This window comes from Staurois parvus, unplaced genomic scaffold (genome assembly GCF_062004578.1).
Source record: "Staurois parvus isolate SC_StPar_1 unplaced genomic scaffold, SC_StPar_1.0 ptg000425l, whole genome shotgun sequence".
NCBI lineage: Eukaryota > Metazoa > Chordata > Amphibia > Anura > Ranidae > Staurois > Staurois parvus.
Genome location: NW_028318221.1, coordinates 3,971,751 through 4,093,646, shown reverse-complemented (window position 1 = coordinate 4,093,646; position 121,896 = coordinate 3,971,751). Strand labels below are relative to the sequence as shown.

At 42.5% G+C, this 121,896-nt stretch overlaps 1 protein-coding gene and 1 long non-coding RNA gene across 3 annotated transcripts; one reads left to right on the top strand and one right to left on the bottom strand.

The window, feature by feature from the left end:
* The first annotated feature begins 350 nt into the window (after window positions 1-350).
* Window positions 351-49,796, top strand: MOB3A (MOB kinase activator 3A). Of its 2 annotated transcripts, none has more exons than XM_089687447.1 (4): window positions 351-537; window positions 20,541-21,042; window positions 41,860-42,062; window positions 49,303-49,796. In XM_089687447.1, the coding sequence occupies exons 2-4, from the start codon at window positions 20,625-20,627 to the stop codon at window positions 49,330-49,332; spliced, it is 651 nt and encodes a 216-aa protein (XP_089543573.1). In that variant the 5' UTR covers window positions 351-537; window positions 20,541-20,624; the 3' UTR covers window positions 49,333-49,796. The 2 variants fall into 2 exon arrangements, with proteins under 2 accessions (XP_089543573.1, XP_089543574.1); XM_089687448.1 differs by lacking the exon at window positions 351-537 and adding an exon at window positions 18,538-18,559.
* On the bottom strand, window positions 39,621-45,728 carry LOC149454526 (uncharacterized). Its single transcript, XR_016314200.1, has 3 exons — window positions 45,507-45,728; window positions 45,015-45,188; window positions 39,621-39,835 (listed from the first exon to the last, which is right to left on the bottom strand). It is a non-coding gene; the product is annotated as an uncharacterized LOC149454526 (long non-coding RNA).
* Window positions 49,797-121,896: the final 72,100 nt, after the last annotated feature.

The following is a 121,896-nucleotide window of genomic DNA, read 5'->3' as shown; positions in this document are numbered from 1 at the left end:
ACAAACCAATTAATATAGACTTGTTTTTTTTTTACCAAAGAGATTTAGCATTTTGGCGTAAATGTATTAAGAAACGTGAGTCTTCTCTTGGATGTTTTCTAACAGAAAGTAGAAATCATCATATAAGAGTGCTTAGAAGCTGCCTAGATAATTGCTTGCTAGGCATGAAGTCAGGCTTATGGTTCAAAACTGGAGAAGGTTTCATATAGTCCAGAAGAAGGCTGGGGCTTGTAATTCACCCATTCGTACACAATGCAGAAGCCCAGCATCCTTCCTCTTCTCCCCTCACTGCATCCCTCCCTGCTGCCATCTTTAGTCATCTGAAGAGAGCGCTGGAGGGGGGCGGAGCCGGTGGGGACTCACGAGTTTTAATCAGAGAAGGAAGCCTGGGCGGAAGCGCTCTGAAGTCACACCTCAGAAGTTTAGCGAGAGATAATGGATGTTTGAGGTGTTCTGGCAGCGAACGTAACCGGTTCCCTTCGGAGCAGTGCGACTAAGACTTGTGTGGATGTGGAGAGGCCATATCGTCAGACAGGGGTGAGGAGGAGGGAGCAGCGTTCTTGGTAAAAGTGTGTCGTGTAGTGTGTAATACGGAATTGTGTAGTTCTAGGCCATGGAGCCTGTAGGTGGACGCTGCAAGGCTACAAGGTTTTGTCTCCGCTGGGTTTTCGCCGGCACTTTTGTTCTGTCCATGTGGTGTAATAAAGTTTTACAGAGTCGCCACTGCTGTAGGTGAAGCTGCAATGCTGGTTTCTGATTGGTCGCCGGGAGCACATATTTGCCGTTCTATTTCTTTCTTTGGTGAACCTGGCTGAACCAGTAACCGTTACAGAAACCGAATCCTGTGTTTTAGTTCAGGAAAAGGAGTCTGTACACTTATTACACCCGCAAATTGTGCAAGTGCTATTCAAAGGTCATGCAGAACTTAAAACGGATTTTATTTCCAGATAATTCCTGAAAGGGGTGGCCCCAGGCACTTCCTCCCTATTTGCTCTATTCCTAAATCTGAGCTTCTGCTGCAAATAGGGGCACTGACTTATTCAGCCCTTTCGTGCCCACGCTGGCGTCCCTTTTTAAAAGATTCTAAACGGGGGGTGGAAAAGATGGGCCAATCATGTGACCACTGTGATTGGCTGACAGTGGTCATACGATCAGGAGTCCTGCCAGCTTCTGATTAACAGGGCAAAGAATTGTCTTTCACAGCTCAGTTTCTGTGCTGGGAGTATTATTATTACTATTATACAGGATTTATATAGCGCCAACAGTTTACGCAGTGCTTTACAACATACCCAGTGTGCACACTGTCAGCACAGAGACAGCAGCCGCCAGATGATACATATGTGCGGCATGTGGGCGTCCAAGCCCATCTGAGCACATATGTTACATGGCTGGAAAAATGTTAGGCCCCATTCACACCTGTGCGATGTGCATATGCACTTTTGTTTTTTTTGCGCTACAGCATAAGGCAGCCCATTCACATGAATGGACTGCTATATATGCATCAAACATGTAAAAGAAGTTTCTGTACTTTTTTTTTTTTTTGTGGCAGTTAGAAAATTTGTTAGTTTTTTTGGAGTAAAAAACACACACACACACCTAGCCAGCACAAGCACAGCATGCTTTTTTAGGAACAAGTGCAGAAATGGGCGTTTCTATGTACGTTACCAGAACATACAGGTAGTAATCCCTGGTTCACAATGGATCAGACTTGTAGTCGTGCGACATCACTTGCAGGCACACCATTTCAAAGCTGCATGCCAGTGCAACTTCATACACCGGTGTCTATGCAAGTCGCACCTAAAATAGTGCAGGAACCTTTTTTTCAAATCTGTGCAGCACCGCAAAGTCAGATTCGCAACGATTTGAACAATTCTGTTGCCGACAATAGGGTGCAACTTGTCATGCAATTTATAACTGTCAAATCACATGACCGGTTGCACCCATGTGAACCAAGGCTAAAGGATAAGTTCACCAAAAAAAAAAAATTAGTAATAAATGCACATTTTTTGCAGGTAAAATTACTGGTGCCATGGAGGACTTCTTCGGGCAGGCAGTTTCACAATGTCAGAACTACAAGCTGACATCTACAAAGGATGTTGGTGTTTGCTATTGATTCATTCACAGAACTCTGTGAATGAATGACGCAGCTGTGTGGTTTGAGCCGCGTACGGCCACGCTCTTTTAAAAAAAGTGACGGCTGGTACGGGGCACTTCTCTTCATACTTCTGTCACACACAGGGCTCGGATCACCGAGCCACTGCAGGAACATGTTGCATGTTTCACATCTGCAAGGAGAGAAGAGAAAGCCACTTCACAGGTCTGGGGATTTGAAATCCCTGCAGCATTCTTCCCCTTCTCCTTGCAGCAATAACAGTACGGGCTAGAGGGCAACTGATTGGCCAGCACTGTCCATGTGATGGTGCTGACCAATCAAAAGCCCTGCATCCATGCAAGGAGAGAAAGCAGCAGGGATTTCAAATCCCTGCACTTTCTCTCCTCTCCTACCATTGAGAATATGGAGCATCTGCCTCCATAGTATACCTATCCACAAGCCCACTCTCCACTAAGCATGGGATGCCTGCAGGGAGGTTTCCTGCACTGCTCCTGTGTGAATTCAGGCTATGATCAGCAGGAGCAGTAGGGGAACCACATACAATTTGGACAGGAATCACATTCCTGTTCAAATAGCGGTAACGATGCATCCCTAATTATTAGTGTACACAAACACAACACACATAACTTAAAAAATTCCTGCTAAATTGCTACTAAGGCCTTGTTCACATGGAGCTTACTAAAGTGTATGCCTGTGGAGGGCCATGTTTACCCACCCAGGTGTTCTGTGCAGGCAGTGCCAATTCATGTCATTTGGGATGCAGCAGCTGCACGGGCACAGCTGCTGCTTTCAATCTGACATGTGGGTGGGTGTGGGTGCATGGCCCTGAATGCAGACAGTGAGCTCAGGGACATGCACCCGGACCCACACGGATGTCAGATTGGGAGCAGTGGCTGTGTTTTTGCAGTTGCTACTTCCCAGTTTAAATCAATAGGACTGTCTGCATGGAGATGCATGGAACACCTCTGCATCCCCATGCAAGTAAACATGGCCTTGCAGGGGTGTATGCTGTAGTATACCCTGTGTGAGCAAAGCCTTACTGTGGTTTTTTTTTTTTTTGTTTTTTTTGTTTTTTTTTTTATGAATGAATAGAAATCTCTGTATAGAGACTTCTATTCATTCGCAAAACTGAATCATAGTAAACCGTGTTACAATGCTTCAATGATGAATGGACATAGGAGCAATCAGTAATGATTGCTCACCATGTGCATTCAAGAAATGAAAGGGGGCTGGTAAACACATGTTTATCAACACACACTCACACACCTCTCCATCCTGACAGCTTCTGTATGTCCCAGCAGAAACTGTGGGAGGGGAAGGAGGGAAAGCCTCCAATCCCAGAAGCACAGCACTGAGGGGGTGCTGAGGATCTGATGAGTGGGGGTTAACTGCAGGGGGGGTGGATTTCTTTTAGTTATTCTTCTGGGGCTCCCCTGCAGCCGGCGTGAGGGTAGAAGAGGGAAGCTGGCGGCTGAGGGGAAGACACAGTGAGTCAGTGCCAAGATTGGTGCTGGTGGAGGAGGGGGTTCGATCAGTACAGGAAGAGGGAAAGTTAGAGTGGAGGCAGGGGGCAATTTAGTGGTAGTTTTGTGGAGGCAGGGAAGTAGGGGGGAGAAATGTTACAGGTGGTGACAGCATCAGCGGGTGGGGGTGGGTCACATTTTAGGTCAGTAGCTCTGATCACCGGATTGTCAACCACTAATCAGAGCTATTGATTTGTTCAGCAGAGTTTGCGACTGTGACCACGAGCTTATAAGAGAGGAGGAATGTAGTTTTTTACAGCGTGCGTACATGGCCTGCTTGAAGCAGTGCTGTAGGTCGCCGTATGGACCTGGCAGTGAAAAAGTTAAAGTTGTACTCAACTCCTCCCTCATGTTTTTTTCTCTAACCTGTAGTGCTGTGCTTTCTAAGAAACGCATAACTTTCCCACACATTGAATCCAGCTTTGTCCTGCTTCGATCTGCTGTTCAGGTGACTTTGGGGCCATCTTCGCCATCTTGGTCCTCTTCAACTGGGTGCAGGCAGCCAGCTAACAATGACAAATGGGGGGCCTTCCCCTCTGGTCCCTCTCTGTGCCTGTTACTGCAGCTTCCTAAGAGATGTGATGTACAGTGGGGCAAAAAAGTATTTAGTCAGCCACCAATTGTGCAAGTTCTCCCACTTAAAAAGATGAGAGGCCTGTAATTGGCATCATAGGTAGACCTCAAGTATGAGAGACAAAATGAGAAAACAAATCCAGACAATCACATTGGCTGATTTGGAAAGAATTTATTTGCAAATTATGGTGGAAAATAAGTATTTGGTCAATATCAAAAGTTCATCTCAATACTATGTTGTATATCCTTTGTTGGCAATGACAGAGGTCAAACGTTTCCTGTAAGTCTTCACAAGGTTGACACACACTGTTGCTGGTATGTTGGCCCATTCCTCCATGCAGATCTCCTCTAGAGCAGTGATGTTTTGGGGCTGTCGCTGGGCAACACAGACTTTCAACTCCCTCCAGAGGTTTTCTTCTGGGTTGAGATCTGGAGACTGGCTAGGCCACTCCAGGACCTTGAAATGCTTCTTACGAAGCCACTCCTTCGTTGCCCGGGCGGTATGTTTGGGATCATTATCATGTTGGAAGACCCAGCCATGTTTCATCTTCAATGCCCTTGCTTATGGAAGGAGGTTTGCACTCAAAATCTCACGATACATGGCCCCATTCATTCTGTCCTGTACATGGATCAGTCGTCCTGGTTCCTTTGCGGAGAAACAGCCCCAAAGCATGATGTTGCCACCCGCATGCTTCACAGTAGGTATGGTGTTCTTTGGATGCAACTCAGCATTCTCTCTCCTCCAAACACGACGAGTTGTGTTTCTACCAAACAGTTCTATTTTGATTTCATCTGACCATATGACATTCTCCCAATCCTCATCTGGATCATCCAAATGCTCTCTAGCAAACTTCAGACAGGCCCGGACATGTACTGGCTTAAGCAGGGGGACACGTCTGGCACTGCAGGATCTGAGTCCCTGGTGGCGTAGTGTGTTACTGATGCTCTCTGCAGGTCATTCACTAGGTCCCCCTGTGTGGTCCTGGGATTTTTGCTCACCGTTCTTGTGATCATTTTGACCCCACGGGGTGAGATCTTGCGTGGAGCCCCAGATCGAGGGAGATTATCAATGGTCTGGTATGTCTTCCATTTTCTAATAATTGCTCCCACAGTTAAATTGTTCAGACCAAGCTGATTGCCTATTGCAGATTCAGTCTTCCCAGCCTGGTGCAGGTCTACAATTTTGTTTCTGGTGTTCTTCGACAGCTCTTTGGTCTTCACCATAGTGAAGTTTGGAGTGTGACTGTTTGAGGTTGTGGACAGGTGTCTTTTATACTGATAACAAGTTCAAACAGGTGCCATTGATACAGGTAATGAGTGCAGGACAGAGGATCCTCTTAAAGAAGAAGGTACAGGTCTGTGAGAGCCAAAAATCTTGCTTGTTTGTAGGTGACCAAATACTTATTTTCCACCATAATTTGCAAATAAATTCTTTCCAAATCAGCCAATGTGATTGTCTGGATTTTTTTTCTCATTTTGTCTCTCATAGTTGAGGTCTACCTATGATGCCAATTACAGGCCTCTCTCATCTTTTTAAGTGGGAGAACTTGCACAATTGGTGGCTGACTAAATACTTTTTTGCCCCACTGTAAGTATCCCAGCAGGCTGCAAAACCATGACAAGACAAGACATTCTGGCCTGGGCCAGAATGGTGGGGGGGGGGGGCAGGACCAACGGTGGGGGGAAACTGTTAAACGTACAAAAAATAAAAAACTATTTTGCTTGGGAAGAATTTCAAATGATATTTCTAATCATTAGAGGTATCATATTGAAGTTCATTTTCAACTGCAGTGGCGAGAAAATTAGAAGTAGCAAGATGGAAAATTTTTCTCAAACTACTTTCTAACAGTGTATGTGGTTTTTGTTCGGTAAAGTGTATTCATTCCAAATGCAAATGTTAAAAGCAGACAAAATCTTCTGAACATTCGAATGTTCTGAGAATGTTTGTACAACTTTTCCTAGAATTTACATTTGAAAGTCTATTCATTTGAAAGTCTATCCATCTGTGGCCAGCTTAACTCCCTTTCTGCTTTAGGCTTCATGCCCACAGGTGTAGAAAAATAATCCTATTTACACTAGACCTTTCTTCCATGTGCTGGCGGAAAAATTCAGCATAAAAAATGCTTGTTGTGGTGCATATTTACATGCATTGTGTTTACATGTGATTTCATGCTAGTGGCTAGAATACTGTGTGCTGTACATTTGGTAGAAACTAGAAATACAATTCTGCATGTTTATGCACAAAATATGCCAGTACGCTTCTCTATGAATATAAGTTTGGGGAATTTTTTTATACCCCTAAAATACAAATCGCAATGTGCATGTACACATGGACTAACATGGAGCTGTTTTCAGAGGCGTACAAAAATTGTTTCTAAGGTCTCATTTAAATAGAACCAACTATCCCAAGCATTACAAGTTCTTTTTAAATGTGTTGGTTGTCTTGCTCCTCTAAATCACTGACCTGGAACAATATGCAGATAAGTTGGATAAAAGTAGAAGTGGTATAAAACTGAAGACCAAAATTATTTTTATATTGGAGTTACCAGTTCTTAGATGTGATGGCTGCATCTGTTTTCTTTTTTTAGGCTTTCTTTAACTTGTTGCCGACCGCAGATAGCCGAATGACGGCTGCACTGCGGCCGGCCAGTTCTGAGTGGACGTCATATGACGCCCCCCCAGAACGCACTCTCCTGCGCGCCCCAGGGGGCGCGCACCCGGCGATCTCCGTGATCGCTGTGTCCTACGGACACAGCTGATCACGTGATGTGGTAAAAGGCCAATCACAGCGGCCTTTTACCACCTGATCAGCGGTGTCCAATGACACGCTGATCACAGGGAAATGCAAGTGCCGGTTCTCGGCTGCACTTTCCTCACGCTGTCAGATCGTGAGGAAAGTACTGCCGAGAACCGGCAGTTGTCAGAGCGGGGATCGGCACCGATCATCAGGGCACTGATGATCGGTGCCCAGCAGTGCCACCCGCAAGTTCCGCCCACCTGTGCCCTGCAGTGCGCCCACTAGCTCCGCCCACCTGTGCCACTCTGCAGTTTCACACACCTGTGCCCAGAAGTGCCACCCACCTGTGCCCACCCACCTGTGCCCACCAATGCCACCCACCTGTGCCCACCCACCAGTGCCGCCCACCAGTGCCACCCACCAGTGCAGCCCAGCAGTGCTGCCAGTCAGTGCCACCAGTCAGTGCCCAGCGGTTGTGCCAGTCAGTGCCCAGCAGTGATGCCAGTCAGTGCCGTCTATCAGTACCCATCATTAGTGTCACCTATCAGTGCCGCCTATCAGTGCTGCATATTAGTGCCGGCTATCCGTGCCACCTCATTAGTACTGCCTATCAGTGCCCTTTAGTGCTGCCTATCAGTGCCGCCTATCAGTGCTGCCTCATCAACGCACATCAGTGAAGGAGAAAAATTACCTGTTTGAAAAATTTTATAATAGAAACAAAGAAACTTTTTTTTTTTTTCTTCAAATTTTTGGCAATTTTTTATTTATAGCGCAAAAAGTAAAGCGCCCAGTGGCGATTAAATACCACCAAAAGAAAGCTCTATTTGTGAAAAAAAAAATGATCAAAAGTTCATATGGGTACAATGTTGCATGACCGCGCAATTGTCAATCAAAGTGCGGCAGCGTTGAAAGCTGAAAATTGGCCTGGTAAATAAGGGGGTGTAAGTGCCTGGTAGGAAAGTGGTTAATTTTCACCTGGTGATCTGGCCAGTAAGTCTGTTTTTTGCTTTTTTTTTTTTGTTTGTTTTTTTTACAAAAGAGCAAGCACTCCTGCAAATGTATCAGTTAGGAGTGTTGTGACAAACCATTTACCGTTGACTAGAGGTACTTACAATGATCAGCTTTTACTTATGTAAAACTTTTATCCCCCCCCCCAGACAAACAATGCTCCTGCACGCATTCATCCAGAGTGGGGGCACTCTAATACAGGAAGTGTGTTACTTTACTTGCCAGATCACCAGTTGAAAACAGAGGGAAAAAGACTAAAAATAGAAAACTAAAGCAGCCGCCACATCTAATTGGTAAGCTTCTTTCACTTAGTAGTACACATACAGTGCAAAGAGAGTACATTTCAAACTAGTAACAGTAGCGTACGGCTCAGATATTTGGTTAACGACAAACCATGTCACAGAAACTTGGAAATGATCTTGTTGTATTTAAATGTGAGCAAGAATGGGAAAAAAAAACCCATCAAGAAGTCGAAGCAATATCACATTTCTTGAGCAACGGTCAGTTCTGGATCCTAGAAAAACCCAGCACGGGGAGGCCCACCTGAAAAGAGAGAGGAAGATCAGATCTTTTCTCCCTCACTGGGGTTGTAAAAGGGGAGAAGCCAAAAAATGGAAAGTAGAAAGGCATTCCGAAGAAAATTATGTAGAAAAAGGAGGGAAAAAAAGTGATGGGCTGCAGGCTGGATATGGGAAGAGAACGTATCGGTGATTTAGAGAAAAGGCAAAAAAGGGGGAGGGAGAGGGTCAGGAGATAAGAGAATATGGGGGGAGGGGGTACGGTACCCCAGGGGTTCTTGTCTACCCAATATAAAGTGCCTATAATTCTAGGAGGTTGAGGTTAATTGAGGTGAAGGGAAGTGGTCAAGCCAGAGTTGGCAAACCTATAGGAATTTGTCTTGCGAGTCATTAAGAATTGCTGTCAGCTTTTCATTGGTGAGCGTTCCGTGAACCCTACTCTTGACCTCCTCGAAACTGAGGATTGGGGTTTTCCACAACCACACAATCATTTGCTTCATCACAATGAGAATGTGATTGATTAGGGTGCGTTCCAGTAGAATGGAATCTGCGGTTTGTGTAAATGTGCTTCCCAGGGATCTTTCCGCAAGTTGATACAGTCATGGCCGAAATTGTTGGCACCCTTGATATTTTTCCTGAAAATCAAGTATTTCACACAAAAAAGGTATTGCATTAACACATGTTTTGCTATACACATGTTTATTCCCTTTGTATGTATTGGAACAAATATAAAACAGAGGCAGAAAAGCAAATATGACATAATGTCACACAAAACCCCAAAAATGGGCTGGACAAAAGTATTGGCACCCTTAACTTAATATTTGGTTGCACACCCTTTGGAAAACATAACTGAAATCAGTCGCTTCCTATAACCATCAATAAGCTTCTGACACCTCTCACCCGGAATTTTGGACCACTCTTCCTTTGCAAACAGCTCCAGGTCTCTCTTATTGGAAGGACACCTTTTCCCAACAGCAATTTTAAGATCTCTCCACAGGTGTTCAATGGGATTTAGATCTGGGCTCATTGCTGGCCACTTCAGAACTCTCCAGCGCTTCTTTGCCATCCATTTCTGAGTGCTTTTTGACGTATGTTTGGGGTTATTGTCCTGCTGGAAGACCCAGGATCTTGGACGCAAACCCAGCTTTCTGACACTGGGCCCTACAGTGCGACCCAAAATCCTTTGGTAATCCTCAGATTTCATGATGCCTTGCACACAGTCAAGGCACCCAGTGCCAGAGGCAGCAAAACAACCCCAAAACATCATTGAACCTCCACCATATTTTACCGTAGGTACTGTGTTTTGTTCTTTGTAGGCCTCATTCCGTTTTCGGTAAACAGTAGAATGATGTGCTTTACCGAAAAGCTCTATCTTGGTCTCATCTGTCCACAAGACGTTTTCCCAGAAGGCTTTTGGCTTACTCAAGTACATTTTGGCAAACTGTAGTCTTGCTTTTTTATGTCTCTGTGTCAGCAGTGGGGTCCTCCTGGGTCTCCTGCCATAGCGTTTCATTTCATTTAAATGTCGACGGATAGTTCGCGCTGACACTGATGCTCCCTGAGCCTGCAGGACAGCTTGAATGTCTTTGGAACATGTTTGGGGCTGCTTATCCACCATCCGGACTATTCTGCGTTGCAATCTTTCATCAATTTTCCTCATCCGTCCACGACCAGGGAGATTAGCTACAGTGCCATGGGTTGCAAACTTCTTGATAATGTTGCGCACTGTGGACAAAGGCAAATCTAGTTCTCTGGAGATGGACTTGTAACCTTGAGATTGTTGATATTTTGCCACAATTTTGGTTCTCAGGTCCTCAGACAGTTCTCGTCTCCTCTTTCTGTTGTCCATGCTTAGTGTGGCACAGACAGACACACAATGCAAAGGTTAAGTGAACGTCTCTCCTTTTTATCTGCTTTCAGGTGTGATTTCTATATTGCCCACACCTGTTACTTGCCCCAGGTGAGTTTACAGGAGCATCACATGCTTGTAACATTCTTATTTATCCGCAGTTGTGAAAGGGTGCCAATACTTTTGTCCAGCCCATTTTTGGAGGTTTGTGTGACATTATGTCGAATTTGCTTTCTTTCCTCCCTTTTTTTGTTTTGTCCCAATACACACAAAGGGAATAAACATGTGTATAGCAAAACATGTGTTAATGCAATACGTTTCGTGAGAAATACATGATTTCCTGGAGAAATATCAAGGGTGCCAACAATTTCGGCCATGACTGTATGAATGATCATATTGACCAACGTGTATACCCTTATCCAAAGCCACTGCGCTTTAGGGCAGGTCCACCATATGTGTTTCATGCCACCCAAGACTGAGAAACCCCAAAAGCAATTTGATGGGTACAGGGGGAAGGCATTTAGCAATCCTACCAAGGCAACATAACTTTGAAAGAATTTGAGGGGAAGTACAGTCAGGTCCATAAATATTGGGACATCGATACAATTCTAACATTTTTGGCTCTATACACCACCACAATGGATATGAAATGAAACGAACAAGATGTGCTTTAACTGCAAACTGTCAGCTTTAATTTGAGGGTATTTACATCCAAATCAGGTGAACGGTGTAGGAATTACAACAGTTTGCATATGTGCCTCCCACTTGTTAAGGGACCAAAAGTAATGGGATAATTGGCTTCTCAGCTGTTCCATGGCCAGGTGTGTGTATTCCCTCATTATCCCAATTACAATGAGCAGATAAAAGGTCCAGAGTTCATTTCAAGTGTGCTATTTGCATTTGGAATCTGTTGCTGTCAACTCTCAAGATGAGATCCAAAGAGCTGTCACTATCAGTGAAGCAAGCCATCATTAGGCTGAAGAAAAAAAAAAACAAACCCATCAGAGAGAGAGCAAAAACATTAGGCGTGGCCAAAACAACTGTTTGGAACATTCTTAAAAAGAAGAAACGCATCGGTGAGCTCAGCAACACCAAAAGACCACGGAAAACAACTGTGGTGGATGACCAAAGAATTCTTTCCCTGGTGAAGAAAACACCCTTCACAACAGTTGGCCAGGTCAAGAACACTCTCCAGGAGGTAGGTGTATGTGTGTCAAAGTCAACAATCAAGAGAAGACTTCACCAGAATGAATACAGAGGGTTCACCACAAGATGTAAACCATTGGTGAGCCTCAAAAACAGGAAGGCCAGATTAGAGTTTGCCAAACGACATCTAAAAAAGCCTTCACAGTTCTGGAACAACATCCTATGGACAGATGAGACCAAGATCAACTTGTACCAGAGTGATGGGAAGAGAAGAGTATGGAGAAGGAAAGGAACTGCTCATGATCCTAAGCATACCACCTCATCAGTGAAGCATGGTGGTGGTAGTGTCATGGCGTGGGCATGTATGGCTGCCAATGGAACTGGTTCTCTTGTATTTTTTGATGATGTGACTGCTGATAAAAGCAGCAGGATGAATTCTGAAGTGTTTCGGGCAATATTATCTGCTCCTATTCAGCCAAATGCTTCAGAACTCATTGGACGCCACTTCACAGTGCAGATGGACAATGACCCGAAGCATACTGCAAAAGCAACCAAAGCGTTTTTTAAAAGGGAAAGAAGTGGAATGTTATGCAATGGCCAAGTCAATCACCTGACCGGAATCCGATTGAGCATGCATTTCACTTGCTGAAGACAAAACTGAAGGGAAAATGCCCCAAGAACAAGCAGGAACTGAAGACAGTTGCAGTAGAGGCCTGGCAGAGCATCACCAGGGATGAAACCCAGCGTCTGGTGATGTCTATGCGTTCCAGACTTCAGGCTGTAATTGACTGCAAAGGATTTGGAACCAAGTATTAAAAAGTGAAAGTTTGATTTATGATTATTATTCTGTCCCATTACTTTTGGTCCCTTAACAAGTGGGAGGCACATATGCAAACTGTTGTAATTCCTACACCGTTCACCTGATTTGGATGTAAATACCCTCAAATTAAAGCTGACAGTCTGCAGTTAAAGCACATCTTGTTTGTTTCATTTCAAATCCATTGTGGTGGTGTATGGAGCCAAAAATGTTAGAATTGTCGATGTCCCAATATTTATGGACCTGACTGTATGTTACGGGATGATTTGAATAAAGCCTCCCACATCTTACGCCAATCCTCGGATGGCAAAGCTGAACCAATGTCCTTTTCCCAGTTAGAACAGTACGAGGATGTTTGCATGCCAGTGTTATTCAGTATGGAACAGTATAGCAGTGAAACTAGACCCCTGGGTTGTGGGACACGTTCATCATCATGTCCTAAAGGCGGTGGATAACAGATGTTCATGGCTTTTAGTCAGAGATTTAAAAGAGTGGTGGATTTGAAGATAATGACAGCGTTCTGACTCGGGGATCTCATAAGAGTCACAGAGATATTGGTACAAACAGATCTCCTAAGGGGGCCAGACTAGGGTCAGTGGGAATAGAAAATGTCCTGGCATCCAGTGGGTGTAAACACTGCTCTGTCTTTGTCAGTGGGAGGACTAGTGCCCCATTGTTGTTCTCAGTGGGAAGACTAATGCCCCATCATTGGTGGCAATGGAAGGAATTCTGCCCCATCGTTGGTGTAAGTGGGCGGAATAGTGCCCCATCGTTTGTGTCATTGGGAGGAATTGTACCCATTCAATGGTGTCCGTGGAAGGAATACTGACCCACTCTTGGTGTCAGCGGCAGAAATGATGCCCTATTGTTTGTCAGTGAATAGAATAGTGCCCCAAGGTCCTGATACAGACAAGCAAAGGGCCACATTCGGTCCCCATGCTGCAGTTTGGAGACCACTGCCCTTAGCAGAGAGCAGACCGTCATAAAGCCTTTTACACTCCACCGTAAACTCTTGAGGACTTTCCATCCTGTGAGGTAACAAAAGGCAATTAAAAAGTGGCAAGTGTGGGAGATGTGGAGATATTAACCTTGCTGAATACTTGATGAAGTCTCACACTGTAAGGGTATGAGTCAAGACCAAGTTTAAAGGTTTTGGATACTGCACCAGAGGGATCCAAGATATAGTGGAAATAGGGATCAGATTATTCTCTAAAATGTCAATGAAAGTCCATAGAGGCACTGCCTTGTCCTGGGGTATCTGGGCCGAAGGGACAATTTGGTCTGCTTTATAATAGTGGGTAATATTAGGAACTCTCAAACCTTCCCCACTTTTAGGTATATGTATTAAATCACAGTCTAGTGCTACCCCATCTACATTTTAGAACAAGCCACTGCAAAGGATTGGGGGGTGGGGGGAGGTGGGTACTGGCAGAAATGGGAAGGACCCTAAGGGCCAGTTCATACTACAAAAATACACTCTGGATGCATTCCAGATACGTTTTTGCTTACAGTTCACACCACACGCAGTTCCGGTGCAGTTTTAATGCATTTTGTCATGTCCCAGTATGGTTCTGTGCAGAAAAAATGCAGCATGTTCTACTTTTTTTTTTTTTTTTCGCACCAGAAACTGACTGGAACTGACTGCACTAGTGTGAACCAGGGCCATTGGAATACATGGAAAATACTGCATGCATTTTTGATGCAGGAAAAAAAGCGCACTGAACTGCATCTAGTGTGAACTAGCCCTAAAAGGATATAATAGCTTAGGAAGGAAAGCCATTTTAATAGCATAGATATGGCCCAACCATAAAATGAGTTTCATCCCAGGAGTCTAGTAAACGTTTCAATGAGTTAATAAGGGAGGGGTAGTTAGTCGCTAAGAGGAAGTAAGGGACATCCCCAGATACAGAAGCAAACTGCTTCACTGAAAGGAATATTGTGTGTGCAAAAGCTCATAAGAAGACCAGGATAGGGAGACGTTCAAAGCTCGTTTTTTGGATTGGTTTACATGAAGTTCAGAAGTTGAAAAATTGCGCATAAGAGAAAGAAGGTTGGGTAAAGTGTTGAGGGAATGTAATGTATAGTAACATATCATCCGTGAACATAGCTACTCCCTTGATGTTTGTGTTATCTTGTTTGGGCCGCTAAGGGATCCAATGCAATGACGAACGAGGGGTGAAAGGGGGCACCCCTGACTAGCGCCTTTGAAAATTGGGAAGGTAGAGGACTCATAGCCCATGTATCTTACTAAAGCTGAAGGGGTGATATATAAGGATTCAAATCAGGACAGAAAATGATTGCCCACAGCTTTCTATCGTGTCATAAAACTGCTTGAAGATATGGCCAGAAAAGCATGTTGAAAGGTTTGTGAATATCCAAAGAAAGCAGCAAAAACTGCTGGGATTGTTGACATGCAAAGCGAGTAATGAGAACTGTACGTCGAATGTTACCTGCTGCTTGATGAAGAGGGTCAAAGCTGACCTGGTCTTCGTGAACTAGAGCATGAATCTTATTAAGCCAGGAGGCAAGAATTTTAGTCATTATTTTGATGTCAACATTTAATAGAGTTCGGATGAAAATTGGCCCATGATTGTGTATCCTTGTCCAGTTTGGGCAACAACAATGGATGCGCGTAACAAATTAGGGGTAAGATCATTGACTATATAGGTGAGGCGAGAAGCTACAATGTGTGCCCAATCCAATTTTGCCACACTTTCAAGAACTCTCATCCTGTCTCTCTGTAAAAAGACTAGAGATTCAGCGAGTACACAGTGCCCTTATTGTGGGATAGAACAATCAGGTTCACCAAGAGATGGTATTGTGAAGTTTCTTTCTTTTCACTCCATACAACTGCTTCAAGCAGCAGGTGAGTTTCCCACTATGTCCTTCCAAGGACTTGGTCACCAGTTATTCACAGGCATATCTGCATCAACCATTAAGTGTCAGGCTTCTGACCATCACATCATAAGATTTCCTACAGATGGGGATTCCCATTCTGTTTGTATTTCACTTTCAATGCCCATTAGCCTTATGTCTCACTAAAGAATGCCTGGAACATGTTTGTGTAACTCGCCTAATGTTTGATATTGGTCTGGTGTGAGAATACCATCATCCAATTTGGGATCACCAGAATAAAAATCAATGCTCATTATACTCTGCCTTCTTAGTTAAACTTTTTGGCTTAGATAAGTTTATTGTTCCTTTTTAAACCTTGAAATTGTGTCACCTGGTTCAACATTTGGTCCATGCTGGGACTTGTGCATGGTTTGTCATTGTGTGTTGACCATGTTGTCAACCTTGTCTGCCTTTTTTATGGGTTTTTACATTTCCATGTGCTTTCCTACCTACAGTATATAAGTCCACAATTTTTCAAATTTGATAAACCACTGATATCCTTTGAGAAATAGTGTATGATACTGTAATAGGAGGTTGAGGTATGGTTTTTCTTATTGTCTACAATTTACAACCCTTACTACTTTGGCATAATCTATAATATGTCTCCAGTTTTTCCACTCTTCCTTGCACTAAAGGGGGCAGCGCAGTGGTTAAGTGGTTAGCAATTCTGCCTAGCAGCACTTGAGTCATTGGTCCAAATCTCAGCCACAGCACTACCTGCGTGGGTTCTCCCTGTGCTTGCGTGGGTTTCCTCTGGGTGCTCCGGTTTCCTTCCACACTCCAAAGATATGCTTTTAGGTTACAGTGGTTATAAAGGCTCAAATTTTTTGCCTTCATGCATTCTGTGCATGAAGGGGGAAAACCTTTTGTGTAGCAGCACCCTCCCCCCCAATAGTTATCTAAGCCCCATCACGTTCCAACGATGTGTACGAGAGCCTTGGCTCTTTTGGGACTTTCCCATTGGCTCCCGCTACTGTCAAACAGTTAGTAAGCCATTGAGGGGGGAGAGGGAGCGGGCCGGGCTGTGGTTCTGTGTGTGAATGGACATGCAGAGCAGCGGCTCAGGAGCGAGCCTGCTTGAGCGCCCCCATAGCAAGATGCTTGCTCTGCAGGCACTGGACAGGGGGGAGGGGCCAGGAGCACCAGCAGGGGACCCGAGAAGAGGAGGATTGGGGCTGCTCTGTTCAAAACCAGTGCACAGAGCAGGTAAGTGTAAGGTTTTTTTTTGTTTTTTTGTTTTTTTTTTGCGTTTTTAATATCCATTTTAATTGTCTCCTGTCTAAATTGGCTCTAGCATATGTATGAATGAGTTAGGGACTTTAGATTGTAAGCTCCTTGAGGGCAGAGACTGATGTGAATGTACAATATATTTATTATAGGTACTACTTTAGCACCATCAATGTACGAAGCGCTCTACACACAAACAGTACAGAGATATTTTATTCCTGCCTACGTTATATGGAACCCATGTGATGTTTAGATTGTAAGCTCCACGAGCAGGTTCCTCCTATTCCTTCTGTACTGAAATGTATTGTAATTGTATTGTCTCCCTTATATTGTAAAGCGCTGAGCAAACTGTTGGCACTATATAAATCCTGTATAATAATAATAATGTTTAGCCTGATTGACAGATCTTTTGCTTGATGGGCTGCTAGTCAAATTCCATCAAGGTTGAATTGGGACTTTCTCTATGACTAACTGAGGCCAATCTGTTTCCACACCTTATATATCTGGCATGGCTAAACTCCCAATATTCTGTTGCAGTACTGTTTTGGCTCCATTGGTCGTTCATAAATTTTCTGTTTTACAACCATATTTATGAATGTCATGCCATGTCTCCAGTGCTTGACTGTACAGAATTGAGGCACTCTGTTCTGTCTCCTGATCTGACCCTGGCAACACATCAATTTTGCAATTTCCGATCCTTAACCATGTAATCAATGGGTGCTGCCTAACTGACTCCGTTATTAAACTTACTGGTTGTTTGCCTGAATGTTGTCTGATGTACCTATGGGGCAATAACTTTTTTTTATATAACTCATTTGTCATTTCCTGTTATTTTCTCTATATATACTGTTATACTTGCACTATATATTTATTGCCTTTTGTACCTCTTAACTTGGGATGAGACATATGAGACCATATTGGTGTGCACCAGTGTAGACTAAGGCAGTGTCACAATTTTGCTACAGATTGTGCTCCCATAGCAGCTTTTATTTTTGACCCCTCCCCCATCATATCCCCTGCTATTTGCATACATTTCTAATTTCTAAACTAATTTTCCCCAGGTCGTTTTCCATGACAGCCTGAGTTACGGAGCTCCTCCATAAGGGTAGGGAGCATATTCATTGCCAGGAGGTCCTCCTCAGTTTGAGTGTTTTCCCTACCAACCAAAAATATTTTCTGTATAATAAGCAATACAGTGATTTCTGAATTAATTGAGTAATATCCATAGCCATTTTGACATTTCTGCTATGGGGCTAATTTGTTAAACATGTAAATAAGATATTGTAAATCTTCTGAGTATGTGTTAATGTTTAAAACCTGTTTCTGTGTATAATTTGCAATTATGTATGTGCATTGTAGCTGATATATGTGCTTTACACTCTCCAGTTCTGCTTCTTGCTTTGCTGAGCTACACAGTGGTTGTGCTGTGCTACTCCTCATGATGAGTCTGCTGACTCATTGAAAATAACGTGCTCTCTGTGTGGCCGATTATAATATCTCAATGGCTGTTCAGAAGGGAGACTGAATCAATTCACCTTCTTGTGGCTAATTTACAAATCTGTATATTTAATACAATAACAATTATAACAATGGAAGTCATAGCTCCATGAATAATACATTTTTATTTATTTATTTTTTTAATTTGAAATATCTGCTTACTGAGCGTCCCAACACTTCTTTGCTATGCATTGCATTAACACATGCTTTTTGTCCTGCATTGATGTGCATTGCTTTAAATTGGTTCGAAAGCCTCAAGGTTTTTTTTTTTTTTTTTACCTTAATGCATTCTATGCATTGGGGTATAAAACCTTCTGTGTACCAGAATGCCCCCTGCCCCCCTTATACTTGCCTGAGCCCCATCGCAATCCAGCATTGTGCATGAGAGCTGCAACACTCCTTGCTTTGTCCCTTCTCACTGGGCAGATCAATAACAGTGGGAGCCATTCGCTCCTCTCAATCAACGCCAGTGACAAGGGAGCGAGGGGTGGGACTGAGTCCCACTGTCTGGTTTTTTTTTAGGCACCCGCACAGGTGCCCCCATGGGAATCTTCTTCCTATTGGAGGCACCAGCAAGAAAGGAAGGAGCCAGAAGCACTGGCAGGGTACCAGAAGGAGGAACGTGGCTGTTCTGTGCGATTCTATTGCACAGACAAGTAAGTATAGACATGTTTGGGTTTTTAATTTTTTCTTTGCAACCACTTTAAAACGCTTATACAGTATATTATATATGAACAAAAAATGGATTTGAAGCATTATTTCCAATGCAGCATTCCACAAGGTAATGCGTTAACATGCATATTGGTGTGGTGCAATGCAGGTGCATCGGTTCTGCTTTGCCGTACAAAATGAACAATGTGCCAAAGCTGGCCACAGATGGTTCGAATCTCGGCTGGTTCAGCAGGGACCGGCTGAGATTCGAACCATGTTTGGGCAAGCTGAATGTACAACCAGCTAGTCTGATTTTTACATGCGATTATTGCTATTGTAGTCGCTAGCAGTAATCACTGTATTCTCATGGTGGGGATGGCCTGGGGCAGTGTGGGCTGGAGGGGGCCCAGTTGCCATGGCGACTAGAAACCATGACCTGGCGCCTGGGCCCCCTCCAGCCCACACTGTGATTTGTTGAGGTGTGTGTGTGTGTTCTATCTAATTTTATTCAAATATGTATGGACACAATGGCATGATGGGTAGAGTTTTTAATTATTTATGTTTGTTGTGTGTTTTTAAATAAGCATGAATAAAGATTTGTCGGGGATTAGTTCAGTTATTTTCTGAACGTGTCGGGTAATCTGGTAGAAAACTCTGTATTTTTATTTTAACCTACAGGTAAGCTTATAATGCTTACTTGTAGGTTAAATGAATATCTCCTAAACGTGCACTGTTTAGGAGATATTCTAGGGAGCAGTAGCCGGTGAAGAATGACATCCCCGTGATGTCATCGCAGCTCGGCTAGTCAAGTGGCCACAGCCCGCAAACCTGGAATGAAGACCGGGTGAAGATGGAAGCCTCTGCAGCAGTGACAGCGCGCCGCTGGAGGGCTTCGTTTCAAGGTAAGTCTTTCATTATGTACACTGTCATGTATACTAGCACTTTATGCCTTTTTACCTTTTCAGGGTTTTTTTTTGTTTGTTTTCACCTTTACTACCGCTTTAATATTTTCCTAATAATGAGATAGGTGAAGTAGGTTGAGCCAAAAGTCCATTTTTTAAATTGTGTTGTGATAATGCATGTGTTACCTGTAGAGATTCATCTCCCCTGCAGCCACTGTCATTTAAAATACATATGCATAGCTGCATCATTCATTAGAGGTCTGTGAAAGAAGAAACTACAAATCCCGTCTTCCACCTTGGCAGAGAGGCTTGTAGTTGTCAATGGACTATGATCATGCAGATCAGCACGCTTGTAGTCCCTTCAATCTTCCTTCAGGTTTCAGCGTGGTTTCACACTTCTGCAGTGCGGAACATTGCATGTGATTCGCACAGGAACATTCCTGTGCAAATCACATGCAAATTATGTGCAGTGCAATTTGAGCCATACATTTTGTATGGCTCAAATCGCACTGCATCCCTGCCAAAAAGGTGCAGGATCCCTTCTTTTTTTTTTTTTTTTTTGGACCGCACTAGAATCGGGCTGCATGGGTAATTAACACCCATGCGATCCGATTCTGCACACCGCACCAGGTTTTGTGAACTGATTCTAGGGTGTTATTAACTTGACATGAACACCCGCAGTGATGAACTGGGTGCGATTATGATGCAGTGCAGAATTCGCACAGAAACCAGTGTGAATTCCGCATCGCCTGAGTGTGAACCTTGGCTCAAACTGCAAGGCTGTACAGAGGTACGGGTAGTAAATTGGAGAGAGGGAGATGGTGCAGGATGCAGGGGGTGGGGGGGGGGGGTTGGAGGGGTATAATAAATATACATTTTGTTATCTGCAAAAATGTAAATTTTTTTTTTTTTTTTTTTTTTCCTAAAAGGTGAATTCAGTTCAACTTGGTGTGTTTCAGCTCTACAAATACATTGCTTTAATAGTATAGTTAAAGGATATTATGCATAAATTATAATTGTACCTTTCATTTGGTTTGTTTAACAATGTTTTTGTTTTTTGTTTTTTATTTGCATTTCTTTCTAGATCAAAAGCTATTGTTAACCAGTCATTTGGACTGACAAATAGAAAGCTGATACAACAAACGGGGGTCTTTTAACCTTTGCTGCCATGTCAAATCCTCTCAAACAGGTTTTTAACAAAGACAGAACATTCCGCCCCAAGCGGAAGTTTGAGCCAGGAACGCAGCGATTTGAGTTGCATAAGAAAGCCCAAGCATCTCTCAATGCAGGTCTAGATTTGAAGTTGGCTGTTCAGCTACCACATGGAGAAGACTTAAATGACTGGGTGGCAGTTCATGTTGTGGATTTTTTCAACCGTATCAATCTTATTTATGGTACAGTCAGTGACAGCTGTACTGAGCAGTCTTGTCCTATTATGTCTGGTGGTCCAAAATATGAATATAGATGGCAAGATGAAAACAAATATCGAAAACCTACAGCATTATCTGCTCCAGAGTACATGAATCTTTTGATGGATTGGATCGAAGTTCAAATAAACAATGAAGGACTCTTCCCCACAAATGTTGGTAAGTTATTGCTTTTACTTATGCTATAGAGACATAGAAGAATGACAGCAGAAAAATGGCCAAGCAATATATATATATATATATATATATATATATATATATATATATATACACATACACATTATAGTGAAGGAAATAAGTATTTTATCCCCTGCTGATTTCGAATGTTTGCCCACTCACAAAGAAATTATCAGTCTAAAAATCAATTGGTAGGTGTATTGTAACACTGAAAGACAGGATAGCAACAAAAATTTCAAAAGAAGTGCATGTCTAACAAATTATGCACCGATTGCATGTTCATGGGGGAAATAAGTATTTGATCCCCTATCGTTCAGCCGGATTTCTAGCTACCAGGTGTCTTTTTCATACAGGTAACAAGCTGAGATTAGAAGCAGTCTCTTAAAGGGAATGTTGTTAATCTCATTTTGTTACCTGTATAAAAGACACCTGTCCACAGGACCAATCAAACAATCAGATTCCAAACTCTCCACCATGGCAAAGACCAAAGAGCTGTCTAAGGATGTCAGGGACAAGATTGTAGACCTACACAAGGCAGGACTGGCCTACCAAACTATCGCCAAGCAGCTTGGTGAGAAGGTGACAACAGTTGGTGCAATCATTCGCAAATGGAAGAAACACAAAACAATTGTCAGTCTCCCTAGGTCTGGTGCACCATGCAAGATCTCACCTCATGGAGTGTCAGTGATCTTGGGAACAGTAAGGAATCATCCCAGAACTACACGTGAGGATCTTGTCAATGATCTGCAGGCAGCTGGGACCACAGTCACCAAGAAAACAATTGGTAACACACTACGCCGACAAAGATTGAAATCCTGCAGTGCCCTGCAAGGTCCCTCTGCTCAAGAAAGCACATGTCCAGGACCATCTGAAGTTTGCCAATGAACATCTGAATGATGCAGAGGAGGACTGGTTGAACGTGTTGTGGTCAGATGAGACCAAAATTGAGCTCTTTGGCATCAACTTAACTCGCCGTGTTTGGAGGAGGAATGCTGCCTATGACCCCAAGAACACCATCCCAACTGTCAAACGTGTTGGAAACATTCTGCTTTGGGGGTGTTTTTCTGCTTAAGCGGACAGGACAACTGCACTGCATCAAAGGGATGATGGACGGAGCAATGTACTGTCAAATCTTGGAGAACCTTCTTCCCTCAGCCAGGGCATTGAAAATGGGTCGTGGATGGGTGTTCCAGCATGACAATGACCCAAAACACACAGCCAAGGCAACAAAGGAGTGGCTCAAGAAGAAGCACATTAAGGTCCTGGAGTGGCCTAGCCAGTCTCCAGACCTTAGTCCGATTGAAATTCTGTGGAGGGAGCTGAAAGTTTGAGTTTCCAAGCGTCAGCCACCAAACCTTAATGACTTGGAAAGGATCTGCCAAGAGGAGTGGGCCAAAATCCCTCCTGAGATGTGTGCAAACCTGGTGCCCAACTATAGGAAACGTCTGACCTCTGTGATTGCCAACAAGGGATTTGCCACCAAGTACTAAGTGATGTTTTGTGAAGGGGATCAAATACTTATTTCCCTCATGAACATGCAAATCAGTGCATAATTTGTTAGACATGCATTTCTATTGAATTTTTGTTGCTATTCTGTCTCCGTGTTACAATACACCTACCATTCGATTTTTAGACTGATCTTTTCTTTGTGAGTGGGCAAACATTCAAAATCAGAAGGGGATCAAATACTTATTTCCTTCACTGTAATATATTTTTGGTGTGAGTATGTTTGTCCCAAGCATATTTGAATCCACTTACTGGTCTTGGGTATACAAACCTATCAAGCCCAGTGTGGTCAGTTTTCTGGCTGTGCTGGGGGCACTAACAGGGGCGCGGACAGCAATAAAAACTGACAGGTGTTCTAATCCCTCTACACGATTTAGAAAAGGTTTTGCCTTTAGTTATACTTTAAATTATTTAAGTGGGAGATGTTTAACTACCAAAGGATTTGTATGTTTGTGCATCTAGTCTTGGGATTTAAACAGCCCTGCCATACTGTTCATCTATGCTGGTGGCTTAACTTTCCTTTGCTGCAATAAAGATAGGTCTCCTCTTTGCCCCCAACCTGATTGAACAGTGAAAGAGCAGTAGCAGTGTATACCTCTATATGTTGTACTCTCCTCTTCTTTTCTTTGTGATACAGCATACTTGATTGACTCCTGGTGGTTCCTCTCTGGTCTGTGTGCAGATGAGATTAAGGGACACTGATATCCATACCAAGTCAAATTTTAGGCCTTTGCCTGTGCATTCAAACAATCTAAAACAGTTAATGCAAAGGCCCACTTAGATGTTTTTTTTTAGGAGAGAGAGGAAGTAGTGGTCATAGCTAGGCTATGTTTTTGTAAAAATTTTTTAGTAACAAGCCAGATAAGCCTGCATAACCAATATTGCAATTTGTTTTGAACCAACATGGCAACACCACAATTATGTTGAATGTTACAAATCCTGAACAAGACCACAATCCATCTACGACTAAAAGGCACCATAGTGGATCAGTAGGATGCATTGAACACTTCTCTCCTTCTTAAGGGCCAGTTCACACTATAGAAACGCAGTCCAGATGCGTTCCGGATGCATTTCCGCATGTGCATTTTTGGCGCGTTCCAGTGCGTTTTTGATGCATTTTACCACACTCCAGTACGGTAAGAAACTGCTAAGATATTTTAGCAGTTTCCCTCGCAGACAAAAAGTAGGAATTCTTTTAAAGTATAACTAAAGGCAAAACTTTTTATTTTAATTTTGGATAGAGTGGAGAGGGATTAGAACTCTTGTCAGTTTTTACTTCTGTCTGTGCTGTTCTGTCTCTCTCTATTTGTCCTGTTTACCATTACCATTGAAAGTGCAAGAGAATCCCAAATTTTGGGTTGTCCTCAAAAAAGTAATAGAAGGGGAATCTTCCAATAGGGGCAGTTGATTTGGTGACGTAGGAGTCCTGAAGAAATTCCCTTAATTTGAAGGGATTTCCTCACACCTCCTGTTAGGCTATAGGAAAGGAAGGGAAAGGAAATCTCAATGGGACACAGATGGTGAAAACAAAAATCTGAGTTTTAACCCTCCCTTGCTCTAATCAAAAATGGAAAAAAAAGGTTTGGCTAGACTGCTTTAAAGAAGAACTCCAGGCAAAAGGTTATTTTCCCATGCAGTGGGGCTGTGCCTACACTGCATGGGTTGAATGCTAGTTTTTGTCTTGGTGTTCGGTAAGCGGAGATATACTTCTCCAATCTGCCGATCCTCCGAATGCAAGTCTGCCGCTCCTGCCCCCCCTGCATGCTAGAGGTCTTATGAATGGGCTGTTCCTGATGTAATCACACCCACTGATGGGCTCCGGACGAGAGGACCGCAGGAACAGTTCAGAGAATGGGGTATGTATAGCTTTACCTTAAGCCCCTGGAAAAAACAAGCAGGTAATCCGAGTAGTGTGGGCACAGCCCCACTGCATGGGAAAATAAACATTTTAACTGGAGTTCTGCTTTAAAGACAGTTCCAGTAGTATAGGTCAGCTCTATTGCCTTTTGAAGATTCTCAAGGGTAATCTTTTTGAACAGTTATGAACAAGCTATGGGGAGCTTTGTTTACTGAAAATAACACTGTAAAATAAGACGGAGAATCCTTTTGTAGCATTTATTTAATAAAATTAAATTGTGAACCAGTCTAATATCTGATAAATAATGATAAATTCTGGATTTTATTATTGCTTGGGTATAGCTAGCAGTAGTTAGTCACATTCAGCTGCACTGGGTTCTGTAATATTGAAGACCTTTTCTACCTTATCCAAGCCAATTCTTCAGTTTGCCTCAGAGGAACATGTCTCAACATTTATATCAACACAGGTAGCACAGATATCATAAGCCATTTGCTATGAAATATGCCAAGGCAGATATTGATTTCCCAAGAACAGGATGGCAGGTGTGAAAGTTATGGAACCACCTTGTCCTAGTTACATAAATCCATCCTTGCTGTGATGAAGTCTGCATGGGTGTTTAAACTTTATATTCACATGACAGAAGGTATGAATTGTTGAATGTCTACATCACTTTACGTGTGTGTATGTGTAGGACATAAGGGGGTTTATTTACGAAGGCCCCCACCCTTGTTTGGGGACGGTTGTTCCAGTTTGATGTACAGTTGCAAGAAAAAGTATGTGAACCCCTTGGGATTACGTGGAGTTTTGCATGAATTGGGCATAAAATGTGCTCTGAACGTTATCTAAGTCACAACAATAGAAGAACACAGTCTGCTGAACATAATACTACACAAACATTAGATGTTGCCATGGTTTAATTGCACATAACATGTAAATATTCACAGTGCAGGGAGGAAAAAGTATGTGAACCTTTGGACTTAATAACTGGTTGACCCTCCTTTGGCAGCAATAACCTCAACCAAACGTTTCCTGTAGTTGCAGATCAGACCTGCACAACGATCTGGAGTCATTTTGGATCACTCCTCTTCACAAAACTGTTTCAGTGTAGCAATATTCTCGGGATGTCTGGTGTGAATCGCTCTCTTAAGGTCATGCCACAGCATTTCAATCGGGTTGAGGTCAGGACTCTGACTGGGCCACTCCAGAAGGCGCATTCTGTGCTGTTGCAGCCATTGTTTTGTTGAATTACTTGTATACTTTGGGTCATTGTCCTGTTGCATCACCCATCCTCTGAGGAGCTTCAGTTGGCGGACAGATGGTCATACGTTTTCCTGCAAAATGTCTTGATAAACTCTGGAATTAATTTTCCCATCAATGACAACAATCCGTCTAGGCCCTGAAGCAGCAAAGCAGCCCCAAACCATGATGCTCCCTCCGCCATGTTTTACAGTGGGGATGAGGTTTTGATGTTGGTGTGCTGTGCCTTTTTTTTCTCCACACATAGTGTTGTGTGCTCTTCCCAAACAACCCAATCTTGGTTTCATCTGTCCACAGTATATTTTGCCAGTAGTGCTGTGGAACATCCAGGTGCTCTTTTGCAAGCTTCAAACGTGCTGCAATATTTGTTTTGGACAGCAATGGCTTCCTCCGTGGTGTCCTCCCATGTACTCCATTCTTGTTTAATGCTTTCCTTATTGTAGATGTGTCAACAAAAATGTTAGCATGTGCCAGAGATTTCTGTAGGTCTTTAGCTGACACTCTGGGATTCTTCTTTACCTAATGCAGCATTCTGCGCTGTGCTCTTGCAGTCATTTTTACAGGACGACCACGCCTAGGGAGAGTAGCAACAGTGCTAAACTTTCTCCATTTGTAGACAGTCTGTCTTACCGTGGACATATGAACATCAAGGCTTTTGGAGATACTTTTGTAACCCTTTCCAGCTTCATGCAAGTCAACAATTCTTGATCGTAGGTCTTCTGAGAGCTCTTTTCTGCAAGGCATGGTTCACATCAGACAGTGCTTCTTGAAACCAGTAAACCCAAAACAGGTGTGTATTTTTTAAGGGCAGGACAGCTGTCAACAACACATCCAATATCATCACACTGATTGGAGTCAAGGTTGGCTCACTCCTGGCTCCAATTAGCTTTGGGAGAAGTCATTAAGCTAGGGCCTCACATACTTTTTCCTCCCTGCACTGTGAATGTTTACATGTTATGTGCAATTAAACCATGGCAACATCTAATGTTTGTGTAGTATTATGTTCAGCAGACTGTGTTCTTCTATTGTTGTGACTTAGATGACGTTCAGAACACATTTTATGCCCAATTTATGCAAAACTCCACGTAATCCCAAGGGGTTCACATACTTTTTTTTTTTTTTTTTTTTTTTTTTAATTTAAATATTTATTAAATTTTTCATGTTAATACAAAAACCCAAAAAGGTAAATAATTCTCATACAAATAGACATTTATAACATTTCTACCTTTCCCTTGCTAAAAACTCTTTTCTTTCCCATCCCACTACCCCCCCTTCCCGCCCCTCATCCTTCCTCCTCCCCCTCTGCAGACTCTAGCCCATTCTAATCTCTTGAGGCTTATTAATTTTTTGCTAACATCCTAGTTCATATTTTCCTATATTTCTCTTTCAATCCTGCTCTTTCCCACTTTTCCCATCTCCTAAAATAAACTCTCATCCTATCTTCCTGAATATGATATGATCTTTCCATTCTACCTATCTGGTTTACTCTATTGATCCAGTCTTCCTCCTTCGGTACCTCAGCTTTCCGCCAAAACTTGGGTATCAACCCTTTCGCCGCATTCAAGAAGTACCAAATACCTGAATCTTTATATTTATTTACAGATGTCTCCACATTGTGTAGGAGGCACGTCCCTATGTCAATTTCAGTTATTTCTTCAATCAGTTTGACTATTATCTTCCAAAGCCTAGATTTTCGGACATTCCCACCATATGTGAAACACCGTGCCTATCTCTCCACATCCTCTCCAACACATATTTGAGTTTTCCCCATTCATCTTGTGCTCTACACTCGGTGTAATGTGCCATCGTGTCACACACTTATAATTGACCTCAACCTCTCTCATACTAACATTATCGTGTATCAATCTAAACATCTTTCTCTGTCTATCTTCATCAAACCCAACTCCCATATCTCTTTCCCATTTTGTAATAAAAATTAACTTTGTGTTTGTGTCTAATTCTGTGAGTATTCTATACACTTTTGAAATACCGTGCTTCCCATCCCTTCGTGTCTCTAACAACCTTTCAAACATATTCCACTCCTGTTTTATTCTCAGGGGTTTCGGTAGATTTCCAATAAAACATTTCAATTGACGATATTTCCACTCATCCACTCCAATAAAAACATCTCCCCTCTTCTCCATCAAATCTCCAAGTGATCTCAACTCCCCCTCCACCAAGACATCTCTCAGTTGGGTATCCTCCTTTCTAAACCATCTCCCTGATATCCCACTCTTTCCCGGGGGAAAGCACTCAGTACCCGTGAGAGGCACCAATACAGAACCAAACTCCCATTTCATGTTTCTGTGTAAACCGTCCCATACCCCAAAGACACCCAAAGTGCAGACACCTGTGCTTTCTTTAATTCCCCTGAACTGTGGTGGAACCCTTTTTGTAATACTCCGTAAACACTTTAATAATCTCTTTATTTGAGTGGACCAACTCCCCCTTTGAACCTTTTATCTTTTCTATATACAGTCAGGTCCATAAATATTGGGACATCGACACAATTCTAACATTTTTGGCTCTATACACCACCACAATGGATTTGAAATGAAACGAACAAGATGAGCTTTAACTGCAGACTGTCAGCTTTAATTTGAGGGTATTTACATCCAAATCAGGTGAACGGTGTAGGAATTACAACAGTTTGCATATGTGCCTCCCACTTATTAAGGAACCAAAAGTAATGGGACAGAATAATAATCATAAATCAAACTTTCACTTTTTAATACTTGGTTGCAAATCCTTTGCAGTCAATTACAGCCTGAAATGTGGAACGCATAGACATCACCAGACGCTGGGTTTCATCCCTGGTGATGCTCTGCCAGGCCTCTACTGCAACTGTCTTCAGTTCCTGCTTGTTCTTGGGGCATTTTCCCTTCAGTTTTGTCTTCAGCAAGTGAAATGCATGCTCAATCGGATTCAGGTCAGGTGATTGACTTGGCCATTGCATAACATTCCACTTCTTTCCCTTAAAAAACTCTTTGGTTGCTTTTGCAGTATGCTTTGGGTCATTGTCCATCTGCACTGTGAAGCGGCGTCCAATGAGTTCTGAAGCATTTGGCTGAATATGAGCAGATAATATTGCCCGAAACACTTCAGAATTCATCCTGCTGCTTTTGTCAGCAGTCACATCATCAATAAATACAAGAGAACCAGTTCCATTGGCAGCCATACATGCCCACGCCATGACACTACCACCACCATGCTTCACTGATGAGGTGGTATGCTTAGGATCATGAGCAGTTCCTTTCCTTCTCCATACTCTCTCTTCCCATCACTCTGGTACAAGTTGATCTTGGTCTCATCTGTCCATAGGATGTTGTTCCAGAACTTTGAAGGCTTTTTTAGATGTCGTTTGGCAAACTCTAATCTGGCCTTCCGGTTTTTGAGGCTCACCAATGGTTTACATCTTGTGGTGAACCTTCTGTATTCACTCTGGTGAAGTCTTCTCTTGATTATTGACTTTGACACACATACACCTACCTCTTGGAGAGTGTTCTTGATCTGGCCAACTGTTGTGAAGGGTGTTTTCTTCACCAGGGAAAGAATTCTTTGGTCTTCCACCACAGTTGTTTTCTGTGGTCTTCCGGGTCTTTTGGTGTTGCTGAGCTCACCGGTGCGTTCCTTCTTTTTAAGAATGTTCCAAACAGTTGTTTTGGCCACGCCTAATGTTTTTGCTATCTCTCTGATGGGTTTGTTTTGTTTTTTCAGCCTAATGATGGCTTGCTTCACTGATAGTGACAGCTCTTTGGATCTCATCTTGAGAGTTGACAGCAACAGATTCCAAATGCAAATAGCACACTTGAAATGAACTCTGGACCTTTTATCTGCTCATTGTAATTGGGATAATGAGGAAATAACACACACCTGGCCATGGAACGGCTGAGAAGCCAATTGTCCCATTACTTTTGGTCCCTTAATAAGTGGGAGGCACATATGCAAACTGTTGTAATTCCTACACCGTTCACCTGATTTTGAATGTAAATACCCTCAAATTAAAGCTGACAGTCTGCAGTTATAGCACATCTTGTTTGTTTCATTTCAAATCCATTGTGGTGGTGTATAGAGCCAAAAATGTTAGAATTGTGTCGATGTCCCAATATTTATGGACCTGACTGTAGTTCCTATTTTTCTTTTTATTCAAAGCTCTCCTTAGATATCTTCCTGGTCTGTCTCCCCATCTATATCTCTCGTTCAAAACCCTGTTGTATACTCTTCTCTTCTCCTCATCCATCTACCTCTCTAGCTCTTCTTTTTTTATCCAGCAACTTCTGTCTCGTATCTTTTGTTATTTTCTTCTTATGGATCTGCTCCAAGTCCAATATTTCTTTTAAGAGCCCACTGACCCTCTCTCTTCTTTCCTTTTTCTTCCTTGCTCCTGCCGCAATCAAGATTCCTCTTATGAATACCTTGTGGCTTTCCCAGACTGTAGCTATCGATACTTCCTCTGTTTCGTTCTCCTTAAAGTATACCTTAATCTCTTTCTCGATTTTCTGAACTACATCCTTATCCAGAAGAAGAACCTCATTTAACCTCCACCCTAATCCTCCAGTCCACCTTCTTCCCCATCCCATTTTCATTACGACTGGAGCATGATCCGAGAACGTCCTTGTCTCTGTGTCAATTTTAACCAGATGATCTATAAGTTGATGGTCTATTAAGATGTAATCTAATCTCGAGTATATCTCATGTGCATTAGAGAAGAAGGTATAGTCTCTGTCTTTCATATGCGTTATTCTCCAGGTGTCCACTAGTTGATATTCATGCATCACTTTTTTCAAAGCTCTCAGAGACCTACTCCCCTCTCTTTGCACGGAAGAGGTATTATCCTTTTGTGGGTCCATACAGAAATTTAGGTCTCCTGCTACTATCAAGCGCCCCTTTTTAAATTCCATTAATTTTCCCAACAGACCCTTCATATACATCTCCGGGTTTTTATTAGGGCAATATATATTGGCTAAAGTACACTCAATCCCCTGAAGTTTACCTTTTAAGAATAAAAACCTCCCCTCCGAGTTGGTTCTTCTATCCTCTAGCTCAAATCTCATATTCTTTGCAAAACCTATTGCAACCCCTTTTGCTCTTTTAATTGGAGAATCTGCATAATACCATGTTGGGTAGTGTTTGGATTTCAATTTCACGTTTGCCTCTATCTCAAAGTGCGTCTCCTGTAAAAATACCTCTGACGTAGCCCTATGATGTAACTCATTAAACAACCTAAATCTCTTCCCTGGACAACTCAGCCCGTTCACATTATAGGTTATAAACTGTATTTCTTCCATCTTTCCCAGTTAACTCCATCTCTCTTCCAAATTGCCTCTTCCTCTTTATCCCTTCTGTCATGCAGAGTGTTGACCCAATACCTCCTCCCCTCCCCTCCACCCCACCCCCCTCCATCCTCTCCCCCACCCCTCCCTCCCACCCCCCCATTAGGCCTACTAGTTGCCTTCTAATCATTTGTGGACCTAGTGCCACGTTTGATTTTTGACCCTGGGGTTTAACTCTGACCCTGTACGGTTCACCTTCCCCCCCAAAGTTCCCTTATCTATCCATTCTCTCTTTCTCTTTTTACCTTGCTGCCATTCCTCTTTTCCCCCAGCATATATTCCTCCTTCTTCCTCCCCCCAACCTGGAATCTCTATTCTCTGGATGTTAAGTTTATCAAAAAAGTCTCTCAGTTCCTCAGGAAATCTTAAGTATGCGGTAACTCCATTCTTCCATCCGATTAAACACATCGAGCTACTCCATCTATATTGTATATTCTGTTTTTTCATCTGTTCTAATAGTGGTTTCAATGATCTCTTTCTCCTCAATGTCTCAGCTGTCAGGTCTGCAAAAACTTGTATATTTTTCCCTTCATATTTAATGCTGGTTCTTCCTTTTATCTTCTTCCATATTTCTTCTCTCTCTCCATTTTTATGGAATTGTACAACTACATCTCTCGGTCTCTCTTCCACCTGCTCTCGTTGGAGCCTTCCTATTCTGTATACATTATCCAGTTCACATGTCTCTGTACTAGATTTATCCATAATGGAGTTTAAAATTTTATGTACTGTCCCTTTTAAATCTTCTCCTTGTGCAGGTTCCGGGACTCCTTTTATTCTGAGGTTATTTTTTCTATGCATGTTACCTTGAGTCTCCAGCTTATGCCACAGCTTATTTTGTGCTTTCCTTATCTCCATTAACTGATTTCTCAATTCAAGGATAGCTTGTTCATATTTTTTAATTTTTGCTTCTGTTTCTTCTACTCTTGATAGTAAATGTCCTAAATCATTCCGGATGATTCCCATCTCTTGTTTAATAGATTTTTCCAAATTTCTAAACATTTCTGCCATCTTATTTTTATTTGTAGTTCTCCTTCATTTTCTCTCAGCTCTGTTCCCTCTAGTGTTAATTGACTATTATTATGCATTTCCACAGATGACCTGACGCTCCTATCCATACTATTTTCCAATATACTTCCTTCACATATCCCCTGAGATCTTTCTGGGGTCACATTACCCTGGGATATAAATTTTCTTATCGTTCCAGATTTGGAGTGCTTGGGACCGCTCCCTTTACTATTTTTACTCTTCATATTTTTTGTAGGTCCTGTCTCTCTCCTTTAAGCCTTTAGGGCATATGCTGTAATACGTCCTTTTAAAGAAGGTCCATTTCTTCTGCCCCTTTGGGAATCCCCCCTATTTATTCCTCTCCTGCTTCCATACTTTACAGTCCATATACAAATTTAATATGTAATTCAACCACTCTCACTCACCCTTCTCCGACTGCTTTTCCAGGAAGGCTGCCTTTCAAGCTCATTGTCCTCTATTCAGGGGTCCCTTCAGGCATTATTTCCTCTTTTGGGGGATTCCTCCGGGTTCCTCTCTTTATCCTTTGCACCCCTCCTCCACAGGTGGCCAGCAGAACAGAACTCCCCTTCGTTGGGACGGTGTTTCCCCAGTTCTTTGAAACGCCGTCCGCCTTACAGCGCTGCTGCTCTCCCAAAGCTGGGTCCTCGTGGCCTGTCAGTGAGAGAGCCGGCGTCTCCCTCTGACTAGGAGAGACAACCGGTTTCTCTTCCTCCCAGTACTCCCTTGCGGGAGGTCACGTGACCGCCTCGCGTCCCCTGGTCTCCCAGCAGCCCGCTGCATCCGACGAGGGGTTTAGTTCGTCCCACTGCCGCGGTCCCCAAAAGCTCCGTCCTCTCCACTCTTCAGGCGGGACCCCCTCTCAAAGGTAGGGTTAAGCTGGGCTCCTCTGCAGCATGTTTCTCAGGAACGATGGGGTGAGGGTGGCTATCCCACGGAGAGCGTTCGCATCGCTCTCTCCCCTGCCGCCATGGTCAGGCTCCTCCTCCCCCAAAACCTATGTTGATCTTAACTTTAGAAAGAAAAGCTGGCCTCCACATACTTTTTCTTGCAACTGTAGATGGTTTCTATTAAACCTCTTGGGAACCAGTTGTCCTCTGTCAAAGATATGTGTAATATGTGTCAAGGAGGGTAGGTGATTTGGACATTGAAGGAAACCTACCCACACAGACGAGTAACTGGTCTCTGACCTCCATCATCCACTGGAATACAAACTGGTAGGGTTATTAAAACTGTGTAACATCAGCCTGAGAGGGTAAAGACAAATATCAAATCCTAAAGACAAAGAACAGACATCTCAGTAGAGCTTTGAATGTTTGTGGCTACCTGAATTAGGCTTTCATTGAAGTGGAACTACACTCGCCTAGACTTCAGCGATGCAGTGTACCTCTGCTCCTGGCCCAGGCACCGAAGCCTTTGGTGGCTGGCTTCTAGGTCTTCATCGCCAGCCGATATCATTGACCAGGCAAGGATGATGTCACTCCCACACATGCGTGGGCGTTCAGTCAGATTTGTCATTGCCAAATTTTTACAGTGAGCTGCGCATGTGCAGCTCCCTGTACAGGGGCGGACAGGCAGGTAAGTAACTTTAATGTAGAAGAAACAAAGCATGTCTCTTCTGCATTAAAATTCATGCCTGTTCACCATTTTTTTTTTTTTCTCTCTTCACTTTAAAGCGGAATTCCAGGTTAGGGCACCCCCGCAAAAAAAAAAATTAAAATTCAGCAACTACAAATACTGTAGCTGCTGAATTTTAATATCAGACCACTTACCTGTCCTGGCATCCAGCAGTGTCTTCATCCTGAGCCAATTCTTCAATTGGCTGTCGGGTGCTGGTGCCGCCATCTTGAATAAGAGAAACCACCAGTGAAACCATGTGGCTTCACAGCCCATTTCCTACTGCGCATGTGCGAAGCACGCAGCACTTTGTGAATGGGCCGCAGTCCTCTGGGACCCGTGAAATGCCCCGAAGGGCAGCTGGGGGGCCGCTGTGAACTGGGCCAAGATATCATAGGATGGATCCAGAAGCGTCGTCGACAGCTGCTTCATTCCTCCAGCTGTCTGCTCCTCACCATCCTTTAACAGAATCAGTAGCATAGTCTCATCAATTTTCTGCATTACAGGATAATGGACTCGGCAAGAAAAAAAGATAGCAAGATAGCTCCTGAACAATACAGTGCTCTCTCTGCTCTGAAAAACAACTACACAATGACCATTCAGAGATGCGTTGTGGGAGTTAAACAATAGCAGAGAGAAACATTAACGTGGAAAAACACTGCAAAGCCTGGGGCAGCGCTACTGGCATTTTTATAACGTCCAGTGTGCATGAGTCCTTACTGTAATGCAGTCAAGCTGCATATAAGGCTTTTTACAAGATAATTTTGAGTTGGTGGCTCGGGACAAAGAAAAGGGAAATGTATTAAATACATTCTTCAGCTCTGTGCATAAAAACAAAAATGGGGGAGCAACTTCATAATGGGGATGGTATTGACATTGCCCTAAATAAACCACATTGGCTCAGAATTGATATGCTCCAGAAATACACTGCTCAAAAAAATTAAAGGAACACTTTGAAAACACATCAGATCTCAGTGGGGAAAAATATGCTGGATATCTATTCTGATATGGACTGCGTAATGTGTTAGGAATGTAAGGATGCCCTAACGTTTGATGGAAATTAAAATTTTCAACCTACAGAGGACTGAATTCAAAGACGCCCTTGTGACGAATGCAGGATCGCTGCCACCAATATGCGACGATCCCATGATTGCTGTCACCAATATGTGATGACCGCGGCGTCAGACCCCAGCCCTTCTCACCAAACTCGTGACCGTAGGACTATCTAAAACCGTGCTGTCACGTGCGTAACAATGCCACACTCAGCTGCACCCTGCACGATTTTCCTGCTAATTGGACCACAATCGATGCACTGACAGCCTGTTACTGGTTCAGGTTAATTACGCAATTAACCCTTCACACTGCCCCACCTCCTTTTTGTATAGAGAAAGAGGAAACTTGGCGATATCAGCTATAACACTATAATGGTTGAGATAATCGTCTGTATAAAACAGTCACCGCAGGCCGGTTATACAGAGGGTTAAACAAACACACAGTAGCGTTCTCTTTAGAGTCAGGAATTCGTAAATTGCAATAAAGAGCTATAGAAACAGTTCAACACTTTCAGAAGGAAAGATTTATTACTAAAAGGTCAAATGGGTGCAATAAAAATATTTACAGAAAAAGATGTAACTAAGACACACACACACGCACACGCGCACACACACGTACACACACGTACGTTAAGGTACTTGCCAAAGTCCTGGGTTAGCAGATCCAAGTTTCAGAGCGAAAGGGCACGGGTCTCCCCAGGTGGTACTGATGTTAAAATGGGAGACGTCTTCAACTTAGCTCTCTTAGGCCTGACAGCCTATTTTGTAGTTCCCCAGCAGGGGGTGTCTCTGAAGTCAAGGACCAATACCCTGTTTAGGGTGTGGAGGTCTGGGCGGATACGTCAACTAGAGCCAAAATCTCTCCTTACTCATATTTTGGCCCATAACTTTCCATCTGCACAAGTGACATTCCACCCACGGGTAGATTATTATGCAGACACGTCTGAGGATTGATTAGATATGAATTATGAAATTATACACTGAACGGTTCACAAGATCTACTTTTCGGCTTTCCTATGTATTCGATACAAGACGAGTGACCTACCAAAATGTTCATCTCCTCTTAGCCAATCTGACGATATGTCTGGTTTTTATGTAAGTCTCTCATATTCCAAGATATGAGACATAGGGGAAAAATGGATTTTAACAAAGGTTATCTGGTCGTGTTTCCTTGGAATGTTCTTTGAAGTCCTGGGAAAGCTTGCCTTATCTTATACGAGGTGTTACATTTTACAGGTTCTTTGGACAGTGAGGCCCCGGCTTCCTTGGGGTACTATAGCTCATAGCCCCCCTGCTGGCTCTGGCCTGTGACACTTTTAACGCACACACACACACGTACGTCACTGTGCCTCTCAGAGAGGGAGGTGGGGAAGAATGAGGGAATAACATGGATACTCTTAACAAAATGGAGGCTAGGTCCTTCACTGTGTGTACGCTGGTTACAGCCCTGAAAATCAAAGTTAAAGAATGATGTAGAAGGCTAGTCCATTTTGCTGAAATGTCATTACAGTAACTCAATGTGGTACAATAGTTTGTATGGCCCCCACATGCTTGTGTGCACGTCTGACAACATTAGGATATGCTCCTAATGAGATGACGGATGGTGTCCTGGGTTATTTCTTCCCAGATCTGGACCAGAGTATCACTGAGGTGCAAACTGGCAGTGTCAGATGGACTGAAACATGATATCGCAGAGATATTCTATTGGATTTAGGTAAGGCGAGCGTGGGGACCATTCAATGGTATCAATTCCTTCATCCTCCAGAAACTGCCTACATCCTCTCTCCACATGAGCGCCGGGCATTGTCATGCACCAGGAGAAACCCAGGACCCATTGCACCAGCGTAGGGTCTGACAATGGGTTCTAGGATTTTACCCTGATACCTAATGGCAGTCAGAGTGCCATTGTCTAGCCTGTAGAGGTCCTGCTCTCATCTGTGAAAAGCACAGGGCGCCAGTGGCAGACCTTCCAATTCTGGTGTTTAATGGCAAATGCCAATCGAGCTCTATGGTGCCGCGCAGTGAGCACAGGGCCCACTAGAGGACGTCGAGTCCTCAGGCCACCCTCATGAAGTCTGTTTCTGATTGGTCCGAGACATTCACACCAGTGGCTTGCTGGAGGTCATTTTGTAGGGCTCTGGCAGTGCTCATCCTGTTCCTCCTTGCACAAAGGAGCAGATACCGGTCCTCCTGATGGGTTAAGGACCTACGGCCCTGTCCAGCTCTCATAGAGTAACTGCCTGTCTTCTGGAATCTCCTTCATGCTCTTGAGACTGTGCCGGGAGACACAGCAAACTTTCTGGTAATGGCTAGTATTGATGTACCATCCTGGAGGAGTTGGACTGCCTGTGCAACCTCTGTAGGGTCCAGGTATCTCCTCATGCTACCAGTAGCGACACTGACCCTAGCCAAATGCAAAACTAGTGAAAAACAGAAAAGATGAGTAGGCAAAAAAATTTCATTGTCGTCCTACCTGTAAAATCATTCCTTTTTTGGGGGTCGTCTCATTGTTGCCCATCTTAGCTGACCAGATCATTAGTTTGACTGATGCTATACTCTGATTAACCTCCCTAACGGTATTCCCGAGTGTAGCTCGGGGTAAAATGTCTGTACCAAAAGCGGTAACCCCGAGCTACACTCGGGCTTACCATGCGGCGCTGCATAGGGAGTCCCTGCAGCACTTACCTTGTCCTTTGCTCCCGCGATGTGTCCCCTGCAGCGTCCCCGGCTATCTCCTCCGGCTGATGCCGGCATCCGGCTCCTGTGTTCCGGTCCCTGTGACGTCGGGACGTACGGGCGCCGCCGGCGGCGGGAAATTTGAAAATTTAAAAAAAATTTCATTTTTTTCAAAACTATTTCACATACATTTTGTCCCTAGTGCTTTGTCCTGTCCCTTGTCTGCATTTTGATTGTTCTTTCTGCCTGGAGACTTAGAAAAGTCCATGGCGTCCAAAAAGTGTCCCTTTGGGTCAAAAGCGGGTTTAGATCAGCTAGAGAACAGCGATAGTAAATCAGAACCACTTGCAGAATTGAGTGATAATGATTCGTGGAGAAATTCGTCATCAGACACTGAAAACGATTTTGCGACTTTGCTCAGCGCTGTGCGAACTTGGCGCTATATTTCAAATTTCAGTGTTTTTGGTTTGATTATATTATTGAATTAAATGTAATATTATATTATTATTTTTTGATTATTTATTAAATCATAATTTATGATTTTGTGTTTCAAATTTTATCATACCCGGGATGTTTAATAGACTCTTGTTCGGACAGATTTCAGTGAGTCATTCCTAAATATTACAGCCTACAATAAAAAAACTACATATTTCCATGCAAAATAATGGTACCGCTTTTAGCACCAAAAATCTGAAATAATCATACCGCTAGGGAGGTTAAAAAGTGTTTCTTAAATTTTTTTTAGCAGTGTTTTTAGACAGAATAAAGATGAAGCACCTGAAACAGATGGTTTACACCCACACATGGCCTCAATTAATATCATGAATTTTAAATGAATATCAATTTATTTTCAGTACCTTTCAGCCAATAGGCTACTTTCACACTCAGCAGTTTTTGCAGCGCTTTTGCGTTTAAAAAAAAAAAAGGCTCAAGAAAAGTGCATACCTTTAAATTCAATGTATGTCTTCACACTGGTCCGTTGCACTTCCCTTGCAGTGTTAAAAATCCTGCTTGCTGCATTTTTGGTGCATATTTGGCAAGTTAAAAAAAGACGCACCTCCCCATTGAAATGCTGCAAAAATGCACGTTGTGTTTTTAATGCGTTTTTGCATTTTTAATCTGCCCTGCAGCAAATTGCGCCCCCCCCCCCCAAAAAAAAAATTCAAAGAACGTATGAAAAAATGTGTCAAAACCGCTTGTGGAACATATTGTCAGTTCACTGCAAAATGGACAAAACGCAATCTGCATTGCTGTGAACCAGGCCTGAAATGCATTGCAAATGCAGCAAAAATGCATGTGTTGCGTTTTTGATGTGTTTTGCATTCTTAATCTGCTCAGCAACACAAAATGCGTCAAACACGCATGCAAAAACGCAAAACGGACAATACACAAACTGCATTGGTGTGAACCAGGCCTGAAATGCATTGAAAATGCAGATGTTGTGTTTTTGATGTTTTTTGTTTTTTTTTCTTTTTTAGTCACATGACCTATGAGAAAAAGCACCCTAAACATGGTAAAATTGCGGGTAAAATTGTGCTTTTTCAGTGGCCGTTTTCGGCACCTTTTTTCCTACCAGTAAAATGCCAACCAACATTATTTTTGTCCAAAACATTTGGCCCACTGATATCTTGTTGTATCCCTAAAAACCAGTGTTTAACTTTAAACAAGTGTACAAGTAGAAGTGGTTTATCAGCAACTTACAAATCAGTAGCAATCTTACACTGTGTAGGACAGGTGTTGCAAAAGACAGAACCGTATGTATACCAAAAGACATACGAATCGTGTCGTTAACAATGCAAATAAAAAAACAAGAAGAGCTGACTGCCAATACCTAGGTAATAGGCGCTTGTGAGTGAAATGCAAATATTAGGCTTACTACATAGAGAACAGCCGAGTATATAAGCAGAAGCCTTCCCTGCAGGAAAGGCAAAGTGGATAGGAATGAGAAAGGTGTAAAGAGGGGGATGGAGATGGATGTCAGGAGCATCCTAGCTGGAGCTCCAGGGTCTTAATGCCTATAGCTGTGTGTGGATTTTATTGTAGATTGTATTTTATTGTAGATTGTCTTATTTTATTATATTTGTATGGATCTTATTATAGATTGTGATGAACATTAGTTATGATACAATGTAGCATTGTTGTTAATGCAGCTGTTTATCACTTTTTTTGGTTTCGTTTTCAGTTGCTGTACACTGCTGTGCTGTATAAAAAACAAAAGTGAAAAATATGCACTTTTTTATATATTGATAATTTTATTGACTACACCACCACATTTGCAGCTCAATTTTGAGGCTATTTGCTATTTTTTTGCATTCAGCTCCACTACATTATAAGACAGGAAAACTTGAAATTTACACAAAATTAATACAAAACTAAGATATAAATAGTAGCATAGAATGCTGAGTAATCACAGAGCAGGATTTGCCAAATGCACCTTAGTCCACAAATGCAATCTGTAACAAAAGAAAGGTAAATAGATGAGCTTAAAAACATGCAATGCAAAATTGCAATTTAAAGGATAAGTTCACCTTTAGAACACGTTACAAGTTCCACCTGTTTTTAGGATGGATCATGCAACATGTTCCTGATTCTCCCCCCCCCCCCCCCCCCCCATATGACAACAGTACAGGGAGAAGTACTCATTCACCGTGTTCTGTGAATGAATGGACTACAAGTCCCGACAGCTTCAGCGTCTGTCGGATTGTAGTTCTTCATGAACTACCACGTTACTATCATAGCTGTGGTAGTTCATTGAGTCTTCTTGTCAGTAGTATATGCCCATATGGGTAAGCAGATACACAGACAGTCTGTAGGAGACTTACATGGCACCAGCGATCTGCAGATTGCTGGTGTAATGCTTTACAGGCTCCTACTGCAAAAAATAAATGCACATTTCTTTACCTGCCAAAAAATGTGCATTTATTATTTTTTGTAGAAAGCTGAACTTATCTGTTTAAATCTTAGGGTGATAAAATATATCCAGTTATAAAATCAAAAAAACTTCTCTGCGTTTGAGAGTAGTGCAGTCACCCCCTTGCTTTAATTTAAGCACCATGTCTACTACCATAAATTTGAGATCTACACCTCTGCCCAGTTTCTGAAAAAACCTGGGCACAGGGATTTCCATCTGTCTTGACCTAATGTGCTGTCTGTGTTGTTACACCTTACTGTACGTCTTATAGAGCGAATATGGAGCGGCTGGCCCGGTATTCCCGCCGCCGCCATGTTATAATACCGCGCCAGCGGCTTGGCTCTTCTGTGCAGCAGAACCTGCTCCTCGGTCCTACCTGTTCCTCAATCCAGCAGTGTCCTCACCATCTTCTCTCCCTGTCGCCGGCATCTTTAGTGTGGGCACCCGGTTGTGACAGCTTGCGGCTTTACAGCTGGGTGCACACTGCGCATGTGTGAGAAGCGCAGCGTTATTTGACTGGTCCAGTAGTCTTCTGAGACCTGTCGCATGTCCCAGAAGACTAGGAGGGAGGACAACCTCGTGGAAGTGGGACCGGGTACCTGTCAAATGCGGGTACCTGCTTGCCTTCCACTCCCCAAAGATCTGCAGTCTCTGGTCATCTCCTGTACTATGTCCGCAGTGCTCAGCATACGTTTTAACTAGTCAAAATAACATGTTATAACTTTAATCCTGATTGCAGTAGAGAAATGTATGTCCATAACCATTGCATTCTCTTGAACAAGTTAATGTTTAGGTGGAAAACTACATGTTACTTTCAAACAAGATGCTTGTTTGGTGTGTACAATTGTCCTAGTTGCTAGATTGTAATGTTTAATCCCTGGAATAGTTTCTGTTTTAAATACAGATATTGCACTAAATATGTAAGATGTGGTAAATTCAGAGGTGCAGATCTCTTGGAAATATTACCATTTACGGGCAAGTGTGTCCAAGTAAAGACCTATGCCACTCAAAGTATAGATGGTGTTATTTAAAGTGATTATTAAAGTCAAGGTTGTGTTTTTTTTGTTTTGTTTTTTTAATAAAAAACAGGTCACCTGCTCTTTACAACGATTTTGCACATAGCAGTCCCATACCTCTTATCTGGTGGTCCCCCTCCTCAGAGTGCCCCATAGTAAGCCTTGTGCTATGGGGGCACCTGTACAGGTTCACTCCTGAGCTAGGCTGTGTGTGTCTTAGACATGCGCAGCTCAGCCGTGTCCCCTGCTCCCTCCTCACAGGATTTGTCTGACAGCAGCAAGACCTTATGGGACCCGCTGTTTTTAGTGCAGCCTTTGAATCCAGGCAGAGAAGAGACTGGTGCTGCTGGTGGGAACAGCAATGGACCATTAGAGGTGTCAGGGAAGTGTTTTTGGGGCAGGGGGGTTGGGGGGATAGGTAGTGGGGTGTGTTTTTGTTTTTTGTTTTTTTTTTATGCAGGGAGTGTGTTAGGGTAAAAACCACTTTAACTAATTCTGCATACAGTGTAAAAATGCTTTTACATATACTTTTTTTGTATTCTTTTGATAGGTACTCCTTTTCCAAAGAATTTCCTTCAGGTTGTGAAAAAAATTCTGTCAAGACTTTTTAGGGTCTTTGTTCATGTCTACATTCATCACTTTGATAGAATCATCCAAATGGGTGCAGAGGCGCATGTGAATACCTGCTACAAACACTTTTATTATTTTGTAAAAGAATTTAATCTGATTGACACCAAGGAACTGGAACCATTGGTAAGCACAACTTTTAAATCCTTTTGGTTTTTTTGGGATTTTTTCCCCCTTTCTTCCATTATAAAATGACAATTAAAAAAAAATATATGTACAACCTATGGATTTATTTCAGTGAAACACCTGGCACCAAATGATATTGCTAAAGCTATCCAGAAAGCACTGCAGCTGTTCAGCCAGGACATAAACGTTGGTTACGTAAACCCCTTGCGGCCGCTGCCATCTCCCCTGCCCTTTAAGAGCAAATGTCAGGACGCAAAGGCAGGCTTTTCAGATCTTGTGACCACTGTGATTGGCTGTCACAGTGGTCACATGATTGGAATTTCCTGATCGCAAGTATGCACCAGGAGCTGCCTGTGACATCTCATTTACTGTGCTGAGAGCCTCCAATGGGTGCACACTCAGAACAGAAAAAATCCATTCTCCATGGATGCGTACAGTGGGGAAAATAATTATTTGATCTCTTGCAGATTTTGTAAGTTTGCCCACTTACAAATAAATGAAGGGTCTATAATTTTTAGGCGTACGTTAAATTATAGAGACAGAATATCAACCAAAAATCTAGAAAAAACACATGATACAAATATTATAAATTGAGTTGCAGTCCAGTGAGTAAAATAAGTATTTGATCCCCTACCATCCAACAATAATTCTGGCTCCCACAGAAACTTTCTTCCATTCAAACCTCACTATTATGGGCAAAACCAAAGAGCTGTCAAAGGCTGTCGGGGACAAAATTGTAGACCTACACAAGGCTGGAATGGGCTACAAGACCATCAACATTAAGCTTGGTGAGAATGAGACCACTGTTGGGAGTGATTATTTGCAAATGGAAGAAATACAAAATAACCATCAGTTGCCCTCTGTCCAGAGCTCCATGCAGGATTTCTCCTCATAGGGTAAGGATGATCATGAGAAAAGGGAGTAATCAGCCCAGAACTACACGGGAGGAGTTTGTGAATGATCTCAAGACAGTCACCAAACAAACCATTGGTAACACAATAAGCCGCCATGGATTGAAATGCTGCAGTGCTTGCAAGGTCCTCCTCAAGAAGGCATATGTGCCGGCACATCTGAAGTTTGCCAATGAATGTCCAAAATGATTCAGGAAGAATTGTGGTCAGATGAGACCAAAATTGAGCTGTTTGGCATTAACTCGACTCGCTGTGTTTGGAGGAACAAAAATGCTGACTATTACCCTAAGAACACCATCCCTACAGTCAAGCATGGAGGTGGAAGCATTCTGCTTTGGAGCGGTTTCTCTGCTAAAGGTACAGGCCGACTTTGTCGCATTGAGGGACCAATGGGTGGGGCCATGCATTGTAAAATCCTGGATGTGAACTTCTTCCCTCAGCCAGAACACTGAAGATGGGTCATGGATGGGTCTTCCAGCGTGACAATGACCCAAAATATACCCTCAAGGCAACAAAGGAGTGGCTCAAGAACAAGTACATTAAGGTCATAGAGTGGCCTAGCCAGTCTCCAGACCTTAATCCTATAGATAATTTATGGAGGGAGCAGAAACTCTGAGGTGCCAAGTGACCGCCAAGAAACCTTAAGGATTTAGAGAAGATCTGTAAAGAAGTGTGTACCAAAATCCCTCCTGAGATATGTGCAAACCTGGTAACCAACTACAAGAAATGTCTTACTACTGTGCTTGCCAGCAAGGGTTTTTCCACCAAGTAGTAAGTCATGTTTTGCTTGGGGATAAAATACTTATTTTACTCACTGAACTGCAACTCCGTGTATAATATTTGTATAATTTTTTGGGGGTTTTTTTTCTAGATTTTTGGTTGATATTCTGTCTTGATAAAAATTATAGACCATTCATTTCTTTGTAAGTAGGCAAAGGTTTAGGAAATCTGCGGAGGATCAAATAACTATTTTCCCCACTGTATATGTGGCCTCTCAGTGTTAGTGTTACTAAACCCACAACAGTAAAATCAGTCTGTATATGCTATAAAGCATGCTTGTTATACTCTGGAACCTAGGGGGTTAATCCTCTGCATTGTGCAAAAAAGGCTGATTCTTTCTTCTCGGTTTCTACCGTTTTTCAAGCGACCACCACTTATTTCCAGACTGAACCTTAGGCCTACACATGATCAGTTTGGTGTATATTGCTAGAGAGGTTTTTTTTTTCCTTGGAAGAGTGCATGTGATCAGCACAGGGCCAATCAGCACTGTCCAGACAGAGGTCAGGGGATTTTCATCCTCCTAGAGCAGAAAGAAAACTCCTCCTACAAGCTTTAGCTAGTGCTGGGATGGACACTCTATAGAAGTCACTATACTGCTCTAACTGCTGATGAGAAAAGGTATTTAGAAGTTTATATTTACTAAAATAGTTGCACTTGCATGTTTTGTGTACTGTGGGAGACCAGATATAGTGAATGCAGGGTCCTGGGTTTAGTAACACTTTAAGGCCCAACTGTCCAGCAGCCACATATATCTATACAGCCAACTGAAAAAGATAAACTTACATCGAAAGAAACTACTAGACAGTGCTTTAACATTGTCCTAGCATGTAAATAGAAGGAAACCTGAACTGAGTTGTACCATGGTCTTTTGATTTAAATTTCTAGAAGATTGCACTAATTGCCAGGCAAACATATGTTTCCCTCGTTGGACATGAATATTAGAGCATTACAGAACACAAGTTTCTGTACCTGGGGACACAGATATAAACAACTTGAGAAAAGAAAATGTGAACAGTGAAAACTGTTGTCAACCTTGTGCTGGAGAGGTTTGTTAGCATGCAGTTGAAGGAAAAAAAAAGATTTTAATACAATCATCGCATGTATAGTTATTAAAATAAAATGACGGGCATGTTTCAAGTTTTTCACAGGTCTGCAACTTAACACTGAGACAGATTTATGTGTCTAGATGACCGAATTTCACTCTAAACTGATGCACAATAAAATGTATTTTTATTTACATTTTTAATATATTGAAGCTTACCAGTTCTTGTGCTGGCTGCGTTGGTTTTCTTTTTCAGGCTTTTTTCCTTTATACGCCCTATTAATTGTGAGGTAAGCCATTTCCTGGCTTAGGGTGACAACAATTCATTCTACTATAATCAGGATAATTGAAACGAGACAGGATTGCTGAAACCTCTCCCTCTTCTTCTCCTGTCTGTAACATAAAGGGTGGGTTTTGTAGTCTTTTAGAATAATTTAACTGATAAGAATGCACGGGATGAAAGTGCAGGAATTAATCAGCTGACAAGATTTTCTGCAAAATCAACAGGTATCTTTGCACTTATTAAACAGATATAACTAAATGCTTTCAATAATATATTTTATTATACAAAATTAGAGCAAATAAAAGTTCATTGTTGGGGTATTTATAAAGGAGAACTGAACTCTGCAGGCTTGTGCAAAAAAGGAAGGCAAAGGACTAGTCCCCAGTATTGCTGATGCTCCCCATGACATTTCCCTATTACTCACTCACCATGTTTTGTGTCTGTGTGGAGGCAGCCACCTTGGTGAAGGCAGAGCTTTGCAACCCTATGTCAAAGCCTACAGCAAGAACAGTGAACAGAACAATAGTGCTATCCCCAAATCTGTGTCCATATTTCCTGAGACCAGCAGTCATATAAATCCCACACTGCAGATATACAGTACAGCTATGAGGATGTAGACGCACTCTCATGCCAGGAAGTGTACTGCTGTTTAAGGAGAAATTCAGTTGTTAGGCTGCCACCTGCTGGTGTCTGGCAACAGAGTGACTAGATTTGTGTGCTGAACTTAAAGTGGAACTGCTCTGCATCTGAGCACCACAAACCGAACATTCTATTTAATTCATTGTTAATATTCAAAGCAAACTCGCCCATTCATCCATGTCTCCATCCTTTTGCTGAAAAATGATTTTGAAAAACACCCCCTGACATTTCTGGCAGTAGCCATCTTGAGTAAGGGCAGATGATTCAAGTAGCATTTACTTCCTGAAATCCATCTGCCTTTAGCTCAGGCATTGGCTGAGCTGAGAACCCTCCCCTACTGAAAACTGCAGGGATGTATGACGACATTTGCCTAGGCATGGAAATCAGGAAGTAACTGAAGTAATGTAAAAGAAAGTAAAACAAATATGATATGCTTTCCTGTCTATCAATGGTAGCATCATAAGGATTAAGAATAGTCCATGTTGATTGAGAGAGTGAAGTTCCACTTTAAGGAATTCAAGGACCGAATTTATCAAAGTATACGTGAACCAAATGACAGAATTTCTAACAAGCAACCTAAATATACTATTGTATTATATAAACAAAGGGGGACATAGATAAATAGAGTAAGCACAGAGATGCAAAGAACAATCAGGAAGGGTCCAGAACTCGGATCAGGAACAATAACAGATGTGCGGTAGCAGGGTAGCGGATGAAGGTAGTGGAATGGAAATAGGATCACAGTTGGAATCGGGATCATCAGTTACCAGGTATATACAGTAAAGGAAAGTATTTGATCCCCTGCTGATTTAGAATGTTTGCTCACTCACAAAGAAATGATCAGCCTAAAAATCGAAAGGTAGGTGTATTGTAATAGACAGAATAGCAACAAAAAAATTCAAAAGAAATGCATGTCTAACAAATTATGCACTGATTTGCATGTTCATGAGGGAAATAAGTATTTGATCCCCAATCATTCAGCGGGATTACTGGCTACCAGGTGTCTTTCATACAGGTAACAAGCTGAGATTAGAAGCAGTCTCTTAAAAGGAGTGCTGCTAATCTCATTTTGTTACCTGTATAAAAGACAGCTGTCCACAGGAGCAATCAAACAATCAGATTCCAAACTCTCCACCATGGTGAAGACCAAAGAGCTTTCCAAGGATGTCGGGACAAGATTGTAGACCTACACAAGGGTGGACTGGGCTACCAAACTATCACCAAGTAGCTTGGTGAGAAGGTGACAACAGTTGGTGCAATCATTCGCAAATGGAACAAACACAAAACTGTCAGTCTCCCTAGGTCCGGTGCATCATGCAAGATCTCATCTCGTGGAGTGTCCGTGATCATGAGAACAGTGAGGAATCATCCCAGAACTCCACATGAGGATCTTGTCAATGATCTCTAGGCAGCTGGGACCATAGTCACCTGAAAACAATTGGTAACACACTTCGCCGACAAGGATTGAAATCCTGCAGTGCCTGCAAGGTCCCTCTGCTTAAGAATGCACATGTCCAGGCCCATCTGAGGTTTGCCACTGAACATCTGAATGATGCAGAGGAGGACTGGTTGAAAGTGTTGTGTTCAGGTGAGTCCAAAATAAAGCTCTTTGGCATCAACTCAACTCGCCGTGTTTGGAGGAGGAGGAGGAATGCTGCCTATGACCCCAAGAACACCATCCTAACTGTCAAACATGGTGGTGGAAACATTCTGCTTTGGGGGTGTTTTTCTGCTAAGGGGACAGGACAACTGCACTGCATCAAAGGGACAACGAACCTTCTTTCCTCAGCCAGGTCATTGAAAATGGATCATGGATGGGTGTTCCAGGATGACAATGACCCAAAACACATGGCCAAGGCAACAAAGGAGTGGCTCAAGAAGAAGCACATTAAGGTCCTGGAGTGGCCTAGCAAGTCTGCAGGCCTTGATCCGATTGAAAATCTTTGGAAGGAGCTGAAAGTTCAAGTTGCCAAACGTCGGCCACCAGACCTTAATGAGTGGGAGAGGATCTGCCAAGAGGAGTGGGCCAAAATCCCTCCTGAGATGTGTGCAAACCTGGTGGCCAACTACAGGAAACGTCTGACCTCTGTGATTGCCAACAAGGGATTTGACACCAAGTACTAAGTCATGTTTTGTGAAGGGGATCAAATACCTATTTCCCTTATGAACATGCAAATCGGTGCATAATTTGTTAGACATGCATTTCTTTTGAATCTTCTGTTGCTATTCTGTCTCTCAGTGGTACAATACACCTATCATTCGATTTTTAGACTGATCATTTCTTTGTGAGTGGGCAAACATTCAAAATCAGCAGGGGATCAAATACTTATTTCCTTCATTGTAGCACACGGGCAAAACACGGAGATGCTGAGCGAAGCTAGTTTTATATTCCTTCCCAGTAGCCAGCATCAATTGGCGACTGATTATTGGGATTTTATGGCTATTGGGTGACACCCACTGCTGGACACCAGGACTACACAGTTCTGCTTCAGGAACAGCAGTGCCACTAGCAGGTGATTCAGGTCCTGACAAGGCAAAAGGTACATTTTTCAGCGTGCTGCTCTAGGTACAAGTAACACTAGATATTGCTTTTAACATAGTAAATCTTCACTTTTTGAATTTCAGCCCACTTTAAGAAATGATTAGGGGCAGGTTTTATCCTGTTGCAGTAGTACTTTACCGCAGCTAAGGGAAGAATTTATGAAATTAGCTGCAATACTATAACAGATATGTCTTAGAATCTGTCCCATTTGCTTCTGTCTATAAAGGTCCCTCAACATTTTTCACGATAGTGGCCTTATAAAGATAAAAGTGCTAGGGATGTCACCCTGATCCCTGCTTTTCTACCTAGTGAAGCACAGATCCCTAACCAGTATCTTCAATATTTGCATATGGTTATGCTTGTTTAAGATCAGGGATTCAACAATTAATGATGGAAGGATAAGGATTACAACCTCGGAACATATGCAGCTCTCATATTTTAATCATGACGGGTTCCTTTTTACCTAATTCGCTTAGTGTTACTAAACCCACAACAGTAAAATCAGTCTGTATATGCAGTAAAACATGCTTGTTATACTCACTGTGGAACCTAAGGGGTTAATCTTCTGGATTGTGTAAAAAGAATGTTTGATCCTGACTTCTCTGCTCGTCCCCCTCTTTTATATCCTGATAAGACATATGTGGAGACGCTCTGTACATGCTCAGTTTAATGTGTATTGCTAGAGTGTTTTTTTGTTCTTGGGAGAGTGCATGTGATCAGCACATGGTCAATAATAAGCACTGTCCAGACAGAGGTCAGGGGTCCTGCATCCTAGAGCAAAATTAAAACTCCTACAAGCTTTAACCAGTGCTCTGCTGAACACTGATAGAAGTCACAAGACTGCTCTAACTGCTGATGAGAAAAGGTATTTAGCTGTTTATATTTACTAAAATAATTGCATTTCCATGTTCTGTGTACTGTAGGAGACCAGATAGTGAATACCCTGCATTAATGATCTGGTCTCCTACAGTACAGTGCCCTGGGTTTAATAAAAATTTAACTGGTTTTAGTAACTATTTTTTTTTTTTTTTTCTTTTAAACAGAAAGAAATGACATTGAAGATGTGTCATTAAGATGTGAATGACCTTTTCTCTCACCTGAATTTGCCACTTATGTTGCCTTTGGAGCCTGTCGAGAACTGCAGAGTTTTATATTTCTGCAAGGAGATGGGTCACACTGGATGAGACTTGCCTTTTATTAATAGATGTCTATATAGGATATTTTAAATCTATTTTTTGATGTGCACTCCTAGATTTTATTTTTTTAACTTGGTATTTCAGATTTTCCTTTTGATACTGTACTTCCACCTGTGATATTTTAGGGTCTGCATTGTGTGAATTACATCTCAGGTTTCTTTGTCACGTTTATGCATTTTACTTCTTTTCTAGCATGTTCACTGCCATTCATACCTGACATGTTAACTTACATGTGTGTGTGTTTTTTTGTTTTTTTTTAATTGATGTATTCAGTCATTTACCAACTATAAAGATAAAACATTTTTGCATTGCTTTGTTTACAATAAATTTTTTAAAAGAAACTGGTATTTCCTCTCAATCTTTTGTTTGGATTGTCAAAATGTCAAATTATGTGCATCTCTGCACTTCTATTCAGCTACTATTGCAATCTGCTGCTCTACTCATAAAACATTTTTTTATAGCCACCAGTGCAGCAAAATATTTGCTAGAACAGAGCAATGAGACCACAAAAGTCATTGCAGGTAAAATGGGAAGGTAAGCATTAGTTTCATGGGCTAAAAAAAGGTAGAAAAAAGCAGGCCAGTTGAGTAAAAAAAAAAAAAAAAAAAAGAAACCCTCCCTGCATCTTTGGAACCTGAAACCCTCTTGTGCTCTAATTTGTATTAACACTGGAAAAAAATTCTTCTGGAGCACCAAAGGCAATTTGATACTTGGACATATATACAGTTAGGTCCATATATATTTGGACACAGGCACAATTTTAGCTTTTTTCAGGTATTTACCAAAACATATTCAAGCTATAGTTATATAATGGATATGGTCTGAAAGTGCACACTGAGGTTTAATTTGAGGGTATGTACATTCAAATTGGAGGAAGGGTTTAGTAATTACAGATCTGAAGCGTTTCCATCCCCTCTTTTTCAAGGAACCAAAAGTAATTGGACAATTGAATAAAATCATAAATAAAATGTTCATTTTTAATATTTTGTTGAGAATCATTTAATGACAATGACTGTCTGAAGTCTGGAACCCATGGACATTACCAAAGACTGGGTTTCCTCCTTTCTGATGCTTTGCCAGGCTCTAACTGCAGCTGTCTTCAGTTGTTCTTTGTTTGTGGGTCTTTCTGCCTTTTCGTTTTGCCTTCAGCAAGTGAAATGCATTTTCAATTGGGTCGAAATCAGGTGATTGACTCGGCCATTGCAAAATATTCCACTTCTTTTCCTTAAAAAGCTCCTGGGTTGCTTTTGCAGTGTGTTTTGGATCATTGTCCATCTGTACTGTGAAGCGCAATCCAATCAATTTTGCTGCATTTGTCAGAATCTGGGCTGACCGTATATCTCTAAACACTGCAGAATTCATCCGGCTGCTTCTGTCTTCTGTCACATCATCAATAAACACCAATGATCCTGTGCCACTGGAAGCCATGCATGCCTATGCCATCACACTGCCTCCACCATATTTTACAGATTAGGTTGTGTGCTTTGGATCATGAGCTGTTCCAAGCCTTCTCCACACTTTTTTCTTCCCACCATTCTGGTGCAGATTAATCTTCGTTTCATCCATCCAAAGAATGATTTCCAGACCTGGTCTAGCTTTTTTTAGATGGTTTTTGGCAAAGTCTAATCTGGCTTTTCTATTCTTCAGGCTTATAAATTGTTTGCACCTTGTGGTGAACCCTCTGCATTTGCTCTTGTGATGTTTTCTCTTGATTGTAGACTTTGACAATGATACACCCACCTCCTGGAGAGTGTCCTTCACTTGTCTGGATGTTGTGAATGGGTTTTTCTTTACCATAGAGAGGATCCTGCGATCATCCACCATTGTTGTCTTCCGTGGACATCCATGCCTTTTTATGTTGCTCAGCTCACCAGTGCATTCTTCTTTCCTCAGAATGTACCACCAATTTTGCCACTCCTAATGTTGCTGCTATCTCTGTTGGATATGTTTCATTTTTGAAGCCTTATATTGGCCTGTTTCACTTGCATGGACAGCTCCTTTGAACACGTGATGTAGGTTCACAGCAATAGATGGCAATTGCAAATACCACACTTAGAATCAACTCCAGACCTTTTACCTGCTTAATTGATGAAGAAATAACTAAGGAGTAGCCCACACCTGGCCAAGAAACAGATGTTGATTCAATTGTCCAATTACTTTTAGTCCCTTGAAAAAGAGGGGATGGCTACGCCTAAGAGCTGTAATTCTTAAACCCTTTCTCCAATTTGGATGTAAATGCCCTCAAATTAAACCTGAAAGTGTTCACTTTCAGCCCATATCCATTCTATAACAATAGCTTGAATATGTTTTGGTAAATACCTGAAAAAAACTAAAACTGTGCCTGTGTCCAAATATATATGGACCTAACTCTAGATATGTCCAAAAGTATTAGGACACCCCTCCAAATTTTTGGATTCAGATGTATAAAATCAAGTACCTAGGCATGCAGACTGCTTCTACAAACGTGAAAGAATGGATTGCTCTCAGGAGCTCAGTGAAATTAAGTGTAATACCGTGATAGTTTGCTATCTGTACAATAAGTTCATCTGTGAAATTTCCTTGCTATTAAATATTCCACGGTCAACTGCTAGTGGTAGTATAACAAAGTGGAAGCAACTGGGAACAATAGTAACTCCAAGAAGTGGTAGACCACGTAAAATGACAGAGCGGGGTCAGCGCATGCTGAAGTGCACACAAGTCGCCAAATGTCTCCAGAGTCAATAGCTAAAGACCTCCAAACTTCGTGTGGCCTTCAGATTAGCACAACAGTGAATAGAGCGCTTCATGGAATGGGTTTCCATGGCCGAGCAGCTGCATCCCAGCCTTGCATCACCAACTGGAATGCAAAGCATTGAATGCAATGGTGAAAGCACACCACCACTGGACTCTAGAGCAGTGGACACGTGCTCTTTGGAGTGACAAATCGCGCTTCTCTGTCTGGCAATCAGATGGACGTGTCTGGGTTTGGCAGTTGCCAAGAGAACAGTACTTGCCTGACTGCATTGTGCCAAATGTAAAGTTTGGTGGAGGGGTGATTATGGTGGGTTGTTTTTCAGGGGTTGGGCTTGGCCCCTTAGTTCCAGTGAAGGGAACTCTTATGGTGACAGCATAATGAGACATTTTGGACAATTTCATGCTACCAACTTTGTGGGAACAGTTTGGGGACAGCCTCTTCCGGTTCCATAATGACTATGGACCTTGCTTTGTGCACTGGGGCGCAAAGATATGGATGAGCAAGTTTGGGGTGGAAGAACTTGACTGGCCTGCACAAAGTCCTGACCTCAATCCGATAGAACACCTTTGGGATGAATTAGGCTACGTTCACACTAGCGTTGTGTGCAGGTGGCAGAGAGGCGTTTGGGAAGCGTTTTTACCGCTTCCCAAACGCCTCAGACAATTCTGCACATTGCAGCACATGGTGCTGTTCTAACGGGAGCGTTAGCGGCGCGGCAAAACGGACACCTCTGGTCGAGTCAGGAGGCGTTGAAGCCTCCTATTCTAGTCTATGGTGCCGCTCCGCAAATGCCTGACGTTTGCGGGGTGGTTGCAGAGCATTTGCGGAGGGGTAACACCATTCAAACTTCATTATAGGCGTTTGTAGGGCGTTTTTAACGCTCGGCAAACGCCTAGCAACAGCCGCTAAACCGCGCATGCGGAGCGTTAAAAATCGCTCCGCAAACGCCGGACCAACACTTGCCAAGCGCTATAGGGGCGTTTCACAAGCGTTGGTAAAACAGTCAAGTGTGAACGAACCCTTAGAGTGGAGACTGCGAGCCAGGCCTTCTCGTCCGATATCAGTGCCTGACCTCACAAATGCGCTTCTGGAAGAATGGTCAAACATTCCCATAGACACACTCCTAAACCTTGTGGACAGTCTTCGCAGAAGAGTTGAAGCTGTTATAGCTGCAGAGGTGAACTCTAAGACAGGGACGCCATCAAAGTTCATGTGTGTGTAATGGCAGGCATCCCAATACTTTTGGCAATATAGTGTATGTGTGTATATATATATATGTGTGTGTGTGTGTGTGTGTGTGTGTGTGTGTGTATATATTGTTCTGAAAACTTTCCACTTTTTGTGAACTCCTGCTAAAAACTTAAATGCATATTCAGGAAGAAGTTTTACAAATACTTTGTCTTTGCACGAGAGTATGTCTCATGATTCTGTGTCTATTTTGATAGGAAATCGGCTTGTTTGCTCTGTGTGAAACTCAACTCCTTTCCACTGGGTCTTCAGCTTGTGCAAGGCAGCATTTAAATTTCCCATATTGGAAGGATTCTTACAGTGTTACTAAATCCACAACAGTAAAATCAGTCTGTATATGCAGTAAAGCATGCTTGTTTTACTCACTGTGGAACCTAAGGGGTTAATCCTCAGCAATGGAGCAACACCTCCAGGATGGAGACCGCTGTGACAGATGTGAGCAGGTTGCCCTTCTGGAAACTCACGTTTAATGATCTGGATGAGCAAGTTGCAACACTGGGCAGAACCGGCAACCTTGAAAGAGTTCCGCTCTCTGAGCAGGTAGCTAAGGGGATTGATGTGAAGGGCGGTGGGACTAATCAGGATTATCAGGTAGGAAGATGGGCTACTGTAATGGGAGTAAGTGGTAGGGGCTCACAGTATAGGAAGGCCGGGCCTGGGTTTGTACACCCAAACAGATTGCCAAGGTGGGTGAAGATGTGGGGGTGGCAGCCCTGGATTTCATTGCTATCCCTAACAGCCGGGAGGGCAGTCCATCTGAGAGGGGTGGTGAGGTTGGTGCAGGAAGGCCTAGACAGCTGGTGGTAGTAGGGGATTCTATAATCAGAAGGACTGAGAATAATTTGTCACCAGGATCGCCTCAACCAAATGGTTTGCTGTCTCCCTGGTGCCAGGCTTCGGCATGATGTGGACCGGGTTGATAAATTACTGGGAGGGGCTGGGCATGACCCAGCTATCTTGGTTCATGTTGGAACCAATGACAGAATATGTGGAATGTGAAGGCTCCTTAACCAGTTGCCGACCAGCCACAGTACATATACTGCGGCAGTGCGGCACCGCTGTGCAAAATCGCGTATATAAATGTGATATTGCATATCGGGTAGGGGGCGTGCGCCTGCGCTGCCGTTTGCAGCCGCGGGTGTCAATCACCGGGTCCCGGCTGGTCATTACCCGCCGGGTCCCAGCGATTGCCGGCAGTCACTGACACAGAGCACAGCTGCATTGTTTTCAATGCAGCTCTGCTCCCTGCCAGTTCCCAACACACTGTTCCTGAGAGCGGAGTTTAACTCTTGGGATCAGTGTGTTCCTGTGAAGTACACCCCCTCAGCCCCCTAGTAAACCACTCCCCTCACACAGTTAACCCTTTGATTGCCTAAAAAAAGTTAACCCCTTCCTCTCCAGTGCCATTCGTACAGTGTCAGTGTTTTTTTCGGTTTTTTTTTTTTGCACTGATCACTGTATTGGTGTCACTGGGAAAGTCAGTGACCCCAAGTCAGTTCCCCCCCCAGTGTCAGAATGTCCGCCGCTGTCCCACCATAAGTTGCTGATTGCCGCCTTTATTAGTATAAAAAAAATAAAAATTGCAGTATATATACCGCCATTTGTAAACGCTATAACTTTCACGTATACCAATTAATTTACATGCATTGGGATTTTTTTTTTTTTTTTTAGCAAAGACATGTCGCAGAATACATTTTGACCAAAATTTGACAATTTGATTTTTAAATTTTTTTACTGGACATGTTTTATAGCAAAAAGTCCAAAATATTTTTTTTCTTAATTTTTTTTTTTTTTTTTTTATAGCGTGAAAAATAAAAAACGCACAGGCGATCAAATACCACCGAAAGATAGCTCAATTTGTGGGGGAAAAAAGATGTAAATTTAATTTTGGTGCAGCGTTGCATGACTGCGCAGTTGTCAGTTGTTTTTTTTTTTTTTTTTTTGCACATTGGGACGATTTCTTTTTTTTTTATTTAAATCTTTATTCATTTTCCATATAAAATACATATTTCATCATTACTCTCATATATCATACAAAACCATCAGTTATATCCCTTTCTATCTTTATTCCCATTACCCCCTACCACCTATCTAATACCCCCACCCACCCTGAAACCTACCCCCTCCTAATAATAAAACCACCCACTCTGCATTTCTCCATTACATCTTTTCCTAAGTAAGGGGGACTTTCACATATCCCTCTCTACTGCTTCATATATTTCAACTTGGGCACAAAATATTCCCATTTTCCCCACCTCCTGTAATATATCCCCATCTTGTCTTCTTGCATATAATACAGTTTCTCCATCCTACATATCTGGTTCACTCTTTCTACCCAATCCTCTTCTCTCGGCACCTCTGAGCTATGCCAAAACTTAGGTATCAGCCCCTTTGCCGCATTCAGATAGTACCATATACCCAAATCCTTGTATTTGTTCACTGATAGCTCTGTACTATGTAATAGACACAACTCTGGATCCAATCCTATCTTTATCCCAGAGATTATCCCAATGAAATGAACCATTGTCTCCCAAAAACCTTGAATCTTTGGGCACTCCCACCATATGTGATATAACGTACCTATCTTTCCACACCCCAGCCAACACTCTGGTGTATTTTCCCCACTCATTTTGTATTCAACGTTCGGTGCAATGTGCCATCTTGTTAAACACTTATAGTTTACCTCCACCTCTCTCATGCTTACGTTCTCATGTGTTAGTCTACATATTTTCCTCTGTCTTCATCTATCTCTATTCCCAAATCCCTTTCCCATTTTACTATGTACATTGGCTTTGCGTGTGTCTAATTCAGTGAGAATCTTATAAACTTTTGCCGTGCCCCATTTCCCATCTCCACGTGATTCCAACAATCTCTCAAACAAATTCCAATCCTTTCTCAATCTCAAAGGTTTCGGAAGACTCCCGAAAAAGTGTTTTATTTGGTGATATCTCCACTCGTCTAACTTAATAAAAAGTTCCCTTTTGTCCTTTTTCAACTCCTTAAGTGTTCTCAATTCCTGTCCTTCCATAATATCCCTCAGTTGAATATCCTCCTTTTTAAACCATTTTCCTGTGCTCTCCTCCCTACCTGGTGGGAAATACTCTGTGTTCCTCAGTGACATTAATTGTGAATTAAAATCCTATTTCATAAGCTTGTGCAGTTTATCCCAAACCTTTATAACGTTTAATGTATAAACACTCGTGGTATCTTTTAATCCTCTATATTGTGCTGGTACCCATATGATTTTACTCAAGTTAACTGCTAAATTCATTTTCAATCTTGACCCACCTTTTCCCCTCTGGATTGTGTGTCCAGTCATAAATTCTTGCTAGAACTACTGCTCTATAATACCTCTTAAAATCTGGCACTCCCAATCATCCCTTCTCTTTATTTCTACTCAACAAATCATAAGATATTCTAGGTTTTTTATTTTTCCATATATATCTTAACATCGTTTTAATTACCTTGAAAAAAACCTCTGGAATTTCAATTGGGATCATCTGGAATTTATATAGGATTTTAGGTACAATTACCATTTTTATCAGATTTATGCGCCCTATCCAAGACTGGTTACCTCCTCCCAATTTCTTTAGTTCCTCCTTAATCTCATTTAAAAGTAAGATATAATTTGATTTATAAAAGTTCTTATATGAAGCAGTGAGTTTAACCCCTAGATATTTTATCTCTCTATCTTTCCATATAAAAGGGAATTCTTTTTGTATCTTTTCTTTTTCACTATTTGGAAGATTTACATTTAAGATCTCAGTTTTTGTTGGGTTCATTTTCAAATTTGATAGTTCCCCACAATCCTTTAAGCTCTTCATTAAATTTGGGAGTGTTATCCTAGGATTTCCCACATAGAACAACAGGTCGTCCGCAAAGGCTGCCACTTTATGTTCCATTCCTCCTATCTGTATTCCTTTTATGTCCATATTTTTCCTAATTGTTGCCAGTAAAGGTTCCAATGACAATACATACAACAATGGGGACAGTGGGCATCCCTGTCTTGTTCCATTTGACATCCCAATAGGTTCCGACCTCTCTCCATTAACCAAAATAACCGCGGAGGGCTCTCTATACAATTTTCCTATCCACTCTCTCATTCTAACTCCCAATCCTAGAGTCTCCAGAGTGTCCATCATGAAGCTCCAATCTACTCCTCCTACATACTTTTTCCTCCCTGCACGGTGAATGTTTACATGTTATGTGCAATTAAACCATGGCAACATCTAATGTTTGTGTAGTATTATGTTCAGCAGACTGTGTTCTTCTATTGTTGTGACTTAGATGACGTTCAGAGCACATTGTATGCCCAATTCATGCAAAACTCCACGTAATCCCAAGGGGTTCACATACTTTTCTTGCAACTATTTCTTCAATTTAGGTATTAACAATTCACTAAATTTTTTATAGTACCTCACAGTATAACCATCTGGGCCTGGGCTTTTTCCCGTCATGGTACTTTTTAATGCTATTTTTATTCCTGTGTAATTTCTAGATCAAGGGAATTCAGTTGATCTTCACTTAACTTCGATAGTCCTGCATTTTTTAGCTATACCCTTCTTTTTTCTCTACTCGCATTTCCACTTTTATTTACTGAATCCTGGGAAGTAATATTATACAGCTTGCTATAATATTCCTTAAACACCTTGATGATCTCTTTAGTAGAATTAACCGTTTCTCCCTTGGGGTTTCTTATTTTTTCTATATAATTCCTGTTTTTCTTTTTCCTCAAGGCTCTCATTAAATATTTTCCTGGTCTATCTCCCCATCTATACCTCTCACTTGCCACTTTATTCAAAACTCTTCTCCTCTCCTCTTCCATCAGTATCTCTAGTTCTTCTTTCTTTTTTGCTACCTTCTTTCTTATCTCTTTTGTTCTATTTTTATGTATCTGCTCCAGGTCAAATATTTCTTTTAACAGCCCAGTAAGTTTCTCTCTTCTTTCCCTTTTCTTTTTTGCCCCGGACGCAATCAATATACCTCTTATGTAGGCCTTATGGGACTCCCATACTGTAGCCACCGACACTTCCCCTGTCTCATTCTCCTGAAAAAATCTTTCAATCTCTTCCCTAATCTTCTGATCTATCTCCTGATCCAGGAGAAGAGCCTCATTCAGCTTCCATCCTATACCACCTGTCAACTGCCTCCCCCACCCTAATTTCAATGTAACAGGGGCATGGTTTGAGAGAGACATTGCCTCTATTTCTACTTTAGCCACCATCTCTATAAGTTGATGATCAACCAATATATAGTCCAATCTCGAGTACATCTCGTGTGCATTAGAGAAGAAAGTATAGTCTCTCTCTTCCATGTATTATTCTCCAAATATACACCAGTTGGCACTCATGCATCACCATCTTTAAAGTTCTCAGAGACCTACCTCCCTCTCGCTGCGCGATGGAGGTCGTATCCATCTGTGGATCCATACAGAGATGGATACGAGTAGCATGTAGCAGAATATATTTTGGCCTAAATTTATAACTAACTTTGAGTTTATTATATATTTTTTTATAGCCGAAAGTAAAAAATATTGTTTTTCTTCAAAATGTTCGGTCTTTTTTTGTTTATAGCACGAAAAATAAAAAGCGCACAGGTGTTCAAATACCACCAAAAGAAAGCTCTATTTGTGTGAAAAAAAGAACGTAAATTTCGTTTGGGTACAGCATTGCATGACCGCACAATTATTAGTTGAATTAGTGAAGTGCTGAGTAGCAAAAAGAGGCCTGGTCATTAAGGGGGGGTAAATCCTCAGGAGGGCAAGTGGTTAAGAATCAATTTAAAGAACTAGGCTGCAAGTTGAAGGGAAGGACCTCCAAGGTGATATTCTCTGAAATATTACCCGTGCCATGCGCAACTCAGGAAAGACGGGGAGATTAGAAAATTCTATGCATGGCTGAAGACCTGGTGTAAGAGGGAAGGATTTGGGTTTCTAGAGCACTGGGCTGACTTTTCATTGGGGTGAAACCTATATGCTAGAGATGGTTTGCACCTAAATGGAAGGGGGTCTGCTGTGCTGGAGGAGAGGTTTATGGGAAGGCTGGAGGAGTATTTAAGCTAGAATTGAGGGGGGAGGGAGAATTAGATTATAATGGGTAGACAGATCAGACGGGTCAGTACTTATTAGTGGATGGAATGGGGAAAGATGAGGGGAAGGCCATGGCAGATAAGAAGGTTCCCATGTTACAAACAACCAGTGGAATTGGTACCATTTGTATGAAAAAAAAAAATATGCAAACTACGTGTGAACAAGGTGTAAATGAATTAAAGTGTTTGTTCACCAATGCCAGAAGTCTGCCAAGCAAAATAGATGAGTTGGAAGCTTTGGTGCATGAAGAGAACTATGATTTAATTGGTATTGCTGAATCTTGGCTTCATTCTTCACATGACTGGGACATTAATATTCCTGGCTATGTTCTCTTTTGGAGAGACGGTAAAAAGTAAAGGTGGTGTTGTCTGTCTCTATGTAAAAAGTGATCTCAGAGCGAGTGTGAAAGAGGACCTAGTTGATGGAGAGTGTGATGAGGCTGAACTATTATGGATGGAACTGCACATGGGGGTGCGTACTACAAAGGTAATCAGAGTTTGTTATTGGCCTCCCAGTGTTAATGAGGAGGTGGAGACTCCTTGCACAAATCGAAAGGGCTGGGACAGTGATAATGGGGATTTTAACTACCCAGAAATTGACTCGAGTAATGGTACTGCAGGAACAGTTGAAGGGCAAAAATTTTTAATCCTACTACAGGACAATTTTATGGTACAGTTCATAGAGTCCCCTACTAGGAATGATGCTCTGCTGGACCTTCATAATAAGCTCTGCAGACCTTATGAATGTCCATATAAAAGAACATCTGGGTAGCAGTGACCATAACATGATTTCATTTATTGTTAGCTGTAAACAGGCAAAATAAAAATTCTCAATTGTAAGAGAGCTAGTTTTCCAAGTCTGGGAGGGAATATTGGCATCGATGAACACAACACAGAAATGGGAGTTCTTCAAAAAGACTATGTGAACACACTGCAAAATATATTCCCATGGGGAACAAGATTAAAAGGCTTAAAATCAAACCTATGTGGCTTACAGCCAAAGTTAAAAAAGCTATAGATAATAAGAAAAGAGCTTTTATTAAATATAAAAATAAAGGAACGCTATCATTGTTTAAACATTACAAAAAAGATAACAGAATATGCAAAAAGGAAATAAAGGCCGCAAAAATTTAAAACGAACGACAGATTGAAAAAGATAGCAGAACCAACTCCCAAAAATTCTTCAAATATTAATAGTAAAAAGGTCAGGTCCGAGCATGTAGGCCCTTTCCAAAATAATCTAGAGTGGGTGACTGGGGATAAAGGGAAGGCAAATGTATTAAATACCTTCTTCAGCTCTGTGTATACAAAGGAGCATAGGGGAGCTCTTGTCCATAATAGGAATGGTATTGACACAGCTCCAGATGATCCACATTGGCTCACAATTAATATGATTCAAAAATATTTAGACAGAATAAAGGTGAATAAAGCACCTGGACCAGATGGCATACACCCACAGGTCCTTAAAGAATTGAGCTCTGTCATTTCAAAGCCATTGTTTCTAATTTTTAGGGACTCTTTAATAACTGGCATAGTACCACTGGATTGGCGTAAGGCCAATCTGGTACCTATATTTAAAATGGGGTCAAAATCTTTACCAAGTAATTATAGACCTGTTAGTTTAACTTTTATAGTTGGGAAGATACTGGAGAGTTTAATAAAATACCACATAGATGAGTTATTGCTGGAAAATATATTTTAAGCAACAGACAGCATGAATTCATGAAAGACAGAAGTTGTACCCCAAGATTCAGTGTTGGGACCCTTACTTTTTAATATAGTTATAAACGATATATGGTCTGGGATTAAAAATCCCATTTCAGTCTTTGCAGATGACACCAAGCTGTGCAGTGGAATAGCGTCCTTACAGGATGTGTTCAATTTACAAGCCGACCTCAATGCACTGTTTAATTGGGCAACTATGTGGCAAATGAGGTTTAATGTTGATAAATGTAAGGTTATGCACTTGGGGGCTAAGAATATGCATGCATCATACATACTAGGGGGGGTACAACTGGGGGAATCAATGGTGGAGAAGGATCTGGGAGTTCTGGTAGATCACAAGCTTAATAATGGCATGCAATGCCAAGCTGCGGTTTCTAAAGCGAGCAAAATCCTCTCTTGTATTAACCACTTGAGCTCCAGAGGATTTACCCCCCTTAATGACCCGGCCTCTTTTTGCTACTCAGCGCTGCACTAATTCAACTGATAATTGCGCGGTCATGCAATGCTGCACCCAAACGAAATTTACGTCCTTTTTTTCACACAAATAGAGCTTTCTTTTGGTGGTATTTGATCATCTGTGCGCTTTTTATTTTTCACGCTATAAACAAAAAAAGGCCAAAACTTTTGAAGAAAAACAATATTTTTTACTTTCAGCTATAAAAAATATATAGTAAACTCAAAGTTGGTTATAAATTTAGGCCAAAATGTATTCTGCTATATGTTTTTGGTAAAAAAAATCCCAATGAGTGTATATTGATTGCTTTGTGTGGAAGTTATAGCGTCTACAAACTATGGTATAAATACTGCAATTTACGCCATTTTTCTGCTATACAGCGCTGAGCTAGTTTAACGGACAATTGCGCAGTCATGCAATACGGTACATAAATTACATTTACATCCTTTTTTTTTCCCACAAATTGAGCTTTCTTTTGGTGGTATTTGATCACCTGTGCGGTTTTTATTTTTTGCGCTATAAAAAAAAGGCTGCCAATTTTGAGGAAAAAAAAACAATATTTTGGACTTTTTGCTATAAATCATGTCCAGTAAAAAAAAAATGCAAAAATCAAATTTAGTCATAAATTTCTGCCAAAATACATTCTGCGACATGTCTTTGCTAAAAAAAAAAAACCAATATGTGTAAATTAATTGGTTTACATGAAAGTTATAGCGTTTACAAATGGCGGGAAAGATACTGGGATTTTTAGATTTTTTTTTATACTAATAATGGCGGCGACCAGCGAATTATGGCGGCGATCAGTGACTTATGGCAGCGACCAGCGACTTATGGCGGGACTGCGGCGGACATTCTGACATTGGGGGGTACTGACTTGGGGTCACTGACATCCCCAAAAACACTAATACAGTGATCAGTGCAAAAAAAAAAACACTGACACTGTACTAATGGCACTGGGGAGGAAGGGGTTAACTTTATTTTGCAGGGAAGGGTTATCTGAGTGAGGGGAGTGTTTTACTAAGTGCGGGGGTGTGTGCTGCACGGGTCACCGCTGATCGAGAGAGAGAAACTCTTCTTTCTCGATCAGCTCGTCCTCGAGCTGTCAGGGAAGTGACAGACAGCACAGCTACTGCAGCTGTGCTGTCTGTCACTGTTTGCCACCAATCGCCGGGAAACAGTCGGTAAGGACCGGCTGTGACCCGGCGACTGACATCCGCGGCGGTGATCGGCGGGACACCTCGTGCGTGCCCCCTATCTCTTTACAAAACACACGTTTTAAAACGTGGTTTTGCCTGCCCGTGCCGCCCTGCAGCCGTATTTCTACAGTGGCAGGGCGGCAAGTGGTTAAAAGAGGTATAGACTCCAGAGAGAGAGATATCATATTACCCCTGTACAAATCCTTAGTAAAACCTCATCTGGAATATGCAGTTCAGTTTTGGGTACCAAATCACAAAAAGAACATTGGGGAACTGGAGAAAGTACAGAGAAGGGCAACCAAACTGATAAGAGGCATGGAGGAGCTCAGCTATGAGGAAAAATTAGAGGTACTGAATTTATTCTCTCTTGAGAAGAGGAGATTAAGGGGGGATATGATCAACATGTATAAATACATCAGTGGTTCATATAGTGAACTTGGTGTAGAGTTATTCACCCTGAGGTCATCACAGAGGACAAGGGGGCACTCTTTACATCTGGAGGAAAAGAGATTTAATCTCCAAACGCAGAAAGGTTTCTTCACAGTGAGAGCTGTGAAAATGTGGAATAGACTCCCTCAAGAGTTAGTTCTGACCAGCTCAGTGGATTGCTTTAAAAAAGGCCTGGATTCTTTCTTAGACACACAGAATATAACTGGATACTAACATTTATAGGTAAATTTGATCCAGGGAATATCCGATTGCCTCTTGGTCGGGGGATCAGGAAGGAATTTTTTTCCCTGCAGGAGCAAATTAGATCGTGCTTTGCTGGGGGTTTTTACGCCTTCCTCTGGATCAACTGTGGGTATAGGATTATAATTTTTTTTTTTTTTTTAATGGTTGAACTGGATGGACTTTTGTCTTTTTTCAGCCAGACTAACTATGTAACTATTGTGTTAAAAACGCTGTTTAATTCTGGCTTCTCTGATCCTCCCCTTCTTCCAGTGTACCCCTCTTATCTCCTGATAAGACATATTGTGTAGAGTCACACTGCACATGCTCAGTTTGGTGTGTATTGCTAGAGAGGTTTTTCTTTTTTTTCTTGGGAGAGTGCATGTGATCACTGTCTGGTCAGGGGTCCTGCATCCTCTTAGAGGAGAATGAAAACGCCTCCTACAAGTTTTAACCAGTGTTCTGTTGGACACTGATAGAAGTCACAAGACTGCTCTAACTGCTGATGCGAAAAGGTATTTAACAGTCTATATTTACTAAAATAATTGCATTTCCATGTTTTGTGTACTGTGGGAGAGCAGACATATAGAACGCAGGGCCCTGGGTTTAGTAACACTTTCTAATTAATTGTAGATCTTAGTGGGAGAACTGATGTCACAGTAAACTTAGAAGGCTTCAGTAATTTTCAAGACTACATGAAGTTTGTTTGCAGCCTGCTGGCAGCTTCTTGAAGTGACTGTCAGCACTCCCATTAAAATGTGTAATTACATCCTAAAACTGGAACCACACAATTCCTTCAACAAAGCTGCTTCAAGTAGCACTAAAACCTGATAGCAGTACGACAGTCATAACTCCAGTTGGCATAATTGATTCACCCAGTTTTACTTCCTAAAGATAGAATGAAGCGTTTGCGTTGTTTAGCCTCAAGTGCATAAGGGCTCGTTCATAGCAGCAGTTGGGCGGCGGTAAAACCCTGCCGATGAGATGCGTTTTTGCTGCCTCCCAACCACTCCCTCCTTTTTCTTCAGAGACAGCAGATGGGGGTCTACACATGCCGCAGTCTCAATCCTTGCAACTTCATTTTCAAAGGCTTTAACCACTAGCCTACAGGGCACTTATACCCCCTTCCTGCCCAGGCCAATTTCCAGCTTTCAGAGCTGTTGCACTTTGAATGACAATTGCGCGGTCATGCAAAACTATACCCATATGAAATTTTTATCATTTTTTGTGACAGATAGAACTTTATTTTGGTGGTATTAAATCACCTCTGGGTTTTTTATTTTTTCTTAAACAAAAAACCACTGAAAAGTTTGAAAAAAAAAAAGTTTTTTTTTAGTTTTTGTTATAAAATTTTGTAAATAAGTGATTTTTCTCCTTCACTGATGTGCGCTAATGAGGCTGCAGTGATGGGCACTGATAGGCTGCACTGATGGACACTGATAGGTGGCACTGATGGGCACTGAGGAGGCACTGGTAGGTGGCACTGATGGGCATTGACAGGCATCACTGAAGGGCACTGAAAGGCAGCACTCATATATGGCACTGATAGGTGGCACTGATAGGGGGCACTGACTGGCACTGATAGGCGGCAGTGACTGGCACTGTTAGGTGGCACTGACTGGCACTGTTAGGCGGCAATGATAGGCAGCACTGACGAGCACTGATGCACACTGATAGGTGGCACTGATAGGTGGCACTGATTGGCAGCACTGATAGGTGGCACTGACTGGCATTGATAGGTGGCACTGACTGGCACTGATGGGTGACACTGAAAGGCATCTCAGATGGGCACTGATATGTGGCATTAATGTGCACTGGTAGGCACTGAAATGTGGCATTGATGAGGCACTGATGGGCACTGGCAGGTGGCATGGATGAGCACTGACAGCTGGCACTGATGGACACTGACAGGTGGCACTGCTGGGGCTGCACAGATCATCAGGGCACACTGATCATCAGTGCCCTGATGATCAGTGTACATGTCCCCTTTGAGGGATGCCGATTACCGGCTCTCCTCTCGAGCTGTCAGCGTGACAGCTCGTGAGGAGAGAAATGCCGATAACCGGCATTTCCCTATTTACATGCTATCAGCTGTGATTGGATAGTATGATAGTATGTTTACTTATGCACTTTAGAAAATAAAGCAAACCCCAGCCAAAAATAAGACAATTTTATAGTACCTTTTAAAAGATAAAATAAAAAATATTTTGTAGCATTATTTAATTTTAATCCAGATCTCTCCCCCTCAGTACTTCTTTTTCACCACAAGATGCCCTGCAATATACAGACATGTTCCTCTGAGCCCAGGTCGTCTTTGACCTGTTCCATCCTGTGACCAGACAGTGAAAGGAAACAACAAAGTGATAAGCTCATCTCTGTCACTACTTTTTTCCTATCCAGAAGGTACTTATTTGCACATGAACTGCTGCTTCATCAAATCCTGAGAACCAGGTCTGGAGTGTGCAAGTTACACTACTTTAAGCATACACTTGGTGCACATCTGCATATATAGCAGTACAATGTACACTTGAGAACCCTCTTAATACATACAGTGGGGCAAAAAAGTATTTAGTCAGCCACCAATTGTGCAAGTTCTCCCACTTAAAAAGATGAGAGAGGCCTGTAATTGGCATCATAGGTAGACCTCAACTATGAGAGACAAAATGAGAAAAAAAATCCAGACAATCACATTGGCTGATTTGGAAAGAATTTATTTGCAAATTATGGTGGAAAATAAGTATTTGGTCAATATCAAAAGTTCATCTCAATACTTTGTTATATATCCTTTGTTGGCAATGACAGAGGTCAAACGTTTCCTGTAAGTCTTCACAAGGTTGGCACACACTGTTGCTGGTATGTTGGCCCATTCCTCCATGCAGATCTCCTCTAGAGAAGTGATGCTTTGGGGCTGTCGCTGGGCAACACGGACTTTCAACTCCCTCCAAAGGTTTTCTATGGGGTTGAGATCTGGAGACTGGCTAGGCCACTCCAGGACCTTGAAATGCTTCTTACGAAGCCACTCCTTCATTGCCCGGGCGGTATGTTTGGGATCATTGTCATGTTGGAAGACCCAGCCACGTTTCATCTTCAATGCCCTTGCTGATGGAAGGAGGTTTGCACTCAAAATCTCACGATACATGGCTCCATTCATTCTGTCCTGTACATGGATCAGTCATCCTGGAGAAACAGCACCAAAGCATGATGTTGCCACCCTCATGCTTCACAGTAGGTATGGTGTTCTTTGGATGTAACTCAGCATTCTCTCTCCTCCAAACACGACGAGTTGTGTTTCTACCAAACAGTTCTATTTTGGTTTCATCTGACCATATGACATTCTCCCAATCCTCTTCTGGATCATCCAAATGCTCTCTAGCAAACTTCAGATGGGCCCGGACCTGAGTCCCTGGCGGCGTAGTGTGTTACTGATGGTAGCCTTTGTTACGTTAGTCCCAGCTCTCTGCAGGTCATTCACTAGGTCCCCCCCCCCCCCCCGTGTGGTCCTGGGATTTTTGCTCACCGTTCTTGTGATCATTTTGACCCCACGGGGTGAGATCTTGCGTGGAGCCCCAGATCGAGGGAGATTATCAGTGGTCTTGTATGTCTTCCATTTTCTAATTATTGCTCCCACAGTTGATTTGTTCACACCAAGCTGCTTGCCTATTGCAGATTCAGTCTTCCCAGCCTGGTGCAGGTCTACAATTTTGTTTCTGGTGTCCTTCGACAGCTCTTTGGTCTTCACCATAGTGGAGTTTGGAGTGTGACTGTTTGAACTTGTTATCAGTATAAAAGACACCTGTCCACAACCTCAAACAGGTGCCATTGATACAGGTAATGAGTGCACGACAGAGGAGCCTCTTAAAGAAGAAGGTACAGGTCTGCGAGAGCCAGAAATCTTGCTTGTTTGTAGGTGACCAAATACTTATTTTCTTCCATAATTTGCAAATAAATTCTTTCCAAATCAGCCAATGTGATTGCCTGTCTGGATTATTTTTTCTCATTTTGTCTCTCATAGTTGAGGTCTACCTATGATGCCAATTACAGGCCTCTCTCATCTTTTTAAGTGGGAGAACGTGCAGAATTGGTGGCTGACTAAATACTTTTTTCCCCACTGTAAATGGCAAACAAACCACAACTTTATAATAAATAATTGCAATCCGCCATGTGAAAAGCGAAACGAGACATATGAAAAGTGAAAAAGTGCTCAGTCCAACATATGTTCTGTGAGATTCAATCAAATCTTCAATCAAAGGTGATGAGCAAATGTTATTCCTCCACCAAATAAATGATCAGCCTCTTACCAAAAATAATGATCTCACTTTCCAGCACTCAGCACTCATCTCACTGATAGCATACTTTCACTGCCTCCTCAGCATAATGTGACAGACACTAGAAGGAATTTTCTTGTGCAATAAATGAATGTTAAGAAACAGACATCAAAGCCTCGAGTATCAGCATGTATATGACATCTCCGGCTAGGCCCCGCCCAGCATGTTCACCACCAATCAGCATCATTAGGGGAATGGAGCATACTTACTTAAAGGAGAAACTTGAGGTATCCAAAACACAAACCTACAGTATCTCCTCCGTGCTGCAGCATCACCATCATCATCACAGCTGTCCCATACCGGCTCTGTGACCATGAACTGAGCAATCACATGACCATTGATCGCTTAGCTGAAAGCAGTGACTGTCTAGAGTGCCAGGCTTGGTAGAAGGTGGCATACTAAATGGTGGTGCCGGCTGTCGATCAATATTGTTGGGATCCTTCTCGAACCTTGCCTGGATCTGCTTGGTCAGTTGATAGTGGGCATTGGCCCACTATTAGCAGACTCTGGGTTACAAGAGAACAAAAGTAAATGTATTCTAATGACAATCGAGAGAAGTACAGACAAAGAACTTTGGCCATACTTTTAACCACTTGCCTACCAGGCACTTATACCCCTTATTTACCAGGCCAATTTTCAGCTTTCAGCGCTGCCGCACTTTGATTGACAATTGCGTGGTCATGCAACATTGTACCCATATGAAATTTTGATCATTTTTTTCTCACAAATAGAGCTTTCTTTTGGTGGTATTTAATCGCCGCTGGGCGCTTTACTTTTTGCGCTATAAATAAAAAAATTGCAAAAAATTTGAAAAAAAAAACAAAACGTTTCTTTGTTTCTATTATAAAATTTTTCAAACAGGTATTTTTTCTCCTTCACTGATGTACGTTGATGAGGCAGCACTGATGGGCACTGATAGGCGGCACTGATGGGCACTGATAGGCAGCACTAAAGGGCACTGATAGGCAGTACTAATGAGGTGGCACGGATAGGCGGCACTGATAGACAGCACTAATGAGGTGTCACGGATAGGCGGCACTAATATGCAGCACTGATAGGCGGCACTGATAGGTGACACTGATGATGGGTACTGATAGACGGCACTGACTGGCACCACTGCTGGGCACTGACTGGCGGTACTGACTGGCACAACCCCTGGGCACTGACTGGTGGCACTGACTGGCAGCACTGCTGGGCTGCACTGGTGGATGGCACTGGTGGGTGGGCACAGGTGGGTGGCACTGGTGGGCACAGGTGGGTGGGCACAGGTGGGTGGCACTGCTGGGCACAGGTAGGTGGCACTTCTGGGCACAGGTGTGTGACACTGCAGAGTGGCACAGGTGGGTGCACTGCTGGGCACAGGTGGGTGCACTGCTGGGCACAGGTGGGTGATCTGCTGGGCACAGGTGGGCGGAGCTAGTGGGCGCACTGCTGGGCACAGGTGGGCGGAACTTGCGGGTGGCACTGCTGGGCACTGATCATCAGGGCACTGATCATCAGTGCCCTGATGATCGGTGCCGATTCCCGCTCTGACAACTGCCGGTTCTCGGCAGTACTTTCCTCACGATCTGACAGCGTGAGGAAAGTGCAGCCGAGAACCGGCACTTGCATTTCCCTCTGATCAGCGTGTCATTGGACACCGCTGATCACGTGGTAAAAGGCCGCTGTGATCGGCCTTTTACCACATCACGTGATCAGCTGTGTCCGTAGGACACAGCGATCACGGAGATCGCCGGGTGCGCGCCCCCTGGGGCGCGCAAGAGAGCGCGTTCTGGGAGGCCGTCATATGACGTCCACCCAGAACTGGCCGGCCGCAGTGCAGCCGTCATTCGGCTATCTGCGGTCGGCAACTGGGAGCGCGCAGCACTCTGGGAGCGCGCAGCACCGCGATCCGGTGCCCGCTGTGTCCTCCAGACACAGTGGAACACTGATCATTGTACGGGACCTCTGTGTGAGGTCCCGATCATGTGATCACTGATTGGCTAATCAGTGATCACATGAAGAGTAGTAAGCAAGATGTCACTTCTGACATCATTGCTTACTACGTGCGAAATTGTGAATGATCATATGGTACAAGGCTATTAACAGCCTTGTACCATGTGACAAGCTGTGACCAATCACAGCTCACACAGTATTTCTCAATGGCTGCAAGAATGCAGCCGGAGAGAAGGAGCAATTATTGCTTTTACAGCCTTTATGGGTGTAAAAGCAATCAATGTTAAAAAAAAAAAAAATCTTCATAACCCCCACAAGTACTACAGTGTCACCATGGTGACACTGTACTGCTAGGGTGACAGTATGTAAAAAAAACAAAAAACATAAATAATAGAAAAAAATAAAATAAAAATGTTAAAAAATTTTTATTTAAATTATAATTTTTGGTTATAAACTAATTTGTTTTTTTACTAAAAAGATAACTGAATACATTTTGGCCAAGATTTATGAAGAAAGATTATTTATTTACAAAATGTTATAAGAAAAACACTTTTTTTCAAAATTTTTGGACATTTTCATTTATATAGCAAAAAAAAATTAAAATCCCAGTGGTGAATAAATACCACCAAAATAAAGATTTATCTATCTCAAAAAAATGCAAAAAAATTCATCTGTGTACGGTGTTGCATGACCGTGCAATTGTCATTCAGTGTGTGCTAGCGCTGAAAGCTGAAAATTGGCCTGGACAGGAAGGGGGTAAAAGTGTCCGGATTTGAAGTGGTTAAGGAACAACCAGTGATCTTGTCCAAAAATAAACAGTAAGTCTAGGTTCACACCTATGCATGTTGCTTTTGAGGCGTTTCTGCATTGTTTTGTGTTTTTGCACTTGCGTTTTTGCAGCGTTTTTTTGCTGCATTTTGTGTTTATTTTTTAGTTTTTAAAATTTTTCTTGTTGCTAGGCAGATTTTAAATGCAAAATGCAGCAAAAATGCAATACATGCTTTTCTGCAGCGTCCCCATCGAAGCATGTAGAACCAAAAATGCAGCGTTTTGTGTTAAAAAAAGTCCCTGACCCTTTCCAAAAAACGTCCTGGGTGAAAACACGTAGATGTGAACCTGTCCCATAGGAAATCATGTTAAATGGACTGCACTACGTTTCTGCAAAATGCTGAAGAAAACTCTTAGGTGTGAATCTAGGGTAAACGGTTTTGGAAGTACCCCTACACAATCAGAGCTGACCGAATCACCCATTTGGGTTGTTGTCTCAACCAAATTCAAGGCCCAATAGCCCTGCTGCTAAAATCTTATAGCTGAAAGCTGCATATGCAGAGGATTTGACATCTACCTGGTAACATTTTGAAAATGTATGAAAAAAGTACCAAGTGGTAGTCTTACAAAGCTGGGCTACAGAGGCTTCTGGGCTACAAAGGATGTCTGAATGCCAAGAAAACACCTGGTGCAGTGGATGTGCAAAAAGCGCAGGAGTTTTGTTCTAGAGTCTATGAATACACAACCTATGTTCTTTACTGTACACACAATATATATAATTTACAGTTAAGCCAAAATTCCTTTTTTTTTTTTTTTTTTTTAAATAAATAAATAAATGCAGTAAATTAATAGAAAAATCCTCTACCTTGCAGCATGTTAAAAATGTCACAAAAGTCACCAATTGCTGTCTTGACCGCTCACACCATTCAACTAAGTAACTAAGGAGGAAGTTCAAGTTCTTGCAAAATTTACACTTTCATTAATGTACACAAGGAAATTAAATTTTTAAGTATTTTTATCTAAACCTCCTGCTTACTAGCAGGAGGGAACCAGTAAGGTTCATTGTGGGATTTAAATACACCCAATCGTCAAATAAACCTGTTTTAAGCCAGCAGTAATGGGTATTAGTTTTATAGATGTATACAAAATGATAGTTCTTGAAGATGTGAAGAAAATTGACATTGCAGTCACAGATGCATGTTACGATTACAGTATATTGGGAAGGGGGATCAAATCCTTGAAAGAGAAGAGAAATATGATTATCAAACAAGTTGACAAAGGGAGAGCAATAGTGGTACTGGACAAAGCAGATTATGTAAAAGAAATCAATTAGCACAGTTAATTAAGGAAGGGAAATTTGTATGTGTTTTGGACAAAACAAGAGAAGAAATATCTTCTACCATCAGAATGCAGGATCCCTATCATCCACTGCCTCCTAAAAATCAATAAAAAACAGGTATTTACAACATCATATAAAAGTCACAAAGCACTTCTTGAATATATTTAATTTGATTGTAAAGTCATACATTTCATTTTTTTAAATAATAAACAGGTTATTCTTATCTACAATTCTATTGCACAGAGTGGCCTGAACCTCCTCTTGTCCCCATTGGTACTCATGACTCCTCCTTCTCCTACCATGGCACACCTACATGCCCAGTCCTGAGCCCCCTGCCTGTGTCTGTTGACACAGACAGTGCGGCTCAACCCCTCCACCCCCCTGCACTCCCTTGTCAAAGGATTTGACTGACAGCAGCAGGAACCAATGTGAGAGTAGTGAGAAGAGGACAGAGCCACTGCAGATGGGCACTGTGTTGGATCAAGTGGGGACCCGGGTAAGTACATTTGCAAGAAAAAGTATGTGAACCCCTTGGGATTACGTGGAGTTTTGCATGAATTGGGCATAAAATGTGCACTGAACGTCATCTAAGTCACAACAATAGAAGAATACAGTCTGCTGAACATAATACTACACAAACATTAGATGTTGCCATGGTTTAATTGCACATAACATGTAAACATTCACAGTGCAGGGAGGAAAAAGTATGTGAGGCCCTAGCTTAATGACTTCTCCCAAAGCTAATTGGAGCCAGGAGTGAGCCAACCTTGACTCCAATCAGTGTGATGATATTGGATGTGTTGCTGACAGCTGTCCTGCCCTTAAAAAACACACACCTGTTTTGGGTTTACTTTTTTCAAGAAGCACTGTCTGATGTGAACCATGCCTTGCAGAAAAGAGCTCTCAGAATACCTACGATCAAGAATTGTTGACTTGCATGAAGCTGGAAAGGATTACAAAAGTATCTCCAAAAGCCTTGATGTTCATGTGTCCACGGTAAGACAGACTGTCTACAAATGGAGAAAGTTTAGCACTGTTGCTACTTTCCCTAGGCGTGGTTGTCCTGTAAAAATGACTGCAAGAGCACAGCACAGAATGCTGCATGAGGTAAAGAAGAATCCCAGAGTGTCAGCTAAAGACCTACAGAAATCTCTGGCACATGCTAACATTTTTGTTGACACATCTACAATAAGGAAAACATTAAACATGAATGGAGTACATGGGAGGACACCACAGAGGAAGCCATTGCTGTCCAAAAAGAATATTGCAGCACGTTTGAAGTTTGCAAAAGAGCACCTGGATGTTCCACAGCACTACTGGCAAAATATACTGTGGACAGATGAAACCAAGATTGAGTTGTTTGGGAAGAACACACAACACTATGTGTGGAGAAAAAAAGGCACAGCACACCAACATCAAAACCTCATCCCCACTGTAAAACATGGCGGAGGGAGCATCATGGTTTGGGGCTGCTTTGCTGCCTCAGGGCCTGGATGGATTGTTGTCATTGATGGGAAAATGAATTCCAGAGTTTATCAAGACATTTTGCAGGAAAACGTACGACCATCTGTCCGCCAACTGAAGCTCCGCAGAGGATGGGTGATGCAACAAGACAATGACCCAAAGCATACAAGTAATTCAACAAAACAATGGCTGCAACATCACAGAATACGCCTTCTGGAGTGGCCCAGTCAGAGTCCTGACCTCAACCCGATTGAAATGCTGTGGCATGACCTTAAGAGAGCGATTCACACCAGACATCCCAAGAATATTGCTACACTGAAACAGTTTTGTGAAGAGGAGTGGTCCAAAATTACTCCAGATCGTTGTGCAGGTCTGATCTGCAACTACAACTTGGTTGAGGTTATTGCTGCCAAAGGAGGGTCAGCCAGTTATTAAGTCCAAAGGTTCACATACTTTTTCCTCCCTGCACTGTGAATGTTAACATGTTATGTGCAATTAAACCATGGCAACATCTAATGTTTGTGTAGTATTATGTTCAGCAGACTGTGTTCTTCTATTGTTGTGACTTAGATGAGGTTCAGAGCACATTTTATGCCCAATTCATGCAAAACTCCATGTAATCCCAAGGGGTTCACATACTTTTTCTTGCAACTGTATGAGGATGGTGAGGAGGTGATAACATAAATTGCAAGGAATGTATTGAGATAAAAAGAGTTTAGGCTTTGTAACCACTTTAGGGATAAAGCTGCTTTCACAGTGATCTGTTTTTCTTCCTCTTTTGTGTTAAAAAGCAGAAGATAAATGTGTGACAATGTATTCCTATGTGTAAAAAATGTGAGCACAAAGGAGCATAAGAGCAGCTAGCACAATGAGCAAACCCTCTGCTTCCACTGTACAGACATATAAATAAAGGTGCAGCGCTAATACAATTGACAAATGTGTGAACGTTATACAGTTGTGTCCAAAATTATTCAACCCCCAATGCTGTAAAGGGGTTTAGGGACTATAGTGTACATTTGGAATTGTATTCAGAATCAAATCCTACAAGGACGTTGTAACTACCCAAATGCAACTAAAATGACATCAATTGTTTATGTAATACAGTAGTAAATGGTTCTTATGTGGTTTCTTCATTGCCACAATTATTCAACCCCTTAAAGACTACCACTCTGAAGAACAGAGGTTCATACAGGTGCTTTCCATCAGGTATTGAAAACACCTGTGGATGTCACCGAGCAGCAATCAAGCATAATAAGCACCAATTAGGCAGCTTTAAAATGACTGTGATACTCAGCTCCTTCTAGACATTTACTGGTGTGGTTACAAACATGGTGAAGGCAAGAGAATGGTCCAGGAAGACAAGAGAAGAGGTGATTTCTCTTCACAGGAAGGGCAATGGCTATAAGAAGATTGCAAAGATGTTAAACATACCAAGAGACACCTTAGGAAGCATCATTCGCAAATTCAAGGCAAAGGGCACTGTTGAAACGCTACCTGGTCGTGGCAGAAAGAAGATGCTGACTTCGACTGCTGTGCGCTACCTGAAGCGTAGAGTGGAGAGAAGTCCCCGTGTGACTGCTGAGGAACTGAGAAAAGATTTGTCAGATGTGGGTACAGAAGTTTCAGCCCAGACAATAAGACGCACACTGCGTAATGAAGGCCTCCGTGCCAGAACTCCCAGGCGTACCCCCTTGCTGTCTCCAAAGAATAAGAAGAGTCGACTGCAGTATGCCAAAAGCCATGTGGACAAACCACAAAAGTTGTGGGATAGTGTTCTGTGGACTGATGAAACAAAATTAGAACTGTTTGGGCCCATGGATCAACGCTATGTTTGGAGGAGGAAGAACAAGGCCTATGATGAAAAGAACACCTTGCCTACTGTGAAGCATGGTGGAGGGTCAATCATGCTTTGGGGCTGTTTTGCTTCTGCAGGTACAGGGAAGCTTCAGCGTGTGCAAGGTACCATGAATTCTCTTCAGTACCAGGAGATATTGGATGGAAACGTGATGCAGTCCGTCACACACCTGAGGCTTGGGAGACGTTGGACCTTTCAACAGGACAATGATCCCAAGCATACCTCCAAGTCCACTAGAGCATGGTTGCAGAGGAAAGGCTGGAACATTTTGGAGTGGCCATCGCAGTCACCAGACTTAAATCCGATTGAGAACCTCTGGTGGGACTTAAAGAAAGCAGTTGCAGTGCGCAAGCCTAAGAATGTGACTGAACTGGAGGCCTTTGCCCATGAAGAATGGGCGAAGATACCCGTAGATCGCTGCAAGACACTTGTGTCAAGCTATGCTTCACGTTTAAAAGCTGTTATAACTGTAAAAGGATGCTGTACTAAGTACTAAGATTGAATGTCACTTGGGGGTTGAATAAAACTGATAATGCTGTGAGCACAGAAAAGACATTTGTGGTTATTTCATTATAACTGTTATGTTATATTTGTCTGACCTACAAGTGCCTCTTTAATGTAAATGTAAGCAAGATGACTGAATGATCAAAAGCAATGTCAAACTGGCCAAAACACTCAATTTCAGTGGGGGTTGAATAATTTTGGACACAACTGTACACTATCATGCAGTATTGTAGTATCCCAAAATGAATCTATGTATAAATAATGACCAGAAATAAAATGTCCAACATATTGTAAAATTCAAATAGCAAAAATGTGAATATTATTCACTATCTGTGTGCCAATGATGACCAGAAATAAAAAATGTCCAACGTATAGTGTGAACCAATAGTGATCAGAAGAATGTATCCGTCCACTTCATATCATCAGTCACTGATCCATCAAAGGTGGAGTGCCTCCTAAAGAAAGAGCTCACATACAGAGCCCGAAGACATCGTGATATAGTGTATATTTTTATTAACTACTTGCCCTCCTGAGGATTTACCCCCCTTCTTGACCAGGCCTCTCTTTGCTAATCGGCGCTGCACTAATTCAACTGATAATTGTACGGTCATGCAATGCTGCCCCCAAACGAAATTTACTTCATTTTTTTCAAACAAATAGAGCTTTCTTTCGGTGGTATTTGATCACCTGTGCGCTTTTTACCAAAAATTTTGAAGAAAAACTATATTTTTTACTTTCAGCTATAAAAAATATATAGTAAACTCAAAGTTAGTTATAAATTTAGGCCAAAATGTATTCTGCTACATGTTTTTGGTAAAAAAAAATCCCAATAAGTGTATATTGATTGCTTTGTGTGAAAGTTATAGCGTCTACAAACTATGGTATAGATACTGCAATTTATGCAATTTTTTTGCTATACAGCGGTGCGCTAGTTTAACGGACAATTGCGTGGTCATGCAATACGGTATATAAATGAAATTTATGTCCTTTTTTCACACAAATAGAGCTTTCTTTTGGTGGTATTTGATCACCTGTGCACTTTTTATTTTTGGCGCTATAACCAGAAAAAGTTTTGAAGAAAAAAACATTTTTGAAAAAAACAAATTTCTCATTTCGGTCATAAAAAATATCCAAAAAAACTAAAATTTCATCATAAATTTAGGCCAAAATGTATTCTGATACATGTTTGTGGTTAAAAAAGTCCCAACAAGTGTATATTGATTGCTTTGTGTGAAAGTTATAGCATCTACAAACTATGGTATAGATAATGGAATTTACACAGCTTTTACTTTCTGACTGCTCATCACATTTCTTGAGGTGCTAAAATACCAGAATAGCACAAACACCCTCAAATGACCCCTTTTCGGAAAGTAGACACCCTAAGCTATCTGCTGAGAGGCATATTGAGTCCATGGAAGATTTATTTTTTTCCACAAGTTTCTGGAAAATTACAAAAACATTTTTTTTTTTACACAAAGTTGACATTTAAATGATTTATTTCTCGCACACGCCATGGGTATATGTGGAATTACACCCCAAAATACATTTTGCTACTTCTACCGAGCATGGAGATACCACGTGTGTGAGACTTTTTGGGAGCCTAGCCACATAAAGGATCCTGAAATCCAATGACCACTTTGAAAGCCTGAGGGTGCGTTACTTCCTCATTACACTTCCACACTACCTATCACAGTTTTGAAGGCCCTGACATGCCAGGATAGCACCAAACCCCCCCCAAATTACCCCTTACTGGAAAGTAGACGGCACGAGACTGGCCGTGGAAGGCAATGGGGGAGGGGGGCATCATCTCCCAATGCTTGTAAAAGCAATCCTGCAGCTAATTAGGCACTAGGATTACTTTTACATGAAAGCCGATCGCTGGCTGAAAACAACAATATCAGGATGATGCCTGCAGCTGTAGGCATCATCCTGGTATAACCATTCAAAGTCCAGTGATGTACCAGTACGTCGCTGGTCCTTGTTGGGTATATATACTATGTTCTTTTTTTTTTGTATGCAGCCTGTGGACTGAATTAAATGATGAGAAGAAATCTCTGCCAGACAAAGTGTGTGGTATTCCCACCATTAGAATATAGCGCCCTGCATCCACCCACTTCTAATGGTGGGCACACATTAGGTCACACTTTGCCACAAGTGCTAGTTCCAAGATTGAACAAATGTCTAAATAGTGGCACACTTGAATAAAAATTGTCCACGTATAAGTGGTACCCCATATGGAAAAAGGATGACACCAAGTCCCAAACTATCTTGCCACTGCTCCCCATGTAGTCTGGGCATCCAGGGGGCTCCACGTGACTATCTTTTCCCTCATAAATCCGAAACTGATAAGTATAGCCTGTTGCCCTCTTACAGGTCTTCTACATCTTGACCCCATATCTGGCACGCTTGCAGGGGAGAAATTGTTTGAATGCAAGGCGGCCAGAAAAATTAATGAGGGACTCATCAACGCAGATGTTTTGCTGGGGAGTATAGACATCTGCAAATCTTTGGTTAAGGTGATTTGCGAGGGGTTGAATTTTGTGGAGCCGGTCAAATTCAGGGTTACCCTGAGGATGACAGAGTGTATTGTCAATCAAATGCATAAAACACATTATACTCTCATATCTATGCCTGGCCATGACAGCAGAGAACACAGGATATGATGAATCGGGTCTGCGGACCAATGCAACCGCAATTCATTTCTTTTAGTAATGCCCATGTTGAGGGTTAGGCCAAAAAAAAATGTAAATTCGAAAACCGTAATGAGTTTCCATGCGAATGGTCTGGCAAGGTTTGAATTTGGGTTGGCGGCGATAAATTGTTGTGCATATAATTTGCTTTGATCCACAATCAACGCATATAGATATTCCGTGAAAAACAGCTCCAAAAATCAAGGAGGTATGTGAAAGACCAGGATGTACTAGACCGCTGGTACTCGCCAGTTCACCAAAAGGTAGAGCGGCACTAGTACTGGCACTTTGCTACATATGAGAGTCATCAAAATTTACCAGCAAGTGCTAACAGAGATCAGGCCTGATTCTGCCAACACTGCGGTTTTGTGTGCAATGTATCAAGTGACAGTGACCTACTGACACTGCACTTGCTAGGGGAGAAGGGGGAGAGTAAGCGTAGGTGCTGGCAGGTGCCGGGGCTGATCCCGCTAACGCTGCATTTTTGGGGACGCTATACTAATGTGAATGCTGGTATAGTGCTGATCTGATCAAAGATATTGACCCGTTCAGACACTATACTAGCAATGGAGGTTTATTGTGTATGACAATCAAGGGGTTAAATGTGATGACTGGTGTACTGACGGGCAATCTGACGCTATCTGGGAGGGGCGTGAAAACCGGGGGAGCGCGAATCACATATATATATGTGTGATTTTGCGCACCCATGCCACCCTGTAGTAGTATTTCTGCTATAAGGTGGTCAGGAAGCGGTTACGGAAGCGGTTTGTGTTACGGCGCTGCGTTACTTTAACTGACAATTGCGCGGTCATACAACACTGCACCCAAAATAAATTTACATCCTTTTTTTTCCCACAAATTGAGCTTTCTTTCGGTGGTATTTGATCGCCTGTGCTTTTTTTAATTTTTGCGCTATAAAAAAAAGGCTGACAATTTTGAGAAAAAAAACTATATTTTGGACTTTTTGCCATAAAACATGTCCAGTAAAAAAATGTAAAAATCAAATTTAGTCATAAATTTCTGCCAAAATGTATTCTGCGACATGTCTTTGCTAAAAAAAAATCCCAATATGTGTAAATTAATTGGCTTACGTGAAAGTTATAGCGTCTACAAATGGCGGGAAAGATACTGGGATTTTTTTTATTATACTAATAATGGCGGCGATCATCGATTTATGGCGGTAATCATCGATTTATGACAGTGATCAGCGACTTATGGCAGGACTGCGGTGGACATTTTGACACTGGGGGGGAACAGACTTGGGGTCACTGACATCCCCAGTGACACCAATACAGTGATCAGTGCAAAAAAAAAACACTGACACTGTACTAATGGCACTGGGGAGGAAGGGGTTAACATTTTTTAGGTAATGAAAGGGTTAATTGTGTGAGGGGAGTGTTTTAAAAGGGGGCGGGGGGTGTGTACTTCACAGGAACATGCTGATCCCGAGAGATAAACTCTCAGGTTCAGCGTGCTCTGAACTGACAGAGAGCAGACTTGCAGTGTAAACACTGCAGCTGTGCTCTCTGTCAGTGATTGCCTGTAATCGCAGGTAATGACCGGGCGCGACCCGGTGATTGACACCCACTGCCGGCGGGACGGGTAGGGCAGACACACGCCTCTCGCGCCCCCTACCTGTTTTGCAGAGCGACGTTAAAAAACGGCGCTCTGCTCAGAGGTGCCTCCCTGCCGCAGTAAAAACACTGTGGCTGGGTGGCAATCAGTTAAAAAATATTGCAGCCTTGTGGAGCATAAAACATTAAACAAGCAACAGATTACTCACAAAGGTGACCGCCAGACCATCGCATGGACTCAGCGGTGTAACGTCAGCATGTAGGCCCCTCTGTGGTGCGTTTCGTGCACACGCATGTCCTCATACTGATGCCATTACAGTGCATGTCCTAAATAGGTCTCGGGCGCATGACCGAACTGGCGCCATTTTCCCAAAGGCACACGGACGAGCAGACGCTATTTTGTTGTGGACCAAACACACCATGACAACCATGCCTCGGAATAAAAATCGATCACTGCAAGCATGATTGTCAGACCAATTACCCTCTAGTCCATCATCATTTTAAAGCCCATAACCAGAGCATCTTAGCAAGGGCTCAGAATAACTTGGTAAGGAATATTTAGCCTGAATCTCCAGAAACACTGCGAATAATGGCTGGAGCATATCTAGCCATTGCTAGCATTGATTATTCTAGAAAATTATTATAATTGCAATGCCCATGGTCTCTTAAAAAGGACTCAAAACTTACTCAGTAAACGATAATTAGCCTGAATCTCCAGAGCACTATGGGTATAAGCATAATAACTGGAGATTATCAAGCCGCTATAATCCGGTAGAGTTGTGATGGGAACAAAATATTACATATAATACAAAAAATTATAAAATCTAAATAAACCAAAAATAAAATGGATACCTGAAAATCATCAGAGGATATATCTCATACAAATTAACCACTAGCCTACAAGGCACTTATACCCCCTTTCCACCAAGACCAATTTTCAGCTTTCAGCACTATCAAACTTTGACTGACAATTACTCATGCAACACTGTACCCATATGAAATATTTGTCCTTTTTTCACACAAATACAGCTTTCTTTTGGTGGTATTTAAACAGCACTGAGTTTTCTTATTTTTTGCGCTATAAATGAAAAAAAAATGACCAAAAAATATGAAAAAAAACACATTTTTATTTGTTTCTGTTATAAAATTTTGCAAATAAGCAATTTTTCTTTTTAAATTTGGGAAAAATTTATACTGCTACATTTCTTTGGTAAAAATAACTTAAATCTGTGTATATTATTTGGTCTTTGTGAAAATTCTAGGGTCTACAAGCTATGCTACCAATCATTGAAAATTGATCACACCTGATGTACCGATGTCCTCTCTCATTTCCTGAGACACTAACAAGCCAGGACAGTACAAATACCCCCCAAATGACCCCTTTTTGGAAAGTCGACATTCCAAGGTACTTAGCCAGAGGCATAGTGAATTTTTTGAAGTTGTAATTTTTTCCCACAATTCTATTGAAAATGATGATTTTTTTTTTGTTCAACAAAATTGTTATATTAAAAGGTTATTTCTCCCACATGGCATGTGCATACTTGCAATTACAACCCAAAAACACATTCTGCTACTCCTCCTGAGTATGGGGATACCACATGTGTGAGACTTTTTCACAGTCTGGCCACATACAGAGGCCCAACACTCAAAGAGCACTGTCAGGTGACCTAGGAGTGTAAATTACTTTCCTGACTACCTATTAATCTTTCAACATTAAACCTCATTTGCCGCATAGTTGCCCAATTAAACAGTGCATTGAGGTCAGCTTGTAAGTTGGAGACATCCTTGGTGTCATCTGCAAAGACTGAAATGGGATTTTCAATCTCAGACCCTATATCGTTTATAAATATATTAAAAAGTAAGGGTCTCAACACTGAACCTTGGGGTACACCACTGACAACCCTAGACCAGAGTATGAATCATTAACCACTACTCTCTGAATACGATCTTTTAGCCAGTTTTGGCCCGTAGACTTTACCTTACACATTAGCCATGTGTGGGGAACTGTGTCAAACACTTTTGCAAAATCCAAGTATACCACGTCCACCGCCACCCCTCTGTCCAAGGTTTTGCTCACCTCCTCATAAAAAGAAATCAGATTTGTTTGACAACTTCTGTCTTTCATGAATCCATGCTGTCTGTTGCTTAAAATATTTTTTTCCAGCAAGAACTCATCTATGTGGTCTTTTATTAAACTCTCCAGTATCTTCCCAACTATAGAAGTTAAACTAACCGGTCTATAATTACTTGGTAAAGATTTTGACCCTTTTAAATATAGGCACCACATTGGCCTTACGCCAATCCAGTGGTACTATGCCAGTCATTAACTGCCTCCCGCTCGCCATATAGTCCAATGACGGACGCAAGGCGGTTCTCTCGTTCTGGGAGGATGACATCCTCCCATTCTCACCGCGCATGCGCGGCTCCGGGAGCACGTAGCATGGCGGTCAGTGAGGGACACAGCGGATCACCGATCCACGGAAAGAGCCGAAGATGTCGGCTCAGTCATGTGATCAGCTGTGTCCAATCACAGCTGATTGCATGTAAACAGGGAAATGCCGGTTATCGGCATTTCTCTCCTCACGAGCTGTCAGCGTGACAGCTCGTGAGGAGAGGAGGGCCATATATCAGTGCTGCCTTTCAGTGCCCATCACTGATGCCTGTCAATGCCCATCAGTGCCACCTACCAGTGCCTCCTCATCAGTGCCACCTATCAGTGTCCATCAGTGCAGCCTATCAGTGCCCATCACTGCAGCCTCAAAATTGCACATCAGTGAAGGAGAAAAATCACTCAGTTACTAAAATTTATAACAAAAACTAAGAAAAAATTTTTTTTTCAAAATTTTCAGTGGTTTTTGGTTTAAGAAAAAATTTAAAACCCAGAGGTGATTAAATACCACCAAAATAAAGCTCTATCTGTCACAAAAAAATGATAAAAATTTCATATGGGTACAGTGTTGCATGACCCCGCAATTGTCATTCAAAGTGTGACAGCGCTGAAAGCTGGAAATTGGCCTGGGCAGGAAGGGGGTATAAGTGCCCTGTAGGCTAGTGGTTAAAGAGTCCCTAAAAATTTGAAACAATGGCTTTGAATTGACAGAGCTCAATTCTTTAAGGACCCGTGGGTGTATGACATCTGGTCCAGGTGCTTTATTCACCTTTTTTCTGTCTAAATATTTTTGGATCATATCAATTGTGAGCCAATGTGGATCATCTGGAGCTGTGTCAATACCATGCCCATTATGGACAAGAGCTCCCCCATGCTCCTTTGTATACACAGAGCTGAAGAAGGCATTAAATAAATTTGCCTTCTCTTTGTCCCCAGTCACCCACTCTAGATTATTTTGGAAAGGGCCTACATGCTCAGACTGAACCTTTTTACTATTAATATATTTGAAGAATTTTTTTGGGTTTGTCCTGCTATCTTTTACAATCTGTCTTTTGTTTTCAATTTTTGTGGCCTTTATTTCCTTTTTGCATATCCTGTTATATTCTTTGTAATGTTTAAACAATGATAGTGTTCCTTCATTTTTATATTGAATAAAAGCTCTTTTCTTATTACCTATAGCCTTTTTAACTTTGGCCGTAAGCCACATAGGTTTGACTTTTAAACTTGTTGCCCATGGGAATATATTTTGCAGTGTGTTCACACACAGTCTTTTTGAAGAACTCCCATTTCTGTGTTGTGTTCATCAATGCCAATATTCCCTCCCAGTCTAAATCTTGGAGAGCAGCTCTCAGCCTTGGAAAATTAGCTCTCTTGAAATTGAGAGTTTTTATTTTTCCCGTATGTGCTCACTGTTTACAGCTAACAATAAATGAAATCATGTTATGGTCACTGCTACCCAGATGTTCTTTTATATGGACATTCGTAATAAGCTCTGCACAGTTTGAGATTACCAGGTCCAGCAGAGCATCATTCCTAGTAGGGGACTCTATGAACTGTACCATAAAATTGTCCTATAGTAGGTTTAAAAATGTTTGCCCTTTAACTGTTCCTGCAGTACCATTACTCCAGTCAATTTCCAGGTAGTTAAAATCCCCCATTATTATCACTGTCCCAGCCCTTGTAGCCCTTTCCATCTGTGCAAGGAGCTGAGTCTCCTCCTCCTCATTAACACTGGGAGGCCAATATCAAACTCCAATGATTACCTTTGTAGTACGCACCCTCATGTGCAGTTCCACCCATAATACTTCAGCCTCATCATACTCTCCATCAACTAGGTCCTCTTTCACACTCGGTCTGAGATCACTTTTCACATAGAGACAGACTCCACCACCTTTCCTATTTACTCTGTCTCTCCGAAAGAGAACATAGCCAGGAATATTAATGGTCCAGTCATGCAAAGAATGAAGCCAAGATTCAGCAATACCAATTAAATCATAGTTCTCTTCATGCACCAAAGCTTCCAACTCATCTATTTTGCTTGGCAGACTTCTGGCATTGGTGAACAAACACTTTAATTCATTGACACCTTGTTCACACATATTTTGCATATTTTTAATTTCATACAAATGTTACCAATTCCACTGGTTGTTTGTAACATGGGAACCTTCTTATCATCTACCATAGCCTTCCCCTCATCTTTCCCCATTTCACCCACCAATAAGTACTGACCCCTGTCTGATCTGTCTACCCCGTTATAATCTAATTCTCCATCCCCCCTCGATCCTAGTTTAAATACTCCTCCAGCCTTCCCATAAACCTCTCCCCCAGCACAGCAGACCCCCTTCCATTTAGTTGCAGACCATCTCTAGCATATAGGTTGCACCCCAATGAAAAGTCAGCCCAGTGCTCTAGAAACCCAAATCCTTCCCTCTTACACCAGGTCTTCAGCCATGCATTGAGTTCTCTAATCTCCCCCTGTCTTTCCTGAGTTGCGCATGGCACAGGTAATATTTCAGAGTTGTCCATTGATAAGATATTTCTCACACATAGTATGTACATACCAAAAATTACACCCCAAAATACATTCAGCTACCTCTCCTGATTATGGCGATACCACTTGTGACACTTTTCCACAGCCTGGCCACATAGAGAGCCCCAACATCCAAGAAGCACCTTTAGGCATTCTAGGGGCAAAAATTATACATCTAATTTCCTGACAACCGATCACGTTTTTGAAGCTCCTGGAGCATAATGAGTCTTTTAAATAGTTCATTTTTTTTCCACAAGTTTTCGGAAAATGTAGAAAGAAAATGAAAATTTATTTTTTTAACACAAAGTTGTCAATCTTTAAGATATTTCTAAAAAAACAGCATGGACATACCAAGAATTACACCCCAAAATACATTCTACTGATTATGGGGATACTACATGTGCAAGACTTTTTCAATGCCTGTACAGATTATGTGCCCAGCATTGCAACAAGTGTAACAAACAAATCAACAAACACTGTATAGAAAACAATGTAAACAAAAGATTACCTGTGGTATGAGGAGAGCATTGGTCTAGGTCAGTACAGGCAGCAGGCTGACATCCAGGCAGCAGGCAGGAACAAGGTCCATAAAAAGTCCTCAGTCAGGACAGGCATCAGGCAGATATATGGTCAGCACAGCCAAAGTATGGTTAAGGCAGCAGGCAGGAACATGGTCCATAAATGTCCTGGGTCATTATAGGCAGCAGGCAGAGATATGGTCAGCACAGCCAAGGTATTTGTCCAGGCAGCAGTCAGGAATACGGTACATAAAATGTCCTGGGTTATTACAGGCAGCAGGCAGGGATATCGTCAGCACAGCCAAAGTTTTTGTCCAGGCAGCAAGCAGGAACATGGCCCATAAAAAGTCCTGGGTCAGTACAGGCAGTAGTAAGAAATATAGTCAGCACAGCCAAAGCATTGGTCCAGGCACCAGGCAGGAACATCAGGCTTAGGGCCTTGGTCAGGTAGGACCAGGGCACAGGGGTAGAGGCTTCGTCCCACCCAATCTCTTTGAAGCCTCCGGACAACCAGACCCTGTTCTGGGAATTACAAAACCCAGAGAAAACCAAAAACTGGTTTTCTCTACTCAGAACTCTACTCTGAAGCCCCTCACATATGTGAGACCCCTGTGTTATTCTGAATCCTACTACTACAGAAGCAGGGCAAAATATCAATCCAAGTGGCAGGCACATAGTCGATTAACAGACAGAGGTCAGTCTAGGAAGAAGGCATAAACATGGTTGATAATCCAGACGGCAGGCAGAAGCATAGTCGATAAACAGGCCAGGGTCAGTTCAGGTGGAAGGCAGAAACGTGGTGGATAAACATTGCGAACGGCAGGCAAAGGCATAGTCAATAAACAGGTAGAAGGCAGTAGTTTGGTTGGTTGGGGCAGCAGGCAAATGATCAGCAGAGATATTGAAATGGGGAAATGGCAGGCAGTTTGAAATATGGGCTAATATTTTAGTAACATGTGGAAATGTTCGAAGCAGTCTCCGATGCACAGGCCTGGTTAGGAGGGACACTGGGGACAGTGAAAACTTGTGTCTTTTCTAACTCTTCTTCTGCTGCATACCCGACATCTTTTTTGGCGTCTTCGACCTGCTTTTTTTCATGGAATGCTCTTAGGGAAGTGGCGGTCATGAACTCTGCTCAAAGAATCAGAACTAATGCTTTCTGGAGGGAATCCTTGCTGATAGTTAAGGGACGTGACAACTTCTATAAATTTGAGGAGGGCAGTGGTTCTTTCTGTGGATTTGGTGTAGGTGATATACGCATTATATATAGCCAAATGAATAATATAGATTGCAACTTTTTTATACCAGAAATGGGACCTTCTTGTTGCTAAATAGGGCTGCAACATTTGATCATTGAAATCCCCCCCCCCCCATGTAGAGATTATAATCTTGGATGGCCACAGGTTTTTGAATTGGACCATGTCTTCCAGTAATTTCGACCGGGGTGTTGTTGTGGATGGAGGACAGAACATAAATGTCTCTCTTATCATTCCGCTTCAGGGCCAGCACTTCGTCATTTCTTAGGCTTGCTGATTCCCCCCTTTGTATCCTGGTATTCACTAAAAATTGTGAGAAGCACTTTCGGTTTTTTCGGGAGGTACTGCAGGCCAAGGTTTTCTCACGGTACAGGTGTCGGAAAAGGGGCAGACTGGTGTAGAAATTATCCATATAAACATGATAGCCTTTTTGGAAAAGTGGATAAGCCAGGTACCAGACAATTTTCCCACTTGTTCCAATGTAGGTTGGGCACTCAGGGGGATGGAGCTGGGAATCTTTGCCTTCATATACGCAGAAAGCATATAAATATCCCGTGGCTCTTTCACAAAGCTTGTAGAGCTTTACTCCATATCTTGCCCTCTTACTTGGAATATACTGCTTAATTCCAAGCCGGCCAGTAAAGAGGACAAGGGATTCATCCACAGATATATTTTTATCGGGGACAAGAAGTTCAGCAAATCTTTGGGAAAAAAATATAGTGGGCGAATTTTGTATAATTTGTCATAATTTGGACATAATTTGTCATAATTGTCACTGAAATGAAGGAAACGCATGATCATCTCGTTGCGTGACCTGGGCATTATAGAAGAATAAAGTGGCATGTGGTGGATTGGGTGTGTGGACCAGTATGCATGTACTTCATTTTTTTATGTAGCCCCATGTTAAGCGTGAGGCCCAAAAATAACTTAAATTCCTCCAATGTAAGAGGTCTCCATTCAAACGGACAGGCATAGGATGAACTGGGGTTGTTAGAAATGAATTGGGTGGCATAAAGGTTTGTCTGGTCCACAATAAACTGTAATAAAGTGTTGGGTAAAAATAAATAAAAAAAATCAATTGCTGAAAAATTCTCTGTGTTGGCCTGCACACCTGACTGTGCGGTGAAAGGGGGAATGCTTGCTAATCTGGAGTTGGAGGGCAGCCATAATGGGTTGGCAAGAGCATCTGGCCCTGCTTCTTGGGGGTTGATGGAATATTCCACTGCTGGTACTGGGTCTTTCCTGTATGGGTGTAGCGCCAATGGCATTTTCAGATTGACCATTTGGGTGTATGGCGCTGCTGTTGGCTGCCTCCTTTTCTGAGCGCCGTATCCTTTTAGGAGGGACCCTTTCCTCCTCTGATTCAGTCGCTGACCCACTGCTCTCTATGGGCTCATACACTGAATCAGAATCGGAAGGTGAGAGCTCCCCGCAGCTCTCATCTGTCATGTCATACTGAGGATTTTGAACTCCTCCTCACTAGTGTAAACTTGTTTTGACATGGCTGGCTCTGGTGGCACTGGGACAGGTAGACTGCTGATGTTGGCTGTAGGACGGTACTGGTGATGGTGGCTGTGTGATGGTACTCTGATTGCGGCTGTGTGACGGTACTCTGCAGATTGTGGCACTGATGGACGACAGGTGCACTGCTGATGGGCAATGATGGGTGACAGGTACACTGCTGGGCACTGATGGGTGACAGGTGCACTGCTGTGCGACAGATGCGCTGCTGATGAGCACTGCTGGGCGACAGGTACACTGATGGGTGACAGGTACACTGCTGGGCACTGCTGGGTGACAGATGCATTGCTGGGCGACAGATGCACTACTGATGAGCATTGATGGGCAACAGGTACACTGATGGGCAACTGGTACACTGATGGGCGACAGGTGCACTGATGGTGGCACTGATGGACGACAGGTGCACTGTTTATGGGCAATGATGGGTGACAGGTACACTGCTGGGCACTGCTGGGTGACAGGTGCACTGCTGTGCGACAGATGCGCTGCTGATGAGCACTGATGGGCGACAGGTACACTGATGGGTGACAGGTACACTGCTGGGCACTGCTGGGCGACAGATGCATTGCTGGGCGACAGATGCACTACTGATGAGCACTGATGGGCAACTGGTACACTGATGGGCGACAGGTGCACTACTAGTTGGGAGACAGGTACACTGATGCCTGACATGTACACTGATGGGAACTGATAGGCAACAGGTGCACTGATGGGCACTGATGGGCGACAGGAGCACTGCTGATTGGTACTGATGGGTGACAGGAGCACTGATCGGTGACAGGTGCACTGATGGGCACTGATGGGCGACAGGTGCACTGATTGACAACGGGTACATTTCATGGGCACTGATGGTTGACAGGTACACTGATGGATGAAATATACACTGATGGTGACAGGAACATTGGTGGGCACTGTGACAGGGGCTGAGATCTGTGTATGCACTGTAAAAAACGGTAACTCACTATTAGAAGATTCCTCTCCTCACACAAGATCTGTGTGTGAGGAGAGGAAGCTGGTAACAGTGAGTTACCGCTCTGAGTTTACATTTATGACAGGCTGTGATTGATCACTGCCTGTCACATGGAAAGAACCACAGCCAATGGCTCCTTTCCACGATCGATGATGTTCTGTGTCCCAGGAACACAGATCAACAGCTATCACCACGCAACGCGCTCCCGTGGCCGCGCATGCGTGGTCAGAGTGGGAGGACATCATATGACATCCTCCCAGAATGAGAGAACCGCCTTGCGCCCATCATTACCTTATATGGAAGGCAGGAGGCGGTTAATAATCATAAAGACAAAAGATGCTACAAATGTCCAGATGGAATGTAACATAAACCTGGTACAATAATGAATACCCATCAAACCAGATAAGAAGCATATATACTAGCTATTATCAATAAAACAGTTAACATCTATATCGATATTATGTCCCAAAGGGACCAGAGTACACATTTCATAAATCCACTTTATCTCAAGCTTGGATACTGCCCTATGCTTATTATTTCCCCTCCAGTGGGGACGTATAAGATCTATCCCCATAAATTTCAAACAGGAAGGGTCTTTATGATGATAATCTCTATAATGTTTAGAAAGAGAATGCTCTTTGAAATCCTTCCTAATATTATAAAAGTGTTCCCTCAAACGATCCCTCAGCCTCCTAGTGGTTCTACCTATATATTACTTTTTGCAAGAGCATTCCAAAAGATACACTACATATCTACTATTACATGTAATCAAGGAGTCAGTTTTATATTCCTTACCTGTAGGGTTGGCCAAAAAGGAATACAGTGTTTTTTTCCGAGCATTATTACATGTACAAATCATGCATTTATGACAAGGAAAAAACCTTTAAATTTAGAAAAAATGTAATCTCTTTAGGTGGATCCACTATTTTGGGGCCTATCCTGTGTCTCATCGAGGGTGCTCATCGGAAGATGACTTCCATCCTATCAGGTAAAAAACTTGCCAATACTGGATCCTCTTTAATGATTCTCCAGTTTCTTTTAAAGATTCTTTCTATTTCTCTATGTTGGACTTAGAAACTAGTAATAAAAGGGCAGATTTTATTAGGCCTCTTAACATTCTTAACAGTTAGCAAAGAGGACCTATCCATGTTGGCTGCCTCCTGGATGGCTGTTTCCAACATTAATGGATTATATCCCCTTTCTAAGAATCTGTCTTCAGAAGACTAGTCAACACTGGAGGGCAGGTAGATTTAAGAGAGCCCAATCAAAAAGGGAAATATGGTGGATCCATGAGGTGAACACCTTAATACCCAATGGGCTCAATGCAAATATAGATTTAAATTGTTTTATCAGTGATTTTAATTATGATATATTTTATTTGTTACACATATTGTAATGCATATATGATTATACTTCAGACACGAGAAGTCAATACGAACAAACACAAAAAATGTGGCAAAATGTGTGAAAAATAAACAATGAAATCCGGAACATGAGCTAGTTTGCCCTGCATAGGGCAGCCCATGGGACTCAATGACTTGTTCTATGCTTGTTACACAAAAAAAAATGGGGGTTTGACATACAGGTGTATGTCACAGGTGTGATTGGGGCCTTAATAATTTCAGAAATTATGTCATGCTTTGAGGACACGAATGAGCAATTAGCACATGTGCAAAAAATGGAAATTTGTCCCGCAGTGAAAGCCCCATGTGTATTATGCTGCACCCTCTTTTTTTATTAAGGCCCTATCATCAGCAGCATGCCAGCTGAAAGTTAGAACTCAGCTTTTTTTTTTGCCATCTGTGTCTCCATTCACTTCCTGTCCCATAGTCAAAAAAGAAAGGAAGGGAAATCCCCCAAAGTGAGGAAATCCCTGGGAGTCCCCATTGAAATATTTCCCCTCTATTCCTGTTCTGGTGACAACCCAAAAAATTTTAAATTCTCTTTCACTTATGGTAGTAATGGTAAACATGATAAATGAGAGGGTGATTCTCCCTAATGAGGGCACAGACAACAATAAAACCTGCAAGGCGCTCTAATCCCTCTCATCAGCCCATTCCAATGCAGTAAAAAAAGCCTGAAAAAAGGTGCAAACAATGAGATACAGCAGTGAGAATGGAGCCCCATTCCCCTGCATACCAGCTGAAAGTTAAAATCAGGTAGACTTGAAATGCCTGCACCAAATGCAGCTCTGATAGTGTCATATTACTGGCACTGCTGGTCATTATTGTAGGTTTGTTTTGGGTTTAGACCGCACACAGGGCTCAGACTGATGTCAGGCTGTACGGTTTGAGACCCTTAAAAAATAGTGAAAGAATTGGAAAAAATAAAATAAAATAATTTTGGGTAATGATGAAATAAAAGATTAGCGGGTAAGAAATGAAAAGATTTGATCTGCAGGAAGGTTTTATATGAAGTGATAAGGCTCCATTCACGGGGTTATCCTAGGAATACAGACCTTTATTTCCGCCATGGGACTGTAAGGGATAAATCTATTTTTTTTTTAAATCCATATCCTGGTGTATTAGATCTATACTGAGCCTACAGGCTGAATTCAAAGAGGTAACAAAACAGGACGTGGCCCCTTTAAGAAAAATCATTAGTTAATTTAAAAAAAAAAAAAACAGGACATGGCCCCTTTAAGAAAAATTGGTCACTGTGATGTCATCAGCTGCCCCAAGGTAAGGCAGCTTTGCTTAGAGTCCCTTCAGTTGCTACTTGTACCTTGTACATGTTTTTTCCTCTGGCTAGTTTTGCTTTCACTGGAGCTCATTTTATTTGGTTCGCTTTTGCTGTTATTTCATTCTCTCACATTTAAAGTGTGTTTCATTATTCCTCAAAATGAGACAATTTAGGCTTAAAATAGTTGTTTCTCACAAAAACACCAAAGAGAATCCAACCAAAGGAAAGCCCTTCATGGAAGGAGGTATCACTGACCAGCCTGCAGATACCTCAACCAAGAAGCCCACCAGAATCTTCTCGGGCTTTTGTGCGCAACTGCTTCAGAGCCAATGCAGGATGTTTAGGTGCCAGCTGTAAAGTCAATGGCCGGCACCCAGAGACAAAAGACTGGACTGGTATGTATTGTGGATATTGATAGATACAAGAGAACTGAAACTCTTTCACTGGATCCTTTTTTCCTCATTGATGACGGCTCACATTCCCATATGTACACATGTATAGCGATGGCCATAGACATTGATGACGAGTCACCTCACCTTATGTACATATGTATAGGGATGACCATAGACATTGATGATAGGTCACATTGCCATATATACACATGTATAGGGATGGCCATGGACATTGATGACGGGTCACCTCCCCATATGTACACATGTATAGGGATGACCATAGACATTGATGACTTTTGTGTTGTAAACACCAAGCTGCAAATTTTTAAATCAAGAGAAGTGAAAAAGTTATTCTTGGAGTCGTATACAGGGAGCCAAATCTTACTTGCTCAACCCCTCCCCTCACCCCCCTCCAACCAGCTAACAGAAATGTCCAACATGGGAATAAAAGAAAAGCCCACATACATGTTTAACCCTTTGCTGCCCACTTAACACATACTGTATGCATAGTTGCCAACATTTCACAAGAAATTTCCAGGGACACCTTTTTTTGCTGTGCATCTAGCAAAGGATTGTAGGTGGAGAATGTATTTTAATTAGGGGTGGGGCATTCATTTACAATGGGAGTGGTTCCACAACAGGCATATCATTAAACCAATGCTATGCTTTATTTGAACTTATATAGGAGAGCTGTAGTTATCATGACTAAAGAAAACAACCAAACACACTGGTGGGAAGCTGGTCACTGATCCTAAGTTTCTGCAAAGTGCAGACATGAACGCATAGTTGCCAACTGTCACGGATTACCCAGAACAATAGTGATTTCTAGTATGGTGTCCCACTAGAGCTCCGTCCCGGGCTTTGTCCCATAAACTGAGTTGTGCTTGAGGGCAGCTGCACTGTCATTGCTTCTAAATATATACAGTGCTGTAGCCTGGATCCTGGATATGCTCTGGATCAGTGACAGGAGCCAGGACCGGCATATCAAGATCTGACTCCGATTGAGAAGAGGTGGGATGTTTTTTTAGCTCTGGACAAAGATTGCGGTATTAAGGCCATAATCTGTCCAAGGAATGGTGACAGAAAATTCTGCTTTTGTCAAGTAATCTGATGTAATTCGCACTATATTAATATGTGGGGGCGGCTGGTCCATTTCTGGGTTATTCTTTTTATTCACATCTTCACCATTCACAAAAATATGATTAGCCCAAACTAAACAACATCAAAATAATACTTTGTCTCCCTAGACGCAAAAAGTTCCACTTTCTCACCCGAAAGTTTAAAGTCAAGATAACAGTCTTTCAGCATCTGTGATAATCCCAAATTTATAAGTATTCGTGCTCCCAAAAATTAATCCACCTTCATGGAGACATTTCTTTAAATCCGTTTGAACCTCAAAAAAGAAAACTCAATATAGTGCATTATCCCACAAAAACATATGAAAAATATAATATAATCACCCAGTGCTACTAACGTGTCACCCCACTTAGTGTCCATGTCTAAATGGCTGTATTAAACACCCTTACCCTATCAAAACTTGTAAATAACTTCCAATCTCGTACTAATCCACAAAAAACGTGGTCCAATCCGTCCTTTCCTCTTCTTCAATATTACCTCCAAAAAAACATATAATAGTGCAATATCCTTTGGGATACCAAAAAGTGCTTCCCTTATATTCACGCTATAAGTGTAAATGTGAAATGCACTCCCTGTCACCTTACACACCGTGCACCTTACAGGACTAAACGCTTTCACAAGCATAAATGGCTCTCCTCATCCGATCATCCCTGCTCTGTTCAATTTCCACAGGCTCCACAGTCCATTGGTCCGCTGCTCTGGACTCTACTGGAAAGAGGCAACTGTGGACCGAAAGTGGGAGGAGACTGTGGGCCAGAAGTGGGAGGAGACACGATCAGTCCTTAGCAACCTCAATACTGCTGCTCAGTCTGAAGGAGGTGCTGTTCGGATCAACATCAATACAGTGCTGCAGAGAGGCAGACCGGCGGACCAATGGACTGTGGAGCCTGTGGAAAGTGAACAGAGCAGGGATGATCGGATGAGGAGAGCCATTTATGCTTGTGAAAGTGTTTAGTCCGCTAAGGTGCAGGGAGTGTAAGGTGACAGGGAGTGCATTTCACATTTGCACTTATACCGTGAATATAATGGAAGCACTTTTTGGTATCCCAAAGGATATTGCACTATTACTGTATATGTTTTTTTGGAGGAAATATTGAAGAAGAGGAAAGGACGGATTGGACCATGTTTTGTGTGGATTAGTACGAGATTGGAAGTTATATACAAGTTTTGATATGGTAAGGGTGTTTAATACAGCCATTTAGACGTGGACACTAAATGGGGTGACACGTTAGTAGCACTGGGTGATTATATTATATTTTTCATATGTTTTTGTGGAATAATACACTATTATTGAGTTTTCTTTTTTGAGGCTCACATGGATTTAAAGAAATGTCTCCATGAAGGTGGATTAATTTTTGGGAGCACGAATACTTATTAATTTGAGATTACCACAGACTCTGAGAGACTGTTATCTTCACCATTCACTTGACAATGGAGCACGCCTGTATTGCTATCTCTGGTACGCATGCCTACAACGCCCTGTGATGTCATTACGCCAGCGTCCCAGCCCTCACTTCCGGGTTTCCACCATCTTGCCGGCTCAGCCCAGAGGAATGACAGAGGACCTGCAGCAGCACAGTGGCACTCTGACAGCTACACTGTGGTGAAACCCCCCCCCCCCCCATTTGGGAGGAGGTTTTACTACAACATTCCTGTAAGTGACAAATTTATTGTGTGCAATAAAGTACCTCTATAAGTCTACACTTAGTGGCGCTTTTCCTTTTCTGTGATTGGCTGATCCCTCTTTCCCACCCAGGGGTAAAAACCCTATTAAAGTACTGGAAGGGGATAAGCATAACTAATATATAGCACTTAAAGGGATAGTATTAATATATATAAAACATTAATAACAACATAGGATAACCATACATAAATATCCCTAGTATATCAGTCACTTGTTTTCACTCCCAGCCAATGCAAACATATCAGCTGGTGTATGACCTCCCCATGCCTCCTCCCCACCCATGGCGTGCGACCCATCTCCTGTCTGATCTTAGAGCTGATAAATGACACACTTTCTGAGCAAAGCTGCGAGTTAAAAAGCCTCTGTTTTGCTGGTCTGCTGATTCACAAACTCCTGCCACAATGCACAGCCAGGCATGTGACACCACTACTTCCTGTCACAACGTCCATTGTGACCCGTCCACTCATTTACCTTAGAAAGTGCATCACCACACCACTAAAAATACTTCTTTCCTGAGTCACTTAATTGTAGTGGCTCGGTATAACTGCCAGGCAACCAGCATTTTTATATGAAGGCCAACAATTGTCATCTCTGTGTCCCTGTCATTTTTGGGTTCATTTATTGTCCCAGGCACTGGAGTTTTGATATTTTCTTTTAGGTTGTAGACACAAAAATATATAAAATGTAAACAAAAGTGCTAAATTCAATTCTTTTTTATTGCAGATGTAAGCAGTATTTACTGCAGACACTCCTCACATGGCAGGCCTGCCCTAGTGAGCAAGAATGAGTTTGAAATCTACATGGAGACTCCAACAGTGTGTGATGTTTACATGGAGACTCTGATAGTATCGTTCGCATTGAGACCCCGCCAGAAAGTCAAGTTTCCATTGAGACTCTTCCAGAATGTGACGTTCACATTGAGACTTTGCCAGAATGTGACTTTTACATTGAGACTCCGCCAGTATGTGACGTTCGCATTGAGACCCCGCCAGAAAGTCACATTCGCATTGAGACTTTGCCAGAATGTGACATTCGCATTGAGACTCCACCAGAATGTGACGTTCACATTGAGACTCTGCCAGAATGAGACTTTCACATTGAGACTTCGCCAGAATGTGATGTTCACATTGAGACTTCGCCTGAATGTGACGTTCATTTTGAGACTCCGCCAGAATGTGACATTCACATTGAGACTCCGCCAGAATGTGACGTTCACATTGAGACATTGCCAGAATGTATTGTTTACATTGAGACTTCCCCAGAATATGATGTTCACATTGAGACTCCAGCATCATGTGATGTTCACATGGAGACTCTTCCAGAATGTGATGTTCGCATTGAGACTTTGCCAGCATGTGCCATTCAAATGAAGACCTCACTAGAATGTGACGTTCACATTGAGACTTTGCCAGCAGGTGACATTCACATTGAGATTTCACCAGAATGTAATGTTCACATTGAGATTTCACCAGAATGTGATCTTCACATTGAGACTTTGCCAGCATGTGACGTTCACACTGAGATTCTGCCAGAATGTGACGTTCGCATGGAGACTCTGCCAGAATGTGATGTTCACATGGAGACCTCACCAGAATGTGCCGTTCACATTGAGAATCCACAAGAATGTGATATTCACACTGAGACTCCACCAAAACGTGGTTGCTTTACATTTCCTACAGAAACTAATGTTGACACTGAGACTCCACAAAAACTTTGCGGTCACTTTCAGATTCCACCAGTAAGTGACGTTCACTATAACATTCCACAAAAACTTTGCAAAGGCATTTTGTGTTTTCAAGAAAGTTGCGTTAACATTGAGACTCCATTAGAATGTGACGTTCACATTGAGACTTCACCAAAACGTCGTGTTCGCTTTACAATTTCTCTGGAAAGTGACATTGATACTGAGACTCCACTAGAATGTGACATGCACATTGAGACTCCATGAAAACATCACAATTGCTTTCAGATTTCACCAATAAGTGACGATCGCTATAAGGATTCACGAAGACTTCGCAGACGCATTCTGCATTCTAAAAAAAGTTGTGTTAACACCACTAAAGCATGGCCTTCACACTATGCTATGAGGGGAGGCTGAAGGCTGATGGTCTTTTTTTGCAGGCTTGCAGTGGATTGGCTATGAGGGGAGGTTGGAGGCTGGTAGTGTTTTTTTTGCAGGCGTGCATTTGATCGTTTATGAGGGGAGGTTGGAGGTTGGTAGTCTTTTTTTGCAGGCGTGCATTGGCCAGGCTAAGAGGGGAGGTTGGAAGCAAGTACTTTTTTGCAAGAGTGTGTTGTACAGGCTATGAGGAGAGGTTGGAGGCTGTTTATTTTCTTTTCAGGCGTGTGTTGGACTGGCTAAGAGGAAAGGTTGGAGGCTGGCACTTTTTTCAGACATATGTTGGACCAGCTAAGAGGGGAGGTTGGAGGCCAGTACTTTTTTCGGGTGTGTGTTGGACCAGCTATGAGGGGAGGTTGGAGGTTGGCTATTTTTTTTCAGGCATGTGTTGGACTGGCTATGAAGGGAGGTTGGAGGTCAGTTATTTTTTTTTCAGGCGTGTGTTGGACCGGCTATGAGGGGAGGGTGGAGGCTAGTTATTTTTTTTTCAGGCATTTGTTGGACCAGCTATGAGGGGAGGTTGCAGGCTGGTAGTCTTTTTTTTGCAGGCGTGCATTGGACCGGCTAAGAGGGGAGGTTGGAGGCAGGTACTTTCTTCAGGTGTTTGTTAAACCAGTTATGAGGGGAGGTCGGTTAATTTTTTTTAGGTGTGCGTTGGCCTGGGTAAGTGGGTAGGTTGGAGGCCGGTACTTTTTTCAGGTGTGTAATGGACCAGCAATGAGGGGAGGTTGGAGGTCGATAGTCTTTTTTTTTTCAGACGTGTGTTGGACCGGCTATGAGGTGAAGTTGGAGGTCAATAGTCTTTTTTGCAGGTGTGCGTTTGACCAGCTAAGAGGGAAGGTTGGAGCCCGGTACTTTTTGTCTAGAGTGTGTTGGACAGGTTATGAGGGGAGGCTGGAGGCAAGCTATTTTCTTTTAAGGTGTGTGTTGGACTGGCTAAGAGGGGAGGTTGGAGGCTGGTACTTTTTTCAGGCATGTATTGGACCGGCTATGAGGGGAGGTTGGAGGCCAGTACTTTTTTAGGCATATGTTGGATCAGCTAAGAGGGGAGGTTAGAGGCCGGTTATTTTTTTTTCAGGCATGTTTTGGACCGGCTATGAGGGGAGGTTTGAGGCTGGTACTTTTTTCAGGCGTGCGTTGAACGTGTTATGAATGGAGGTTGAAAGCCTGTACTTTTTTTTAGGCATGTGTTGGACTGGCTATGAGGGGAGGTTAGAAGTTGGTTATTTTTTTAGGCATCTGTTGGACCAGCTATGTGGGGAGGTTTGAGGCTGATTATTTGTTTTTCAGGAGTGCGCTGACCTGGGTAAGAGGGGAGGTTGGTGTCCGGTACTCTTTTCAGGTGTGCTGGACCGGTTGGAGGCCGGTTATTTTTTTTTTTTAAGCGTGTGCTGGGCTGGCTATGAGGGTAGGTTGGAGGTCGATACTTTTTTCATGTGTGTGTTTTACCAGTTATGAGGGGAGGTTGGAGGTCAGTTAATTTTATTTCAGGTGTGCACTGGCCCAGGTGAGAGGGGAGGTTGGATGCTGGTACTTTTTTCAGGTGTGTGTTAGACCAGCTTTGAGAAGAAGTTGGAGGTCGATAGTCTTTTTTGCAGGTGTGCATTTGACCAGCTACGAGGGGAGGTTGGAGGCCGGTTATTTTTTTTTTCTGGCATCTGTTGGACTGGCTATGAGGGGAGGTTAGAGGATGGTTCTTTTTTTTCAGGCGTTTGTTGGACTATGTGTGGAAGTTGGAGACCAATTTTTTTTATTTTTTTAGGCTTGTGTTGGGCCTGCTATGAGGGTAGGTTGGAGGTTGGTCCTCTTTTTAGGCATGCGTTTGTCCAGTTATGTGGAGAGGTTGAAGGCCGGTTATTTATTTTTTTCTTTATTAATTTTTAAAAAATACAAAACCACTTTATCTCAAAACATTAAATAACAAAAACTTTCACACAAAATTTAATCTAATACCTTTTCTCCACCTTATCCCCCCCCCCTATTCCTGCCCAAACCCGCTCGCCCCCATTCATATCCTCCCCATCTTCACCCTATTTTCTTCCACTTATTGTTTCTCTCATATTTATTCATCTATCTTCACCATGCTCCTCTCTATTCTCTTTCTACTACTCCTCTAAAAATTCCATCGTATCTTTTATCTCCCCCTTATTCTTTATACTCCAATAAATTCAAGGTATCTTTTTGATATTTTAAATTCATACCATCTTTCCCATGTTTTTTTAAATTTCTCCATTTTATCTTCTTCGCTGTGGTATAGTTCCTCCATCCTGTATATACTCCACTCTTTTTATCCAATCTTTTATTTTTAGGGTCTCCTGGACCTGCCAAAATTTGGGGATCTGCCTTTTTGCCACATTTATTAAATGAAATAGCAACATATCCTTATAATCCCCCACTTTAATCTCAGATTTATGAAATAGACAAACCCAAGGGTCATTCAGTAAACTAACCCTCAATATTTCTTATATATACTGGATTAGTATTTGCCAAAACTCTTGGATTTTAGGTCACTCCCACCATATATGTGCCATTGCTCCCTTACTCCCACATCCCCTCCAACATAAAGGTGAAATATCTGGTCTTTGTTTATGAGCCACACTTGGTTTACTGTACCATCAAACCTTAAATGTATAATTCATTTCTGCAACATTTATATCTATCGCCCTGTGTACTAACGTAAACATTTTCTTATTTTGGTTGCTCGTTTATTTTGTTCCAAGCTATTTTTCCCACGTTTCCAAAAACGCTGCAGGCTCTGATCCAGATATTGTTGTGAAAATCTTATAAATACTCGAAGTAACATGTTTTCATGAAAAATTTTAACTTAACATTTTCTCAAATGGATACATGTCTTCCTCCATCCTTAATGGTATCAGGAGCACAGCAACAAAATTACCTACTTGATAATAATGCCATTCATGTAGTTTATTTTTTAGTTCTTGAAAAGACATAGTTCCCCTTTTTCTATAATATCTTTCAAACGTGCATTTCTATCTTTTATCCATTTTCCTGCAATATTATCTTTGCCTGGTGGGAAGAACTCTGAACCCACCAACGGGATTAACAGTGAATTATATTCCCACCCCCTTTGTTTGGTAATTAGATCCCACACCTTCATTACATTACATGTCAATGTGCTCGTATTCTCATCTGCTCTATGAAACTGCTGTGGAATCCAAATAATCCTAATTGTGACTTACTTAGTGTACATTCCATTTTTACCCAACTTTTCCCTTGTAAATTATATTTCCAGTTTACTATTCGTGAAATCAACACAGAATTATAGTACCTCTTAAAATCTGGAACGTTTAACTCCCCCATTTGTTTTGTCCTTACATAAAACCTCATACTTTACCCTTGGTTTTTTATTTGCCCAAATATTCCTAGTTATCATTCTCTTTATAGTAAAAAAAAACGTATTTGGTAGGTATATTGGGAGCATATGGAATTTATACAGGATTTTTGGCACTATTACCTTTTTACCATATTTATTTGCCCTATCCAAGACAGTTGTTATGTTCCTGCCGGCGGTAGCCTCTAGCGTTCCACAGACCGGAATCCCCCAAGGCGCAGAATCTAAGTCCCAATCTGCTTGTTCACCAGGGCCCCTGATGGTGGGGATGGACTTGGAGCAGGCCGAGACCAGGTCACGACCCCTGGGTTCACCCAGCTGTGGTAGAAGCACCACCGGAGGTGTATAGCAGGTGAGAGCCTGATGTGAGGAGGTAGTAAGAGCAGAGTCGGGCAGGCCGGGTCGGTAACGGGGAAGGCAGAACGGTACCAAAAAAGTAGACAGAAGGATAAACGGGTCACAAGCCTGGTTCAGTAACAGGAGATCAGAACGTGCAGGATTAAACAGGAGAATGGTCAGACAAGCCAGGGATCAGAACAGGAGACAATCAGCAAATCAGGGTCAAGCAAGGTCGGCAACAAGGCAATCTCAATACAGGAAACACAGGATACATGTAAGACCATACAGCAATTAGAACACAGACCTGTTTTGTTTTAAATAGGGCGCCCTGCGCCCTGATTGATGCGGCAGCTGCGGTCGCGGGTGCCCAGGTCCCAATGCTCGCACGCTACTGCGGCCGGGCATACCGCGCATGCGCAAACCTGTGCGCAATCGTGGCCAGATCTGAGGACCCTGACATTGCCCCCCCCTTACGGGCAGCCTCCGGATGCCCACACAATTTCCCCTTTGAGGCTGGTTGCGAAGGAATTCCCGCATCAATCTGGGAGCATGGACATTTTGAGCAGGTTCCCACAAATTCTCCTCTGGCCCATAGCTTTTCCACTTGATCAGGTATTGCGTTTGACCACCCCTTTTCCTGCAGTCCATAATTGCCTCTACCACAAATTCCTCTTCCCCATCAATGTCTATGGCCTCTGGAGGTCATTGATTGGTGGCAGAACAGTTCGCATTATTGTAGGCGAATTCCGCCATTGGCAGAAGTGTCAGCCAGGCGTCTTGCAGAAATGATGTGTAACATCTCAGATATTGTTTGAGCGTCTGATTGGTCCGCTCTGTCTGCCCGTTAGTCTGTGGGTGATACGCTGAAGAAAAAGATAACTTGATCTCCAACCCCTCACATAACGCCTTCCAGAATTTGGAAGTGAATTGAACTCCCCGATCCGAAACAATATCCTTTGGCACTCCGTGAAGTCTCACTATCTCCTTAATCAAAACCTGTGCCGTTTTGGAAGCGGATGGTGTCTTTACTAGTGGAAGGAAGTGGGCCATCTTAGAAAGATGGTCTATTACTACAAAAATCACGGTGTGATCCTGCGAAGGTGGCAGTTCCACGATAAAATCTAAGGAGATCATAGTCCAGGGCCGGTCAGCTATTGGCAAGGGTTGCAGAAGGCCCCAGGCCCTGTCTCTGGTGGGTTTAGGGCAAGATTTAACGTACGCTTCACAATCTTTGGCCATATTTGGCCACCAAAATGTGCATCGTGCCAATTCTAAGGTTTTGTGTATCCCAAAGTGACCTGCCAGTGGATGGTCATGGCAATAGCCTAAAACCAGGGACTGAGCCTCCTTGGGTACCAGGGTACCAGGATCTGTTCCCCCCTCCAAAAAAGACCTTCCTTGGTCTGTAATGAGATTCCAGGTAGATCAGGAACCCGGGTGGAGGCAGCCTGCAGTTTGGACAACAGCTCAGACTGGAGCAATAAGAAGCTACCTGCCGGTAAGATGGTATCCGGTTGAGGTATCTCTCTAGGGTCCTCAAACATCCGGGAGAGAGCATCTGGTTTTGTGTTTCTAGACCCAGGGCGGTAGGTGATATGTAGGCTAAACCTCGCAAAGAATAGTGCCCATCTGGCCTCGCGTAGACGGAGGCGTTTAGCTGTCTTCAGATACTCGAGGTTTTTATGGTCGGTATAGACCAAAATGGGATGTAGGGCTCCCTCTAATAGATACCGCCATTCCTCTAATGCTGCCTTAATGGCTAACAATTCCCGATCCCCGATATCGTAGTTTCTTTCCGACGGGGAGAGCTTCCTAGAAAAGAAAGCCACCGGGTGCATTAGCTCCTTGGCCCCTACTCTTTGTGACAACACTGCTCCTACAGCCACTTTGGATCTGATGCAAGACAGTTCGTCAAAAGGAATTTCTATGTAAATGACGGACTCAAATCTCTGCCCAAGGAAGAAGAAGCTATTGACCTTCTTACTAGAACCCAGAACATGCTTGCCACTGCAAACCTCAGACTTCACAAAATCATCTCTAACAGCAACAAGGTCATGATAGCCTTTCCTTCTGATGACCATGCTGTCGGTGTGAAGAAATTCCAACTAGGATCTGACCTTTCTGTTACACAACGCAGTCTTGAATTGCTTTAGAATGTTAAACAAGACACATTCACATTTCAAGCATCAGCCTGTGACAAGCCCTTCACAAAGCGAGGAGTTTTGTCTACAGTGAACAGCATTTATGATCCCTTAGATTTCATTACACCTCTCACCATTCAGGGTAAGATACTGCTGATACAACTTACTTCTGAAAGCTCAGACTGGGATACCCCCTCACCCAAGGAGAAGCAACAAAGGTGGGAATCCTGGAAACAATCTCTAAAAGGATTAGAACAACTCCAGATATCATACTTTTACACCCAAGCATCCTTAAAGAATGCCACCAGAAGAGAGATTCATGTTTTCTTTAATGCATCCAATGAAGCCATTGCTGCAGTGGCTTATCTTCGAGCTACGAATCCCAGCGGTAAAGTGGGTGTAGGATTTATCATGGGCAAGACCAAGCTCACACCAAAACCTGCACATACTATTCCAAGGCTCAAACTTTGTGCAGCTGTGTTAGCTGTGGAAATTGCTGAGCTTATAGAACTTGAAACAGATGTTGAAATTGACTCCTTTGACTTTTATACAGACAGCAAAATTGTGCTAGGATATATACACAATCGCACAAGACAGTTCTACGTGTATGTCGGCAACAGAGTGGAACACATAAGGAAGTTCTCTATGCCTGAACAATGGCACTATGTTCCCACTAGTCTCAACCCTGCTGACTGTGGCAGTGGTGCAGTACCTACTACTGCATTTCTGGACACATCTTGGCTATATCCACCATGAAAGAAGGTTCTGCACACCTTTACTTCAGGCCTATAAAGGAACTAGTACTTCTTTTGCCCAAAGAGGAAGACAAGTCATCAACTTGATTTAAAGGGAGGTAAGAAGGAATGGTGCATGTTGCTGCCTTCCCCTCTAATGTGGATTTCTATGTCTCAGCCTGGACTTTCGAGACCAGCATCTGCAAGTATTACGCTAAATGTTTGCATTGTTTTCCTTTGTTCGCTCTGAGCTCTTTCTCCTTCACTGGCTGTGCCCTTTTATTCTGTCCTTCCACAAACAACTATCTTTAACAGAAACAAGATATAAGACAAATACATTACTCTTTGATAAAACATAAGAGTAGGCTAATTACATCCACATTTCAAGTAAAAGAAAAAAGATCCACCTTACAGTTGAGTACCCCATAAATCAGGAACCCCAATCAGAGTACCCTCATATATCAGCCCCCATCAGTATGCCCCCACATACTGTATCAGATGCCCCTTCAGAATATCCCCTTAGATTAGTTACACCAGTCAAGGTACCCATTTACATCAGGTGTCCCCATCAGAGTGCCACCTTACATCAGGTGTTCCCATCAGAGTGCCACCTTACATCAGGTGTTCCCATCAGAGTGCCCTCTTACATCATGTGCCCCCATCACAGTACCCTCTTACATCCTGTGTCCCCATCAGAGGTCCTCATCACAGTGTCCCCTTGCAGGGGCGTATTTACCATGAGGCAAACAAGGAGTTTTCTTAGGGTGGCATTTTTAAGGGGGGCATCAGCAGTGCTGACACAGCAAAGCTTCTATGACAGGAGTTTAAGAAGAGGCTGCAGCTGGAGGACTGAATCCTGGCAGCTCATCCTTCTCTCTGTGATGGCAGGGTGAGGGTAACAATTGTACAACATCTCTCTCCCCTCTCTCTCTCTCTCTCTCTCTCATTCCCCAGCTCTTCTCTCTCTCTCTCTCTCTCTCTCTCTATCTCTCTCTCTCATTACCTCTCTCTGTCTCTCTCATTTTCTCTCTCTCCTCTCTCTCCTTCCTCTCTCTCTCTCCTTTTTCCCTCTCTCTTTCTTTTTTTCCTGCTGTCTTTTTCTCTCTCTTATTGGGGGGGGGGGCTCCCTATTTTTGTGTTGCCTAGGGCAGCAAAAGCAAAATATGCCACTGCCCCCTTGCATCAGGTGTCTGCAGCAGACTGCCAACTTACATCAGATGCCCCTATCAGAGTGCCCCCTTATATCAGGTGTCCTCATCACAGTGCCCCTATACATCTGGTGTCCCCATCAGAGTACCCTCTTATATTAGGTGTCCCCATCAGAGTACCCCCTTGCATCAGGTGTTCCCATCACAGTGCCCCCTTGCATCCTGTATCCCCATCAGGTGTCTTCATTACAATGCCCCTTTACATCCAGTGTCCCCATCAGAGTACCCTCTTACATCAGGTGTCCCCATCAAAGTACCTCTATAAATCTAGAACCCCACTCAGAATATCTTCATATATTAGTTGCCCCCATCAGTGTGCCCCAATATATCAATTGCCCTCATAAGTGTACCCCCATAAATCAGCCACCCCATAGATCAGCTGCCCCCATCAGAGTGTCCCTTTACATAATGTGTACCCATCAGAGTATCCATAAATCAAGGACCCCAATTAGAATACCCTCATACATTGGTTGCCCCAAACAGTGCACCCCCATAGATCAGTTACCCCCAACTGTGTGCATCATTACATCAGGTGTTCTCCTTCACAGTGGTACCTCCCTTGCATCAGGAACCCCCGATCAGAATATCCTCATATATCAGTTTTCCCCCATCAGAGTGCCCCCATGGACCAGTTGGCCCTATCTGAGAACCCCCATAAATTGGTTGCCTCTATCGGAGTACTCCCACAGATCAGCTGCCCCATTAGAGTACCTCATAAATCAGTTGCCCCCATCAGAATACCCTCATAGATCAGTTGCCCTCCATCAGAGTGCCCCTATAGATCATTTGCCCCATCAGAGTGTCCCCATAGATTAATTGCACCCATCACAGTGTCCCCATAGATTAGATCCTCCATCACAGTGCTCTGTTAGCTTAGTTTCCCATCACAGTTTCACCATAGATTAGTTGCCCCATCAGAATGCCCCCATAGATTAGCCATCCCCATCACAGTGCCCCCATAGATTAGTTGCCACATCAGAGTACTCCTATAGATTACTTACCCCCTACACAGTACCCCATAGATTAGCTGACCCCATCACAGTGCCCCCATAGTTTAGTTGCCCCCATCAGAGTACATGCATATTGATTGGTTGCCCCATCAGAGTGCCCCCATAGATTAGTTGCCCCCATCACAGTGCCTATAGATCAGCTGCCCTATCACAGTACCCCATAGATTAGTTGCCCCATCAGAGTGCACCATCTGAGTAAATATACAGTACAGAACAATTGCCCCATCACAGAACTGAACTGCATATTCCAGATGAGGTCTTACTCATTCTTAAGCCTATGATCTACCATAACTCCCAGATCCTTCTCCACCATTGATTCCCCCAGTTGTACCCCCCCTAGTATGTATGATGCATGCATATTCTTAGCCCCCAAGTGCATAACCTTACATTTATCAACATTAAACCTCATTTGTGACATAGTTGCCCAATTAAACAGTGCACTGAGGTCGGCTTGTAAGTTGGAGACATCCTGTAAGGACGATATTCCAATGCACAGCTTGGTGTCATCTGCAAAGACTGAAATGGGATTTTTAACAATTTTACACTTGGACACTTCACACCTAGACAGGATAGGCAAACACAAGTATACATTATAATAGTAAACATATAACCTAATAATCCGATTAAACATAACAGCTGGAGACCCCAGCACCAGGTTGTTTTGAGACAATTATTATTATTATTATACAGTATTTATATAGCGGTTTGCTCAGCGCTGTACATTATAATGGGAGACAGTACACGAGACAGTACAGTAACAATACAATACAATACACGAGGGGTTCGAGGGCCCTGCTCCTTGGAGCTTACAATCTAGGAGGGAGGGGAGAGTGGTACAGGAAGAAATAGCTGTGGGGGATGAAGTGGTGAGAAGAGCGGAGGAGATCAGCAATTAGCTGAGGGCGGTGTAGGCTTCTCTGAAGAGATGGGTTTTCAGGGTGCGCCTAAAGGTGAGGAGGGAAGGTGACAGTCTGATGGATTGGGGTAGTGAGTTCTAGAGGATGGGGGAAGCCCTGGAGAAGTCCTTGAGATGGGCATGGGAGGAGGAGACCAGGGCACTGGAGAGTAGGAGGTCTTGTGAGGAGCGGAGAGTGCGGAGAATTATAATCTTCTGCTTTCATTCTCTGAGTCAAGTAGGGGATTGAAGCAGTCAATACTGGTTTGGGCTGTTGATTCTATATCCCAACAAAACACAGAGGCTCCAAATCTGTGTCCTCCAGTTCTTGGAATCTGTGTGTCTTGGGGAGACATAGACTTGAATCCAAAGTAAAACTACTCCAAAGGTCCCCCAGGCACACACCTCCCAAAGAATAGAGCCCCCTCAAATACCAGGGCCAATAGTCAGTAGGCAATAGGCTAGCCTGCAGTCCCCTCCAAGAGCCCCTGTCCTGATTGGGTCTGTCACAGCAGCCATAATTCAGAATGATTGTGGTATATCTGGTTAGAGTATACCCCCTTCCTTCCAGTGTCCCAAGTGCAAACAGGCGCTTGTGCTGGTGCTCAAGGGCCCCCCATGGAGCTACTGACAATCTACTGACAATTAACCCCCAGAAATTGAAAGTTGTTATGAAGTGCAAACTCCAGTAGTTCCAGTGTAAATTCATTTAAGGGCTCTCATCTTGGGCGAGTTCTCCTCCAGGAAGAAAGAGGCAGCCTGTACTCCCCAAAAATGTGGTACTGAGGTATGCAGTGATTCAACATCTATTCCTACAAGGAGTTATGCAGGCCATAGATGGGGAGAAAAACGGCCGATTTTTCGTCCGAAAATAAAACCGGCCGATTATCTTATCGTTAGTGGACGATTTTGTCGGCCGTTTTTCGTGTATTTTGGACTTTCAGATTATCGGTGATGTTGGAAAATTTTCGAAAAACGCCCGACTTTATCCTCATTGATGGTCAAAAACGAACGATCGTTTTCCGAAAAAGGATCACAAAGGCCACAAAATGACATCATTTCCCGTTATAGGTTACTCATTAATCGGCCGATTTTCGTAATAATTGGTGGTCAGGTAAGTTTTTTAGACCGACCGATAGTTCGTTAATTGGCCGAAAATCTGCCGTTTTTCTCCCCATCTATGGCCTGCATTACTCTCCTGTTATCCTGAATATGTCAATCTTAGAAAGCCCATCGTCTAACTACAGCACTACAACTATATTAATAGCTGTGCTTTACTAACCCTACTGGCTTGCAATGTCTGCTTTGCTTGAACTCTTGCTCCTGCCAACTACTTAAGCTTTTGATCATACATGCTAACAGTACTATTGTTCGTGAAGCTACTGAATGATTGCTATAAAATACTGGGGCTGATTAACTCTGCTAACAGGCAGGCTGTCTGTAGTTTAATTTAACCACTTGAGCTCCAGAGGATTTACCCCCCTTAATGACCAGGCCTCTTTTTGCTACTCGGCGCGCTAATTCAACTGATAATTGCGCGGTCATGCAATGCTGTACCCAAACGAAATTTACGTCCTTTTTTTCACACAAATAGAGCTTTCTTTCGGTGTAATTTGATCATCTGTGCGCTTTTTATTTTTCACGCTATAAACAAAAAAAGACCAAAAATTTTGAAGAAAAACAATATTTTTTACTTTTCAGCTATAAAAAATATATAGTAAATTCAAAGTTGGTTATAAATTTAGGCCAAAATGTATTCTGCTACATGTTTTTGGTAAAAAAAAATCCCAATAACTGTATATTGATTGCTTTGTGTGAAAGTTATAGCATCTACAAACTATGGTATAAATACTGCAATTTACGCCATTTTTCTGCTATACAGCGCTGCGCTAGTTTAATGGACAATTGCGCGGTCATGCAATACGGTACATAAATGAAATTTACATCCTTTTTTTCCCCACAAATTGAGCTTTCTTTCGGTGGTATTTGATCGCCTGTGCGGTTTTTATTTTTTGTGCTATAAAAAAAAAGGCTGACAATTTTGAGGAAAAAAAAACAATATTTTGGACTTTTTGCTATAAAACATGTCCAGTAAAAAAAAATGCAAAAATCAAATTTAGTCATAAATTTCTGCCAAAATACATTCTGCGACATGTCTTTGGTAAAAAAAAAACCCAATACGTGTAAATTAATTGGTTTACGTGAAAGTTATAGCGTTTACAAATGGCGGGAAAGATACTGGGATTTTTATTTTTTTTTTTATACTAATAATGGCGGCGATCAGCGACATATGGCAGCGATCAGGGACTTATGGCGGCGATCAGCGACTTATGGCGGGACTGTGGCGGACATTTTGACACTGGGGGGGAACTGACTTGGGGTCACTGACATCCCCAGTGACACCAATACAGTGATCACTGAAAAAAACCCCACTGATACTGTACTAATGTCACTGGGGAGGAAGGGGTTAACATTTTTAGGAGTTTACTGTGTAAGGGGAGTGTTTTACTAGGGGGCGGGGGTGTGTGCTGGACGGGGGGAGGGAGGGGGGAGCTGATCGAGGGAGAGAAATTCTTCTCTCCCTCTTCAGCTTGTCAGGGAACTGTCACAGAGCAGGGCTGTGTGTAAACAATGCAGCCCTGCTCTGTTTCAATGATAACAGCTCATCGCGGGAAAACGGGCGGTAAAAACTGGCCGTAACCCGGTGGCTGACACCCGCTGCGGACACCCGCGGGACAGGCAACCTCTCGCGCGCCCCCTACCTGTTTTGCGGAGGTCCGTTTTAAAACGTCGTTTTGCCTACGAGCGCCGCACTGCCGCCGTTTATAGGCGGTGGCTGGGTGGCAAGTGGTTAATCTGATCTACTAACAATACTTATCAGCCCTAATGAATGCACAATCACTGTTTTAAAGTCATCTTTTCAACACTCAGGAACAGGGGCGAACTGACAACTCATGGGGCCCCCGGGCAATAGGGGATCATGGGGCCCCTGTGTCCTTGCCTACATTCAAAGCACACACAAAAAAGCCTATAAAAAGGTACCAGGGACATTTTATGGGGCCCCCTACTGACCCCTGGCCCTCGGGCAGTGCCACAGAAGGAAGACCAGGTTAACATAGAGGCGCCATGGACCACAGAAAGCCGTGACAGCCCACCGCTGGACAGCTCTGTCTGTAGGTAAGTCTCTCATAATGTACTAGTATGCAGTGCATATTAGTACAATATGACAATCCTGCAAGGGGCACTTTTTTTAGTCTCAGTGTCTTAGTGTTTTTTTTTATCTTGCCTCTACGTAGGCTTCAACACGATCTTCAACATTCACAAAAACTGTCTAGTCATGTGAACATACAACATTGTATATGGTGATTAGTGTGATGTAACCTACAGACAGAGATCATCTTGAAAGATAAATCACTAAAGTAGGGTATACACGCAGAGGGGTTTTTTGTTTTGTTCAGCCAGCGGGTTGAACGAAAACAAAAAGGACCAAAACACTCAGGTTCCCGCATGCACACATAAAATGTGGATGTAGGGTTCTCCCCTGCTGAGCTATTCTGGCAGCGGGGACCCCTGCATCAGAATACACAGATCAGCGCTGCAGCCACTACTTCTTTTCCAACAGGGCCGTTCAATAGAAGCTGGTCAAACAACTGGCTTCTATTGAACAGACAGGGCTACACACGTACCAGAAGTCAGCTGGTTCCTGATGAACTAGCTGTACCCAGCTCAATTCTTTGGTAGCCAGCAGGTGGCGCTCCATGTTTCTTACAGTATATGAGGAATATCGTTCTTTTGTGCCTGTGCTTGTAAATATCATTTTTAGCCAGCAGGTGAAACTCTCAGCTCATTTTCACATGGATCTATCAGGGGTAGGCAACCTTAACCCCTTTGCGCCAGTGCCTCGTGGCTCTTTAAGAGGTTCCAGAAGCCGGGAGGTGGAGCGGAGTTTTAGGGTCATGTGACCACCGTGATTCCCTGTCACATGATCGGAAAAGATCCCGATCACAAGGGGAGATCGGGACCTTTCCGCATGTCACGGACATATGTGCTGGGAGCATGCAGGGTGCACGCTCTCAGCACGTATGTATTTTCAAATGGTACGCAAATAGGCGGCCGCTCAGCGTCAAGGCCCAGACACCGAGAGGCCGCATATTTGTGTGCACTCAGCGTCTAGGGGTTGAAGAGGTGGAGATCTACCTGAACAACATGGGAAGATGTCAAAGATCACCGGGCACAGTGTAGCCTCCTAGCACCTGATTTAAACCTCTAATTGCCGTACTACCGTATCACAATCGCGTGCATTGCATGGCAATCATGAGTTTAAAGTGACACTAAAGCCTTTTTTTTCCCTTTTTTTTAAATAACAAACACATCATACTTGCATAGAGCAGCCCAGATCCTCCTCTTATTGGGTTCCCTGCCGGAATTCCTGGCCCCTCCCTCCTGTAGGTGCCCCCACATCAAGCAGCTTCTGTCCATTCACACACAGAGCCACAGCTCGGTCCCGCCCCCTCTATTCTTATTGGCTCACTGGCTGTGAATGACAGCAGTGGGAGCAATGGCTCAGCCAGTAAGGAGAGTGTTGAGATTGCTGAGACTCCAGTGCACATTGCTGGATCGAAAGGGGGGCTGCTGCACAGAGAAGGCTTTTTTACCTTCATGTATAGAATGCAAGAAGGTAAAAAACCTTGAGTGTTTACAACCACTTTAAATTAGGTGGTGAGGAGGCAACAAATCACCTCCTCACCACCTATCAAACACACTCAGATCGGTTTTAAGAATAGCAGCAGTGCCTGTTGTACTTGTGAATTAGCCCTTAGTTACTTTTGGGAGTGGCACCCTTGGGGCTCTTGCACACATAAAGACAGGGGGTGGTAAAACCCTATGGTTGAGTCGTGATTTTACTGCCCCCAACCCTACCCCCTTTAGCTTCTGAGGATGCAGCTAAAGGTGTACACATGCCACAGGAATGAAACCCTCTGCTTTTGGTGGGTGCTACCGCCTGCCAATTGTGACCTATTCAAGTAAATAGGGCCACTCTGAAAGTGCCCTGTAACTGCATGCTTTTATGGGGGGGGGGGCAAGGGGTCCAGACTGGTGCCAGCAGCAGGAAAGAAGAGATCTTGGGGTCAATGGGAAGCAATACACTGGGCATAATAGTATAAGGCTGCTTTACACTCCTGAATGTAGGAGTTTTGGTGAGCTTTCAGAAAGTGCACCACATCTTCAGGACATAATAGAAGTCTATGGTAAAGCTCAGCTAACCCAGGAAAGTGGTGAGAAAGCAACAAAATGCTACCCTTCTTTACTGTACTGCACAAGGTTGCAGGGCACTTGCAGTGCGACCTCATTCACTTGAATGGGTCATGCATGGCAGGTGCTACACCCATCAACCATGACAGGGCGTATAACGCATGCTGCGCCTGCGACATACAGTTGTGTTCAAAATAATAGCAGTGTGTTGAAAAAAGTGAATAAAGCTCAAAATCCTTCTAATAGCTTTTATTTCCATACACACAAATGCATTGGGAACACTACCCATTCTATTCCAAATCAAAACTTGAAGAAAAATATATCAAATTTGTGTTGTTCCTCTAAAAAAAATTGAAGAAAAGTGAATATTAGACTGTTCAAAAAAATAGCAGTGTTTGTATTCTTCTTTACAAACTCAAACATTCACTATATAAACTGAAAAATGTTTGAAGATTTTGCTTTCCTTTGAATCAATTAATATTTAGTTGTATAAGCACTGTTTCTGAGAACTGCTGTACATCTGTGTTGCATGGAGTCAACCAACTTCTGGCACCTGTGAACAGGTATTCCAGCCCAGGATGATTGGACTACATTCCACAGTTCTTCTCTATTTCTTGGTTTTGTCTCAGAAACTGCATTTTTGATGTCACTTCACAAGTTTTCTATTGGATTAAGATCCGGGGATTGGGCTGGCCACTCCATAACGTCAATCTTGTGGGTCTGGAACCAAGATGTTGCACGTTTACTGGTGTGTTTGGGGTCGTTGTCTTGTTGGAACACCCATTTCAAGGGCATTTCCTCTTCAGTATAAGGCAGCATGACCTCTTCAAGTATTCTGATGTATTCAAACTGATCCATGATCCCTGGTATGCGATAAATAGGCCCAACACCGCAGTGTGTGAAACATCCCCATATCATGATGCTTGCGCAACCATGCTTCACTGTCTTCACAGTGTACTGTGGCTTGAATTCAGTGTTTGGGGGTCATCTGACAAACTGTCTCCGGCCACTAGACCCAAAAAGAACAATCTTACTTTCATCAGTCCACAAAATGTTGTGCCATTTCTCTTTAGGCCAGTCAATGTGCTCTTTGGCAAATTGTAACCTCTTCAGCACGTCTTTTTTTCAACAGTGGGATTTTGCGGGGGCTTCTTGCAGATAGCTTGGCTTCACATAGGCGTCTTCTAATTGTAACAGTACTCACAGGTAACTTTAGACCTTCTTTGATCTTCCTGGAGCTGATTGTTGGCTGAGTCCTTGCCATTTTGGCTATTCATCTATCCATTCGAATGGTAGTTTTTCGCTTTCTTCCACGTCTTTCAGGTTTTGGTTGCCATTTTAAAGCATTTGCGATCATTTTAGATGAGCAGCCTATCATTTTCTGCACTTCTTTATATGTTTTCCCCTCTCCAATCAACTTTTTAATCAAGGTACGCTGTTCTTCTGAACAATGTCTGGAACGACCCGTTTTCCTCAGAATTTCAAAGAGAAATGCACTGTAACCAGCATGTACAACATTTGCTGCCTTCCTTCCTTAAATAAGGGCAATAATTGCCACCTGTTTTTCAAAGAATGAATGACCTTACTAATAGAACTCCACACTGCTATTATTTTGAACATGCCCCTTTCAATTAGTGATTCAATTACACAGAATCAGCAGCATGCATGTCATGACTGTTGGGTCTGTTGGATTTCTATTACTCTACTACACCTGCTAGTAAATTATTGCCATGTAAAAATATAATTTCTACCAAAAACAGTGATTGATCAGGTTACTGATGTCTGACTGCTATTATTTTGAACACAACTGTATGTACACCCCTGGCCACTGCAGCTAAAGGAGGTGCAGTTGTGGTGGTAAAAACATGTCTTAACTATGGGGTTTTGCCACCCCCTAAACTGAAAATGTAAATGAACCCTGTTCTGAGCCCCTATAAGGCTGCTTTCACATTGATGTACTGTGGTTTACCTGCACCATGAGTGCAATGAAATGCATCTGCAACTTTCTATTATGTCCTGCAGGTGTGGTTCACTTTCTGAAAGAGCACTAAAACTCCTACATTCAGGAGTGTAAAGCAGCCCTATACTATTATCACCAGTGTACTGCTTCACACTGACCTGAGGATCTCTTCTTTCCAGCTGCTGGCACCACTCTGGAGGCCACTATCCGGGATAAAAGGTGGAGTGCAGTTGGCATCACTTCACATGAGACAGGCACCATCACTACAGAGGAAGCATCAGCATATGTGGCTCTTGCTCCCTACTACAGTTCCAACTTTCCAAGTAGTCCTTCTGCATTGCACTCTGTTTGATGCTCTGGGATGGCGGGTCAGCAAGCCCAGACCAAGATCTACTAGTCACCTGGCTGCGTTCTGCTGGTAGATTGTGATCTACAGGTTGCTGACTATGGAGTGTAAGTGTGGCTGAAAAAAGGTCTTTCTTGAAAACTCTTTACAGTGCAAATGAGTAAACCCCAAATATATTTTACCATTCTCTGACAATATAGTGATTACATTTTTAGTGAGTCAATTATTTAAATTATATTAATATGAGTCACAAAAAATCCTCATAGAAATAGCACTTCACTTCATATGATCATAGCAATTGACCAACATATAATAATAAATAAATAAATAAATAAATAGTCAGTTCATTATATTAAACGAAAATATCTTCCACCAAGGTGTAGCAGAGTGAGAATAAAAGAGAATAACATCCACCACATAGATCTCTTATAAGGAAAGTCTCTGTGATTCTTAAATTCACTCCAGCACCACTGTGTTCTTTAGGTGACAGTCACCCCATCAGACTAAACACTCATCAGAGCATGGTGTAAATTAGGCACAACAATAATAATGTCCTCTTCTTGGACCCGCAGTCATCACCGCTCAAAGAGATTCGATAGGTCCAGTGCATACAGTAAATATAAAGCACAAACGCACCACAATTTATTTTTATGTGTAATTCCATTTAGAAATTTTATTGCCAATAACCTCCATAAAATAACACTCACGTGGAAATAAATACAATGCGCTGATATGTATTAATAAAGCACTGGTCACCGCATGTATTGAGCCGCTGGCGTCTCACCACACTTCGGTTCAAAGCCCGCTGTTCCACTTCCGGGTAGGAGAGACAACGTCACATCCGGTGAACGTGCTAATATCACCTGTGGTCAAGCTTTATGCATTTCGTCATTACGACAGCGGAAGCTCGCCTCCCATCTTTTTGTTTGCTACCTGAATGATAGCCCACGCCTGGCTTGAAGAGATGTCGGCTGACTCCTTGCACCACAGAGGGATCCGGCTTTGGAAGCCACTCTATGCAGTCCTCATTGAGGTGAGAGGCAATCCAAGGCTTCCAGCTCTTAAGATGGCGGTTATTGGACATATTACTGATTTATTTTTTGTATAGCAAAAAAACAGCAGCTTATTGGTTTTATTTTATTTTATTTTCATTGGTTCTCTGGTACATAAGTGCGTAGTTGGTACACTCACACGAGTGTCAATTTGTATACAAATTATTTAAATTACCTTAGGCTTTTAATATAGAAGATGACCAGTTAAATCCTACATATCCCAGTACTACCAGCTCAGAGCTGAATTAATGATCCCCAGATAAATAATACTATTCATACTGTGCTACAGGATATAGTTTTTCAATTGTTAGTTATCAAACTACTTTATGCTTTTCTTGGTTTACTTACTAAAGAGAGTGACCAGTTCACACAGCAAGTCAGCTCAGTAGCACAGACATCTGCAGCTACCAGGGTGCACCTACACAGGCAAGTTTTTATTTAGGTTGCAGAGAGTGCTGGAAGCATGCTTCGACACCAGTCCTTGCTACTTACATACGTTGGTGCCTTGCAATGCAGGATACAGGTGTACTGAAAGATAGAGGGTGGGTCACAACCAAGGTGGCAGCCATCAGCTAAGTCAGCGGCATGCTGAATTTGCTATGCACAAAAATTGATGTGAATGACATGACTGGGGACCCTGGGGTGGAATGACCTGTGTCAAGAAGTAACCATGACATTACAAGAACGACAGGTAGAAATGGCTGATAGAAATGATAAACCCCAACTAGTTAAATTTTTTACATTTATTAAGTGAATGTAGAAAACAACCTTAACCGCATGCCGCCCAGCCACTGTACATATACGGCGGCAGGGCGGCACTCGCAGGCAAAACCACATTTTAAAACGTGTGTTTTGTAAACAAATAGGGGGCGCGCGCGAGGCGCGCCGCCGCCCTATTTGTCCCGCGGATCACCGCCGCAGAAGTCAGTCGCCGGGTCACAGCTGCTCCTTAGCGGCTATGTCCCGGCGATCGGCGGTAAACAGTGACAGACAGCACAGCTGCAGTAGCTGTGCTGTCTGCCACTTCCCTGTCAGCTCGAGGATGAGTTGATCAAGAAAGAACAGTTTCTCTTTCTCGATCAGCCTTGTCCCGCCCAGTACACACCCCCGGCCCCTAGTAAAACACTCCCCTCACTCCTATAACCCTTCCCTTCAAAATAAAGTTAACCCCTTCCTCCCCATTGCCATTAGTACAGTGTCAGTTTTTTTTTTTTTTGCACTGATCACTGTATTAGTGTTTTCGGGGATGTCAGTGACCCCAAGTCAGTACCCCCCAATGTCAGAATGTCCGCCGCAGTCCCGCCATAAGTCGCTGCCATAAGTCACTGATCGCCGCCATAATTCGCTGATCGCCGCCATTATTAGTAAAAAAAACCCCCTAAAAGTCCCAGTATCTTTCCCGCCATTTGTAAACGCTATAACTTTCACGTAAACCAATTAATTTACACGTATTGTTTTTTTTCTTAGCAAAGACATGCCGCAGAATGCATTTTGGCAGAAATTTATGACTAAATTTGATTTTTGCATTTTTTTTTTACTGGACATGTTTTATAGCAAAAAGTCCAAAATATTGTTTTTTTTTCCCTCAAAATTGTCAGCCTTTTTTTTATAGCGCAAAAAATAAAAACCGCACAGGTGATCAATTACCACCGAAAGAAAGCTCAATTTGTGGGGAAAAAAAGGATGTAAATTTCATTTATGTACCATATTGCATGACCGCGCAATTGTCCGTTAAACTAGCGCAGCGCTGTATAGCAGAAAAATTGCAGTATTTATACCATAGTTTGTAGACGCTATAACTTCCACACAAAGCAATCATAATACACTTATTGGGATTTTTTTTACCAAAAACATGTAGCAGAATACATTTTGGTCTAAGTTTATAACCAACTTTGAGTTTACTATATATTTTTTATAGCTGAAAATAAAAAATATTGTTTTTCTTCAAAATTTTTGGCCTTTTTTTGCTTATAGCGTGAAAAATAAAAAGCGCACAGGTGATCAAATTACACCGAAAGAAAGCTCTATTTGTGTGAAAAAAAGGACGTAAATTTCGTTTGGGTGCAGCATTGCATGACCGCCCAATTATCAGTTGAATTAGTGCAGCGCCGAGTAGCAAAAAGAGGCCGGGTCATTAAGGGGGGTAAATCCTCAGGAGCTCAAGTAGTTAAGGCTGCAACATTTGGCTAAGAATGTTGATATGGTTTATAGTCAGAAAGCAAATGACTACTCATTCACATGGCAGCAAAGCAAACTAATGCATGGAAGCTAGAAAGTATTCCAGGTAACAAGCAAGCCATAAACAGAGACCAAGGAACAATTAGCAGGCAGTTGGTAGACCCCACAGTTTCCCAGGAGGGGGAGAAGACCCCCTGCATGTCAACTAGGTTGAACTAGTTACATGTTACTAAACCCACAACAGTAAAACCAGTCTGTATATGCAGTAAAGCATGCTTGTTATACTCACTGTGGAACCTAAGGGGTTAATCCTCTGCATTGTGTAAAAGGCTGTTCCTTTCTTCTCTGCCCCTCCTCTTGTTCAAATATCCACCAGATAAAGCAGACTGAACCCCTAGTCACATGCACATGCTCAGTTTAATGTGTATTGCTAGATAGTTTTTTTTTCTTGGGAGAGTGCATGTGATCAGCATAGGGCTAATCAGCACTGTCCAGATAGAGGGTCAGGGGCCCTGCATCCTCCTAGAGCAGAAAGAAAACTACAAACTTTAACCAGTGCTTTGCTGAAGTCACAAGACTGCTCTAATTGCTGGTGAGAAAAGGTATTTAGCAGTTTATATTTACTAAAATAATTGCATTTCCATGTTCTGTGTACTGTGGGAGACCATATAGTAAATGCACGGTTTTGGGTTTAGTAACACTTTAAGTTTTCAGTCACATAATCAGGGCCCGTAGGAGGATCCTCCGGTTGTCTGGCTGGTCAGTCTGCCTCTGCTTGGAATGTTCTTTGCCAAATTATCTTTGTCACAGTACATTAGGCTTGATTTTGACAATTTTGACACAGAACCACTTTGCCACCTTTTGGTCATTTTGGGAATTAAGCAATGAAGAAAAAAGAACTTTATTCTTCATACAATTGCCATTAATGCAGTTTGTTTTGAGATGATGGGGTCAATTCACTAAAGGTTACTGCATGCGTTACGGTTACGTGACTCATTTGCATAAATTAGCTCATGTGGCAACAAAATGTCCAATTCACAAAAAAAAATAACGATTTTGCGGTATTTAACGCAAAATTAAAAATGTGTCAGTAAGTACCGCAAAAAAAAACATGCAGTAAGCTGTTAAGTCCAATTCACAAACACAACAGAAAGTAAAAAAGGATGTGATATTTTTCACCAGGGTTTTGCTGGTGGTATCACATGCGGTATTTTTTCAAATGCAGCGAAGGGGTCCCCCCCAACCCCTAGGGGTCTGGTATGGATATTAAGAGGAACCGCACGCCAAAATTAATTTTCAAAAAATTGGCGTGGGGTCCTCCCCAGATCCATACCAGACCTAACCCTTAGGATTATGAGGGGACCCGCACAATATTTTTTGAAAAAAAAAATTATTTTGGTGTGGAGTTCCCACAAAATCCATGCCAGACCTAAGGGCTGTTTTTTTTTTTATTTTGATGTGGGGTTTTCATTAAAATACATACCAGACCCCAAAGGCTTGCTATGGACAGGAGGGGGGGAGCCCCACACTGTTTTTTTCATTATTTGTAATGTCTGGCATGTTTTGTTTACATTCAGTTGTCAGTGGGACATCCGCTGACAGCTATTGAGTCATCCGTTGTTAAGGACGCCGCAGATGGCTTCCTTAACATCCAGCTACCGTGCAATAAATTGCCACATGAAAATGTGCAGTAATTACCACGATACAGATATTTTGCCACAAGAGTTATTTACTGCAAAATTCTTAGTGAATTGCACATTTGCAAAAAAAATTTACCACATGCGTTATTTTACTACATTTTTTCAGTCCTTATTTAACTCTTAGTGAATTGACCCCTTTGACATTATTCTTGACAACTCAACAGATATTTTAAAGTCCCACTCTATTGAAAGATTTTGGATCTTGAAGGAGGATACATTGATCTCCATTTTAGCCTTCATATTATACACCTACACGTTTTATTAAACTCTTAACCAGTATGTTGCAACATACAATTGCATTATTTTACAGTCTTTAACAGTTCTTCGAGTGTGCATTTTCTATTTCAATGATTTTTATTGTTTTTGAAAAAGCACAAAAAAGGTACAAAAATGCAAGGAAGAAATACAGTAGTTCTGAATAAAGCACCGCACAACATAGCAAGAGCTGTGGGTGTATAACAGTATCGTAGTGTCAGGTTATGTAAACAGTACAAAATAGAGAGTTCTGGAGCCCCCCAGTGATATTCTGTATACTTTCTGTTCATTCAGCTGGAGCATGAACCGGGTTCTCGTCAACAGAACAGAAAAATAATCAAGAAATTAATTTCTGTGACACATGTATATAATAAACATATAATAAATAGGGAAGTAAAGCCCCAGGTTCAAGTCTTATAACAGTGCCTCATAAACAATTGCCAAAACAAAACTCAGCAGGAAATAATAAGATTAAGACAGAAATGGAGGAGAGAGAGAAAAAAGGAAGAAAAAGAGGATTAGCAGAAACAGTTGAAGTAGAGTAAGCACATCCCCGCTGGTAGTCCATCCAGGACTGGACCCCCAAGTCCCACCACCATCTCTATATCAATCTGTACATTGAAAATATCAATGCCAAGGTCCCAAGATCTTCTCAGATTTCAGTTGTTCATCTAAAAGGAAGCAGGCTAATTTCTCTTGGATTATAATCTATGAGAGTTTTTTCTTGGTGGTAGCCAGTTGAACCACTAGACTCTTCCATGCCTTAGCAATCATCATTTTTGCTGCCAAAAACATGAAAAAAATTTGGGTCTGGTTGTGCTTGGGTATGTCTGCAACAGAATCATTCAGGAGTGCCATTCTTGTATTCTTAGTTAAAATGACATTGGTCACAGTGTATAAGTGTTAATACACTGATCCAGAACCGCTGGATTTTGGGGCAGGTCCAACACATGTGGTACATGGTGCCCTCCTGTCCACATCCAGGACAGCAAAGAGAGAATAGCCTGGGGTATTTCTTAGCAAATCTGGGGTGAAACAAATACCACCTGAAGAGGACCTTGTAATTCGCCTCAACCAAAGCTGTATTAAGGATGCCTTTATGCATTCTTTCCGTCCACTTAGTCCAGTCTTCCACTGGTATTTCCATACCCAAATCTGCTTCCCACGCTAGTTGGTAGGTCAATTTCGTGATAGGTGTCAGGAAAAATCTGTATAACATTGAGTATGCCCCCTCTAGAACCTGTATCCTGTAGACTCAATTCAAATAGTGTACGTGAAGTGATGTCATCACGTAAAATTTTTCAAGGTAAGATATGCCTTCTTTTAGATTTTTGAACTAGTATTTATTGACTGCCATCTGCTTGGTATAATTTTGTTAATGGGACCTCTGATTTACCAAGATGTCAACGTCATCTTTTAATTTCTTCCTCAGATGTATTCTTCAGGATTTTTTCTGAATAAGTCTTGCCTTTTCTGTGGATGTGTTTCAAAAGTTTTTTCTTTGTCTGCTGCTTAGGTAGTTATTTTTCTAAAAGGAGCAAAGCCCTTTTATGATAACTTCTTTTCACATGAGTCATCTTATGAAACTATGCTTGAACACACTCTCTTTTAGACGTGTCTTAAATAAAAAGAACATACTCCAATTTTAAACCATTGTTCAAAAAGGTAAGAAATAGAAAAGGTAAATCCTTTATCCCAGGGCCAGTGCTACCACAAGGCAGCATAGGCTGCTGCCATAGGACATCAGGCCGGGGAGGGAGGGGTAAAATGCACATGTGTAGACATGTGCAGACAAACCCCAGCACTCTGTGCACCATTTGCCCCTCACTCACCCCCATTCCTGGCTCCGTTCACATTTCTCTGTTGACTTTTCCTCTCCCCTGAGTGTTTTGCCCTTTCTCCTACCTGTATCTTCAGCACTGTCCTGGTCTCTCACTGGTTGTGCGGAGGCTCCCTTCAGGATTAGAGCACTACCCTGCTGGGTCTCCACTCCATCCCCAGCCTGCAGTGTAGCTCTAGAAGCAGCAGTGAGAGCAGGAGAGGAGAGAGACAGGATGAAGAGCAGCCAACCAGACAAGTAGCATGATATAGGGAACTTCAGGGTGGGTGCAACGGAAGCCCTTCATGTACACTATATTGCCAAAAGTATTGGGACACCCCTCTATATTATTGGATTCAGGTGTTACAATCACCTCCATGGCAACAGATGTTTAAAAGCAAGAACCTAGGCATGCAGACTGCTTCTACAAACAT

Excerpts from the sequence above, each read along its gene's own strand:
- MOB3A (XM_089687447.1), top strand. The coding sequence starts at position 20,625 with ATGTCAAATCCTCTCAAACAGGTTTTTAACAAAGACAGAACATTCCGC. Across the intron at positions 21,043-41,859 it reads ACTCTTCCCCACAAATGTTG|GTACTCCTTTTCCAAAGAAT; the intron begins GTAAGTTATTGC and ends TTCTTTTGATAG. Across the intron at positions 42,063-49,302 it reads CCAAGGAACTGGAACCATTG|AAAGAAATGACATTGAAGAT; the intron begins GTAAGCACAACT and ends TCTTTTAAACAG.